Here is a 112,780-nt window from a genome sequence, read left to right on the forward strand (position 1 = left end):
TGTAAGTGGAGGCGGGGGCCACGGAGACGGGCCCCCCATGGGAGGCGGCCCAGTCCTACTGCACTTTGTATGCTTAGCCGTTCAGCCGTGTCCGACTCTCCGCAACCCCATGGACTGTAGCCTGCCAGGCCCCTCTGTCCACAGGCTCCTCCAGACAAGAATTCTGGAGTGCGTTGCCATGCCCTCCTCCAGGGCATTTTCCCAACCCAGGGATTGAACCCAGGTCTCCCGCATTACGGGCGGATTCTTTACCAGCTGAGCTACCAGGGAAGCCCGGCTGCCCTTCGGCCTCCTGCAAATGAATTCCCTTCACCCCCACCCACCCAAAGTCCACACTTCCTATGCTCTGTCACTTGACCTCTGCACAGGGGTGCAGGTCTTGGGGGGCCGCTCGGTGCGGTGAGCTCCTGAGCTCTCAGGCTGTCTGATCTTAGAGAGCTGGAAGGACTTGGGGTTGAGGACCCGGGAGTCAGGAGGCTCTGCCCCACCCTGCAGGGAGTGAGAGTGCCGCCTACCCAGTGGCCCCAGCAGAGGGCGCCATGCTGGTGGTGAGCCTGGCGCTGCCCTAGGCCCAGGTGGCAGCTTCCTGCTTCCCAGAGGGCACGGTGGTGGGAACTGAGCCAGACAGCTCAGCCAGGCTCGGTGCCCCCGCCCCTGCACGGGTGTCATGGAAAATCCGAAGCCTTGATCTTTGTTCTTGATCGCTCCTCCCCGACTTTTACAACTGGAAACTTGCAGCCTCTTTGTTCCCATCAGCCTGGGGGTGGAGAGGGGGGCGCGTCGCTGAATCAGCAGCGGGGGGTACAGAGCCTGCTGCTTCTGAGGATCAGCCACGACCCCTTCTCTCTTTCACCCACACTCACAGTTTGTCTGTAAACAGAGGGCACTCCTGTGCTGGGAGGCAGAAGGAGCAGGGATGGGCCTGGCCTTGGGGTCCTTCTTGGGTAAACTGTCTCCCCTCGCTGAGACCAATCCCCCGGGGGACCAGGGCCTGAGTCCCTTGCTACCAGCACCCCTAATTCCTCTAAAGTCCTGGTGGCACGTGGCTCCCAGCCCTGCTCATTCCTCAGGCGGGTCCTGTGTGTCTGTTTCTACCACGGGATCCAGATCCAATTAGAAATTTATGGTAAGGAAACCACTAGGAGAGCTACTGCCTTCCCCTGTGACTTGCCCACTTGTGCAGGCCTCTCCCCCTCTTCCGGCATGGCCAGAGTTCATGGAAACTTCTCAGGTCAGTGATTCTCACCTTCCTTTCCTTCCCTGGGAGAGAGGGGCCCTACCCTTGTGCTCTGGAGCCTGGCACCTTCCTCTCCTCCTGGGGATGGTGTGCTGTGGGGGAGGAGGGGCAGGCCTGGGGGCCTCACCCCATCTTCCGGCACCATCTGCTCAATGAGTTGTGTCTCTTGCTTCCTGCGACCTTAGAAGTAAGCCTGGAGGTAAAGCAGGAGGTGAAGAGGTAAGCAGGAGGTGAAGCAGAGAGATGGAGGAGTCCCTGTCCCGAAGGTGAGGGAGGACAAGAGGGAGAAGGACCAGATCCTTACTCAGCAGGTGCTGCACCCCAAAGCCACCCATCACCCAGCAAGTCATGGATGCTGTTAGATCAGCCTTCTCTCTGAGGACCCTGTCATCTGCTGTGTGTGCGAGGGTGTGTTGGGGGCAGTGAGTGCATAACCTTTTGGATCTTGGGCAAGGAGACCTGAGGGAGGCTGGGGTGGTCGAGGCCAGCCTCCTGAATTAGGGTGGGAGGGGCTGCCCAGGCCACGGCTGCCTGGCTGGGGCTCAGCGGGGCTGGGCTTGCTTGTCTGCCTGTGTGATGTTCTCATCTGGGGTCTGGAACAGGCAGTGCTGTGAGGCAGAGGGGACCGAGCTCGCTGGCCTGGTGCATGGCCACTAACTGAGGAGGCCCTGGCTGCCAGGACCCATTGCTTCTGGCTGGGCCAGAGCAAGACTGAAGAGCTGAGCCCACCCCTGCAGGCCAGGGAGGCGTGCTGGGGGCTGAGGAACCACAGGCCGGGCCTCTCCGTCCCCCACATCCGATCTGCCTCACCGCCCAAGCAGCACAGATTATTTTTGCTCCTCCAGGCTCTGCCAGGGCCTTTGCCCCATCTCCAGGAGTTACTCAGTTACCAGCATTGGTTTTCTATTTCCAGAGCAAGGCAGGCCCTCCCCTCCCAGCTTCCTTCACCCGGGTCCTGGCACTTCCTCTCCATGCAGCCCATGGGGGAGCCCGAGAGGCATAGGTCCGGGTTCGAGGGTAGGTGGTGATAGCCGCTAAATTGTGTCTGACTCTTGCGACCCCATTGACTGGGGCCTGCCAGGCTCCTCTGTCCATGAGATTCTCTAGGTAAGGATACTGGAGTGGGTTGCCATTTCCTTCTCCAGGGGATCTTCCCAACCCAGGCCTCCAACTGGGGTCTCCTGCATCATAGGCAGATTCTTTACCAACTGAGCTATGAGGGAAGCCCCGTTCGGGGGTAGAGGTTTCCTCAACTCTACTGGAAGAGGCAGGGGTGCCTGAGGAAGGCCTAACCCCCTTCTCATTCACACCTTCATTCTCTGGCTTCCACCCAGAATGCAGAACAGGTCTTTTAAAGATCCCTCTGCCAGATCCACACGGCCTCCCCTAGAGCCGTAAATTGGCAGGACATGACAGTTGCCTCTACTTCCTCCTCAGCCATCCCCTCTTCGCCACGCCCTCCAGCCTGACTTCTGCCGTGCCACCATTCATAATAAATTCACCAGACTCTCACCACACAGGCTTCCTCTGTCTCGGCTGCTTTAACTCAGCTGGCCCCACCCTGAAATGCTTCCCTCTCCCGGCTTCCCCACACGGTGCTCTCCTGGTTTTCTTCCTGCCCTGGTGGTGGCTTCAAAGTGACTCTAAAGCCAGTGCCCTTGGACTTGGTCTGGGGCTCCTCTCTGTAGGTTTCCATGGCTGTACATACCACCCGCAAGAAGGCAAGTCCACATGTCTGACTGGCCCTGTCCTCCCCTTGGAGGCCCAATTTCCAGAGGCAGGTCCCACGTGACATTCCTGCCTGAGGTGCCTGGTCATTTTGAGCTTAACCTGTCTTGACAAGAACTCAGGATTCTCACCTGCTGCCTACACCCCCAGGCTTGCCTATGTCACCTCCACCTTCCTCATTGCTAAGGACTGTGGTCCTTGATTCCTCCTCACCTTCCACATCCATATTATCATCAGGTCCAGCAAACCCTGCCGCCAAAGTGTACTGCTAATCCCGCCATTTCTCTCAATTGCCATGACCACCCCAGTTTCTTCTAAATTACCCTCTTCTCCTTACCTGGACTCTACCGTCATGACTAGTCCCTGCTTCCAACTTGGGACTCCTCCATTTCAGTCCCCATGAGCATTAAGAATCACCATTCAGACCATAGTAGCCTTTCCCCACAAACCTTTCAGAGTGTCTGTGTGTGTGTGTGTGTGTGTGTGTGTGTGCGCGCGCGCGCGCTCAGAATGTTGCTGTAGACTATAACGTAGGTCCTGAGTAATTCTGGACTTCCCCCACGTCCCCAGCTTCATTTTCTGCCCTCTTTACTGACCAGGCACTTGGCTTTTTCAGTTCCTAAAGGTTGAAGTTCTTTTTCTGCCTCAGGGCCTAGAACTTCCACTCCCCCTGCCTGCCCCTCCCCCTCCAACAGCCTGCCCTATTCTCATCCTGTCTGTTGGCCTGAGTGTCATCTCCTCAGAGAGGCTTTCCACACTGTCCTGTTCCCACTAGCCCTGTAGGTCTCAGCTGGCAAAGCCAGGTTAGTCTGTGGGGCTGGAGGAGACGAGAGAAGGGGGGACTCCCTGGGACAATGCTGCCTGCCACAAGTGGTGGAGCACAAACTTCCAACAGTTTCTTTACACCCAAGCCTAGGGGATCTGCCTGGACTCAGGATGGAACCAGCCACCAGCACATGTCCAGGGGTGTCCTGGCCTCACCAGCCTCTCCCAGTGACACTAAACATTTTGTCCTCCGTCCCTCAGAGGATTCCAAGGTCTGGGGAATATAAGCAGTATGGAAGAAGGGGCTGGTGAAATGCTAGCCCTACCCTGACCTCCTCTCATCCCAAGAGTCTCAGATCCTTCCAAGTCTGGGGCTATAGGTGGGCTCACAATACTCTTGCCTGGAAAATCCCATGAACGGAGGAGCCTGGTATGCTGCAGTCCATGGGGTCGCGAAGAGTCGGACAAGACTGAACGACTTCACTTTCACGCATTGGAGAAGGCAATGGCAACCCACTCCAGTGCTCTTGCCTGGAGAATCCCAGGGATGGGGGAGCCTTGGTGGGCTGCCGTCTATGGGGTCGCACAGAGTCGGACACAACTGAAGCGACTTAGCAGCAACAGCAGCACATTGCTTTGCTTGGAAGCCCCAGATCTCAGACCTAGTCAGGTTGGGCTCCAAGAAGGTATCCTTGCCCTCCTCTTCCTCCCTCCAGAAGGGCCAGACCTGTCCCCTACTTGGCTCCTGTGGCATCAGAGGTCTGTGCAGCTCCCCAGGGTCTTCTCTGCCTAAGAACTAGCAGCATCTTCCCAGCTTTGTCTCTTCCAGTGGCATTTGTGGTATATGGAGCCCAGGTCTCTGAGAACCAAGATGATCTTGTTTCAGCTAACTCTTTTTCTGGCTTTCCAATTCCCCATGGCTCTGTCTATTTCCTTTGTGTCTCCCTGTGTGTGCTGTCCTTAGTTGCTCAGTCATGTCTGACTCTTTGTGACCCTGTGGACTGTAGCCCACCAGGCTTCCCTGTCCATGGGGGTTCTCCATACAAGAATACTGGAGTGGCTTGCCATGCCCTCCTCCAGGGAACCTTCCTGACCCAAGGATTGAACCCAAGATCTCCCGCATTGCAGGCAGATTCTTTACCAGCTGAGCTACCAGGGAAGCCCTGTGTCTGTCTATTGCTTCCCAATTAATTGATAATTTTCAAGGAGATGTAGCTTGGGTATGGGGAATCCCTTCCTTGAGTCTTCATGGGACTGACATGTGGAATTTCCCAGCATCGGGTCCAACACCTAAGGAATGAGTCTAGACACATGCTTTACACATTTCCCTAGTCACATTTGACCTAATTCATAGGGGTGCGCTCCACCTGTGCAAATACACACATAGTCACATGTATGCACACTTGCACATATATATTCTCTCAGCCATGCTTGCACATACATTGACACACATGCCCTAGCACCTGGATGCCATCCATCTATCCTGTAACGGAAGGCGTTGGTGAACATATCAGGAACGAGCCCGCTATTGCTGACATCCACAGAATTCATCCTCTGGCCCTTTGTTGAACAAACTTCACAACTAAGGATGTGCCGTTTGAGTCTTAGAAGGCAGTCCTTGCATGAGATGGCTTATTGTTGTTGTTCAGTCACTCAGCCCTGTCTGACTCTTTTCAGCACACCAGGCTTCCCTGTCCTTCACTGTCTCCCCCAGTTTGCTCAAACTCATGCCCATTGAGTCAGTGATGCCATCCAACCATCTCATCTTCTGTCGCCCCCATCTCCTCTTGCCTTCAATCTTTCCCAGCTTCAGGGTCTTTTCCAATGAGTTGGCTCTTCTCATCAAGTGGCCAAAGTATTAGCACTTCAACTTCAACATCAGTCCTTCCAAAGAATATTCAGGGTTGATTTCCTTTAGGATTGACCAGTTTGATTTCCTTGTAGTCCAAGGGACTCTCAAGAGTCTTCTACAACATCACAATTCAAAAGCACCACTTCTTCAATGCTCAGCCTTCTTTATGGTCCAACTCTCACATCCATACATGACTACTAGAAAAACCATAGCTTTGACCATACGGACCTTTGTAGCATATTGAACACTGGGAGGAGATAGGCTTGTTTGTGGGTGAGGGCTGTTTAGCTTAGAGGGCAGTTGGATAAAGAAGGAGCCACAGCATGGTAGGAGGCCCAAGTAGAAGACAATTCCCCTTGTCAGGAATGTTGGGAAAGAGAATACTGGAAGACTTTTTAAGGATAGAGATTCTAGTAATCAGCATTAGGAGCTATTCTGTTGTGTGGCAAAGAACAGCCCTTCTGTTCCTTTTCCATTCACAGGGCAAGTTAGCTACATCCACTGACCTTGGTGAGTGATGTTTTGGAGAAATCAAGCAAAATGAAGTGAATTTGATACTCAAATCCATGCAAGTACAAAGTGGAAATGTCCACAGGAGGCAAGACATGAGAGAGAAAATCCCACAGAAGTACAAACTTGGAGCCAGAAGTGAGTGAAGTGGCTGGGGTCAGGGTGGGGGGGACCTAAGGCCAATATCCACTCCTAGACATATTGGGAGGGACCTTGGATTTCCCACCTCCTGTGGGATGAATGTTTGAGTTGATATCTCAAAGAAAAAATGACCCAAGCCAAGTTCCATGTAAATCACATGTTAAAACATGTGTGCTCACATTCACATAAGAATTTCTTTCCCCTTAATAGAGCATGAATGAAGCAGTGATTTGGCAAGTAACAGGTTAACTTTATAATGAAGACAGCCAAACCAGAATATTTAGGTTCAAAAATCTGCCACTGGCCTGAAGGATCTGGTTTGGCCTTTCTGACTTAGCAAATTAACCAGAAAATTGCCAAAGCCCTGAACTTGTGCTTGACAGACACTCTTTTAGCATGACCTGCATCCTTGTAGATATATAGATATATCTCCACACATTATTATTAAGTGTATCTCTCCACATGTTATTACATCTAATTTATATTTGTAACCAACTCAGTGATTGTCCCAGACTATCCAGAGCCAAACTTCCATAGCAGGCTGGTTTTCTATAGCTGCCTAGCATGTGACTGAACCATAGGTAGAAAACACTGAAAAAATGGGACATCCCAAAGAAAAGGCCATGATTGCTTCTGTTCTTGTTACTGCGATGACGTTTACTATTAGCCTAAATTGCACATAAATTGGCAAAGAAAACCTGCTTTTATAACAGAGCCCCGAGTAATAAGCACCAAATAGGAAACGAATTTAAAGTAAAGAAATAGGGGGCTTCCCTGGTAGTCCAGTGGCTAAGATTCCGCAATCCCAATGCAGGGGGCTGGATTCAATCCCTGGTCAGGATACTGACATACTGCCTGCTGCAACTGAGACCCGGTGCAGCCACATTAATATTAAAAAAAGAAAGAAAGAAAGAAATAGGAAGATGGCAGGTTTAATGGAAGCCTTTTGAGTCAAAAGAGATTTTTTGCATTTTTATCTTATTTTATTAGAGACTTGCTTTCAGAATGTGTCAGCATCATCTGTACCATGATGAAGTAGGTGTAGGTGCTTTAGAGAAGTCCTTCCAGCTCTAAAATACTGAAACTCCCCCAGAGTGGGAGCCTCAGTACTCAAGTAGGTCATCAGGTGTTTACGAGAATGGTCAGATAAGGTGGACAAGTGTGCTAAGTCACTTTAATCTTGTCCAACCCCATGGACTGCAGCCCACCAGGCTGCTCTGTCCACGGGATTCTCCAGGCAAGAATACTGGAATGGGTTGCCATTTCTACTCTAGGGGCTCTTCCCCACCCAGGGATTGAACCCACGTCTCTTATGTCTCCTGCATTGGCAAGGGTGTTCTTTATGCTAATGCTACCTAGGAAGCCCATTGGTGAACATAGTATGCCTCAAATTTTAATGTGAATCACTTAAGGATCTTGTTCAAATGCTGATTCTGATTCACCAAGTCTGGGTTTGAAATTTCTTATTTCTAACAAGCTTCCAGAGTGGGCTGATGCTGCTGGTCCATGGACCACACTTTGAGAAGCAAAGGCATTAAACCTCCAGGGTCTGGAGTGAGAAATCCCAGGTCTGTCCCTAGTTTCTTATCTTTGCTGAGCCTCAGTTTCCTCTTTTGCAAAATAAAAGCAGTCTTAAATAAATCCTCCCAGAGGTTGTCGTGAGGCTCATGGGAGATAACGTATCTGAGCAATCACTCTACATGGTAAAGTGTCTTACAAATGGTTATTATTGTTTCGGGGTTGCCTGGCTTTACCTTCAAAGACTTTGGAGTGGAGCTGACATGGCGGGTGGACTGATGGGGTGATAGTAGGGAACATTCCTACATCCTCACATCAGTTCCACAGCGCACTCACGTGAAGCTCTTTCCCTGGAAGCTGTAATTTGCAAAGCCAGAAGCTCTGTGTTTCTCCCTCCGCCCCATGATTGCTGGTCCGCTTGTTCTCCCGGCCCAGAATCCAGAGAGGCCACATGGCTTCCAGCTGTGCTGGGGCTTCCGGAACACATTCCTCCTCCTCCACCCCCAACCCCCCGGCGAACTCTCCCTTAGCTCCTACGCGCTCAGGGCTGGCCCGGGCAGAACTCGGCACTAGGCAGTTTGAACTCCCTGTTTTTGCCTCAGGCAGCCAGTGCCCTCCTGTCCTCCTGCCTCCAGCTCACTCCACCCAAACTGCCCCTAGTAATCTTCATGTCAGGAAAGCATCTGATTCTTGAATTCAGGGTTAGCAATGGCTGATAACCTTAGGGTGACCTCTCCTTAGGGGGGCTTCCTGGTGGCTCCATGATAAAGAACCCGTCTGCCAATGCAGGAGACACGGAGTTTGATCCCTGGCTCAAGAAGATCCCCTGGAGAAGGGAATGGCAACGTACTCCAGTATTCTTGCCTCGAAAATCCCATGGACAGAGGAGCCTGGTGGGCTACAAGTCCATGGGGTCGCAAAAAATTCGGACACAACTTGGCGACTGAGCACACACACACATACACTCCTTAGGGGACAAAGCCAAGATCCCCTTAGCACCACGAGGGAATGGTTCAGGCCTCAGTGCCTGGAAAGGGCATTTTTGGAAGGGCTTAGGAGGCCTCTCTACAACTTCTGAGATCCTAAACTTTGGTGTCCTGCATATGTCAGTCTTGCAGTGCTCCATTTTCAGCCACAAACATTCCAGCCTGGCAGTGTTCTTGCTCCCGGCCCGCATGGTGTTTGTGAAAGCTGAGACCAATTCCTTTGATTTCAGAGACTGATATGAACACCTGGCCAGTCCAGCTTTCTTGGCCACATAGAAGCTTGGACACAGATGTCATGATGAGCTATGGGTTTCCAACCTGCTTCCCCACTTAACAGCCTTGTGGTCACGTATGGGACACGATCTCCTCCAGGTGTTCTGGGTGATGAATACCACCCCTAGCATCCTTGCCCCTTCTCACTGTTATTCAGACCAATCTCATCCAAGTAAGGAAGATGAATATTATTATAAGGACAACTTTAATTTACTCTGATTATTGTTATTTTTAACTATGGAGTTTCTAAATTTTGGTGCTTTTTGTAACAGTAAGAACAAATAGTGACATTGCACAGTTGTTGGGAACTCTGTCCATGGACTGTTTGCTCCAATATTAGGGCCACAGACTGCCTACTCAGGAAGAGGACTTGATTATATATAACAAACCCACTGAATATCTATTTTGTACCAGGTTGCCAGCCTTTGAAGAAACAAAGATAAATAAGACATGAGCCCTGTAGCCAGCTGGAAAGGGGAGGGAGAGCTGTCTCCCCTGAAGACGTGCTATTCTTTCAGGCTTTTGTTGTATCTACACTGTCTCTAGTTGCCATTAAGGTTGTTTCTGCCACCTTTTCCCCACTTTTCCTTCCTAAATGAATCTTGCTATTTTACTTTCCTTAAAGTTTGTCAGGTTCGGTAATCTTCTTAGAAACCAGCTTTGGAATTTTTCCATTATTGTTGGTCTCTAGACTATTAATTTTTGCTTTTATTTTTATGCTTCTACTTTCTCTGTTCTCTTGATTTTTAAAATTGAATATGTATCCCACTAACATTCAGTCTTACATTATTATCAGTATATTTTAAATTATATATTTTCCAACAGAGAGGTTTCATTGCATCCACAAATTTTCATGTGTATCGTTTTAATTATTAGATATTATTTTCATAACCATAATTATTTTTCTTCGGCCTATACATTATTTCAGAGAGCATTTGAAGGTTGCCAAATAAAGATTTTGTTTATCTTTTTGAAATTGAAGTTTTGTTTTATTTCTTTTTTTAATTGAGATACAGTTGATTTACAATATTGTGCCAATCTCTGCTGTATAGCAAACTGATTCAATTATATACCTCTATTCTTTTTCAATATTCTTTTCCATTATAGTTTATCACAGGATATTGAATATACCTGTGTGATACATTTGGACCATTTTGTTAGAAGTTTTGTTTTACTTCATTGTGGTCAGAGAACATGAAAAAAAAATAGTTGGTCTTTTTTTGAGATTTGGTTTATGGTCTACTTTTGTGAATATTTTGTCATGTGTTCTTGAAAAGAACGTGTATGCTCCAGTTTGGGGTTCAAGATTTTATATGTGACCTTCTGATCAAGACTTAATAATAAGTTCTGTTGTAACGATTTATGATTTATGTTCTTATTCAATTTTTGACTTTTTAAGCTTTGAGTTTCTGAAACAGGTAAATGGAAATCTCGCATTCTAACTGTAGTTTTATTAATTTCTCCTTGTAATTCTGTCAATTTTGCATCATGGATTTCAAGACTGTTGCTAAAGGGATTCAGATTTAGTTATTTCTCTTTATCTCTACAGTGTTTGCATTTTTTTGTTTGTTTTTCTCTTTAAAGTCAGAGGATGAGATGGTTGGATGGCATCACTGATTCAATGGACATGAACTTCGGCAAACTCTAGGAGATGGTGAGGGATAGGGAAGACTGATGTATTGCAGTCCCTGGGGTCTGAAAGAGTTGGACATGACTTGGCGACTGAGCAACTACAAAAAGTCTATTTGATAACAACTGTTAATTAATTATTAATTATTATTAATTATTATTAATTATTGCTGCCATTAATATTGCTATGCCAACTTAATTTTTTTCATGTGTTGCTTTCAATATTTTTGTGTTGCTATTAATTATGAACAAAATATAGACTGACTTTTAAAAATCCAGTCTGAGAGATTCTCTATCCTTTAGAGACATGGATGTATGTATGTCAATTAGCATTATACACATTTACTTTGTTGTATCCCTGGACTTTAAACAGGAGGTATCCAGAGGAACTGAGGATGACATGGTTATCCCCAGAAAGATGAATGTGAGTTATTTTCTCACAATTCTCCTGAGCATGGCCCGGGAGTTACCTTATCCTGTACTTATTTTACCTTTATCATCCATTTAAAGTGCAGTCATCTTCATGGCCGCCTGCATCTATGAGCCCTGGACCTGTCCTTTGTACCCCTTTCTCCTACTGCTTGGTTATCACAGTCCACAGGAGGGCATTCTCCGGGTGGTCCATTTCCTTCAGCACATATGAGGACGGTATGAATGGGCTGACTCAGTTCCGTGCACAGTGAGCCACAGGCACCTACAAGTCTGAGCCAGGCGCATTGCTCTCCCAGGCTCTGTCCATCTGGATCTTCCTCTGGCCTCCCCTGCATGCATCACTGTGGTTTCTCCTATCTCATAGGTCCCTTCGCAAACCTCCTTCCTTGCACGCACAGGGGCGTGCACATGTGCACACGCACATCTGCCCACAGATTCCTCTGCTGGTTCCAGTAGAGACTGGTGAGGGAGATTTTGCTCTAATGAGTATCACTGTTAGTAATGTCTCTGTTTTTCCTTGAAGTCAGCAAAGCAGATATTTTTTGGGGGGGAGGGGAAGCGCAGGTAGGGACACTGACCCAGTGACCAAATGGTGTTGGTGGAGGGGGAGACATAAGAAGCACTCACATGTACTCAGTTATGGCCCCCACAGCAGGGTTGGGCTTGGAGTGTCCAGGGTCTCCCCCCACCCAAGCTGAGGTCAGACCTCAAGCTGAGCTGGAGTTGGGGGGAGGAAGGTGTGTGGAGATGTTGTTTCTGAAAGTCCCATCCCAGTGGTTTAGAGGCTGGAAACTGTGGAGGCCATATGAGTGTCTGTGGTCTGGGGAAAGCCCTGCAACGTAGGAGGCAGGGGGCCCTGAGGCGCACGCAGCACAGCGGGAGTCTGTAGGACCCACGTGGGCACGTCGAAGGAGGCCCCAAGAGAACTGTGAACAAAAGAGCACCTAGTCTTTCACAGCCTACGCTCCCTTCTGCCCAGAAGCGGGGCTCTCTTGGGGCTGACCAGGGGCCAGGCGACTTGCAGGGACCCAGGGAGACAGAGGTGGCAGACCTTGCAGGTGTGAGTATCGAGGGGGACTTTGTAAGTATCATCAGGGTCATGACTACCATCCAGCCTTCACTGAAGTGGCAGGATCTGAAGACCAGTTCATCAGAGATCCTACCAGGGGGTACAGGCAGGGGTTGAGTTCCATTGCTTGAAAGCCTTCCTACTGGGAGGAAACAATGGAAGGAGCCATGTTTCCTTGGTAACAAAGAGGGTTCTCAGAAAGTAAACCCAGGTTAGGGACCGAGCAACCCAATTAAAAATATATGTTCACACAAATACACAAATCAATTACCCAAGATGATACATCGTAACAAATCCTAAGCAATGTCCTATGGCCAAACATCTGAGTTTTCAGGGCTCAAGGGTGGGACAGAAGGGAGCAGCCACGTGAGTGGACACATTGTACAACATATTCTGCTGATTAAGCTGAGATCAAAGCTTCACTGTGTGCTGATCCTCAGCAAGTTCACTGGCCCTCTCATCACCCCAGCAATGGGGACATCTTCTCACTTGGGTTGTTCCCAAACACACCCAGGTATCAGCAAGCCATCTGGCACCAGCTGACTGAGACTGACTTGGACGGACAGATCTAGATGAGGATGGCATCCTGGGCCAAGAACACAGGGGTGAGGGCAGTGGTCCATAGCACAGGGTATGGACTCTAATGAACTCTGTGCAGACATCACCCCTTGAGCCTGAGACAGGCTCCTTTGTAGCATCTTGAAAGTGCTCTCTGCCTGCCCCCGCCTCAACTTGCCGCCGTGACTCCTGTCTCCTGTGGAGGGGGTGGTGGGGGGGAGTCATCAGGAGCGGAGGGGACACTCAGTTCCCGGAGAGCACCCAGGTGTCGGCCCCACTCGGAGGAAAACAGCTCTGGAAGAAAGTTTCTCAGCGGCGGGTGTGTGGGTGGGTCTCTTCCTCCGCGAACGGCAGTTAGAGTAATTGGCCAGATTACTGATTACCAACATGGTGGGTGGGGTGTGTAATTGGGCTGGTGTGTGTGTGTGTGTGTGTGTGTGTGTGTGTGTGTGTGTGTGTACCGGAACTTAACAAAGCAAGTTTAGGATACAGAAAGCTGGCTTGTTAACCGGGAGAGCACCCCCGCGCCTGGTGCTCTGCCCCGGGGGGCCTTGGGTCCTGGAGTCAGCAGTCAGGGTGAGGATGGAGGTACCGATGGTACCCAGAGACCCCCAGCTTTGGGCTGCTTGCTTACAATGGGTTGTTCCTGCTTCATTTATAAGGGTCAGTCACATCTGACCCTTAGTTCGTCTTTGGATATCAAACCAGAGAGGACCTGGTGGTGGCTGCCAGCTCCGCCCAGCTCTGGTCCCCTCACCCATCTTTCCAGCCTGCACTTAATGGGTCCAAAGTCTGGCTGAGGGCTTCATGCCAAGCTCATGGGCTCCAGGAGTCCCTGGGGAGCCATAGAGGGCCTGGACATCAGGGGCTGTGACGCCTCCAAAGGCGTCTCGCCTGTGGTCTCAGGCAGGCGGCAGATAGCACAGGGCTGCGTGGTCTTGGGCTCAGCTTCCACCCTCCCCACTGGCCACGCTGACCCAGGCCTCCCACCCCCACGTTGGCCTGGGGACCCAGGGAAGAGGGCCTGATTGTGCAAGTCTGGGTCCAGACCTCCGCTGTGGGGGCTTTCTCTGGGCTCAAGAGGGAACTTGGGCCAAGAGGTAGAATAAACAGGCCGTGTTCCCGGGAAGAACTGTCCTGACCAGCTGCTTGAGGTTGAGGGAGAGGGCCTGGTGTCCAGACCCAGAGCTAGGGGCCCAGGCCACACAGAATCATCTGGACGGTGGGGAGACTGGACTCAACCAGGGGAGAGCATCCTCTCTGGAGCCTCCTGCCCTCCCTGGACCTTCACGTGGTGCAGCAGCCTGCCTTATCTTTGTTTGCAATTGCTGACCTGGTCCTTAAAGTTCCTCAAGGCTGGAGAAGTTTGCCCTGAAGCTTGTCTGGGGCTGGCTCAGCCATGGGATCAGACTAGAAGTGAGAGATAATGCTTAGCCTTTCTGAGCCAAATGTTGAGAGGGAGCAGGGTGTTGTCCAAACTGGACCAGGCAGCCTGGAGTGAGTGTAGTGGGATTTGGGTCACTTAAGGGCTTCATCTGAACTAATAGTACTGACTGTGGCTCTTCACCAGAATTAATTTTAAAGTCTCTGGATGGTCAGAAACTTTCCTAGGATCATTCTCAGCCCAAGGAAGATATTTTGGGAAAAGAATGTCCTTATTTAAAGCTGAAAAAAAAAAAAAAAAAAAAACCAGTGTGATTCTTGCTGTTCTAGTAAATTTATCAATCCCCTATAATTTTCTTGACCCAAAAGATAACAAGCTGTGCTCTTAAAGAAGGACTCAACCACATCCTTCCCCTGGGCCATCTCTGTGCTGCCCCCTCCCTCCAAAACACAACTGTACAGCCCTGGCACAAGTGGTCAGACCAGCCCACAACTCTAAGCATGGTTTCCCACCACGCTGAATATGTAGACCCCAAATAGTTCAGGCTGCAATCTCTGGGAAGCCCCTAATGTCCCTGGGCTTGAAGCTCCCACAGTGAACATATGATACCCCTGTGTTCACTCCCCCAAACCCTCTCCTCTTACGGGAGGTGACTGCACTCATAGAGCATCACTGAACTGGGGGACCAACACGTGGACTTGGCGCTCATGGGATCTTTTCTCCTTTCAGATCCCTCCTCCTCTGGATCCCACTAGCAACAGGAGAGCCATAAAGAGGGTCCCAGGGTTAAGAGCCATCATGGTTGAGCCCATAGATGATCTTGGTCATGGCAAAGTCAACATCATGGCAAGGCCCATGAGCCACTTGCTTCCCTAACATGTTGTTTTCTGTTCTTCTTTCCCAACTTTCCCCCAGATCCACTATCTACCTTTCTCTGCCCTGTTCTGGGCTGCAGGAGGATGACATGTCTGGACCACATCTTCCTGGGCTCCCTTCCTGACTGCCTTCTGATGAGTCCAGCTAGGGGAGGCACTTTAGGGGATGAGGGAGGAAAGAGAGATCAGGTATTTCACTCTGCTCCTCCTTGCTTCAAAACTCATTCTTTGGCAATAGTTGCTTGTCTCCATGACTACGAGTCTCATCTAGGTGTCCTGTTCTCCATGGCTCCAGCTCTCACCAGGCCCTGGTTACTATCACATTCCTTATTCCTTAGATCATTGAGGTTGAGGTGGTAATGATTTCTTTCTTGAGGTGGTAATGTAGAGTAATTCCTACACTCTGATTTTATTCCCTTAACCTTGCCCACACATATGTCAAAAACATTTCTTCAAAGTCTCTTCATTTGAGCCCTCTGGGGAAAACTGCTTTTCCTGCTGGGGCCCTGACACATCTCACCTTGTCCATTTCCTAAACTGACAGCACTTCTCTGATAGGATCCTTGGATCAGTTTCAGAGCCCTGCTGCCAACACTTCTTCCATTACTTCTCATACGAGATACCCGGGCTCTGGTCCACTCTATTCCTTCCATTTGGAGAAGTCGATTCTACTCCCGTCCCCGCCAGCCAGTCCCTTCACAGGGGCCTGGTGGTGGATGTTGGTGGACACTGTCAAGGCTCTGACCCTACAGCTATGTCCTCTTCTGGTCATCCCCAGGCAGGACTCCTGGGAGATCACCCCACTTGAAGAGAAACAGTGCCAGAGTGGAGAGCAGGAATGATGCAGATGGATATTAAATAGGAAAGAAAAGAAAGACAGATGCATAAAAACCTGTACAGACATCTCAGACGCTAGTCAAGTAAGAGAAGTATTTCCACGTTGGACAGGAGATGACAGAGCTTCTAGGAGGGAATAAATCTGCCTGCAATGCAGGAGACCTGCGTTCAGTCCCTGGGTTGGGAAGATCCCCTGGAGAATGGAATGGTAACCCACTCCAGTATTCTTACCTGGAGAATCCCATGGACAGAGGAACCTGGTGGGCCACAGTCCATGGGGTTGCAAAGAGTTGGACATGACTGGGCGACTAACACTTCACTTCACTTCTAGGAGGGAGAAGGGAGGTAGGATGTGGTGCTCAAGATAAGGCCCAAACTCCTCAACATGCATGACACTCAATGACTTTCCTGATCTGGCTCAAACTCAGCTTGGTAGATGTCTGGGCTGGTGCCTATGCACATGTGGACCTCATGTTTCCCAGCTACTTGTTCTCCCCTGAAGTCCCTGAGCACTCAGGTTTTCCCCTCTGAGTAGAAAATGCTTCTTGTTAAGTTCTTGATTGCTTTGTTATGAGTGTCACATAGGTAATGGCTTAAAACAACACCTGTTTATGATCTCACGGTTTTATAGGTCAGAAGTCCAGGCGGGCTCCACTGAGGTCTCTACTTAGGTTCTCACAAGGCCAAAGTCAAGGTGCTCTTCTGAGGAAGAATCAACCTTCAGGCTCATTCAGGCTTTTGGTGGAATATATTAGCTCGGGGCTGCAGGGCTGAGGTCCTGGTGTCCTGGCTGGCTGTCAGCCCGGGGTCTCTTTCAGCTCCTTTAACCCACCCTCATCTCTTCTCCTGTCCTTCCTTCTGCAAAGCAGCAGTGGCGTGTTGGGCTCTCCTGCTTCAGATCTCTCTCAGTACCTTTCTGACACCAGCTAGATAAAATCCTTTACTTTTAAAGGGCTCGCGTGGTTAGATTAGGCCTAAATCGGCAATTTCCCTTTTGCCATATTGTTATAGGAGTAACATCATCCATCTGAAAGTTCTTCTCACACCTTCTATCCTTAGTTCAAATGCTATCACCACTGTAGAGCCTTCCTGGTCAATTTACTCAGAATTAACTGCTCTCCTAGCACGTCACTGGCTCTTGATTCTGCCTCTTACCTCATTGTATTAATGAGCAATTTGAGAATAGGAACCATGTCTTACTCATCTTTGCACCTTCTGTTGCACCAATGCCTCCCACTTAGGGGGTGCTCAGTAAACATTTACTGAAAGACAGGAGGGGAGCAGGGTAAGAAGGGGGGAAATAGGAAGAAAGGAAGGAAGAGGTAGAGACTATCAGGACAAAATGACAAGCATCTGAAAGATCACCTCATCTGAAGGGGTCTGCTGTGCTATGTTATGTGACTTTGGTCTTGTCTGGCTCTTTGCAACACTGCACTGTAGCCCGCCAGGCTCTTCTGTCCATGGGATTCTGCAGGCAAGAATACTGGAGTGGGTTTCCATGGCCTCCTCCAGGGGAATCTTCCCAACCCAGGGATTGAACCACTGTCTCTTACATTTTCTGCACTGGCAGGCAGGTTCTTTACCGCTCTCGCCACTTGGGAAGACCTGAGTCTGAAGGGTTATATCTCTAGAAATATATTGAGGATAACAAGACCACTTCACTTTTTTTTTTTTTAAGTTTCCCCTCCTCTTCCCCCTATTCCTGTTTCTCCTTCTTATTCTCTTTCTACTCCTTCTTCCTCAAACTTGATTTGGAAAAGTTTCAGACTCAGCACTCATTTGCTACATGAGGGGGCAAGAACTAATGTTTCGTATCTTTGTTTCCTAGCAAAGTGCATAGTATGTTCATCAGAACAACCAATTCAAGAAATTTGTCCTGGGATTTCCCTGGTGGTCCAGTGGCTAAGACTCTGTGCTCCCAAGGCAAGGAGGCTGGTTTTAATCCCTGGTCAAGGAACTACATCCTACATGCCTCAATTAAAGATCCCACATGCCACAACTAAAACTTGGTGCAGCCAAATAAATAAATAAATAATTTTTTTAAAAAAAGAAAGAAAGCAATCTGTCCTACACTGTGTAAGCCCAGTGGTTATACCCTCTCTCAAAAAGCCAGGATCAAGAAGACAGACCACAGAGGACAAGGTGGTGCAAGGGTCCCACCTCTTCCTCTGTGAGTTCTCAGTTGGCCTTTTCTGATTCTTTTCACCTGTTTTGTTTCCTCTTCTTCCTCCTCTGGCCTCAGGTACCAAAAGGGAAAGAGGCTACTCAATCAAGGAAATGCATTCTTTTGATACATTGACCTTAAAGAGAAAACTAATAAATGTAACATATACATATAGTAAGTACCCAAGCTGAACAGAAAGATTAGACAAAAAGTAAAAATCTCCTCTACACTTCTTTTACCCACCCTAAATTCCAGACCCTAAGTTCAAAGAAGAATCTCTCTCCAAAGTTGTTACTGTTAACCGTTTTTTAAAACTCCTTCCAGAGAAAACATTTCATGGTACTTGCATTTTAAGCTCAGTAATGATACAATGATACTCTGTTGCTAGCACACAGTTTAATTGGGACCTGATTTCCGTAAAGACCATTTTCTCTTCTCTGAACTGTTAAGCCAATTTAGAAGCTGTTAACAAAACCACTTTTCAAGCAAATTATTGAACCTGTTTACAGTTCATCCCAAGATGAAGATGAGGTGTTATTTTAATCCCTGGGATAACAGCTTCCTCTCCTCCTTCCCACCACTGTGCCCTCCTCATCTCCCAGTTCATCTGTCTGCTACCCAGATGAAAGCAGTTAAGAGGTTCAGAGAGACGTTTTCAAGGATATTTCAATATTTTTTTCTCCAGAAGATACAAAGTGGACAAAACCATCTCACTGGTACTTTCCCATCTGCCTTGACTTCGGCCCTCCGCGGATGCAGCAGAAGGCAATGACTGAGACATTTAGATAAGGAATGTCCTAATGGTGGAGGGATGAGGATGCTTGCTAGTTTCAAAATAACAGCCTTGCTAGTTACATTCTAATTTACCTGTTAGGATGTAATTTGGAGCATTTATTGAAGATGTGCGTTTGCGTGTAACTTTCTTTTTTTCCAGGATGGTAACATTTCTGTTTATAAGTAAAGCTGCAGCAGAAGCAAGTATGGCCAACCCTGGGTACACCTGGGCTGAGCAAGTTCTTAATTTAAAGACATACCCTGAGAGAGATCTAATGATCTGAACACTGGGATTCAACTTTGGGGAAAGGTTTGCATCTACCACTTCTGAGATCTTCTCCATCCCCACTCCCATTTTCTATACATCTTTTTCCTACTTATAGCTTAATGTGTCATCTTGACTCTCCAATCCTCTAAACCAGCCTTCAGGCAACCAAAAATTCATTAAGTATAAACTCATTTATACAACCTGAAGCAGTATTTACAAAAGTATAAGCAATAAAAAAGTTTCCACTCCGTGCTCCAGGGAGCATTTAGGTTTGGAAAAGCCTGAATACTACATTTCCTGCTTTGAGAGTTCTAGTACAGATTCATGCAGGAAAGGCCCTGAGAAGTCTTATGTGGAAGAAACCTGTTTAATGTTGATTCATTCACTCATTCAGTATTTATTGAGTTTCTACAGTGTCCCACATGTTTTTCTAGCCACCATAGCCATGGCCATGAATAAGATAGATGATTTTTCATTTTAACTTTGGTGGAACAGATACATAAGTAGAAAAAGTGTTATTACAGAGTGTTAAAGGGTGTGGTCAGCTGTGACATTTGAACCAAGACTTGAATGAGTAATCAGAAGAAGCCAGCTATGTGAGGATCTGGGAAGAGCATCCCTGGCAGCTGCTGCTGCTAAGTCGCTTCAGTCGTGTCCAACTCTGTGCGACCCCATAGACGGCAGCCCACCAGGCTCCCCCGTCCCTGGGATACTCCAGGCAAGAACACTGGAGTGGGTTGCCATTTCCTTCTCCAATGCATGAAAGTGAAAAGTGAAAGTGAAGTCGCTCAGTTGTGTCTGACTCCTAGCAACCCCATGGACTTCAGCTTACCAGGCTCCTCCATCCATGGGATTTTCCAGGCAAGAGTACTGGAGTGGGGTGCCATTGCCTTCTCTGCATCCCTGGCAGAGGGACTAGCAAATGCAGAGGTGCTGAGGCTAAGGTGATCTTTTGCATGTTTGGCTCTGAAAGATGAAGCCAAGTACCCTAGACCAGAGAGAAGACAAGTGGTACCAGGAGAGATCTGAGAGGCAAGAAGGGTCCAGAACATTCACCCTCTTGCCATCTACAGTGAGCTATTCACCCAGCATTTCCTAACCGTTTTTGATCACAGAACATTTTTGTAACTGGTGTAAAAATATCTGTTGGAACTTCCCTGGTGGTCCAGTGGCTAAGACTCCATGTTCCTAATGCAGGGAGGGGCTTGGGTCTGATCCCTGGTCAGGGAACTAGATCCCATATACCACAACTAAGGGTTTGCATGTCACGACTAAAGATCCCACATGCTGCAGCTAAGGTCCAGTGCAACCAAATAAATAAATGTGTTTAAAGAAATCTGTTAGCATCCCATATAACTAGTCTGCTGTGGATCATAGTTTGTAAATCCCTGATCTAAAGGTACAATCCCTCTCAGAATGCATCTTCCTAGAGGAATCGCATTCTAACGGGTGTTTATTCTGACAGAATAAAGCTCTAAAGTAGAGTTGCAGACTTCAACTAGCAGAGTATTTTCTTTTTTCTTTTCTTTTGATTTTTGTTTTGAACAATAAAACATGCCCTGGTTGTCAGAAGTTATTTTAAAAGCTTATAAAGTGTTATTTATGTAATATATTGCTTTTTATAACTTTTAAATATTTAAATATCGAAGCTTCTTGAACTTTGGATTTTTTTAATTGCAGCCTAAAATGTTTTGAAATGAGTATGAATGACAGAGAGAAGGGAGGGGCAAACCAATTAAGATTCTTCTGTGTGAATAAGAAGAGGGATGGAGAGTTTTCAGCTATTATCACTGAGTTAAAGATAAAAGCCTCATTGAAGAACGAATGAGTGAATGGTCATGAGCCCAGTAAAAGGAACTGAAATCAGGAAAAGACTCAAGACAGCAGAAGAATGTGGTAGTATAAGGAATTACTGAGAAATTATATAGAATGTTCTGGTTGCGCATTGCGCAAGAGCCTAAAAGGAGTGGACAGGCTTCCCATCTGCCTGGTGAGATTTCAGGTTAATTTCCTGGTGAGAATTTAGGTTAATTTCCTGGAATCCCATTTTGATGTCACGTCAGGGAAAGTGACAGCAGGAGGCTAAGTAAGTTCAAGAAAGGACTATTTCAGAGTTAGGACTTCCCTGGGGGCTCAGGGGTAAAGAACCCACATGCCAAAGCAAGAGACACGGGTTCAATCCCTGGGTTGAGAAGATCCCCTGGACAAGGAAATGGCAACCCACTCCAATATTCTTGTCTGGGAAATCCCATGGACAGAGGAGCCTGGTGGGCTATAGTCATGCGGTCACAAAGAGTCAGACACAACTGAGCAACTACATGCCACCACACCAAGAAAGTTAATAAGAAATAATTTCACCCCAAGGAAGAACTCAGCTTCCAAAACAAATCAATAATATCAAGACAAAAAACAAGGGAATAATGTCTGACATTTATTGAGTGCTCGCTACACTTCAGACAACCTACTGAGTGCTTTATTTAATTCAATGCTTGTGACACCTCGGTGAAGTAGGAAGAAATATCATGTCTGGTATTTTGCCAGTAAGTATGTTTGCCACAAGGATTTTCACCACAAACATTTTCACTGCATAACAAATTGACTGTAAGGCAGTTTGGCCATTAAAAAAACAAAATAAGAGAGACATTAAAAAGGACATAATAAAACATGAGTCTGAGTTAATGGGCATGAGTCTGAGTAAGCTCCGGGAGTTGTCGATGGACAGGGAAGCCTGGCCTGCTGCAGTCCATGGGGTCTCAAAGAGTTGGACACGACTGAGCAACTGAACTGAACTGAACGGAATAAAATATGAAAAATGAAATAACAAAATTACAAAAACTGTTGTGAAATACAAAATATTTGAATACATTTAAAATGTGTGCATAGTCATGGTGTGCATAGCACATGACTTCCAGGTCATTTGTTTACAGTATTTTATTTTATGCATGTTGGGGGCTTGTTGATTTGTTTCCTCATTCAGCATTGCACTTTTTCTTTTTCCATAAAAGTTCTTCCTTCATTGAAAGATCCATTTCCAAATCATAGAATGTGTATTTGTAACTGAGACTTACATTGCCTTGTGAGAGCCTCTCTACTGTTGGTTGTTCTTGGCATGTTGTTACAATGTCCGTTGATAGACGTTCCAAAGGTCTATGGGAAATGTGGATTCAACTCTGCAACTTCAAACCACTGAAGGATTTGCACAGTGATATGTTATCATTTTCTAGTATAATGTGCAACTTCTCTTAATTCACACGTTCAGTGAGTCTTATCACTGTATTTTCCACCAAATCCATATACATCCACAGTTGTTATCATCCATTACTTTAAGACTGCCAGATCTTCTCCTCACTGTACAGACCATTATGAATGCTAAGACTTATATAATATAAAAATGAGGGTACTGTGCCAATGCCATGGATTTAAAACCAAACTGCCAACAAGTTATTTTATCTTTTACTTGGGTTATGGCCTATTAGTTATGCTGTGAAAATGATTGTGTCCAAAATGCTAATGGCAAAGATGTCTGTAGCAAAGACGCTTGCAACAAAAGTACCTGGAATAAAAATAATTCCTTTTATATACATAAAGAAGATGGTGATCTGAGTAGCTAAATAACTAGCTTAAGGTCATGCAGTTGTTAAATTGCAAGACTGAGATTTAAACTTAGATCAGCCTGAGTCCAGAACCACAATACTTAATCACTGCTCTATACTGACAGAACATGGATACTGACAGAACATGGAGGCAAACATTGATCATGATCTTGTTGAATTTGAAGGTAAGGTGGGAAAAAGAACCTTTTTATCCTAGGTCTGGATGCAGATTCCTAAGCAGAATATTTTTCTTGCTTTGAAATGGGCAGAACATCAACAGCAAAACGGTAAGGGGAAGACTGGGATGCTGTGAGTGGGCAAGATTTCCCCAAAGATGGCACAAGACATTCTCATGAAAGGTGGTGATTGTCAGCCTTGGTTAAAAGGATCGCTTGGGGAAGTAGAGCAGGGGGCCGGGGAACTTCAAGTGAGATCCAGGCGTTAACAGATCCAGTCCCAGTGGGAATGGAGTCCAGCAGATCTGACTGTGCCATGTCAGGAGGAAGCCTGTGCTCAGGAATGATAAGGCCCTCAGTCAGAAGGAACTCCGGAAGAAGACCACGGTGACTATTACCTGCAATGACTGGAAAGAAAAGGAAGACTTCTAAACACAAATTTAAAGTGAGAAATTGGATGGACTGGATAATGGAGTCAACCTTAGAGAGGAGAAGTGAGGAACGGACTCTACCTACTAAATGCTTCCAGCTCACTCATATCATCAAAAATATGTACACACACACTACATAAAAAGAAATAATAAATAAAATAAATATGTCATCGTGGTTTTGTCATCAGCATGTCTTTCCTTGAGATAGTTATTACTGACTAATGGACACACATATAACACACAAAAGAACATACTATTACACACATAGTTAAGTACTAATGCTAATGTTACAATGAATACTTGTGTATCTAGATTTGGAAAGAGAAGAGTATCTATACATCAGAAGCTCCTATATGTTTCTCCTCATGTATTTTACTATTATCCTAAACTTTGTGTTAACTTTCCTTGTCTTTATAGTTTTGTCACCTGTGTAAGTACCCCTACCTATTGTTGCTGTTGTTCAGTTGCTAAGTTGTGTCCAACTCTTTGTGACCCCATGGATTGTAGCCCGCCAGGCTCCTCTGTCCATGAGATTTCCCAAGCAAGAATACTGGAGTGGGTTGCCATTTCCTCCTCTAGGGGGTCTTCCTGGCACAGGGATAGAACCTCTCCCACATTGCAAGCAGATTCTTTACTGCTGTTCCACCAGGGAAGCCCACTATACAGTAGGTCCCTTTTAGTTATCTATTTTATATATAATAGTAGTGTATATATATATATATGTCAATCCCGATCTCCCAGTTTATCCCCACGCCCTTTCTCCCTTGGTAGCCACAAATTTGTTTTCTACATCTGTGACTCTATATCTGTTTTGTAAATAAGTTTATTTGTACCATATTTTTAGGTTCCAGATATAACCAGTATCACATATTTGTCTTTCCAAGATTAATGATGAAGTTGGACACCTTGCTCTCACCTCCCCCCACCCCGCCATAAGTTTATCTGTGTTTCTTCTACTGTGAAATGCCTATTCATGTCTTCTGCTCTTCATTTTATGGAAAATTTGTATTTTTCTTATGGACTCAAAGTTGTTCTTTACGTGTCCTTGATGCTGACCCCTTGTTGGTTATCAATGTGGCAAATATCTTGTTCCACTCTTTGGCTTGTCTTTCTGTTCTTTGGCGGAGTCTTTTCATAAATTGAAAAGACTCTAATACACTAATACACTAATATAGTCAGATTTGTTAGTCTTTTTCTTTTATTTATTAAAAAAATTTTATTGGAGTGTAGTTGATTTACAATGTTGTGTTAGTTTCTGCTGTATGACAAAGTGAGTCAGTTATACATATACATATATACACTCTTTTTTAAGATTCTTTTCCCATATGGGTCATTGCAGAATATTGAGTAGAAAGTCTTTTTCTTTTCATTTGCTCCTTTCCTTTTTTGGTTAAGGAATCCTTCTTTTAAACATCCAATGAACTTTTAATTTTAGAACAGTCTTAGACTTATAGAAAAGTTGCAAGAGTCTATAGACAGTTCTCATATACCTCACACCCAGTTTCCTCTCTTGTTAACACCTTTATTACTGCAGTGCATTTGTCACAACTAATAAACCAATATTGACACATCATCGTTATCCAAAGTCTTTATTTGAACTCCCCTGATGGTCTAGTGGTTAAGAATCTGCCTGCCAATGCAGGGGATATGGGTTCCATTCCTGATCTAGGAGGATTCCACATGTCACAGGGCAACTAAGCCTGTGAGCTAAAACTACTGAAGCCTTCATGCCCTGGAGTCCATGCTCAGCAACAAGAGAAGCCGTAGCAATGAGAAGCCCGTGCACTGCAGCTAGAGAGTAGCCCCTGCTCGCCACGTGAGAAAGCCCACACGCAGCAATGAAGACCCAGCAGAGCCAAAAATAAGTAAATAAAATGGAAAGAAATGAAGTCCATATCTTACTCAGATTTTCTTAGTTGTTCTGTTCTGGGATTCCATTTAGGATACTACGTCACATTTAGTCATCATGTCTCCTTAGACTCCTCTAGACTATGACAGTTTCTCAAACTTTCCTTGTTTTTGAGGACCTTTACCATTTTGAGGACTGATCAACTATTTGCAGAATGCCTTTCAATTTGGGTTTGATCTCTTTTCACATAGAAAAGAATGGTTAGACAGAATTATGGATTTTCAGGAAGAAGACCACAGGGATAAAGTGCCATTTTCATCATATCATATGAAAAGTATATACTATTAATATTATCTCCCACTGATGACAGTAACTTTGATCCCCTCACTGAGGTTGTGTTTGTTAGGTTTCTCCACTGTAAAGTTATATTTGCCATCCCTTTCCATTCTGTGTTCTTTAGAAGAAAGTCATAATGTACATACCACATTTAATAAGTAGGAAGTTATGTTTCATTTTCTTTAGGGGGGAGTATCTAAAGTATTTAGAATTCTTCTGTATGGAAGTTGTTTATCTTCTTCTATTTACTTATTCAATCACTAATTGATATTTGTTTATTTATCATGGATATTTATTTATGGAACATGAATAGTAGAAGCCTAGTTTCCCACTATTGGAGAGAAGGTTACAGATAAGCAAGGGGACAAGGCTGGAATAAACCATGGAATTCTGGGTGAGAGTTGGAGCTATTAATATGAACTCATGTTTTACTTAATAGAGATAATAAAAATAATTATAAATGTATCAATATATATACACATGTATAGTACACATATACATTTTCCTAATTATATCTGCAGAGAGGGTCTACAGTACCCCAGTAACTGTGAGCAGACCTAGTGCCAAGATTTTAATTTCTAATACCATTCTCTAATAAAAAGAATCAGTTTTTTATGCCTTGTCTATCTGCTACACTATGACTTTGTCCATATTACTAGCTACATTATTTATATCTTGTCTATTTTATAAGATTGTTGTTTCTTACAGCATGTAGCCAGGCCCCCAATGAATGCAATGATGACTAGGTGACTTAGAACAATTGATCAGATATATAGTTTTATATGTGAAAATAATTGTAATAGTGTGATTCTATGTATGGGAAGAAACAACAAGGAAAATATCTTCTGGATCATAATATTTTAGAAGATAGAGGATCCAGAGAATCTTTAATCACCTACTAATGGGCCTAATCTGAAAATAAACACCTTGAGTGGCATATTAACAAGAACTTTTGCCCAATCTGGGAGGAGCCTCCCAGCACCATGGGACAAAAATTTTTCATAAAACGTCTCCCAAATATTGGTTGAATTTCATACCATGGGGAGGGACTGAGAAATGGAATCTTTCCTGCCATATCAGTTAACAAAAATATCACAGTCATCAACCATTGCAACCCAATGTGAGTTCCTGAGCCCTAGGGGCACTTAGGAAGGAGAATACCTGTCATCTGGCAGCCATCGGATGCAGGCACTCCCTATGGTGAGCCTCAAGGAAGCTCAGGATGTGAAAAACACAAGATACTGGCCCCACATAGCTGAGATGTATATGATGAAAGGAATGATTTCAGCGAGCCCAGATTCTTTGCATCTTTCCATATAAGAAAAACACTAAATTCCTTAACTTGAGATATCTGGCTTCCTTCAATTAGCAATAGTCTTTTGATGTTCAGACTACGTGCCCTTTGTTGCAAAACCTACATTACCTGGTTGCTCCCCTTACTTCCTTGGTGCAGTTCTCTCAGGGTTACTTGAGATGCTATCTCTTGGGCTTGAAGCCTTAAAAATTTCCACAGAATAAAACATAACTCTCAAAATAAATTAATTAATTAAAAGAACCAGGAATTTTTAAAATTAATTTATTTTGATTGGAGGCTAATTACTTTACAATATCATGGTGGTTTTTGCCGAACATCGACATGAATCAGCCATGGGTGCACATGTGTCCCCCCATCCTGAATCTCCCTCCCACCTCCCTCCCCACCCCATCCCTCTGGGTTGTCCCAGAACATGGGCTTTGAGTGCCCTGCTTAATGCATCAGACCTAGACTGGTCATCTATTTTACATATGGTAATATACATGTTTCAATGCTATTCTCTCAAATCATCCCTCCCTCGCTTTATCCCACATAGTCCAAAAGTCTGAAGAACCATGAATTTTTAGAGAAATAGCTGATTCTAGGACGAGGCAGAAAATATACCAGATGAGCCTGGAACATCTTATAGTGCCAGAAAGTAAGGAAGTCCTCAAAACCCCCACAATGATGGTAGTTTTCCTGAGGGACAGAGCAGCCTTCAGAGCTCCCCATGCTAAAACTGGAATAATTTTAGCAACAAAATAAATGATGTAGTATTAGATTATTACCCAAAGTATAAAATAAATCCATTTTTAATGTCAAAGTCCTATTAGTAGTCGTCTATATTATCTACTAAGAGTTTTCTAGGTTTGCTTTTCCATTTAAGGCTTAAATCAACTTGTAATAGGTTTGAGTGTACTGTTTGAGGTAGCGATCCAATTTAATCTTTTTCTAAATGGATAATCATTTGTTCCAGCTTATTCAACAGTCTGTCTTTTCCTCACTAATATGCAATACTCATTCTGTTACAAATAGGCCTCTATATATGTATGTTTCATTTCTGAGTCACTGATCTATCTATCTTTCTCTGCTCTGATATCCATAATATTAATTATTAGAGTTTTATATTATGATAATGTTGCATAGAGTGAGTATCCCACCTTGTGTTTTTTTTTTTTTTTTGTCAGGACTATTTTGTCTGCATTTGGCACTTGATTTTCCAAATAAATTTTAGAACTAGCTTACCCAGTTCCAAGAAAAACTCTGTTGGGGTTTTTATTGGAATTGCTTTGAATTCATAATTCAATTTGTGAATAATTGACATGTTTATTGAATTGAGTCACCCTAGCCAAGAACATGGTGTATTTATCCATTTATTTGATCTTTTCTAATATATTTCCATAGAATTTTATATTTTTCTTCTTGAAGAACTCGAACACCTTTTGTTAGATTTAGTCCTAGAAACTTTATATTTTTGCTATTATTGTAAGTTGCTTCTTTTCATTCTTTTAATTTTCCCATCAGATCAGACAGTTAATTTCTGCCTTTCTAATCTTCACAGCTCTCATTTCTATTTCTTGACTTATATCAACTGTCTAGGACTGCCATTATAATGTTGAATAGGGAATGTTACAACTATGTTTCTGTTGTTTTCTAGTTTAATTCTATTGAGATCTGAAGGCATTCCTTGCATTATTTATATTCTTTTTAATGTCTTAAGATACGTTTTAAGGCCTGGCTATGGTATAGGTTGGTGAACGTTTCATGCGATCTCAAGAATAATGTATGTTTCATTGTCGTTCAGTCTAACAATAATGGGCATCTTCATCTTGTTTTAGATCTTAATAGAAATATTTCAAAGTGTCATTGTTAAGTATACTGTTTTATGTATGTTTTCTCAGGTTTAGGAAGTTCCAAACTATACCAAGTTTGCAAAATTTTTTTTAAAAAATCAAGAAAGAATATTATATCTTATTGAACACTTTGTGGGGATGGGTGTCTATTTAGATAGTTCTGCAGCTCTTTTGGGCTTTCCAGGTGGTACTAGTGGTAAGGAACCTGCCTGACAATGAAAAAGTCATAAAGAGACATAGGTTCAATCCCTGGGTTGGGAAGATCACCTGGAGGAGGGCATAGCAGCCCACTCCAGTGTTCCTGCCTGGAGGCTCCATAGGACAGAAGAGCCTGGAGGGCCGCAGTTCACAGGGTCACAAAGAATCGGACACCACTGAAGCAACTCAGCACACACACATGCATGTGGCTCTTTCCCCTTTTTAATAGGTTAGTATTTCACATATTGCTGGATTTTGGTTTGTAATATTTTGTCTAAGATTTGTATGTCTGTGTTTATGGGTGAGATTAACTTGCAATTTCCCTTATACTGTTCTTATCTTGTTCTCAAATCAAAGTTATTCTAATCTCTTAAAATGAGTTAAGAAGTGTCTTTTCTTTGTTTGACCAAACCTTGCAACATGAGGGATCGTAGTTCTCCGACCAGAGATTGAACCTGCGCCCCCTGCACTGGAAGCACAGTCTTAACCACTCGACCACCAGGGAAGTCTGAGGATTGTCCTTTCATGAATGTTTGCCAGAACTTCTTATATGTATCACCTCTTGTGCCCACAACACACCCCTTTGGCATTCCAGCTATGGCAGTGACAAACAGCTTGACACAGGTGTAACCTGACAACATCTTATATCAGCTGCCCCACCAACCTCGCACTTTTTGTCCTGGGGCTTCTCCACTATGGATGTGAGGGGAGCCTGGAAAAACCCTTAATGCCTGAGGGTTAACAAATCTGGAAGTTCAAGAAAGTTAATATCCACATGGGGCAACCCTTGACCAATGGAGGATGAAAATTGGTGGCTTTCCTCTTTCATCCCTCGGGCAAACACTTCTAAAGTGCATTCCATCCAGCAAGATTGAGACTTAGCCCATAGTAGTGACTCCCTTGTATTGGCTGTTCCTTCTTCCCTGTTTCACTTTTCCTGGTTCTCCACTTCCAAAATAAAACACTTCACTTTCCAAAATAAGCCATCTATGCCCAAATCCTTGACTTTGACTTTGCTTTCTTGAGGATCCCAGGCTACAACAGCCACCTATAATTAAGTTGTGTGGTCTGGTGTTTTCTCTAAGGAAACAATTTTAACTGACAATTCAATTCTTTTTCTCTAAGTCTTATAAGCTATTCAGGTTTCCATTTCTTCTTTAGTCAGTTTTAGCAAATTGTAGTTTTCTAGGAATTTATCCAGTTCCTTGAAATTTCAACTGTATTGGCATAAAGTTGTTATAATATCTTCTCAACTATTTAATTTCAACAGCATCTCTAGTTAAAGTCCCCTTTCAATTGCTAATATTATTTCTTTTCATCTTCTTTCTTTTTGTCTTAATTAATCTTGTGATGGGTTTGTCTATATTATGAGTTGTTTCAAAGAACCAATGTTTAACTTCGTTGATGTTCCCTAAATCTTTTTCAACTTACTTTAAGCTCTAACAATCTTTTTCTGTTCTTAGGCTCTTCTGGGGCCATTTTGTATTTGGTCCTCTCTAACTTCCTAAACAAAGTTCTTAGCACATTAATTCTCAGCTTCAAAATTTTTCTAATGTAAACATTTTCAAATATAACATGTGGACTTGGAAGCCACGCTGGCTAAGTCCAAATCCTGGCTCTGCCACTTGCTAACTGTGTAGCTTCAGTTCACTTTTCTGTGCTTTTGTTTCCTCATTTACACTTGCCTCAAGGGTTGTTATGAAAATTAAGTGAGTAAAATACTCAGAAATCATAAACCAATGCCTGCCACATAGTAAATCCTAAGTAAATGTTTGTATTATGTATTTTCCTTGAAGTACTATTTTAGCTGGGGCTTCCCGTGTGACTCAATGGTAAAGAATCTGCCTGCCAATTCAGGAGTAACAAGAGATGGAGGTTCAATTCCTGGGTCAGGAAGATTCCCTGGAGTAGGAAATGGCAACCCACTCCAGTATTCTTACCTGGAAAATTCCATGGACAGAGGAGCCTGGTGGGCTACAATGCATGGGATCACAGAGTCGAATATGATTGAGCATGAGAATACACATGCATCCATACACAAACATACTATGTTAGCTATTTCCATAAGTTTGAATATATAGTATTGTTAATATTAAATTCTTAGTATTTTCTCTTTTACATTATAATTTATTCTTTAGAATAAAGTTTTAAACTTTTAAGTTTTAAAATTCTAGTCAATATTTCCAATTTTCTTCCCTTCCTGAACTTATGAGAAGATCCATTATAATTTATTCTTCAGAAGTGTGTTTTTAAAACTCTGATCATCAGTATTTCCAGTTTTTGTCCTTTCCTGGACCTATGAGAAGATTATCCTTCATAGACTCCCTGGAGTTTGTCACAGCCAAAGGACTTGCTTTAGCCAATGAAATGTGAGTAGGAGAGTTTAAGAAAGCAGTATGCGATTTCCCATGCTCATTCTTTTTTCTGCAGGGATTGGGGAAATACATGTCGAGACGTAGGTGTCACCAGGTGAGAGCAGTCTGAAACACAGAGCCATACATAGTGGGCAGCAGCCTTGGAGGGCTCTCAACACCTTGAGCAAAATACATGCATCATGGTGTCAAGCTACACTAGTTTTGATGTTGTTGAAAAGTGAAATTGATGGTGTTAGTCACTCAGTCGTGTCTGACTCTTTGTGACCCTATGGACTGTAGCCCACCAGGCTTCTCTGTCCATGGAATTCTCCAAGCAAGAATACTGCAGTGGGTTGCCATTCCCTTTTCCAGGGGATCTTCCCAGCCCAGGGATGGAATCCAGGTCTCTTGTATTGCAGGCAGATTCTTTACCATCTGAGCCACCAGGGAAGCCCACACTATAATCTAGACTATCCTATTTGATATTATTTGTATTTTAATTGAATAATGGTCCAAGAATACAATCTGTTTGACATTTTAAAACATCCTTTAAAGGTGTTGAGGCTAGCTTTATGGCATACCATATGTCCAGTTTCCATAAACATTCCATGTAGTATTTGAAAAGAATATTTATTCTCTAATTAGAGCAAGCTTGTTAACCATCTTCTCCATCCTCACTGATTTTTGTTTCCATAATCTATCAATTCCTGACAGAGATATACTAAAATATCCCATTATGATAGTGTATTTATCATTTTCTCTTCATCTTTTTTTCCTATATTTTTGAGGCTATGTTATTAACATACACAAATTAAGTATTATTATATCTTCTTGATTAATTAACTCTTAACAGCTTTCATCTGGAATTTTAAAAATCTGATCTAACTTTGTTTTTCACTGGAACATTTATTTAATTACAATTTGGGGGTTATTGGCATTTTGATTTATTGCTACCATCTTATTAAGTGCTTTGTCTTGATTTTCATATTCATTTCTTTCTATTTTTTCTTGACTTCATCTGTTCATCTGCTCCTTGAAACTATCTCCTCATATCTCTTTTTTAATTGTTAGCCTAGCTATTTTTTATATCCATTCTTACCTTAATAAAGTGTGCAATGAATCAATTTCTGTGTCTCCCTCTTGAACAATAAAAAAATCTTGCATTGTTTTGTATTGAACAATACAAAAACACTTTAGGCGTTTCTTTAGGACTTTTCTAGGTTGACAGTAATTGTATTTCAGCACCTTGAAAAATGAAAGTTGCTCAGTCATGTCTGACTTTTTGTGAGTCCATGGGCTATACAGTCCATGGAGTTCTCCAGATCAGAATACTCGAGTGGGTAGCCTTTCCCTTCTCCAGGGGATCTTCCTAACCCAGGGATTGAACCCAGGTCTCCCACATTGCAGGTGGATTCTTTACCAGCTGAGCCACAAGGGAAGACCAAGAATACTACAGTAGGTAACCTATCCCTTCTCCTGACTCAGGAGTTGAACCGGGGTCTCCTGCATTGCAGGCAAATTCTTTACCAACTGAACTATCAGGGAAGCACCTCAGCACCTTGAAGATACTGCTATATCCCTATCTTCTGGCCTCCATTTTTTGCTGTTGAAAAGTCAGCCTTAAGTCTAATCACAATTCCTCTGTAGGTAATCATTCTCCTTGCCAATGTTCACAATCTTTTCTCTTTTTTTGGTGTTTAGTTTCCTCTCCAATACATTGGCCACCTGATGTGAAGAGCCGACTCCTTAGTAAAGACCCTGATGCTGGGAAAGATTGAGGGCAGGAGGAGAAGTGGGTGACAGAGGATGAGATGATTGGATGGCATCATCAACTCAATGGACATGAGTTTGAGCAAACTCTGGGAAATAGTGAAGGACAGAGAAGCCTGGCCTGCTGCAGTCCTTGGGGTCGTAAACAGTCAGACACAACTGAGTAACTGAACAACAACAGTGTTCCTAGATGTGAGTTTCTTCTTATTTATCTTCTTGGCATTCACTGGGTTTCCAGAAGTTCTCTACAGTTCTAGAAACATCTCAGCTATTGTCTCTTTGAATATTACCTCTTTCCTATCTAACTGTATCATTCCAGAGCTTCAATTTGGCACAATTCTTCTCTCATTTCTATCTTTTAATCTCATACTGTCCTTGTCTTGTCTTTCTGGATTACATTGTAGATCATTTTTTCAGTTCTAGCTTCCAGCTTACTAATTTTTCCCTCAGCCATTTCTAAATCAGCTACTAAATCTATCCACTGAGTTTTAAGATTCAACACCTTTACTTTTTACTTACAGAAATTCTTTTTGATTATTTCCCAAGTGTAATTAGTTATTTATAATTAATAAATAACTTATTTCCTGTACTTTTTTTAGTTTCTCTTTTTTCTTTTTAGAACAAGCAAAAACCTTATATCCTGTGTCTAAAACTTTAAATGTGTAATGACTTTGTGGGTCTATTTCAGCTGATTCCTCACTCAATGTGCTTTATTTCCATATGTGTTTCGTGACTTGGACTATAAGCTGTAATTTTACCTGAGATGTCACCTGTGGTAAGTCTTTGCTTACTGTTGCTGCTACTAAGTCACTTCAGTCGTGTCCGACTCTATGAGACCCCATAGACGGCAGCCCACCAGGCTCCGCTGTCCCTGGGACTCTCCAGGCAAGAATACTGGAGTGAATTGCCATTTCCTTCTCCAATGCATGTGAGTGAAAAGTGAAAGTTAAGTTGCTCAGTCGTGTCTGACTCCTAGCGACCCCATGGACTGCAGCCTACCAGGCTCCTCCGTCTATGGGATTTTCCAGGCAAGAGTACTGGAGTGGGGTGCCACTGCCTTCTCCCTTTGCTTACTAGGATGTGGTTAAGTTCCTACAGAGAGGATTACAATTGATTCAACCAGTTACCTGAGTAGTACCAACTTGAGATCATTTTAAATTTTCTGTTTGAGTGTTTGGCGGGGAAGGGGGTGTGGGGGTGGAATGCAGACTCAGCTGAACACTGGCTGTGGTTATGAATTCTGAGGAGTTATTTATTATTTTTCCTACCGTCCAGAATGACACAGGTCAGATTCCTTGCTGCTCCTTTCTACATGGAAGTTTATTTCTCATTCTCCTTACACAGAGAGTTCTAGGGTATACCTTTGAGAACCCAATTTTATCAGGATAACCCCTTAGCCATACTTCTTGTCCCATGCAAGAGTGAAAGCTATCCAAGTGAAAGGTCAAGTTTCCCAAGGTTCTAAAGGCACTTTCTCAGGATGAAGACCAGTTTTGGTCCTTGCTTTCCAACCTGTGTTCCTATTTTCAATTCATCTTGAATTCTGTAGATTTCTTTCTTTTGTGCCAGCTTGGTGATATATTTAAGATTAAATGTTGCTTAATTAAAATTGTTATTTCATCTGAAAGGGTCATTCAAGGCATCTAATCTGTTGTACTGTTAGAAATGAACATCTTTTTTAGACTAAGGTTGAGACAAAAGTAATGCAACCTTGACACACACAATTCTTTGTCAATTGTTCTGGTTCCAACACCACTTGTCCTCAAACACCCTCTACTTAAAGGGTGGCAGAGAGAAACATGGCAATAAATCTTTAATTGCTGCAGATCAAATGTTAACGTGTAGTCTAATGCAGTAAGATAACAAGTGATTAGAGGGGAGACTATTATTAATCACAAAGAAGGAATTGTATCTCCTCACACTCAGGGCTTTATTCTCACATTCAGGGTTTATTTCAAGGAAATAAACCAGCTGTAGGCACCAAATCAGCCTCTCTATCAGGCTAGATTGCATTGTTACAACTGACAGGGTATATGGTATCAGTCCAAAGTTTAAGCCTTATGAAGTAGGGGAGAAGATGAGGGGGTGAAAATGATGTAGAAATATGTGTTTCTCTAGAGTTCAAGCTTCCAACATGGAGGAAATGGTTGAATTACTTCAATCATCTCTAGGAAGTAACGGTGGAGATTTTGACATTTGCTTTTGGAATTCATTTTTAATTCTTGTCAAGATCAAGCATAAGTTTCTTAGGAAGAGAAGAGAACAGGGAACAGGGGTACTAAGATTACTTCAAGGACATAGAACAAAGACTCAGTTGCTGTAATTTATTTTTCTGTGTCCAGCATCCTGCTTAGCATCTCCATCCCAACCTTGCGAGGGACAACAGCTGGTGTTTTCATGCCTGGGCAGCTGGACTACTTGCCTAAATGTTCTCTCTTGACCTATGCTCACCCATAGGTTTCACTGGAAGAAAAGGCAGGGAGAATGTGGGGGAGTGTTGGCAACTGGGATGTTATTCTCCTTTCTAGGCAGGTCTAAGTCATAGATTCATTGACCATCAACCCTTGATGGCCCTCAAATTCTCCATCACTTGACAGATGAGGAGCCTGGTGATGAGTATGCTACAGAGGTATGTGAAGTATGTGAAGTAAACTGGAGAGCAGAGGGAGGGCAGAAAAGAAAGACCTAGACAGGAGTAACTGACTTGTCTGGACAGAGAAGATGAGTGGGGAGGAGGAGGGTTAAAGGGTAAAGAGATAGAAATCCCTGATAGTTTGATTCTCTTCACCACATTCTTTCTGGGCTTGGCAGCTGGCACTCAGAGGTCAGGCAACTCCTCCCTCCCAGAAACCCCAACTGAGGGACACTTCTAGAGAATGTGGGTTGAAGGAAGGCCGTTGGTGGTGGCCAAGCTAGGAATTTAAGGGCTACCCTCCTACTCCTTGTTACCCACAAGTGGCCACCACACCCTTTCCTGCTGGTAGCCACTGCGGGGAGAACCTGTCCTGTTTGCCTCTCTGGTTTAATCTCGTTGAAGAGACTAAACCTGTGGCATCAGACTATTAACAGCTGTGGTCCCAAACACACCACAGTGAATCCCACCTGGATCCTGCCTCAGGCTCTGCCTAAATAAGCCAATCAGATCAAAGTATTTAGTTTCTAACCTTCAAGAGATTCTCATACACACAATGTGTTTCCATTTCTCCCCAAATCAGAGGGAAGAGAAGGCAAATGGTGGTGGAAAGAGTAAGACCTGGATTTCAAGGAAGTAGGCTTGGCCTCTAGTCCCTGCTTTGCAACTCACCAGTCGTAAACTTGAATGGGTCACCTAACTTGCTGAACTCTCTGGATCTAAATCCAGCCTCTGTCCTCTAGAGCACAAGTCTCCAAGGGAGGGTATGTTACCCACGACCCACTGGCTACAGGAGGATGATAACAAAGCTTTCCTTTGTCATGTTTTTCTTTTTAGCTTTATTTACTTATTAATTTTTGGCTGTGCTGGTTCTTCACTCCTGCAAGGGCTTTCTCTAGTTACGGCGCGTGGGGGCTGCTCACTAGCTGTGGTGTGCGGGCTTCTCTTTGCGGTGGCTTCTCTTGTTGCGGAGCGCAGGCTCTAGGACGCTCAGGCTTCCGGAGCTGTGGCTCCTGGGCTCTAGAGCACAGGCTCAAGAGTTGGGGTGCACAGGCTTATTTGTTCTGCAGCATGTGGGATCTCTCCAGATCAGGGGTCAAACTCATGTCTCCTGCATTGGCAGGCAGATTCTTTACCACTGAGCCACCAGGGAAGCCTCTTATTTGCTTTTTTTATTTTTTTAAAAACTAAGCATTAGTGGGACTACCCTGGTAGTCCAGTGATTAAGACTCCCAGGTTCCACTGCAGAGGGCGTGGATTCAATCCTTGACCTGGGAACTAAGATCCCACATGCTGTGTGGCCCAAAAAAAGAAGAAAAAAAGCCCAAAAACTGTTAGTGTGTTTAACACACAGATTGACACTGCACCCTCAGTTGGTCCTCTTATCAAATGGTGCCATGTCAGGTATGTTGGGTGAGGTATCTGAGTGCAAAGGAGTGTTAGGAAAGTCAATAAAAAGTATCAAGACCATCATTTGCAATATGAATTTACATTCATTAATGTTGATGATGAATCTCACCCCAACTGTATAGTTTGATTTGAAATATGAGCTAATGATTGAACTTTTAAAGTCATATTCATATATTCATATTTTTTGCCAATCATTGTTGCTATTGACCTCATGAGCTGCAGCACCCCAGGCCTCCCTGTCCTTCACTATCTCCCAGGGTTTGCTCAAACTCATGTCCACCGTGTCAGTGATATTATCCAACCATCTCATCTTCTGCCGCTCCCTTTCTCCTCTTGCCCTCAGTCTTTCCCAGCATCAGGGTCTTTTCTAGTCAGTCAGCTCTTTGAATCAGGTGGCTAAAGTAATGGAGCTTCAGCTTCAGCATGTCCTTCCAATGAATATTCAGGTTTGATTTCCTTTAGGATTGACTGGTTTGTTCTCCTTGCTGTCCAAGGGACTCCTGAGAAGGTTTTACAATCAGAAATGTTTAGAGACCACTTCTTGGATGTAGGATATGTAAAGTGATCCCTGGTGGAAGTGGAGACGAACATCAGAAACACCAGTCTTAACAATGTCTTAACAATGTCAACATCTTTAAAGACATAGGGCAATGAGGCGAATACAAAGAGGGGTGTCCATGCTCTGCGGTGTTTGTCCCAGGCCAGAGGCCAAAGGAAAAGGAAAAGAGCTGTCAACAGCCACATCTTTCTGGAGTCGAGGCCCCAGGGAAGAGTTGTTTAATGCATTCCTGGGTGACTTACGGAATGTCCTTCCTGTTCTTCTGGAGAAAGAAGCAGGCATGCCTAGGATGAACCTTGTGAGGCTTCTGCTCACTGCTATGAAGAAAAGGAGATCATTGCATAATCACTTTCTGTGGAGACATTCCTCTGGGTAGACGGGGCTTCTTTTGAAAACAGTCAGCCTTTCCCTACTGACCTCATCAGCAGTGTTGTGACGCTAAGGGCATTCTTACCTTCTCCTGGGACATCTACTCCCATACTGTAGAGCCTTTTCACCCACTGGCCTCACCAGGCTCTCCAAAATACACCTCCCTGGAGGAGCGAAATAAGAATTTCCCCAAGGGCTAAGGGATAGGGTCACTTCATTTCCTGCTAGAGTGATCGTAGTTGCTGCAAAACTGACAGCCACAGGCCCTTGTAGGTGGGAAAGGACTCGAGCCTCTTGTTTATTCCACTGGTCTCTACAGTTGGGATGGGGGCTTGAGGAGTCATCATTGTCTGCTGGGGTTTGGATGGGAGCCCAGCAAATACCTGGGAGCCTAGGAGAGCTCTGGAGCTGCCTCCGCTGGGAGATGTGAGTGGGAGTCTCCACCTTCCTCTGTCCGGCCCCCAGGCTCCACTTCACTGTGCCAGCAGACGCCATGTGTGGGCCAGCAGGCTGGCAGCCTAAGGCTCAAGGATACGGGGGCAGGTGGGAAAGACAAGTGCCAAAAGCCCCAAGGATGGAGACATGAGCTGGGCTACTAGGAATGGAGCCCTGGGGCCAGACGGATTAGGATTGAATCAACGATGATGAGCTACTCTGTCTAGGGCAAGCCAAGTCTGTGGACACTCACTTTGTGTGGCCTTGCATGTAACACCTCCACCACTATCCTGTTCTGGGCAAGTCAGGATTCCTGACATGCCATAAAACTTCATAAGACTGAAAGAAGACCCCCACAAGGCAGGAAAATGCAGGATCTTGGTAGGATAACAGCTGAGTTAAGGCCACAAAGGCAAACATTGGGTGGATACACACTTCCTCACTGACTTAACCCTGGCAGTGTGGCCTTGGATGTAGAATTCTCCAAAGCCTTAGACCTGTCATGGGATTCTGAGAGTGCCCTGTGCAAGCCAGGCTGGGCTCTCAAAGCTCTTTCTGGTAATCTCATGTTGAGGGTTCTAAATGAAGGGATCTCACAATAAAATGAATTTTTCAAACTTTAGGTCACAACCCACTATGGATTGTGAAATCAATTTTGTGGATCCCAAAAATAAAGACAAAAGGAAGAAAGGGACAGAGGAAGGAAGGATGGAAGGGAAAAATAATTGAAAACATTGCAGGGCATCTCTTGTTTTATAAAATGTGTGTCTGCATGGGTATACTGAGCCATGACAAAAATTATTTCTTACTATGAGTTGCAGTTAAAAATTCGATAAAACTATCCTGGGAAGACCCTTTTGTTTGGGTTACTTTTACTGCTTACAGTTTCTTCCATTTATTCATTCCATTTTCACCATTTGGAACATAAACAGAGAGAACAACCCTAACATAGCTTAGCAAAGATAAATAAGTTCACCTTTCTGGACTTTTTTTTTTTTAATCTATAAAACAAGAGAACTAACTGGGATGACCCGGTAGCTTTTGTTTTTATGAATCCATAACTCTGTGTCTCTCTGCTGTTAAGGAGTTTGCTGAAAGTGAAAAGTGTTAGTCGCTCAGTCGTGTCTGACCCTTTGCAAGCCCATGGACTGTAGACCACCAGGCTCCTCTGTCCTTGGAATTCTCCAGGCAAGAATACTGCAGTAGGCAGCCATCCCCTTCTCCAGGGGATCTTCCCGACCCAGGAATAGAACCCAGGTCTCCTGCATTGCAGGCAGATTCTTTACCATCTGAGCCACCAGGGAAGTCCCAGAGTTTTCTGAGTGAGTGTCTTTCCTTCATTCCCACCATACCCATAACCATAAAAAAAATTAAGAGAAAGGGGCCCTAAAAAAGGGAAAATCAAACAGCTAGACTGGAGTGCTCCAGAGAGGGCTCAAAGGGCACATTTTTACCTGGAGAGCAGCCTGGAAGAGGGTAGGGCCTGGAGGGACAGATGAGAGGAAGTAGTGCCAGTATTGGGGGACGATAAAAAGAAATTGGTTAGGGATGGGGCTAATGAGTGCACCAGGTGGTGGAGTGGTAAAGAATCTGCCTGCAGTGAAGGAGACGCAAGATATATGGGTTCAACCCCTGGGTTGGGAAGATCCTCTGGGGTAGGAAATGGTAACCCATTCCAGTATTCTTGCCTGGACAATTCCATGGACAGAGAAGCCTGGTGGGCTACAGTTGATAGGGTCACAAAGAGTCTAACACAAGTGTGCATACACACAAACTAATGAGTACATGTGCTGGGGAATGTGATCACATGGCTAATTCTGCCAAACTCAGAACCTCTGAGTTCTCCAAGGCTGAGTTATCTAGTTTGTGGTCCAATAGATGAAAAGCCTATAGACCTTTTTTATTTTTATTTTTTTTGAGAGGCAGCATGGAACCATGGAATGTACAGAGAGATTTGAGTTCAAGTGGCTCTGTCACTCCTTAGCTCTAAGAGCTCGGATGACTCTGCATATCAGTGGTACCATGGAGAGAGTATTTTCCAGCTGGCCGGACTCAGAATGTCATGATGAAGATCAAATGAAGAGCTGTGAAAAGACACTATCAATTACTATGGAACCCTTAGTACTCATCTTCTACCACTCTTTGATAAGGTTTTTCTGAAAGAGATGGGAATACCAGACCACCTGACCTGCCTCTTGAGAAACCTGTATACAGGTCAGGAAGCAACAGTTAGAACTGGACATGGAACAACAGACTGGTTCCAAATAGGAAAATGAGTACGTCAAGGCTGTATATTGTCACCCTGCTTATTTAATTTATATGCAGAGTACATCATGAGAAACACTGGACTGGAGGAAGCACAAGCTGGAATCAAAACTGCCGGGAGAAATATCAATAACCTCAGATATGCAGATGACACCACCCTTATGGCAGAAAGTGAAGAGGAACTAAAAAGCCTCTTGATGAAAGTGAAAGAGGAGAGTGAAAAAGTTGGCTTAAAGCTTAACATTAAGAAAACTAAGATCATGGCATCTGGTCCCATCACCTCATGGGAAATAGATGGGGAGACAGTGGAAACAGTGTCAGACTTCATTTTTTTCAGCTCCAAAATCACTGCAGATGGTGACTGCAGCCATGAAATTAAAAGACGCTTACTCCTTGGAAGGAAAGTTATGACCAACCTAGACAGCATATTAAAAAGCAGAGACATTACTTTGCCAACAAAGGTCCATCTGGTCAAGGCTATGGTTTTTCCAGTGGTCATGTATGGATATGAGAGTTGGACTGTGAAGAAAGCTTAGCACTGAAAAATTGATGCTTTTGAACTATGGTGTTGGAGAAGACTCTTGAGAGTCCCTTGGACTGCAAGGAGATCCAACCAGTCCATCCTAAAGGAGATCAGTCCTGGGTGTTCACTGGAAGGACTGATGCTGAAGCTGAAACTCCAGTACTTTGGCCACCTGATGCAAAGAGTTGACTCATTCATTGGAAAAGATCGTGATGCTGGGAGGGATTGGGGGCAGGAGGAGAAGGGGACGACAGAGGATGAGATGGCTGGATGGCATCACTGACTCGATGGACATGAGTTTGAGTAAACTCTGGGAGTTGGTGATGGACAGGGAGGTCTGGCGTGCTGTGATTCATGGGGTAACAAAGAGTTGGACACGACTGAGAGACTGAACTGAACTGAACTGAACTGATTTTCAAGATGCCAGGTTCGCCTGTCTGGCCAAATAAGCACTACAAAGTGACTTCTGAGTGATCAACTTCTTCCAGAGGCTCATGGAACTTCCTGAGGGTGTTTCAAGGTGTTGGTTGTTAGAGGTTTCCTCTTAAACTCTCTTGCCCATGAGAATAGCTGCTAGCTTTCCCATGGTGCTCTGGGCAAGGGGGTCCTTTCTTGTGCTTTCATTACAAGCAGGGAATCCATCCATCAGGCTGGCAGAATCTTCCAAGGGGCACTTCCTTCCATCTGTTTTCTCAGAATGGATAGTCCATTCCAAAGGTCAATCAATCTGTGTTTCTTCTATATTTTAAAACCTTTCCAGAGAGAAAGTGTCAATAATATTCTCTTGTTTCAGTGCTTAACAAACTTGACTATTCAAAGGTCCTTTTCTCTTTTTAGCCTTGGTCCCTTTCTCTTGATCCAGTTATTGAGAGTGAGAGGGCCTGGTTATCCTACAGCCTAGCATAACTGTTTCATAAATGGATGAGGCCACTGCAGCGACAGACTTATTGAGCTTTAGAACTGCCCCTCATTGCATAGCTGTGTAATGTTGGGCAAATCACTTAACCTCTCTATACCTCAATGTCCCACCTGTTCAGCTTGTCCCTCTGAGCCACGGTTTCCTCCTCTGTAAAAGGTGAATGGCAACATCTTCCCTGCCTAAAGGGGGGTACCATCTGGTGGATGACTTCCTAGGCATCTCTATTATAGAATATTAGGTTGTAATTACTATTTATACATTCTCCCATTGGACAGTGAGCCCTAAGGAGGGAACCACATCCTTTTCGGCTCTTCTCTAGCATCTACAGCGGTGCCTGGCACATAGCCATTCACATTTTCTACGGCGAATTTTCCGCATCCACCTACAATTCCAGGACTCAGATGTACTTTTCACCTCCTTCCATCTCTTCACACCAAGGTCGCATGGCATGGTTGGGTGGGTGGTGGTGGGGCTCAGGGCCCAGGGAACCTGAGATTCAGCTTGCCTGGATGACGTTCGCGCCAGGCCAAGTACGTGGTCAGCCGTGGTCGCGCCTGAGGGGACATGGAGTAAGGATGACAGTGCAAGTCCAGACTCGACTTCGGCCCTGTTTTCCTTCGCTCTTTTAGTGTGTGGGATCGGGCTGAGCTCCCTGGCGCTCGGCTGGAGTAGCGCGACGGCGGCTGGCCCCCAAGATTCCCCTAGAGCTTTGGGAGAAGCGCTTGTGCCGGCTGCAGGCGCCCCTGCCCCCCATCCTGAGACCAGCAGACGACGGAGACGTCCTGGCCGGGTCATCCCAGGTGGGGGTGACGCACCTGGAGGAGGCGTCCGCAGAGAGTTGGGTAGAACCACGACAACGGGAGGAGAGGGGAAGCATCACGAATTATCGCAGGCAGACTCGTGGATCTGCACACGTATAACCATCGACAGCTCTCGCTCACGGAGGGCAGAGCTTGCCTGGCCCCATGGACGGCAGTCCTGGACAGTCTATACTGGGCAGGCTCCCAGGAGAGAGTGCGGTGGTTGATTCCAAGTCAAGATGGTTGCAGCGCGGTTGCAGCGCTTGGCAAGTGAAGACCGGACCTGTGGGTGGGGCCGGGGAGGGGCCGGCTCGGGGGCGGGGCACGCGGGGGCGGGGCCAGGTGCTGGGTTGCCTCCGCCTGTCAAAAGGCAGCCGCGGAGCCCGGGGCGCCGGGAGCTCTGAGCAGCGTGCCCACCCGCAGGAACAGGTTCGCACCCGGGAACGGTGGGGCGGGGGGGTCCCAGAATCGGGGTTAGCCGGCGCAGGGTTGGGGGCTTCGGGAGTTCCGGACCTCAGTGCCCCGGAACCAGCACTAGAGTCTGGGCAAACTTGGCGACTGAGAACTGGGCTGTCGTGCCATGAGGCTGGGTCACTGAGGGGATCCTGAGGTCTGAGAAAGACCCGAAGTTCGTGCCAGGCTGGCACGGGGAGCGGCGAGCTCCTCCGGGCTCAAACAGCCGAACGCAGAAATGCTCCTCCGGCAGGGTGCTCCGCACTTGAGCAGTAAGAACCGTTTGCGTCCTTCCCCAGTCTGGGCGCCTTGGCGTGAGCGGGAGGAATAAGACAGCGAAGGATTGGCTCTCGGAGGTGCTGAGGTCTTCTGGGGGGTGGGGTGTGTGTAGCCTTGTTATCTTGTAGGGCCCATGTATGGTCACCTGCGATGACGGAATTGGATCTTTTAAGTGGAGCTTTTTCTTCTTTCCTTGACTTCAAAACAAAACAAAACAAAAAAAACCCCCTACCGATTATTTTAGACCTGGTTGACCCTAGCTCACTGGACTTATTTTTCAAGAAAGGCTTTTCATAGATGTCCAGATGAACTTGGGAGACAGGCATCTAACTGAGGAGGGGGGCTCAAGGAGTAGTTTCTACTGGAGGAGTGAGGAGCCCCACATCTGTGGGTGGTGGGTGGAGAAGGTTTCATGGGAAGTATGTAGGAGAGAACATCATATCGTCTCCAGGGAGCAGTTGGACACTCCCCTCCCCACCATGGACCACTGAGACTGATACCCAGGCTGCCTGGGCTGGGAGAGCCCTGGGTCTGTCAGCCCAGGCCCTTCCCGCATCTCGTACTCCTCTTTCTTCCTCCTCCGTGCGGTGAGTGAGTCAGCCTCCTGTCTGGGCTCAGTTGCAGCCAGAGGGGCCAGAGCCCAGGCAAGCAGTTGGGCAGGCATTTTCTGAGCATTGCAAAAGCTCTCCTGGGCAGAGTTCAGCTCTGCGCCATCTCCCTGCTGGAAGCCGGTGGTGGCCACTCCTGAAGGGGACACAGCACAGCAGTGATTATGGGATGGCTATGACTCCAGAATGGGTTGACAGTGAAGGGACTGTGGCTTTGTGGTAAAGGCACATCGCTTACTCTCCTCAGATCAGGAGGTGCATCCCAGCACTGCAGACTTTTCCAGCCCCTCATTCCATGTTTGCCTAGTGATCTCGTTAGCTGCCAGTGTCTTAGTGGGATGGCTATGCACAAGAAATCAGGGAAGATTCTGGGAAGAGAGAAGCCATGGTGTTGGCAAAGGTTTTGAGTTGGGCTGGGAAATAGGGGTGGTTTGCTGAGGTGGAAATGGATTATCTGGACACTGGAGCCTCAACTCTATAAACCAAGAGTGTCATGTTTGGGGGAGACCTTCCCCATCGCATCCTTGTCAAAGTGCTGGAGGAGATTCTAGGTTCTTTTGAAATGGTGTCAGACCAGGAGGTTGTTACTAAGACTTCACATTTCTCTCTGATTTTTGTTTTGGGTGCTTCAGATCCTTGGGCAGAAGTAGGAGCCCCAGAGCTCATTCCCCCCCACCACCTCAGTAGCCTCTCTGGACCCATTTGAGGAGAATCCACAGCCAGGCCATGGGACTGACTCAAACTGCAGAAAGCTGGGGAATTCACAGTGTGTGCTCTGGCTGGGTCCCATGGCTTCAGTTTGGCTGTCCCTCATCAACCACGACTTGGACCCTTTCCAGGGTAATGGATAAGAAAGGAGGAAAGAGAAAAGGCATAAGAAAAGAGGAGAGCGGAAGAAGGGAAGAAGAGGGCTAGGAAGTTTTTCTGACTTCTCACAGCTCTTCAGCTAAGGCTGTCACTTTATTCGAATAAATATTGTAGAAAGTCTGATGCTGTGTGGGGTGCCCTGATTACTTGTGTTTGTGATTTCTCCATCTTCTTTCCCTATTTGACCTCAGAATTAATCTCCTTTGGAGAATGAGTCCCAGAGGCAACACCAAGAGGTCTTCTTGGACTTCCACCCTCTACTCCCAGAGCAAATAGCCAGTGCCAATGCCAGTGCCTTCCACATTTGGAGGAAAGCCTGGGTCCTCCTGGGCCAGACCAAGACAGGAGAAGGACTTGCAGTTGTTCATTTCTTTACCCCACATCCTGAGAAGGCAGCGGCTGTCCTGCCTGAGAACCAGAGTTTCTCTACTAGAAACTGGCTGGTGCCTACATCCAGCATGTGGGTTCCAGTGGCCAGAGAGCCAGAGTCGTGAGCACCTGGAGGTCTGAGCTAGGAGGGCTCTCCAGGGTGTTGCCAACAGGATGAGCTATAGGAGCTCCAGCTTTCCATTTGACACTGTTTATGTGGGCTTCCCTGGTGGCTCAGATGGTAAAAAAAAAAAAAACAAAAAAAAAACACCTGCAACGCAGGAGACCCAGCTTCGATCCCTGGGTCGGGAAGGTCCCCTGGAGGAGGAAATGACTACCCACTCCAGTATCCTTGTCTGGGAAATCCCATGGACAGAGGAACCTGGTGAGCTACAGTCCATGAGATTGCAAAAAGTCAGACATGACTGAGTGACTAACACTTTCACTTTTCTTTCATGTGTGTTTTAGATGCAGGAAAGGACAAGTAAGCAAATGATAAGATTTGCTTCAGAGCTTCTTATGTGCCCAGCATGGTACTAGGTCCTCGAGGGACGACAGAGCAGAACCCACCAGACTGGGCCTCCTCCCCACTAGGCGGTCTGAGCCCAGGCTGGGCAGTGGGTCCTGGGCTCTCCCCCCACTATTGTCCTGTTCTCAGGGGATCCAGCTGGGCAGAAGCCAGCCTGGCTCTCGCTTGGGACCAGCATGGTCTTGATCCTTCTAGTTACACTTTGCTCTGATTCCCCATTGACCTTCTGTGTCAGTCCCCTCTTGGATGTGCTAGAGAGAGTGACTATATAATTTATTGCCCAAACTGGGAGCAAAAGAGGTGAGATGAATCATTCTGTCAGGACAACAGACATAAACCCAAGTTGTTCAGGACCAATTGGAACATTAAGGCATTCTAGCAAACCCCACCACAGACCCGGTGGAGGTCACGGTGTTGAAGGAAAGACAGGTGAGTGTGGGTTTAATGAGGAGAAGATGGGGGTGGGGCTTAATGATGAAGGGAAGTTGGGGGTAACCTGTAATGTGGTGTTACCACCGCGCACAGTGTCTCCCTGAGGGCAGCACTGTTCCTCGCTCCCTTCTCTCAGGACCAGCCTACCATTCACTCCCTTTCTCTTCCCGGTGACTTTCCTACACCCTTGATTTGTGACCGGCCTCACCTTTGGTTTGCCTGCCCCACCCCTACGTCAGACAGGGACGGGAAGGCCTGCCAACTCCCCTTTGGGTGCCCCTGGGGGAACTGGGAGTTATCCCTCACGCTTCCTCTTCCCTCTTCCCCCAAGTCTGCAGCCTCTTCATTCTGACCATGCATCTTCCCAGACCTCCAGGGGCCATGCCGCCTCGCAGGAAAGCTCAGCATTAACGCGGGTAGAAAGGGAAGGGTGTCAAACCTTGCCCATGTGGATATAGAGCACAGGTCACTTGTAATCAGTTCTCAGGAAATAGTAAGTGAAGTGGAGGTAGGAGCTGAGAGAAGCCTCAGAGCAGGAGATGGAGTTGGGTCCCCTGGACGCTGGAGTTTGACTCTCAGCAGGTCTGACTATTGGGGAAATGGTCCAGGGTGGGGACAGACTGTTCTTGCTCAACCCAGACTAAAGGCGTTGGTGGCAGCTGCTGCATCCTGACATGGTGACATGTGGAAGAGAAACCGCCTTCCCTTCTGAGTCCTGTGTCCTTGTGGTCCAGATGTTCAGGGTGGGTTCCCTGGAGAATCCCCAGAGGTTCAGCCTGAGAGTGACGGGGACGTGGGGGTGGAGCCTCCTTGATGACTGTGTGCGATGACTGTCTACTGTGGCAGGAAGGAAGTCATTCTCATCACTGGCAAATGAAAAGGGCAAGTGAAGCCCTCTTGGGAAGTCTTACCCTTTGAAACAACTTGCGGGGAGGGGAGAGGAGAGACCTTCTGGGGTGGTAGGGGTGGTAGGCTGGTAGGTAGATGGCAGGAGCCAGAGGCAGAAATAGCAGACTCTCGAGGAGTCTGAGCATGTGTCATGCCTTTGCAAACCTGCTGGGCAGGTCTTGTGCCAAGGAATAGACCGAGCAGTGTTCCCAGAACCAGATGTCACACAAAGTCCCCATTCTGCACAGGGGAGAGCCCTGGTCCTGAGCAGGGCGTTGGCAGCCGCACTGGCGGGAAAGTGGAGCGTGGGCAGCACCCAGGGAAGCTGCTCCTCTCACTGGCCTTCTGAGGACAGGTGTGACTTTCCAGGCCCTGTGGGGCACCCACGAGGCCCAGAGCTCGGCTCGGGAGACGCTCACTGTGTGCCACCTGCTGGCATGGAGGCTGTAGCTCCAGGAACAGTGACTCGCCACATGCTCAGCTCCGCGGTTCCAGGTGGGGCACGGCCACCCAGACCTGCCACAGCCTGGGACGTGGGAACCACATCCAGGTTCCATTTACAGATGAGAGACCAAGGCTTAGGGAGGTGGAGCCGAGGTGACACAGCTGGTGAGTGGGAGAGTCCGGACCCGCAGCGGGTCTGTCTTAGCCTCCGGGCACCCTGACACCTCTGGTCTCAGCAGGCGGCCACAGGCATTCAGGGCCTGCCTTGCATGTCCTACGTAGGCCTGCAGAAACGTTCCTGAGTGGCAGGTTTGGACTTAACACACCAATTTGAAGGAGGTGACCTGGGAGTGAGTTCAGTCTGCTCAAAGGTTACTCTGGGGACAGTGGTCTCTCAGAAGTCCCCCTCTGCTAGACCCTCAGGCCTTGTGCCTGTCCCACTTGCTTGGGTTCCTTACTTGGGTAAAAACAGCAGACAAGAACCTGTATGGAGAGACTGCATGGATAAAACAAGACTTGGATGGTCTGGAAGGCAAAAGATCTCAATTTCAAACAAGTCACTTTATTGATGACCATCTAAGCGCTAAGTCTACCAAGGAAGAAGAGGCCATTGTCCCATAGGTCAACTGGGAGCTTGTTTACCTCTTCCTCTCCTGGCTATCCCTTAGAGAACTTCCTGAACCTACACACCTGGAAAGAGAACTGGATTCCAGCCTCATCTGACAGCCTCTGCCAGACACTGTGCTGATTACTCTCCTTGTCTCCTTTTGTCTTCCCCGCTTTTCTAGCTTTTCTTTGGGTTACTAGTTACTAGTTACTAGTTACAGTTACTAGTACAGGAAGCCCCCTACATACTAATGAGTTCTGTTCTGAGAGCATTAAGTCCAATTTGTTTGTAAGCCCAACAAAGTTTGCCTAGGTACCCAACTAACCACAATCAGCTATATTGCACTGTACTGTAATAGGTTTATAATCCTTTTCACACAAATAATATATAAAAAACAAATACAAAAATATAAAGAAAACCTTTTTAATCTTACAGTGCAATATCTTGAAAAGTACAGTAGTCCAGTACAATGGCTTGCTGGCATACAGGGACTGGCATCACGTGAACAGGCAAGAAGAGTTACCAATTAGAGGAGGGAGAGGAGGTGGGAGACAGCAGAGCTGAAGGATCAACAATAGGAGATGGAGGGCAAGCTACAGTTCCAGTCAAGCCTGATATGACTGGATATGCGAATACACATTCTAATCTTTGAAAGTTCACAACTTGAAGGTTTGTATGTAGGGGACTTACTGTATTCTCTCCAGCATGTATATGGAAAACCAAACTTTAAAGTAAAGAGGCAGTAACCTGCCCCATACTGTAAAGTTTACCCATGATTACTGTTCTATGGGCTTCCCAGGTGGCACTAGTGGTAAAGAACCCTCCTATCAACGCAGGAAATGTTAGAACCTCAGGTTCAATCCCTGAGTAGGGAAGATCACCTGGAGGAGGGCATGGCAACCCGCTCCAGTATCCTTGTTTGGAGAATCCCATGGACAGAGGAACTTGGAGGGCTACAGTCCATAGGGTCACAAAGACTCAGACACGACTGAAACAACTTAGCACGCACGCAGGCAGGCTACACTGCGTGCTGGTGTTGGGCCTGGCTGTGCAAACCATTCCAAGCACTGGAGCCTGGAGACAGTAGGAAACACTCAACCTGACCTTCAGTGGGATTCTCCGAGGTTCTTAGTAAATGACTGAAAGCTCAGGTAGTGTTATTAGCAACCTCGTAGGACAGGGACAGGAGAAACACTGGATTTGAGTTAGACACACTTGGGTTTAAATTCTGGCTTTGTCACTTTGTAGCTCGTGACCTTGGGCATGTTTCTTGGCCTCTCTGAATCTCTGTTTCCTTTTCTGTAAACTGGAATGAGAGTAACTCCCTTGCAGAGTCGTATGAGGATTACAGATGATACAAGCCAAGCACTTGGCACGAAGTAAGCCCTGGAAGAGAGAGTGTGTGCAGACACTCAGTAGATGTGTGCTGAGGTTTACCTTCCATGTGCCAGGCACTATGCAAGACACTGGCAATTTAACAGTGCAAAGGAAAGACTCTTGCAATTGTTTTAAATTTACTAGACCAGAAACTCATCATTGTGAGAAGGCATTTTAGAAGCCAGGAATGGCTAGACTCCGACTGAGTAACTTGATTTCGCTTTCTGTCATTTCTTAGCTGATGAGCTTAGAGAAGTTGTTTAGCTTCTCTGGGGCTCAGAGTCTTATTTTTTTTTAAACTAAATGTATCATATACACAAGAGTACAAGTAGTCCTGTGCATAGATTAAAAAATAGTGTAATATATGTGGTACCTACCACCCGGGTTTGAAGTGGAACAATTTCAGAACCTTAAACCGTAAAACCCACTTTCCTCTTCCCTTTTACATCCCCTTCTTCACTCTCCCCCACAGCGAAACTAATATGAATTTTAATTAATGAGTCCTTGCTTTCCTTCGAAAGTTATTATCTCTGTTTGTTTTACAAACAATGTATTGTTCAGTTTTACGTCTTTTGAGTTTACATACATGTGTCTTATCTGTGATGCACTTTTTTCACTCCGTATCATGTTTCTAAGATTCATCCATGTCAAAGCACACAGATATGTTGATTAGTTTTCACCAGAATATCCTATTCTGTTAAGAATATGCTGCGATTTTTTCCTCTTGCTGATAAACATTTGGGCTCTTTCCAGTTTGGGGCTATTATGATCAGCTAATACTGCTGGGAAGATGCTATGGTTGCCTTCTGGTGCATCTGTAGACATTTCTCTAGGGCACATGGCTTTCCATGTTTAGCATTCTACAGCACCAGCTGTCTTCCACAATGGTTGTACCAAAAACACTCCTTTAAGTAGTAGATAAAGGTTCCTATTGTTCTCCATCCTTTTTAACACTTGGTATAATCTTCATTTCTAAAAGGAAGAAGTTACACTAGGTGAGCTTCCAAAGTCCCTTTCAGCTATAGTAATCGTATCATTTTCAACCTGAGGGCCTGGTTTCTGGCTTATGCATATGCTTGTCTGCTGTGTTGTGCAGAGATGGTCCTGTAAATGCCACAGCCTGACTCTGAGAGCCCCGTGCAGGGTCCCCAGGTGCAGCTGAAGCCCTTCCTCACTGGGCTTCCACTAACAGTGAGGGACGGATCCAGCGGCTCCACATCCTCCCCACCACTTGGGGTTTTGTTCACTTCGACCAAAGACTGATATTGGGGCTGAAAACATACCAGATGCTCAGTTAATACCTCCTGAATTGCCTTCCTGACAAGTGGGTTGGGAGGGATGGATATTTACCCTGAGCATTGATTTTAAGAACAAGACGTGGAAGTATCAGAATCATGTGCATGCTAGCTAAGCAGAGCACATGGGGCTGGGAACAGTGGTGAGATTTACGAGTGTCTCAGGCTTCTTGATCACTTAGACTCCAAGTGAAGTGAATTGACGTTAATAGTCTCCACTGACCAACTGTTCAGAGTCTGGCCTTGTTCTTTGACTCTCTAACTTGTCTGATTGGAGAGCAGGGAGTATCTAGAAGATGAATTGAAGAGAGCAGAGGCCATGTAGAAAGGAGCAGAATGCCCACAGAGAACCCCTTCCCCTTCCAAGGGTTGAATATTTTGCCTGGGGGAGGATAGGAGATGTACTCAGTGTCCTGGCAGCTATATAAACAGCCAGCTGCCCACCTACCCAGCCACCCACGGAACAAAAGAATGTGGCTGGTTGGGCAGTTGCAAGGGCCACCCCAGCCCGCAATCCTATAATTACCCATCTAGTCTGTGCCTGTCAGCTCCAGGGGCAGGCGGGTGCGTGTGCCCTGGCCTCATCTTGGTCACCAGGCCCAGGCTGGGCTCCGTGGCAGGGCCCCGCCTATCCTCAGCCACCCCCACCCCAACACTCCCTGAATGTCTCTACACCAGCCTTTGACCCTTTGGAGTTTAACATATTATATAATAGCTGATAATCATAATAAACCAAAAGGTTACTATAACTTAATACATTCCAGGCACTGGGTTAAATGTCTTTCATGCATCTTCTCATGTATGCATCTCAATAATCCTATGAAAGGTAATATTGTTATCCCCACCATACAGATGAGGAAATTGAGTCCCAGGAAGTTAAGGGGCTAAATTTCTTGCCCTAAACCATCAAACTTCCAAGTCAGAGCTAGAACTTAAATTCAGGTCTTTCTAAGACCCGGCGTGTGGTCGTTCTTCCCCAGCCCACCGCCTTTCCTGCACAGGGTCCTGTCTCCCCAAGCCAGAGGGAGCTCAGACTCCCCCGTCTCTTCCCCTTCCCTCCCCTCCCTGTCTGAAGAGGGCTGGAAAGAGGCAGTAGGGGATGCCAGTGGAGGGTGAATGGGACAGTTCCAGGCTGGCCAGGGTGATGCTGGAAAACACCTTCCGGGCAGAGTTCTTTGTTCCAAAAGACTCTGAATTTCCGGACTTCTGCCAGAGGCGGGAAGGTACTTCTGCCCGGCCTATCTGGCAAGCGCACCAACCTTTTGGGCGCCCTGTTAAGAAGTGGGGGATGGGCTGCCTCAGGTAAAATTCCATTGTAATGAATGCCATCTGAGATCTGAATGGCTTTGTTGAAATGGAATTGTGCTAACCTGGGTGTAGGGAAGAACTCATATATGAGAAATTGGAGGTGAAATGGAGTTAATTTCCCACTTAGTGTCTCTCAGTAAGGCTCTGGGAGGGTGTAGAGCCTAGACAGAGGAGAGTCAGATGCATTCCTGCTCTCCTTTGAAAGCCACGCTCCCCAGCAGTAGGGCAGGGCTGGGAGGGGACGAGGTTATGACTGTTCAGTTGTCCATTCCCCGCATTGTGCTGTGAGCCCTTGAGAACAGATCTGAATCCCATGTCCGAGGTGTCATCACTCCACACGACACCTAAGATGCCTAATTCATCATAGATATGCTCAATAGTTTATTGGGTGGAAATATGTTTGTAGGTAGACTGGGTCCCTTAAGCTAAACAGGACAGTTGAAGGACTATTGCTTCATGTGACTAAAACATGAGATGAATCCTTCCAGTTATTGAACAGTTTGCATAATAACAAACACTAACACTTACTGAGAAGGAGCCATGCACCCGGCACTGTGCTGAGCACTTTTCACGCATCATCTCATTTCATCCTCACAGACAAATGAGGTAGGCATTGTTATTTTTCTCATTGGATAGGTGAGGGAACAGAAGCTTAGAGAGCCCAGGTCAGTGGCTCTGGTCACACCGCTGGCAAGGAGGGAAGGCAGGGTTTGTACCCAGGAAGGCTGCCTGGGCTTCCCTGGTGGCTCAGATGGTAAAGAATCTGCCTGCAATGCAGGAGACCGGGGGTTTGACCCCTGGGTCTGGAAGATCCCCTGGAGAAGGGATTGGCTACCCTCTCCAGTATTCTTGTCTGGAGAACTCCATGGACAGAGGAACTTGGTGGGTTACAGTCCATAGGGTTGGACACAACTGAGAGACTAACGCACAGGCTGCCTCCCAGAACCTCTTTGCTCAACTGTCTCCCTGACCATAGAGCTCAGCTGTCACTGGGGGCTGGTTCCAGGGACCAGGGCCAGGTGGGTAACAGCGAGTGCAAACCCTGGTGGGATGGAGTGCAGGGCACAAGCCTGGTCTAGAGAGGCAACCCCACTTCAGGCAGCAGGTTGCCTGGAATTGCAGAACAGTGTGGCCAAAATGTCCCCCCCCCCTTTTTTTTTTAAATAGGAAGCTGGACACCCAGATTTTTTTCAAAAGTGAAATCTATTTTTTTTAAACATTGACAAGTGACTTAAAAATGTATACTCACTGGTGGTGATGGGGAGGGGGTGACAAACCAAACTCATTCATGGTCAGGTTTAGCTTCCTGTGTATCCTCTGGTAGTTTCTTTTAACAGATGGCTGTTACCTGGAGGGGGACTAGGAAAGCCCTAGTGTGCACAGAATTCATTACTAATGCCATGAGTGATCTCTCTCCATGGGTACAGTCCCATTGCATGAAAATACTTCACAAAGCAGAGTGCTTCTTTCTGGAGAGTAATAATGAAATCTTTCCATCTGATAGGCCTTGAATGAATCCTCCCCTTTCCTCCTTTTCTTTCTCCCTCTCTCCTTCCTTTTCCCCTCCTTCCTCCCTTACTGTCTTTGCAGTCAGATATTTTCCTATAAATGTTAGAAGGAAAGTTCAGTGTAGAGAAAAAACAAAAGTTTCCTTTTCTTAATGGTCAAAGAAAAGATCTTGAGGCCAAAAAAAAAAAAAAAGTGGCATCTTGGGGTTGGGCTTGGCAGTCAATGAATGATGCTTATCAAGCCTGGTCTGAAACCCTACCAGCACTGCGGGCTGTGAGGATGTCACGCTGCTTGCTCTCTTGTGATCTCACGGAGAAGGGCTCGCTCTCCACATGTTACACTTCAGAATGTTTTCACAGCCTTCCACTGTGCCCCTGAATTGTAGGCCTCCTCCCCCTCTTAAATATCTGGGAGAAGAATTGTAAACTAATAACCAACATTGGTATGGAATATAAAGGATTTTGTAACATATGTTTGCATCTCAGCTGATACAGTGCTCCTGCAAGATAGGCAAACGGATATAGAACCCCCTTTTTGAGGCTTGATAGAGTAGCAGTTTGTGATTTTTTTTCCCTTCCATTCCATAAGAGAGCCGTGGAGGCCTGAAACCTGGAGTGCAGGAGTCCCTGGCTCCCCCAGGCTTCCCTTACTTGCCACTCTCACTTCTCACCTGGTATCCACAGGTCAGGGGGGTGTGGTAGGTGGGACAGCCAGCAAGTTCAGAGCCCCTGACTAAGGTCTGCACCTTCCTGAAACTCCAGCTTCATGGCATGGGCATGGGGAAGACCCTAAACCAATGGATGGCCCGAGGCCAGCCTCCTCTCCACGCCTCCCCCCCACTGCCTGTCACCTTGAGCCATTGTTCCCCAAGCTGGGCAGAAAATAGCTCACTCAAGAGAATTATTTTTATCTCTGTTAAACTTCAATCCTAGGCTCCTGATGAGTCTGGCTGCAGAATTGTTTTTCAGGCCAGGAGGAGTTCTGGGAAAAGTGAGGGGTTGGGGAGTAAAGGGGAAGCAGTGGTTGGAGGAGTGCCACCTCTCCCCCAAGGGGCCATGATGAGCATAAGCACTGGTCCTCCTCCCTAGGACGCTGCCCATTGGGCGGCCTGACTAGTGGCCAACAGTGTGCAGCCTGCCCAGCCAGCTGGATGCTGTTTCACTCGTGGCTCCTTTCACCGAGTGCAGGCCCTGAGCAGGTCCAGGGATGTTTGCCTCTGCCCGAAGCAGTGTTGAGTGAAGGTAGTGGAAACTCTGTTACATGATGGAGGTCCAGGTGGGCAGCTGGGGGGCTGCAGACGGCTGACTGCCAAGGAGGGAAAGAGGTTTTTGCATTGGAGACCTGGGCTCAGCTCCTCCCATTCCCTGAGGCAGCACTGAATGGCACAGTTCAGTTCAGTTCAGTCACTCAGTCGTGTCTGACTCTTTGCAGCCCCATGAACTGCAGCACGCCCAGGCCTCCCTGTCCATCACCAGCTCCCGGAGTCCACCCAAACCCATGTCCATTGAGTCGGTGATGCGATTCAGCCATCTCATCCTCTGTCGTCCCCTTCTCCTTCTGCCTTCAATCTTTCCCAGCATCAGGGTCTTTTCAAATGAGTCAGCTTTTCACATCAGGTGACCAAAGTATTGGAGTTTCAGCTTCAGCATCAGTCCTTCCAATGAATATTCAGGACTGATTTCCTTTAGGATGGACTGGTTGGATCTCCTTGCAGTCCAAGGGACTCTCAAGAGTCTTCTCCAACACCACAGTTCAAAAGCGTCAATTCTCCTGTGCTCAGCTTTCTTTATAGTCCATCCATACATGACTACTGGAAAAACTATAGTTCTGACTAGATGGACCTTTGTCACCATACTAATACCTCTGCTTTTTAATATGCTGTCTAGGTTGGTCATAACTTTCCTTCCAAGGACTAAATGTCATTTAATTTCATGGCTGCAGTCACCATCTGCAGTGATTTTGGGCCCCCAAAAATAAAGTCTGTCACTATTTCCACTGTCTCCCCATCTATTTCCCATGAGGTGATGGGACCAGATGCCATGATCTTAGTTTTCCTAATGTTGAGTTTTAAGCCAACTTTTTCACTGTCCTCTTTCACTTTCATCAAGAGGCTTTTTAGTTCCTCTTCACTTTCTGCCATAAGGGTGGTGTCATCTACATATCTGAGGTTATTGATATTTCTCCTGGCAATCTTGATTCCAGCTTGTGCTTCATCCAGTCCAGCATTTCTCATGATGTACTCTGCATATAAGTTAAATAAGCAGGGTGACAATATACAGCCTTGATGTACTCCTTTCCCGATATGGAACCAGTCTGTTGTTCCATGTCCAGTTCTAAGTGTTGCTTCTTGACCTGCATACAGATTTCTCAGGAGGCAAGTCAGGTGGTCTGGTATTCCTGTCTCTTTAAGAATTCTCTAGTTTGTTGTGATCCACACAGTCAAAGGCTTTAGCATAGTCAATAAAGCAGAAGTAGATGTTTTTCCAGAACTCTCTTGCTTTTTTAATGATCCAATGGATGTTGGTAATTTGATCTCTGGTTCCTCTGCCTTTTCTAAATCCAGCTTGAGCATCTGGAAGTTCACGGTTCATGTACTTTTGAAGCCTGGCTTGAAGAATTTTGAGTAATACTTAGAAGCTAGTAGTAATACTTTGCTAGTGTGAGATGAGTGCAACTGTGTGGTAGTTTGAGCATTCTTTGGCATTGCCTTTCTTTGGGATTGGAATGAAAACTGACCTTTTCCAGTCCTGTGGCCACTGCTGAGCTTTCCAAATTTGCTGCCATTTTGAGTGCAGCACTTTCATAGCATCATCTTTTAGGATTTGAAATAGCTCAACTGCAATTCCATCACCTCCACTAGCTTTGCTCATAGTGATGCTTCCTGAGGCCCACTTGACTTCGCATTCCAGGATGTCTGGCTCTAGGTGAGTGATCACACTGTCGTGGTTATCTGGGCAGCACTGAATGGCACTCTGTGCAGCAAATCAGCTCCATCTTTGCCCCAGGAACCAAAGGAAAACAAGGAAGAGGAAGAGGGCCAAGGGGCAGGGTTGGGGGAGTTTTAGTTTGGAGAGAGTTCAAGGGTTAGGACAAAGGCTGCTATTTCCTACCACTTTGTGGCCCCAGGGAAGAATCCTCCAGTGGTTTGGCCTGAAACAGCGAAACAAGAGGGTTATCTTCAGTGATAGCTGTAAGGGCTATCAGCAGTGAGCGTGGACTTCTGGACTTGGGGTATGGGCCGGCAGGTGCAGGGGACTTTCTGCGCGTGTCCATGGTGCAAGTTGTGTGTGACCATCATGTATGTGTGGCTGATGCCCTTAGAGGGATTCCTGGGAACCAGGAAGTGACCTGTGGACTGGGAGGCAGGCGTGGACCGAGCCGGCTGGTGGACAGAGGTCTGGGGACCAGTCAGCTGTGAGATAAGTCAGGTCTCCCTGTGCCTGGCAACCGTACCTGGCTGCCCTGGACAGATTGATGCATTAAATAAGGATTGGCTGGTGATATGCCGCTGAGCTGTTCACAGCTTCCGTCTGCCCTTGTTGAACCTTTTCTTCTCTCTTTCGCCTTTCTCTCACATTTTCTTATTTAGCTGGACTGGATTTTCCAGAATTCTCCCCTCTACCTTTCCTTTCCCACACAATTCCTGATGGGCTTCTTCCCAGGGCAAAGCGCCAGTGCAGGGAGGCCCGCTGCCCAGCTGACCCAGGGGTCCATTCTCCATGAACCATAGAGTAGGAGGCCCGTTTTTACTTCCTTCACAAAACTCAAGGTCGATTCAGGTCGGAACAGGAATCTGAATGGAGTCTGAAAGACTTTGGTTGCAAAATACCACTGCAAAAATTTAAAATTCCTGGTATTCAAGAGTCAGCGGGTTTACTAGAAGAAGTACTCAGTAGTGGAGAGAATGGAATTTACTTCCGACTGAAATAAGTGTGGTTGGTTGGTTTCTGTCTTCCTGGTGCCCCCCAGCCAGCCAGCCATATAGAACTAGTTTCTCTGCCTCCAGCATGCTCTTTCCCTTTTGCCTTGGAAACTTTGCTCATTCGGTAACACCTGCCTGACCTCTCTGTACCCTCTCACCATGATCATGTTAGAACTACGGTCCTTCCTGTCTCCATTGGGAGGCAGAGAAGTGACATCCTCTAAAGAGCTTCTCTGCCTCTCCAAGACCAGGCCAGGTGCCCCACCTGCTCCCGTCACATGTGTGCTTACCTGCATTGCAGCCCAGATCTGGGTTGAAGATTCCTGTCTTTTTCTCCCTGTAGACAGTAAGCTTCACGAGGTTGGGTCTCTGTGCGGCTCACCATGGTGACCCTGACTCCTTGTGTAGAGCTTGCCATGTAGTCAGTGCTTAAAACCAGGCAAGGGTCACTGTCAGAGATAAGGCATCAGAGACCAGAACCAATGGCCACCACAGTGTGAGACCAAGAAGAAATGCTGGGGCCTCCCTCGTCCTCCAGTAGGGTCCCCAAGAAGAAGTCTACAAAGCAGGATGGCTGGAATTCTGACCAGACTGAAACTCTGGAAAAGCTCTCTGGAGGACATCATTCTACATGAGAACTGTAGGAGGAGCAAGCTGGGGGTGACTAGGTCTGCCCTTGAAAGTAAACGGGAACCTCCCAGCTTGGCCTCTTCCTGAGAAGCCTCAGGAATACAGGAGGAGTGTTCACCTCCTCGCGAATAATGCTGAAGACAGACAGGGTGTCTTTGGGTAAATGAGGCTTCCCTGGTGGCTCAGATGGTAAAGAATCCGCCTGCTAATGCGGGAGACCCAGGTTTGATCCCTGGGTGGGAAAGATCCCCTGAAGAAGGGAATGGCTACCCACTCCAGTATACTTGCCTGGAGAATTCTGTGGACAGAGGAACCTGGCAGGCTACAGTCCATGGGGTTGCAGAGAGGCAGACATAACAGCAACTAACACACCCAAACATGGGGCTCAGAGAGAGTTACCCAGCCCTGCCCATCTCAGAGAACCTGAGGGACCTCGTGGATTTCTGACACAGGCCTCAGAATCTATCCTGGGATCAATGGATGGCTTTCCAGGGCTGCCAAGGGCAGGGGGCAGTCAGGAGTCCAGGCCCACTGCACCAGAACCAGCCCAGCGCCTAGGTTTGGGGCCGTGGCAGAGCCACCGGCCTCTGCAGACTTCTGCTGCCTGCAGAAGGGCAGGAGTGAGGGGCGAAAATGCCACTGCCCTGAGAACACACTGCTGAGCCAGTGTCCCGCCGTGGACAGAACAGAGGCTTGATGAGCCCTGGACGACGGAGGAGGTAGGAGAGAGACAGGGTGAGAGAGGGAAAGGGCCGGCGATGAGCAGAAGTGATTAGTAATTGGTGGCACTTTGGTAGCCACAGTGTCATCTTCCCTGTGGAGGAAAAGTCCAGATGTGTAGCTCAGCTCCTCTGCTTGTCGGGGAGAGAATAGAGCAACCCATTCTCCCCATCCCTAGCAGCCAGATTTTTGGGAGCCACAGCCAATGGGTGGGGTGGTCAGTTTTTTCCCAGTTAAGAAATGTGCCTTTCTGGGCAATGTTTGTTTGGGGTGGGGCTTTGGGGATCGACAGCAGATTTCCTGACCTCTCTGGGTCCTGAACTCTTTGTGACTGTACTAACAGTAACTGCCGTAATAATGGGAGCAAACATATAAAACTCTGGTGTGCTGGGCACCGTGCTGAGTGCTGCGTGGAGAACTTGGTCCCCATGACCGCCTGAGACCTGGGAGCACTCAAGTCTCTGTTCGTAGATGAGGACACGGGGAGGGGCTCTGGGGGAAGCGGGACGGTAGTCAGGTAGCCAAGGTATCAGGCTGGCCAAGTCGTTGTGGAGCTGAACAAGGGCTGTGATGCCAAGGATCCGGAATATCTTGCTTGGAGCTGGCAGGACCTGGGGCTTGGGTACTACCTTTCCTGCAGTACAGGAAGAGGCTGAGTGATGCCGAGATCACACTGATCCCGGAAGAAAAGCGAGGAAGACCACTCGCTTCCCCTGTGGTGGTCTCAGTTTTCTTCTGCTAGGAAGCCAGAGAGATTGGGCTGCAGCTACGTACAGGCTGGTTCCCATGCTTCACTAGTCACCGTCACTGCCCACACTTTCCGGTAGTTACCTGGAGAGCAATAATCAACCCAGAGATCTTGTTGACAAAGCTGAGGGCTGAGTTTCCACTGGAAAAAAAAGCAGCTTGCAGGAATAATTTTTGTTGATAAGAAGTGGAAACATATCTAAGTAAACTACGAATCTCCTGTCCTACTGCCTAGAGCTTCGTGGATTCCTGCCTCTGGGTTCTGCTCAGCTCCAAGAAGCTGCCAGTTCTCCCAAGAATGACAGGACAGTCTGCCAAGAAACAGTCTTGATGAATGGCCAGTAGAGTGGGTGTCGGTGGCATGGTTTCTGTGGAGTGACCCGCTACCCCTTGACCCTGTAGGAGTCAGTCAGTCCAGAGTGAGGTGTAGTCCCCAAAAAGTTAATTAAGAAGCACTTTCAGAAGAAAAATTACTCCTGAAACCGCTGGGTCATCAGCCACTTGATTTACCATGCTTCAGTCAGCCATTAAACAGTTTGATCCACTTCAACCTTGTTCCTAAAGCCGCAGTGGTCAGGGTCAGCCTCCCCTGGAAACAGCTAAGCCTGAGATGGAGGTGGAAGGAAAGCTTGGAAGAGGTTATATAGCTACTCACACTCTTCCATAGGCCCTTTTCTTGGGCTGGAAGCTTCTTTCCAGGTGAAGGCCGAGGAGGCAGACACTGTCTGCATTGACCACCTTATTTACTGCCCTGGTGGGAATCATGACCATACCTGGGATGTGTATGAAGTCTAAATCAAAATGAAATGTATCCAGGCTAGCTTCCTCTGCTTCTCCCCCTGAAACCTCACTTGCATCATAAACTTTGCAGAGTTTTTCTATTTTTTCATGACAATTTTCCATCAGGTGAGGAATGGGTTACTTTTTCTACTGTGTGTGGTGGCATCACATGGTGGCCCTGTCAACCATTCCTCAAGAGACCGTGTGGAAATGGCCTGATAGATTCATCATAGATGGCTGTGAAGAGCTGGTCTAGGACCAGTAGTTGAAAACTATTGGGGCTCTTTCATCTGTGCGTAATGAAAAACCTTCTAAGCATAGAGCCATCCCAAGAGAATGGGTTGGCCTGGGAGATAGTTCTCCAACAGAAAAGATATTTAAATACAGGCTGGAATATTATAGAAGGGATTTAAAATGGTTGGACTAGGTGATGTTCAGTTTCCTTTCAATCTTGAGATATTCTGAGATGACTGGTACCCATTGGGTTTTACTTTGGACATTGTAGTCTGCAGAAAATAATTTCCAAACGCTCTCGCCATATTTAAAATGTGTGTGTGTGTGTGTGTGTGTGTGTGCAGGAACTGAGGAGATGGTGGGGGAAGAAAGAGTTACGCCAAGTTCTAACTCTGCAGTGCACCTTCCTCTCCCCTTGCTCTCATGTCCGCTCTGTTCCCTCTGAGCTTTTTCCGGAAGGCAATGCTGAGACTGTTCTGGAAAAACAATGTGGGTATATGTTGGGGATGGGAGAGAAGGAAGAAAGGGCATGACCCCAACTGGCCATGAGACTAAGCTGAGCCTAAGTTATACTAGAATAAAGAGATGGCAAGTAAAAAATTGGGTAGGTCGTACAGTGTTCAGCACTCTACGGGCAGAGTTGCAAGGATGATGAAATGAAAACAAGAAAAGGGCGTGCACGCATAAGCCCATGTGCAATTGTGGCTGGCGTGTGCAGAGGCTCATCCCCTCCAGAGACAGCCCGATGTGTGGTTGACTCCATGTGTGCCAATTTTAGGAAGAGGAGGAATTTTCTCCTCCTCTGCTGGGAAATCACATAGCTTTCCATTTCTTTCTAGAAGGAGAGGGAGCTTTGAGCTAATGTCCACAGTTAGAAAGCCCATTCTGATCAGTCCATTCCCAGCGCAGCTAAGCGGGGAGCCTGCTGCTGGGCTCCCAGCCCTCACAGGACCCTTGCAAGGGGCCACATCTCTCCTGTCCTTCCAGGGCCTTAGCATCTGAGGGTGAAGGGGCCTCACCTGTTCCTGGGAGGGTCGGGGAGAGAACTCAGTGAGGGAATTTCATTCCTGTCTGATCTTAAAGCATCATTATGGTGGGAATTCAGCCTGGGAGTTGCACACTTTCAGACCTGGAAAAGACCTTAGAGGTCAGACCTCTGTCCACTGCTTGCTCCCCCCAGAGTCACAGCTTTGCTGCCCTCAGGAGTCTGAGGAGGTCCAGTGACTACAGCAGAGTTAAACCCAGCCCAGAGACAATTTGATCCTTGTCTTACGAGGGCTCTGCTCCACATACTCTTCAGCTCCAACCCCAGAAGACTTTCCTAAGCGAAACTCTGCCTGGGGGTGTCCGTTCAGCAGAAGCCGCTGGAAGATGGGGTGCCTGCTATGTGAGCTGCCAGGCAGATGTGTGGGAGAGGCGGTGGTTGCGGCTTCAATGACTGGAAGGAAACATGTTATCTCCTCATTTCTTGCTAAGGCAGGGTCAGACCTGGGGTCAGACTCAGGCAGGGGTTTTGATGTGGGATGCCGAGCCTGGAGGAGTGGAAGCCAGGGGCTTTCTGCACAGCCGAACCACTCCCCCTCTGCTTCTCTGAGGCTCAGTGCTAGGGGCATGGGTATTTCTAAGGCAGGAGCAGGAGGGGGTGGCTTTGGGGACAGTCCCAGCAAAGGTAGTGGGATGTTCTCATACTCAGAACATGAATTGGGGGTGGGGATTGTATGATGTGGCAAAGGGGGTAGTATTAAGTTGTTTTTTTCCACTTGTCCTTTTTTCACCCTGTGTCTTTGCCCCACTTTCCGTGAACTTGGACCTACAGGACCATCTTTCCTATAAGGACCACCCAGTAGTGCAAAGTTGTCTGGGGAGGAGAGCTTCACCTTTTGATTGGGGTTTTCCTGGATAAGGGGAGTTGCCAGGATGAAGAGAGATCCTGGCTGATTTGGGAGCCTTGGGAGGAAAAGAGCCACGACATTCTTCCGTGGTGACCTGGGGATGGTCCTGTCTGTTCCTCCCTGACTTTGTGGAGGTGAGGGGAGTCCAGGGCTTAGGGGGAGGAAACCACTGAGCTATGTCCCTTAGGAAAGCTGGCAGAGTGGAGATGCAGGGCTCAGCTGCCTCGGTTCAAATCTGGACTCCAAAGATAATCATCTTCTCTGTGCCTCAGTTTCTCCTTGCCTAGAGGCTGTTGTGAGGATTAAACGACTGAGTACACAGGAGGAATCTTGAGCAGGGCGGGAGTGATTACTAGCGCCCCTGCCAGTGGTTATCACTGGGCTAGAAGAGTGGGGAGGAGAAGACGGCCGCCCTTTATCAGCCATTGCAGGCAGCGCATCCTTGCCTGGTCCCTGGCTTCACTGCTGGCCTGGCCATGGGACCCTGGGCAAGTCTCAAAGTGCCCTACTTGGAGTTTGGTTTTGCCAGCTGTAAAATGGGACTGCTCTGCATCTTGCAGGACTGTTGAGAGGTTACATGAGATCCTAGCTGGGAAGCTTAGCAGTCTGGCATATGGTAGATATGCATCCACTTTCTCTGTAAGTTCAGGGATGGCAAGCTACTTGGATCTCAGATCTGACTTCTGAGTGTCTTAGGGGCTGAGCACAGTGGTCCTTTCTATACCCAATTGGCCCTCACCTCAGACTTCCTGCGGAGAGCCCAGGAGTCTGGGAGATTGCCAAGGCCGTGGGGTAGGATCCCGAAGAGCCTGGTTGGCTGGGGCCCTTGGGCAGTACCAGCGGAGGGAGCAGAGGAGAGCCTGGGGGCAGTGGCAACATGTCTGTGCCCTGCAGGTATCCCTCCTGCACCCACGGTCCTCAGGAGGGGGTCAGCCATGTCCACGTTATCTCCGTAGGGTCCACTGACACTCTCCTCGCATGTTCCTTAGGGGCATGCGGGTCAGGGGGCTGGCAGTCCTAGGACTGAGCCCAGGTCTGGATACGCCTTGGGCTCTCCCCGCCCCTGCCTAGTTGGACCACTAGGAGGCAGAGAAACAAAAGCTGAGGGTCTGAACCTTCCCCAATTGAGGGGGTGGGGGTGGGGGTTGCCTTAAAGGCCTTTCCAGGGCTCAGGGTCAGACACCTGTGTATCTATTATCTCCCAAGCTACTTCCTATTGGTGTCAGTGAAGGAAGGAAGAGTGTGTGTGTGTGTGTGTGTGTGTCTGGGTAGACAAGTAGCGCTGAGTGTGGGTGAAAGTGGGAAGGGTGAAATTCGACCAGCCCCAGCTTGGTGACCCATCACACCACTAAGACCCAGAGTCTGGACACCAGAGTTAGCCTACCTTCAGCCTTCGCCAAGGCCGGGGGTGTTGAGCATGTCTGGAAAAGAGCTAAAAGTGGCAGGAAACATCCTGTTTGAAAGCCATGCATTGCTGTATTTAACCCCTGCAGCACCTGCTCCACCTACACCCGCTCTCCACAGACCGTACATCCCAGACACCTGTCTTTGAAGCCATCCCAAGAGGCCAGGCCTGACTGCACTGTCCCCAGCGCCCGGGCGCCGGTCTCCTTCCCACCCTCCAGAGCCTGCCGGGCCACCCTCTGGCCCTTCTCCTCCAAGCATCCCTAAAATCTGGGGTGGGGGCAGCGGGAGCATTCGAGCTCCCAACACCCTCTGCAGCAGGGAGGCTGCTTCATATGCCCTCTTGCTGGACACTGCTCACACCCTCTCTCAAGAGAGGGTGGTTCCCGGCTGCCAGCTGGGCTCCTGCCCCTTCAGCCCTGCCAGTGATGACATGGCACGCCTGCCCCCAACAGATCACTTCTGTCCAGTTTTCAGTCCCCATTCTGAGGACCAAAGTCCCTGGAAAGAGGCTCACATCCTCTCTGATGGGCTTTCTAGAGCTCCAGTGGTGAGATCAATGCAGGGCTGTACATAAAGCATTTATTTCCCTTTTTCATTTCAGAGTCCTTTTGGCTGGAAGCATCTACGAACCCTCACAGAAGGGCACCTCTGGGCCTGACTTCCCTGTCGCCGTGCTTCTACAGGTGGGTGTTTCCCCCTCAGCCACAACCTCTGGGCTTTTTGTTTTCGAGGGGTGAGGCAGGCAGGGATGTTGGATGGGGGCAAATAGGAAGGCGGTGGTCAGAGGCAGGAAGAGATACTCCCTGCCTTTGGCAGATGTGGGTGGGTGCATCTCGTGTCAGCAGAGTCCACAGCAGCCAAAAGCTGAGACCCAGAGCTGGGCCCAGGTTGGGGTGGGGAGGGGCTTGCAGACACCCAGGCCAGGACCCCAGGGGGTCATCAGCATGGCAGTATTTCCAGCCCAACTCCCATCTCCTTTGTCTCTCCTGCCCTCCACAGTCTCTGCCCTTCATTCCTAGCACTCCCAGCTCTCAGGCCATAGATGCCCGGACCTCTTCTCCACTTCTGGACTCTGGTCCTGGGTCCTGGCTTGTTGGTAGCAGCATGTAACCCTAGGCAGGGCTGAGTTGTCTCTTAGTTCACCTGAAATTGTCCTGCTCACTGTGGGCCTCTGGCTGCTGGGTCCAGCCTTCAGCTGGGCCTAACCCAGTGCCTGGGGCCCCACTCCAGGGGCCAGCAACCTTCCTGACATCACCCTGTTACAGGAAGGCACGGTTGCAGTGCTGTGTTGTTGCATTCTACCAACTCTCTTGCGTCATCACATCTTCCGTGAGCCCAGATGATGCTGAATACTTGTTAGACTGATTTGACCGATTTCCCTCCACCCCCGCATTTAATTTCTCTTTTTTCCACCAACTCCACCAGATGTTTGGCCACTGAATGACACAGAGTCTGTAGCAACATCACCATGACGGGGAGTTGCAACATCTCAGCTGACCTAGGGTTAAGCCACAGGCATCCTAGACAGTTTCTCCTCCTGGGGCCTCTGGGGTCCCTGCCCACTCTGTGGATGTGTGTGTCATGCTCCAGAAGCCTGGAGTCAGCATGGACTTTCTAAAGGTTGTGGGGACAAGGCTGACAAACTAAGGGCACCCTCTCTTTTATTTTTGTTTTAACAATTAGGCAATGTTTTATATATACAGATGAGCATATAAAACAGATAATAGTATTTTAGTAGTAGGCTTTCCAAGTGGCTCAGTGGTAAAGAATCCACCTGCCAATGTGGGAAGCATGGGTTCAATTCCTGGGTCTGGAAAATCCCCTGGAGAAGGAAATGGCAACGCACTCCAGTTTTCTTGCCTGGTAAATGCCACCAACAGGGAGCCTGGTGGGCTACAGTCTGTGGAGTTGCAAAGAGTCAGGCAAGACTTAGTGACTAAACACACACACACACACACACACACACACACACACACACACACACACACACACCATAATACCTACCACTCAAAGAAATTGAATATGGCTAGTATGTCATGCCTCTGCAAGTCCTCTCCAATCTCACTCCATCAGAAGTTTCTATTTATCATTCCTTTGTTCTTTTTTTTTAAGTGTTTCTCTCTCTGTCTCTGTGCATGTGTATGTATATAAAAACATTATAGCTTAACAAGTATCAACTTTGCTACGATTGGGCTGGGCAACAGGGTCACTGTTATTAACATTCCCAGGAAAAGAAAAGCTGAAAGAGAAAGCTGGAGGATCTGCTAGGTCTGTCTGTGATCAGGGCCCCCCTACCCCTTCAGGACTGGCAGTACCTGTCCTTATCTGTCCCATCTCCTTCCTTTAGCTTAAAACTCTTTGTGGATTATTTTTTTTGCAATATTAAGTCTTTGTTTAGTGCCTTTGGTAATTGTAGTTGCTAGAGAACCTCAATGTTTGGGCTTCTCTGGGCCTCATCTGTAACAAGTAATAATAGTAGTACTTGCCTTGGGACTTCCCTGGAGGTCCAGTGGTTGGAACTCCATGCTTCTCCTGCAGGGGGCACAGGTTCAATCTTTGGTCAGGGAACTGGGATGCTGCAAGCCTAACAACAATAATAATGATAATAGTACTTGCCTCATTAGAGTGAGTTGAAGATGGACTGAAATAAGACCCTACTGGTCTTTGACATACCTTGACTCAGGTCAAGGGCCTTGTCATTGGAAAGAAGCTCGGAGCCCCCAAGGGCCCCCGGAAGCTACCTCTCTCACTTCAGTGGGGGGACATGGCACTGTGGTGTGGGAGGGGATAGGGTGCTTGGCCGCTCACCACTGACTTTCTCACTTGTTTTCCTTCTCTCCTGAGGGACCCTCCTGTCCCGAGACCAAGGCGCTTAAACCTGTGGTGACCCTTGTGAGGACTCAGATAAAACTGGGAGGCAGCCCAGTCTGAAACCATCTCACCAGGCAGGAGGGACCCCAGCCATAGCCCTGAGCTAGCAGCCGGCAGGATTGCAGGCAGCAGGTGAAGTCGAGGTCCCGGCCTGCCTGAGGGAAGGCTTGTCAGCTGCTTCCTGAGAAAGCGCTCCCAGAGCTATTATATTTTGTCCCCTCTGTCTCTTTTCCCTCCTTCTTCAAGTGTGAAATCCATCTGTAGATGATAATGCCTATTTATAAAAGCAGCCTCTGAAAACAAAATTAGTTCCTGGTATACGACTCACATTACTCAGAAGGACGTTCAGAACAGCGTGTTGAATTTACATTGAAGGGAGAGAGGGGAGGGAGAAGGCTTTGATGACCTTGGTACCAGGACAGCAAGGACACCAGGCTGTCCGCCCTGAGCCGCGGGGATGCTTGGAGCTGACATGACAGGGTCTGCCGTGGGCGGGTAATCTGCCCTCTTCCCCTCGCCCTCAAGGATAGAGGGGCGGAGGGTGTCCCTCTGTGTACAAGGCTGTTGGAGGCCCCCCTTCCCTTTTGGAGGGGACCCTGGGCGAAGAGCCCTCTGACCTGCAGCAGGTCCACTGCTGCGGTGCAGCTGAGGCCCGTGGTGTGCGTATCATTCATAAGAACCTTCCTCACACCCAGTGAAGTAAAACACATTCTCCAGATGAGGACAGTGGGACATAGAGAGGCGGGACCCCTCACCCAAAGAAGCCCTGCCCATAGGCACCAGACAGGGCCTCTGGTCCTCCGCGCGTTGACGCCAGGCCACGCCATGAGCATCGCCACAGCGCCCCCTGCAGACGTGCTCCAGCCTGTCTGGAGAGACCCGCTTCTGCTTGTGGCCGGCAGCCTCAGGAGGGTGAGCTGGTGGTACCCAGAGCCAGGAAGGGAGGGCGCCCAGGGTCCCACTGAGGCCTGGGCCCTGGGGAGCGGCTTGGCTTTGCTGAGCTCCCGGCAGAAGGGCTGCCAGCAGCCTCATCCCCGCCTGCTGTTCTTGCAGCCATGGAGGCGACTGCGGCCAGCACGTCCTTACCTGACCCTGGGGACTTTGACCGGAACGTGCCCCGGATCTGCGGGGTGTGCGGGGACCGCGCCACCGGCTTCCATTTCAACGCTATGACCTGCGAAGGCTGCAAGGGCTTCTTCAGGTGAGTCCCCTGCAAGGGCGAGGAGTAGGGGGTGAGGAACAGGGTTTCCCGCGAAGAGACCCTGCGTGTTCTGTGTCTCCTTCCTAGCCAGGCCCAGGAACACTCCTGGTTCTCACAGCCCCCCGGGGCAACAGGGTCTGTTTCTTCCTCCTCTGCCCTCAGCTCCAGCTTGTCCTCTGGCCCAACTGCTTCCAGGGTGGCATGTGAGCCCCCATCCTTCCATCACCCCTTGGCACACAGCCCCCTGCACCCACCCATGTCCTTCCAGAGTGAACCACCTACCACTGCCGATCAGAGTTTCCTAGTCCAAGAGATGGGCATGGCCTCCAGGAGACCCAAGAACTTGGCCTCAGAGCACCCACCCCTGCCCTCTTCTTTCCGACCACCACCCAAATCAAACCGTTCCCTGGAGCAAGGGAAACGACATCCCTGGTTGGACCTCCGTATTTGATCTGTGCACCACGACTTGCTTATCAAAGTTGGAAAGCCAACCTCAGAGTGTGCAGGAAAGCACGGGCATTCCAGTTTGGTCAGGGCTAGTTTCTCTGCCAGCAGCCTCTTCTCTTTTCACGCAGGCCCAGCATTACCAGTGCAAATTGTATGGGAAAGTCCTGGAAAAGCTGGACAAAGGCTATTCCCATCCGGAGCCAGGGAGGGAGAAGAGAGAAGTGAGGACTCGCAGGGTGGGATTCAAAACCAGGAGAAATTAGCATTTTGCATATTTTGGAGAGAGAAAGAGAATGCCACCTGGAAGAAGGCGGCCAAAAATGAACTTCTATATAATAGTCTTGCTGGGGGTGAGTAAAGCTAATGGCAGGGCTTTCCATCAAAGAGAGGAAAGAGTGAATCAAGTCCAGAACAAGGAACCCATTTCTCTGAACTGGCACTAAGGGCAGCGTGAATCAGAGGCCTCAGGACTTGTGTCGTGGCCTCCCCACCGCTCAGCAACCCCTGGGCTCTATAAATACAGGCTCCTGCCCTCTGAGGCAGAAACTGGCAGGCCTGGAGTTTGATTGCCTTGAGCCACCGTTCTGAGGCCCCTTAGAGTCTGAGCTGACTGACGGCCACTGCTCCTTCCTTCAAGGTCTGGCGTTGTGGTCAGCAAGCTGCTTTTATCTTGCTTCCCTGTCCTCCGTCTTACCTTATAACTTTATTGCCTCTGCCTTGATGACAGCCCAGGCTGCACTTTCTGAAGAGCCAACATCTCTGTTGTTGTTTGGCTTGAATTCTGTTTTATAAAGACACACAGTTGATCCTCATTGTTTGTGGAGCCCATATCTGCAAATCTGACCACCTGGTAAACTTTACTTGTCATCCCCAGATCAATACTTGCAGCACTGGTGTTTCTGGACACGTGTGGAGTGGAGAAAAATTCCGTCTTGCATTGCACACGTTCCCAGCCAAGGCTGAGCCAGACATCCTGCCTTCTGTTTCAATTCTTACACTGTGAACGAGTGTCCTGTTCTTGGTCTATTTAGTACCATCCTTTTTGCATCTTTGTACCATTTGATAGTGATTTCACTGTGTAAGATGGCACCCAAGCATGGTGCTGAAATTCTATCAGGTGCTCCTAAGCATGCGAAAGCTGCAAGGTGCCTTACAGAGAAAAGACGTGTTAGACAAACTCTGTTTAGACATGGGCTATAGAGCTGTTGGCTGTGAGTTCAATGTTAATGAGTCAACAAGATGTATTAAATGAGGTGTGTTTAAACAGATGACACACAGGAAACAAAGTTATTTACTGATGGATTAATGAAAACATTGTGACCAGAGGCTCACAGGAACCTAATCCAAATTCTCCTAGGAGTGATGATTCAATATTTGCTGATACACCATTCATGGTGGCTTTATGAATGTAACTACCACAAATAACAAGAATAGACTGTCTGTAGGTAATTTCTCCTCCTCTCTCCCCTCCACATACTTCTCCTTTGCTTCATGCATATACTATTTGATAATCTTCCACTTTAGTCTGTTTGAAATAACTGTTTGAGAATTCCATTGTCAGTTGTACCTGTCTGCAGATTCCTCATCCTGAGCAGGAAGGCCTCTGTCAGAAGGAGGTCCTTCTCTGTGTTGGGTACCGCATCCTTGAGAACACAAAGATAGCATAAGTCCTTGCTCTCCAGAAGCTTTCTCAAGGAAAAAGCATTACCTTAGGGTTGAGCCACTGACTATATTCTAACCCCTGGGGAATAAGCCCATTTGACCATTTGGTGTTTGATTGACTTCTATATCAAACAAAATCGCTCTAGAAGTGAGTTGTGGTCATTTCAGCAAGTCTAAGACTCATAATCAAACCAAAGTGTGATTATGGAGGTTGGTCAGTTCTATTGACCTATGGTCAAGAATTAGAGACTATTGCCAGCCAGTTACTCCTGCAAGCATTTCATGTTGTTTCTACTTCCTGCTCCTCTGAAATACATGTAATCCATAGAGAAAGATGCTATTTCCAGTGAGAATAAAAGGTTGGCATGGACGGGCTTCTAAGTGGTTATATGTCTTGGTAATATGTTAACCTAATATGTTAAAAGGCAAAGACATCACTTTGCCAACAAAAATCCGTATAATCAAGGCTATGGTTTTTCTGGTAGTCATGTATGGTTTTGAGAGCTGGACCATAAAGAAGGCAGAGCTCTGAAGAATTGATGCTTTCAAACTGTGTTGCTGGAGAAGACTCTGAATACTCATTGGAAGGAGTGATGCTGAAGCTGAAGCTCCAATATTTTGGCAACCTGATGCAAAAAGCCAACTCATTGGAAAAGACCCTTATGCTGGGAAAGATTGAAGGCAGAAGGAGAAGAGGGTGACAGAGGATGAGACGGCTAGATGGCATCACCTGTGCAATAGGCATGAACTTGGGCAAACTCTGGGAGATGGTGAGGGACAGAAAGGCCTGGTGTGCTGCAGTCCATGGGGTCTCAAAGAGGTGGACACACCTAGGTGACTGAACAATGTTAACAACCAAATCATAAGCAAGAGCCACAGGGGGAAAATATGTAGGTCTACTATAAAGCATAAATAGATAGGTAGATAGATAGATAGACAGACAGATAAAGACATATATAGAGAGAGAAAGAGAGTGAGTGATGATCTGTGGATGAATCTCCGGTCACGAATGGCTTTGTCCAGATTCTAATATAAGGGAAGGTGTAAAGGATGAGAAGAAAATCAGAAAGATCCCTTTGATGAAGAGAATGAAGAATATGAAGTTTAAAATCCTTGCCTGGAAGGCAAGCCTGGGAAACGGACCGCCGTTTGCCTATTTTGTCAACTTCCTCCTCATCAAGACACCATGAAGCTGGTATGTGCAGTAAGCGCCAAGCTGACAAAGATGATGTGGAGCAATGCCTCCTTATTTGTGAGCCCCAAAGTGCTCAGGGACCTCATTAATGATGGGTTTGGGGAAGTGTAGGCTGGTGAGGATCCAGGAACATGTGGAATGTTCTGGCTCTCAGGAAGTTCACCCAGATGATATTTGCAGGAGCTGTGATGCAAAGCAAGGCAGAGAAATGGGGTAGATGTCCAGCAACTCAAAGTGCTTAAAGTCAGTAGAGTAAATCGAGAGGCAAGGAGTGGCTACTCAGAGTATTCTGTGGGCACAAGTGAATCAGTCACTAAGAGGTCAGCATTGCTAGAGAGAACTTTGTCCAGGTCAGCTTGGCAGCTGCTCAAGGATGTGAATGAAAGAAAATGAGGGGGTCATGTTCAGAGCAGCCAAGAGTGATGTTTGGAAGTTTGTGTGGAGAAGCCGGATATTTGGAGAGAGGACGCCACTGGAAGTGTCAAGAAAGGCAGCTCCCTGGACATGACGAAGGTCGTACATTTCTTTCTGGTCAGTTTTATTTCTTTAGGAGCCCAGCTCTCCTCAGGGTTCTCTGGTGTGAATTCCCTCTCGGCACACCCTGGGAATCCTCCCCATGCCCCAGCAATAGAGGTGCCCATGGAGAGGATGGGCAGAGGTAACCCCACTTCCAACCTGCCCATCTCGGGTCCTGCCTCTGTCCTTCTCTGTCCTACATGAGTCCTTCAAACAGCACCTGCTTCCTGCCCGTGGACTCTGGAGGGGCAGACTTTTGACACCTGATTCAGCTGGAATTGAGATATGGTAGATTCATGTTAAAGACCATATTACGTAAGAATCCCATAAGCTTTGGAATCCAACCAATCTTGATTCTAATGTCAGTTTTCACACTTTTTAGCTGTGTGACATTAAGCAAATTATTTCACTTTCCATTGCCTTTTTGTACCACCCGTAAAATTGGGAGGATACCTATCCCACTAGGCTGTTGAGAGCATCAGAGAGAATTTGTAAAGTGCTGGAAGAAAAGGCTCTCGATAAATGGTGCTTGTTATCACTGTTCCTTTGCAGTTTCGGAGAATAGATAGTCCTCTCCTATCCTCTTTTATGGGACCTGGAACATATGTTACTGTGATGTGTCAGCAAGGCTCTCTGGTAAAAGGTCCACAAACAGGAGTTAAATATCAGATATGAGAAAGCAAGGGCTTGTCCAGGGAGCTCTAGAGACCCTCATGTCAGTCAGGAACTCTGTGGGACCTGATTGGCATTCAGAGAAACTGGACATTGGTCACTGTAACTCACAGAGGGCTGTGGGTCTAGACATCAGAAGCAACAACACATGAAGCAACGATATGTTTCAAGCCTCTCTGCCTATGGAACCCCACACCAGGCACGCTGAGAGTAAGTGGAGATGTGCTGACTGCTTCCAGGGTCTCGGATTCTTATGGGAAGGTTACGCACTGCTGTCTTCAGCCACCGGTCAGCACTCCCTCCCTCTGCCCCTGCCTGCCAGTCCCTCTCCCTTCCCTTTATTTAGTGCTTAATCACTAAAGGTGCAGTAAAGGTCTTGCTTCCTTTACTTAATCCTTACAACACCTCCTCTGTAGGGTTGTTCCCATTTTACAGACGTGGAAACTGAGACATGGGGAGATTAAGTGACTTGCCTAATGTTGTGCATTAGAATTTAAACCCAAACGGATCCATGTAACCAAAGCCTGTGTTTCATTTAAATTTTAAAAATAGTTTTAAAGGGTGGTGTTTATTTGCTGCTGTATTTGGTCCTATGAATAACTCCTGTGAATTTTTTTTTTCTTTTTAGATGTAAACAGTTCAAAAGGGGACAAGGGAAAATAAATCTTCCCAATCCAGTTCTCAGGTCCCTACATGAGACTGGTCTACCCATTTCCAGGATGAACTCCTGGAAATGGCTTTACTGTATGAATAAAGGCTCCATGCAGTTTATATACTGGTAGACACAGGCAGATCTTGTTTTATTGTGTTTTGCTTTATTGCACTTTGCAAATGTTGTGTTTTTTACAAATTGAAGGCTTGTGGCAATTCTGCATTGTCAGATGATAATAATAGTTTTTAGTGAGAAAGTATTTTTTAATGAAGGTGTGTACCTTGTTTTTATACATTGAGTGCTAGTGCACACTTAACAGAGCACCACACAGCATAAACATAACTTTTACGTGCACTGGGAAACCAGACATTTGTGTGACTCTCTTTATTGCTATATTAGCTTTATCGCAGTGGTCTGGAACCAAAACTGCCATGTAGCAATATATGCCTGTCTTGCCAAATCGCTCTCCAAAAATGAGGCCTGTGCTCCTTACCACCAACCTTCCTTTCCTTAAAGTTGGCTTTTCTTTTTTAACTCACCTGCTGGGAAGCCCTGGCCACACACAGTGGGCCCCATAGGTCTCACTCTCAGGCCACACGGACCTTTCATATCAGGAGCTCTAGCAGGCGCCTCACCTGGGCCAGGCTCTGGAGTTTCTCTGACCCTGGAGCTGCAGTAGAGATAAAACTCAGAGCTAACACTTGGCCCCGGTCTTGGGCTTTACAAGGTGTGTCTGTGCTGGCAGGGGTCACCTACTCAAGGACCCTCCCGTCCCAGGCCTGAGACCCTGGCCCAAGCGCCTAATGCTTTTGTGAGCTGCCTGCCTCATGTTTTGATGAACTGGTCTCTGGCAGAAGAATCGGTCAGTGTCCTCTCTCACCCCGGCTTTCTAGAAACGGCGTCTATATTTAGCCTGGTTGCACCACCACTACCCCCCTTTCCTGACCTGGGGTGTAATTGCCAACCACCCAGAGGATGAGGCTGAGAGCGCTGCTGAGGAAATGGGCTCCCATGGAAACCTGAGGCTCTTGTTTCTCAAAACCAAACCAACTCGCAGGCAATTAGCTTTGGGAGGAAGGCAGGGCGGGGTCTGGATCTTGAGGACAAAGCGCAGAGCCAGAGCTGGCCAGTCTGGCTGCCCTGACTCCTCATGGGCAGAGCCCAGATGACAACCACATGTGTGCACGTGCCCTTAGCAGGCAGCAGAACAGGAAAGCTAGGCCGCAGAGCCCGGGGAAATGGTCCTGGCAAACAGCCAACACGCCTGAAGGGCTGGCTGCAGAACCTGAGCTCCGGGAAGGGCCTGGGTCTGCTCTTGGAGTTGGTGGGGGAGGTTTCTGCCCCTAGCCCCTGCCCCGGACGCTGAACGCCATGGCCCAGAGCGTGATGATGTTCTTTACAAGGCACAGCCTCTGTCTCCCCAGCCCTTATCCAGCTCCTTGCCTCTGATTCTGTCTGTAGACAAGCTGAGGGAGGGCTGGTTACTACATGTTTTCATAATAATAATTTTAGAGCTCCATGCATTCATAGGCTGCTTTCTGCTTTGCTCAAATAATGTGGAGACATAGTTCAAGGTTGCTTGGCTCCAGGACAAGGGGTGGCAAAGTGTGAGAAGCACAGGCTGGTCTGAGCCCTGCTGTGAGGTCATGAGCTTGGCCACACCTTTCTCCCTCTCTTCCTCTCCCGCACCTTTCTTCTCCCCCCTCCACCTCCTCCTTTCTCTCCACTTCTCCCTCCTCGTCATGGTCTTGGTCCTCTTCCTCCTTCTCTTTCTGTCCCAGTTCTCTTGGGCTTCATACTCCGAGTACACGGTTGAAAGCAATGACACGGGCCCCCGCCCCCAGCATCTTTTAACCCAGCTCTGCACCCTTTGGAGTCCTATCCCAGCCTCTTCGGAGTCCACTCCTGCTGTCAGGCAAAGTCGGGCTGAGCAGCTGTTTCCAGCTCTCCTGGGTGAGGCCTCAGCTTTGCAACATGAGAAAGATGAAAGAAAAAGGATGACGTTTTCAAACTCTCTTTCCAAGCAAATTTGCAGTTGAGGGAAGTGCCCACCAAGGAGGGTCAGAGTTGGGGCCCGCAGAGTTTGAGGAAGGAGAGGCCTCGACAGGGCACTGGGGCGCCCTCCCTCGGAGGCCTTGAGAAGCTCTCGGCCCCCGGTGCAGGTCTGAGAGGCTTCGGCTCACATGTCTAGAGGTACCATGATGCGTATTCTTTTTGGTGCCCGTGGCTCTCGAGAAAGAACAGGGTGATTGTGAGCCAGACAAGACAGTGGGTGGGAGGACAGGGCAGCCTCTCAGCTGCCTCTCAGCTAGCCATCCCAGGCAAAATGCCCGGCAGTTAAAAAAAATGAAATGAGAGTTTGCTCTAATTAGAAACTTCTGGTCCTTACGTAGGTTTAGAGAATCATGGGCATTCTGGGGCCTGAGCATTAATGGTAACAGGTGGCACCTCAAGAACCACCAGGTGAGCAGGAGAGAAAGGAGTGAAGGGGGATCTGGTCCTGGAACACACAGATGTGTCTCATTCTAGGCTAACTGAGGTGCTTCCATGTTCTTGAGCTGTTCTTAAGGGCCAACTGCCTGGAGCCTTCTGCCTATGGGCTCAGCTTCAAGCTCCTTGAGTTTCTGGGGATGAAACAGTATCCAAGAAGCTAAGAACTCACATTCCTAAGGCCTTCCCTGGTGGCTCAGATGGTAAAGAATTGGCTCGCAATGTGGGAGACCCAGTTTCCATCCCTGGGCTGGGAAGACCCCCTGGGGAAGGGACTGGCTACCCACTCCAGTATCCTTGTCTGAAGAATCCCACGGACAGAGGAGCCTGGTGGGCTACAGTTCCATGGGGTCACAAAGTGTTAGACCCGACTGAGCGACTAACACTTTCACACTCCTAAGATCCCAACTTAGGAGTCTTTATTCTTTGCTAAATTGCTTCACTATAAGAGGAACCTCTAGGAAGAGGCCCTCTATGCAGCCTCACAAAAGTCCCTGTAGCTGGCAGCAGGGGAGAAAGCCAGAATTAGGAAAATGAACCTTTGGGCTTACACACACACACACACACACACACACACACACACACACACACACACACACACACACACACACACACACACACACACACACACACACACACACACACACACACACACACACACACACACACACACACACACACACACACACACACACACACACACACACACACACACCTAAAGGCAGTGAAGCTGCTCTGCCGATTTCAGTATTTATAAAAAAATTTTTGTTGGGTTAATTCACTCATATTTCCTGTGTAATAAAAAAGAAGGAGGGGTAGAGGATTTTGAAGGTAAATAAAAGCAAGGATGGGGGAAGAATCAGCAGTGAACAGGAGGAGGGCACGGTGGCACACACGGCAAGTCAGACGGTTGGGCAGGGGTGGCCACTGAGGGGGGCCAGGGGCTTGCCTGGGCCCCATTCTCCCTGGGAGTCTTGGAGCCAGGGGCCTGGCCAGCAGGTCTCAGGGTCACAGCCTCTCTCACGCAGGCAGGGCTGAGGGGCTGGGAGGTGGGTGACCCAGCGGAGGGTCCCTGCTCTCTCTCGGCAGGCGGAGCATGAAGCGGAAGGCGCTGTTCACCTGTCCCTTCAATGGAGACTGCCGCATCACCAAGGACAACCGCCGCCACTGCCAGGCCTGCAGGCTCAAGCGCTGTATTGACATCGGCATGATGAAGGAATGTGAGTTTCCGGGGCGAGCCGAGGAGGGGCGAGGCGGGGCGGGGGCAGGCGGCGCCTTTTGTGCGTTTTGGCCAGAGAGGTCCGCTTGCCCTTCCTCTGTAGCTGCCGTGATTTGGGGCCCCCGCGTTGCGGCGTGAGTGGGACCCGCAGCCCGAGGCAGGGTGGCCGGAACTCCAAGGTCCAAGGGGCCCTGGGAGCCTTTCCGGAATCTGTGTGTGTGTGTCCGAGGCCTGAAAATGGCCTCTCCGGTGCGAGGCCTGTGAGGAGGGACAGACATGAGTCCCTACCCTCAGGTTAATCTTCCTCTGAGACTTCATCGCTATTCTAACAGCAACCTTTTCTTAAGACCTTCTGGGAAAGGATGAGGCTCAAGAGCCCCAGGGTTCTTTGGGCTTTGGGGGAGAGGGCTGCTGTGGGTGGGGAGAGGCAGCAGTGATGGGGAGAAGAAATATTCAGAGCCTGGTTGTCGAGGGGGTTCTGCCCCACCCTAGCCTTCCACCCTGGATACCTAGGCTGGTATCCAGAGCTAGGGCTTCCCAGGTGGCGCTAGTGGTAAAGAATCCACCTGCCAATGCTGGTAGATGTAAGAGATGTGGGTTCAATCCCTGGGTTGGGACAATCCCCTGGAGGAGGGCACGGCAACCCACTCCAGTATTCTTGCCTGGAGAATCCCATGGACAGAGAGGCCTGGTGGGCTATGGTCCATAGGGTGGCAAAGTGTCAGAGACAACTGAAGTGACTTAGCACGTACCCAGGGCTAGGTGGAAAGATCCTGCAAGGGGAAGCACCGAACTCTAGCAGGACCCTCTAGATCCAGATGAAGAAGGAGGAGTGATCTTCTAGGACTTCCTGTCTAGCTCTGGGGTTGCAGGAGAGGACCAGTGGGGCAGGTTGACATATTCTGATTCACTGTTAAAAACAACTCCTGGAGTTTGCATCTGAGCTCTAGTATGAGTTACTTGGTAACCAGAGACGCCATTGAATCCAGTGGACCTGGGGAGGTGCTGGCACTTGGCAAGGGCACTGGGCTGCCCTGGGCATGGGTACCCTCTGCACACTCTAGCCTGCCCTGTCCCTTGGCTCACCCCTGTCTGTGCTCTGTACCCTGATCCGCTCCAGGATCTGCAATTATGTGGGTATCCTGCTGAGCTGTGGGCTGAAGAGGCTCAAGAGAGACACTCAGATGCATCCAGACCTGGAGGTCATCTTGGCTACGGGGCCCATTCTAGGTGTATGTGGGTGGGTGGGTGCAGGGGAGTGGGGAGGCCAGGTTCAGGGGAGATGTGTCTCGAACAAGGGAAAAGCCACAGGACAGGGCTGAGGGGATGGGAAATTTCTTCCTTGGCGAGAAAATAATTCTTGGTTTTGGGGGAAACAGAAGCCTCCTCGGCCTTGACAGGCTCCCTTCTGATGGGCCACAGCCCCTCTCCTGATCCCAGCTCCCCAGTCAACACTGGCAGTGCTGGAAGAAGTTTCCAAGCTGTCGTTGCTCCTCACCCCCACAGGAGCAGGCAGGCCTGGGCAGGCGGATCGCTCCTTGCCCGGTCCCCTGCCCCACCCGACTCCTGTTTATCCTGGAGCCGTGGAGGCTCAAGGCCTGGGTGCCTCATGGGGCTTCTCACATGCCGGTTCAGGGCAGCCTGCTCTGTTCAAGGTGCTGGGCTGCACACAGGATGCAGAACGTGAAGCCCCTGCCCATTCCGAGCACATAGTCCCCACAGGGCAGACAGTCATGATTCTAAGGCCCCAGCCAGCCAAGAATGGCTCAGACTTACCTGGGATCCAGTAAGGCTCTGCCACAGGAGTTCTGGTCAGGGCCAGCCTCAGTGATGTCCCAGAGGTGCCTCTCCTGGTATCTTGGGAGAAAAGAGATGTTCATCAGCTTAGAACAAGAAGCACACTTAGAAATCATCTGAAACCCAGAAAAGCAAAAGCACCAGGGTTGGGGTCAGAAAGCAAGTTGGGATTAGAACCCAACTCCTTGTCCCCTCCTAGATCCGTCCTGGTCCCCATGGAGAGCACCGCATCCACCCTGATGAGCAGGCCTTGAGTGTTCCAGGGTGCCCCAGCCCCAGGAATGCCACATGGTGGGGGGCCAGCAACCCAGAAATGGATGCTCACCCCGAACTTCCAATCAGCTTTGTGCCTCAGCCACCCCCACCTCAGCTTCAGTCCCTGTGACGGAGCCCATGCTCCCACCCTGCTCTGTGCTCAGGGCAGCCCGGTGCCCACCCCTCTTGCCATCCTAATGCAAGGTGCTGTGCTGAGCTCAGGATGGGCTGGTAGCACTGAGTTCTTGGGGTCTGGGCCCCAGAGCTCCAGGTAAGATGGAAACGTTGGGGCAACACTGAACTTATTCTTTTCACTGCCCCAAAAGGAAGGTCCTCCGGGAAGAGCTCTATTTCCTGCCTCTGTTTAGCCAAACTTTGGGAGACCTGTCAATATATCTGGCCTGGAACTCTCCAGCTCCGATCCATCCCTAGTGAATCTGCTTACTGACCATCTGGGCTGGCTGTCATCCCCAAAGCCTAGCCTCCTGGAGACAACTGAGTGTCAACATTAGTAAAACCACAGCACACCCCAGGGCTTCCTTTGAAGGAAGCTGCAAACCCAGGCTCCTTTCTGGTGGGGCTGAACAGGTGGCTTGTCCCTGCAGGAGGCATGGGAAGGGGGCGGGGATGCGTGTGGGAACCAACATTTGTTGACCACTTACTGTCTGAGTGTCAGGCACTAGCACCTTCTTCTTAAAATTTGACAACAATCCCTGAATTTGTAAATACTTCTATTTTTATTTTTATTTTTATTTTTTGTAATAGATGTGCAATCTCAGAGACATTAAAATATCATGCCTTCAAAGCTAATAATCTAGGTCTGTGTGCTTCCAAAGGCCAGGCCTGTGGGCTCCACCCCAGCATAACCCATTGGTCCCCCTTCCCCTTCTCCCCTACCCTCCTCGGTGGGCCAGAGCTCCTGCATTCTGCATTTGCAGGCACTGCCTGGGGCCCCAAAGGATGGATTGAAAGAGTTTGTTCTCACTAAAGACTCTTTCTGTCTCTTCAAGTCCAGGTTGACTTGATGTCCTTGGAGCCCAAGACATTTCATAGCTGAGTTCTGGCCTCTTGTAGACCTGGCCTGCATATGTGAACTTGTTTAATATTTTTATACATGGACATCTTTTCTGCCCATCATGAGCACAGCCTCTGATAGTAGGTGCTCCATAAATATGTGTTGAATGATTGAATATTAGCTCCCCATTGTGCTTCTTTGTATCTCTGCATCTCTTACTGATTTACAGATCAAGAAGATCACCCACATCTGATGTTGTCAATGTCATTCATTTGGAAAAATTTTGTCTGTTTACCTAATGTTGTTCTTAGGCCACCTTTGGCAACTTGAAATGTTTTTAAGATGCTTGTGCTTTCAGATATTGACTCCCTAACTCAATCATAGACTTCATGGAATAGGGAACATCTTGCATGGGGTTAACTTGAGCAAAGCCCTTTACCCAGTCAGCAAGGAATTGAGAAGCTACTAAGCAGTCATATGGGTTTCACAAAGTCCATGTACACAGCTCATGCCCTTTATTCATTGACAAACCCATCAATGGGCTTTTAACTTCAAAATGTGCCTCCTAGTGAAAAATTAATTTCTACTGTTTAAGCTGAAAAAACATACAAAACAAACAACAAAAAAGTGTTCTCCTACATGACAGTAATGGTATTTTTAGTAGCAATTCATTGAGAAAATGATTTTTTAAGCATTCTATGAAATTAACAACCCCTTTAAGCAAATGAATTATTTTGTAAGCCACAACAATATCTGCATATATGAGAGGCTTATAGCTTATCTAGTCCCCTGCCAACGTTGCCTGCAGGGAGATCCATGGATTGGCAGCCTTCATCTGAAACCAGCAGATCTTAGTGTTTCTTCCTCTAGTACTGCCAACAGGGTGATAGTTGCTATTGCTAGAAATAACGGAGAGGAGAAATGCCATAAGGTTAACTTCAAATCTCTTAACGTTATCCTTTTAAAGTATATCACTTACAAGCTTTGCTACTTTATTTAATCATTATTTTCTCACACTCTTCAGGTGGATCAGAACACCTGCTCTGTCATGACTCCACAGCTGAAAACCAGGGTCCGGCTGAGCATTCATAGCCGATTATAGTCATAGGCAGTATGGAGTAGTAGTTAGGACCCTGGACTCTAGAACCAGACCACTCAGACCCGATACCAGCTCTACCACTTGTTTGCTCTGTGACTTTTAGCAAGCTTGATCGCCTCTCTGGTTCTCAGGTCCCCTCACTTGTAAAATGAGGATAATAGCATCTGCCTTAAGGGTTACCATAAGGACCAAATAATGTGAGTTGATATGTAAGAAGTACTTGGAATAGTGCTTGGTACATAAAAAAAAAAACTTTATTTTTATTAACAATGTATTTATTAACGGTATTTTTTATGACCTATAGCTTGGTCACCAGAGTTTCTGGCTCCCAGCAGATTAGAAGTAACTCTTAAGGAGGATAAAGGTACACTCCAGTAAGAAGAGACAATGCATAGCTTAAGACAGCGGGATAGACTGGTTGGAAGAGTAACACAGGACCTCAAAATCATAGCAGGCTGAGTCACACAGTGCAGGAAAACAGACCCATATGGTTCTGAGATCATAACCTTGTTCCTGCAAAGTCCAATAATTATTCAGAACGATGCCTCTAAATCATCAAGCAAAGGTTACATGATGTTACAGGTGTTCCGTTACAAGGGGTTCTGTCTTGAAAATACTTGTCACAAGTATTTGAAAATGTAAACTTTGCTCAGTGATCTGGTGGACTGGCAGGTGGAGTGTGCCATTCTGAAATTGTAGAGAACGGGCATCATTGGTGCACATCCAGAGCCAGGAGGATGACCAGCACACAGTAGGTACAGTCAGTGTTGATATGTTGGGTTTCCGGTGCATCAGACCACTGAGGATGCTCCACTGGGCTAGCCTTGGTATGGGAGATATAGGCATTGTAAGATGAAGCCCCCAAACTTAGATACCCTGCAGTTCCAGTGAAGGAGACATTGAACTTAGTCTCTCTCTATTGCAAGTATTTATTGGAACCTATATGTGATATATAACCATAAATGCAATAACCATAAATGTGATAGAGTGAAAAAAGATCGGGTGCCAGTGTGTGTGGAAAAAACTGCCCCTTGCAGATCAGGGCAATACAGAAGCCTTTGTGGTACAGGAGGGTGTGAGCTGGGTGCTGGGGAACTGGTAAAATCTGCATGGCTACTGGGGAGAAAAGACCCAGCTGGACAGGCATCCAGCACGTGGGAAATGCCATGGCAGGAGTGAGCAGGTCATGTCCACAAGCCAGCAATCCCAACAGCTGTGTCAAGACCCTGGCAATGAGGTTGGAAAGTTAGGAAGAAGGGAAATCACAAAGAATCTTGGCTTCAGGTGGGGCATGGTAAGCAGGAAGGATTCAGAAGAAGTTTCTGAGCAGGACAGTGACGTCACAGAATCACAGGGGTTTATGAGAGCCCCATGGGGCTGAAAAGCACCCCTATGGGCAGCCAGAGCCGTCCCCCCAGCCCCAGCCTCGTCGCATCCTGCGCCTGCCCTTCAGATGAACAGGAAGGACTCGGTCCCTAATCTTGGCCTCCCCAGGCTAGTGTCTCACACTCTGCCTTGAATGGTATGCTCCCTGCTGCTCCCCCCTCCCATCCAGCTGGATCTCTTGGGGTCTGAACTGACACCCTCTGTGGGAGGAGGGCGGGCAGCTCTTTGGATAGGTGAGTCAGTAACCTGGGCGTGGCCTCCGCCCAGTCTTCCCCTAGGTACTGTTTACCTCAGCTCTGGAGGGAACGCGCCATCTTCCACCACCGGCTTCCTTTTCCTGCCCTGTCCACACACACCCCCCACAGGCTTGCCTTCCCCCACCCCCACTTCTCTCGTCCTACCCCCACCCCAGAGGCCAAGGCCCATGGGCCTTTCCTGAAGCCCAGAAGCCACCCACTCTCATTCTGGTTCTTTTTTCCTGCTCTTGTGAAACGCTCAGTTCTGTGGGCAGATGCCCTGGCAAGACTAGCACAGAGCAAGCAGCTACAGGCCGAGGGCCCCAGTGCCCACTCCTGCCGTCAGCGCTCTGCAGGCCCTGGCCGGGAGGTCTGTGTGCTGGGCCTGCTCCCAGCCCCACCCTCCCGGCAGTCACCCAGCAGAAGGAGGCTTGGAGCCCCTGCAATCAGACACCCTGGCTAGCCACTGGAGAGAGCTTCCCAGATAGAGCGTGAGCTGCTACCTATCCTTGGGGACTTCTGAAGGACTGGAAAAATTCCTTGGGCAGAAATTTCAAGACTGGAAGGACTGAAGGAGGGGTTGTTTTGCAGGGAACCGAAGAGGCAAAGTCTTTTCTACTTTGGCCAGAGTAGATCACATGCCTGGAAAGTTACGTGGGGATGACCACATAGAGGGGTCCTCTCAGCATCTCCTAGCTTCCGATGCTGGGACCCTGCACCCTCCCTCCCCCTGCAGGGCTGGATTCAGGTCTCAAAGCAGTTGACCCTTTGAGGTAGGATCCCCATACCACATGCTTCCTGGAAGAAGGAATAAAAAGGGATCTTAGGAGAGATCCTATGGTCCAATCTCCTCATTTTAGAAATGAACAAACAGAAGCCTGGAGAGTTCAATCTGTTCAGAGTCAGACAATCTTCTTCTTGGGAATCCCAGTCACCTTAATGATGCCCAAGCATCCTGCCTCCCAAATGCTCTGTTTCCTCCTCTCTCATGCTCCTGCCTTTTCAACATACAGCACCCACTCTTTCATCTGTATCGTGGGCTTTGGGTCCCCGTGGCAGGATGGCCTGGTGAGCTCCGAGTGTCAGGGCACAGCCCCTCCCATCTGGAGCCTTTACCCCTGGAGGAAGTTTCCTTGGAGGCGCTGCAGGCCCTGCCCTCCTGACACCCCTTTCCGGGCCCCCGCAGTCATCCTGACCGATGAAGAGGTGCAGCGGAAACGGGAGATGATCCTCAAGCGGAAGGAGGAGGAGGCCTTGAAGGACAGCCTCCGGCCGAAGCTGTCGGAGGAGCAGCAGCGCATCATCACCACCCTGCTGGACGCCCACCACAAAACCTACGACGACACCTACTCCGACTTTAGCCAGTTCCGGGTACATGGGCTGGAGGGCAAGGGGATCTGGGCACAGCACCCGGGGAGGGCTGGAAGCTGCTCTGCCCTCTGACCCTGGGGAGGGCTGCCCCTCCTGTAAACAGAAGATCAGGAAGAGGAGGGAGGAAGGTGACCTCCAATGCGGGCTTCTGACACTCCCCCTTTCCCTTCCAGCCTCCAGTTCGCAAGGGTGAGCATGAGGGGAACCCTCCTTCGAGGTCGATACTCACGCCCAGCTTCTCTGGAAGCTCGTCCTCCTCTTCGGATCACTATACCTCCTCTCCAGGTGAGCGGGACAGCACACTCCCTCCAAGGTCCTAGAGCTTTCCCGGCCCACCTACTCTCCGCTGCGGCCAGGACAGCACTCACTACTGGGTGCTGCCCAGAACAACCCCTTTTTAGAGAAGAGGCGTGACGTGCCCAAGGTCGCATGCTGAGGACTCTCAGGAAGAGGCCACGCTGTTGCCTACAGAGCCTCTGTTCCTTCCTCTAAGCCAGGCTTCTACACCGGGCTCCCTCCCTGGAAGTGATCTGATTCCTTTCAATGGTCCTTTGAGCCTGGGCCCTTGTTGCCGGGTGGATTGTTTGTTGGTTTGGTTTTTGTTTTTTCCAGCTTTATAAAAATATAAGATGGCACTAGTGGTAAACAATCCACCTGCCAATGCAGGAGATGCAAGAGAGGTGGGTTCGATGCCTGGGTCAGGAAGATCTCCTGGAGGAGGGCATGGCACCCCAATCCAGTATTTTTGCTTGGAGAATCCCCTTAGACAGAGGAGGAGCCTAGCGGGCTATAGTCCATGGGGTCGAAAAGAGTCGGACACAACTGAAGCGACTTAGCATGCATGCATGCAATTGACATACAGCATTGTATAAATTTAGGGTGTATAACATAATGATTTGATATAGGTATACATTGGGAAATGATTGCCACCGTAAGTTAGTTAACCTCATAGAGTTACAAAGAGTTTCCCCCCCATGATAACATTTAAGATGTACTCTCTTAGCAACTTTTAAATATAGCAAACAGTGTTGTTAACTAGTCATCAGAGCCTGAACCTTTGGAAGGTGAAATTCAGCATGGAAGCCCACCTTCCACTCAAGCCACCTTCTACTAAGGTCCTGGAGGACCTGTCCCTTCCAGCTCATCCTTGCTTTCTTATTGTCCTTCTCTACCTTCCTCTGCATCTTCCTGCCTCATCCTCCCCCATCCTTGTCTTCATCACTCTACCTCTCACCCAATCCAGCTGCCCCTCTGCCAGATAGGAGGACAGAGATGGAAAAGCTCCTCCCCTCTGGGGAGTTGGAGCCCTCAGACATGGTGCTTCCAGACTCACTGATGGATCTGTGCCTAGATCAAGAGTAGGTGGGAGGGGTCTCTGTGCCAACTAGACAGAGATAACAGCAGAGCAGGTCATGTGTCTACCCATCTACTGTGACCGCTGCACGGATAACTGATCCCTGAGCCCCTCACCTTGTAGTTAACCTTGTAGTAACCCTTCTCCTGTGTTAATTTTCTCTATCCACCTTCCTACTGTTTTTACTTTATGGTAGAATCATTTTTATCAATGAAGGTCAATCTGAATTGTATACATTTTTTCAGCTTTTTTTTGGAGTATAATTGCTTTACAATGTTGGAAAGCAACTGTACAATGCTATACAGTTTCTGTTGTATAGCAAAGTGAATCAGCTATGCATGTACACACATCCCCTCCCTCCAGGACCTCCCTCCCACCCAAGCCCATTCTACCCTTTTAGGTCATTGAGGTCTCAGAGCACTGAGATGAGCTCACTGTGCTATAGAGCAGGTTCCCACTAGCTATCTGTTCACACATGGTAGTGTGTATATGTTCATCCTAATCTCCCAGTTCCTCCCACCTTCTCCATCGCTGCTGTCTGTCCCCATGACTGTTCTTTATGTCTGCATCTCTGTTCTTGCCTTACAAATAGGTTCATCTTGTGCTTCAACTTTTAGTAACAGCTTTATATTACTTAGAAGTTTTGATTTCCCCTTACAGGTGAATTAATCTGAGGTGCTCACCTACCCCCATGGTATGTTTGGTATGTGTGCATGTGTGTGTGCGTGCTCAGTCATGTCTGACTCTTTGCAACCCTATGGACTGTAGCCCACCAGGCTCCTCTGTCCATGGGATTCTCCAGGCAAGAATACTAGAGCAGGTTGCCATGCCCTCCTCCAGGGGATTCTCCTGATCCAGGAATCAAACCCGCATCTCTTTATGTCTCCTGCACTGGCAGGCAGGGTACCCAGGCGGGGTATCTGCATTTACCACTAGCGCCTATATTATGTCATATTTTCATGTCATTTAGTATATACCTAGAATATAATTCTTGAAGCTGCATAGTATTCTCGGGTATAATGTACAATAACACATCTAAACCCCCTACCACTGGATATCTAGATTTTCCCCCAGCTCTTGATTAAGATAACAGTGTGCTTGTGGCTAAATATTTGCACTCATTCTGAATTTTTCCTTATGCTGAATTCATGGACATAGGATTACTGGTCACAGAGTGTACGTGACTGTAGGCTTTTGACCCTCGTGGTCAAATTGCGTTCTAGATTAGTTGCACAAATGTGTGCCTCCTTTAGCACCCCAACACTACACAAGGATTGCCTAATTTCCTGCATCTTTACAAATACTGGTGTCAACCTTTAAACATATTTGCTTCTAGTTTAGAGATGGCTGTTCTTTGATCACTAGTGAGGCTGAACATTTTTTCCACAACTTTATTGGTTCCAAATTCATCTTTGACTTGAGATCATTAGGAACAACATGTAAAATCACTCTTAAAGAAGTCTCATGTCTCAGAATGTCTCTGCTCTTTGATTTTCCTGCTTCTTCACTCTGTTGAAGAAAGACGGGGGGAACCTCAGGGGGACACTTGAGTGGAAGTGACTTTGGAGAGAGGCAGTCAAGCCGGAGAACAGGAGGGCCTCACAGGAGCAAGGCTGGCTCAAGTGATTCCTTTTCTTCCCTCTTCCTTCCCCAGACACAACGGAGCCAACCAGCTTCTCCAACCTGGATCTGAATGAAGAAGACTCCGATGACCCTTCTGTGACCCTGGACCTGTCCCAGCTCTCCATGCTGCCCCACCTGGCTGACCTGGTCAGTTACAGCATCCAAAAGGTCATCGGCTTTGCCAAGATGATCCCAGGGTTCAGGTAAGAAGTTTCTGGGACATCCAGGAGACAGAGTCAGAATCCTATCCTGAGCCCAAAGAAGTCTTGGAAATTCTCAACCTACTGCTTCCCAAAATACACCTTCAAGTCCTATCCCAGAACTCCTAAATCAGAATCTCTGGGCAAGGTCCAGAAATCTGTATTTAAGAAGTGCAGCCTCTCCAGCATTATGGGGCAGGCCGGCAGTGGAAAGCCATGCATCCTTCACAGTGTCTGTGTGATAGGACAAACACTGCCCAGTGAAGTTCAACGCCCGGATTTCCAGTGTTGGAGCCGGTGTGTCAGAACTGGATTGAGAACTCTGAGTTTGCTGCCCTGTCCACTCCAGCTGCCTTGAATATAATTCTCATATTATCTTTTTATTTTTTTAAATATTTTATTTGTTTATTTGGCTGAGCTGGGTCTTCGTTGTGGCATGTAAGATCTTTGATCTTCATTGAGGCATGCAGACTCTTAACTGTGATGTAGCGATAAAACCCAGGCCCCCTGCGTTGGGAGTGTGCGTGGATTCTTAGCCGCTGGACCACCAGGGAAGTCCCTCATGTTATCCTTTTAAATTAAACCTACATTAATCCTTCACTCCCAGTTCTGAAATTAGGATGAAGTGATAGAGTGGAGAAAGGGCTGAGCTTGTGAAGTAATTTAGAAATCCTAGAGGGAGAGGGACTTGCATCTATAACCTGGGCATCTTTCACCCGATGTATCACCCAAGGCCATCTCCTAATTGTACTGAGATATTTTTTGCCAAAGTAGGTAAGTATAAGGAGTTTGACTAAAGTAGTGCATGCTTAGTCACTCAGTTGTGTCCAACTCTTTGCAACCCTATGTACTGGAGCCTGCCAGGTTCCTCTGTCCATGGGATTCTCCAGGCAAGAATTCTGGACTGGGTTGCCATTTCGTCCTCCAGGGATCTTTCCAACCCAGGGATTGACCCTGCATCTCTCACGTCTCCTGCATTAGCAGGCAGGTTCTTACATCTGAGCCACCCAGGAAGCCCTCAACTGAAGTAGAGACCCTCCCTTATGGATTCAATTGTACATGTTTAAATGTTCTATTATTTTGGTAATAATGGTATATAATACTTATATTTAAATGGTTGTGCGTGCTCAGTCGCTTCACTCATGTCTCACTCTGTGAGACCCTATGGACTATAGCCTGCTGGGCTCCTCTGTCCATGGGATTATCCAGGCAAGAATACTGGAGTGGGTTGCCATACCCTCCTCATTTAAATGGTCATGCAGTGCTCAATATTCTTAACGGTATGTAAAAGTTGACACTTTTAATAGATATGTTGGGAGGCAGTTTAATCTATATTTATGAATGTTTATAGTCTCCTTCTTTCTAAAAGTTCATTTGGGACACTGTCTTCAAATACATAGACAATGTGGTTGAGACATGAAGTAAATTAAGGAATATCAAGCAGCATTCTCATCATTTCAACTAATAGCAATAGTCAAAGTCATACCAGAAAGGGGCAGCATGCTTCCTCAACACTAATGCTCAGATTCGGGGCTAGAACATTGGGAACTGGAAAAAGACTGTATGTTGGCCAGCTCTGGATTGAAGCTAACAGGGGTGCATTTATTGTTTGGGGAATCTCTGCTGTGTAGGGAAGCCATCAGCTGCTGTCAAAATTGCCACGCTACCAGCTAAATGTTAGTAATTTGTGCAGCTAAACCCAGCACTTCCCAGTTTGCTTCTATCCTGAGACAACTTGCTGTCTGTTACTTTATGCCTCACACCAGTTCAAATACCAGGTATTTGCCAATGCTCTTTCCTGGAATTAAAATGAAAATTGTAAAGGAGTGAAAACATCAAATGGTGTTGAGACATTCTTACTACATCGTGCACCTTGGTCGCATTAAAAGGAGTAAAAGCTACTCCGGCAGGCAGAACGGGTGCTGTTTGTGAGGCCCGAGATTCACCCTACAAGAGCCCTTCCTTGGAACCGATGACACATTCTGCTCAGTTCAAGTTCCAACTCCCTCCTCCTCCCTTCATGTTACTGTTGGCAAACTGTACTTGTTCCAAAGTCTTGTTTTGTGTAAATAGCTAGAGAAAAAACACTTCAGGTTGTTGATGGATACACTGTAGCAGGCGGTTCCCAGCTGAATTCCAGGAGCAGCAGACCTCCTCTGCACAGGGTTCCTCCTTCCTAGCCCACTGGACCAGAGAGCACCCAAAGCCCTGTCCAGAGGCTGAGGTTTGGTGATTTTCAGTGGTGGCTGGGTGATTTTCCACCTGTGAAAATCGTCCTAAAAAGAAAATGACTTGTTTAACCAGACTACCCAAATGCACCCCCTCTACTAAGTAACCTGAGCCCGTTTTTCTCTTGGCCCCCATCCCTTACCCTTACCCCACACACCCTCATACAAAATAGCATCACTAGTCCCTCAATTCCTCTCCCCAAGTGAAAGTCATGTCCAACTCTTCACGACTCCATAGACTCTAGCCCATCAGGCTCCTCTGTCCATGGGATTCTCCAGGCAAGAATACTGGAGTTGCCATACCTTCCTCCAGGGGATCTTCCCAACCCAGTGATTAAACTTGCATCTCCTGCATTGCAGGCAGATTCTTTACCACTAGCGCCACCTGGGAAGCCCTTCTCTCCCCAAGGATGAGATAAAATCTCCCCCCACCCTACCACCACCACCCCACCCCCACTTCCTTCCCTTTCAAGTCTCATTCTCCAGAGTTCCCTGGTCTAGCCCTGCAATCCTGGCCTAAGTGAAGTGTATACGAACAGGTACTGCAACCACCCAGCTATTGAGGCCAAATGGATTAAGTCATGCTTGAGTTGACTTTTCTGGCTTTGGCATGGCTTGAGAAGTCACAAAGTGGAATGTTTTCCAACAAAACTGGAGCAGGCCTTAGCAAGGGCTCTGGGAGGGTCACTGATGTGGATGTTCACTGGGACTGGATGGAGCAGATGCTGCCCCAGGCCTGGACCAAAGCCCAGGCTCCTGGGACCCAGGCGGGGCCAGCCCATCTGCTCTCTGGTTCTGCCAGTTTCTGCAGTTAGATGTTCTGTTCTTCCAAGAAGTGAAAGAACAATGGCTGCATCCCTGGTAGCTTTGATCTTGCTGCCTGGAGGCAGGGGTGGAAAGTGTGGGGAGGGCAGGATGAGACTTCTGTGTGGATGAGTGGAGGCGAGAATACAGGATGAGGCTCCAGTGCGGGTGTGGGACCAACGTGGGGCAGGACTGGATGGGCTGTGCTGGGTGTGAACTGCCCTGTGGTGTGACTTTGGCTCTACTCCTGCCTCTCACCTCTTCTCCCTCAGCCTCTTAGTCTGCACCCTACAAATCTCCCTCCCTCAGCCCTGCAAGAGAAATGCAGGGGAAAGTGGCATCAGGAGCAACAGCTTAATGACCAGGAGTGGTCTTGGATCTGAGAACCAAGGAACCCAGGTTTCACTGCCCAGAGGTGTGCATGAGGGACCAGACCCAGTCAACCCCAGAGGGTTACATGCCTTCAACCTCACCACTATTTTTATCCCTAGGGACTCCTTCCAGGGTAAAAGGCCTGGGGTCACAGTGCTTCCCTCCTCCTGTGCCTTTCCTCTATATTCACTTATGCATCTGTCCACCACTCAGCTTTCTTACTTATACCGTGAGAGATAAAAGATGACTGGCCTCCAAGGGTTGGTGTCTGATAGAAGAGATAGATAGACATGTGAACGGCTGCAGTGAATGCAGCTGATGGAATACAAGCAGGGAGGGTCTGGACACTGCCTGGCAGGGATGGGAAAGACAAGCAACATATACCCAGAGCGTCTCACAGATGCCCAGAAATTCCACCGCTACCCCCACCCACCACCATTACCAGTTCTGGCTGCAAGCTGCACTTAGAAAGTCCCTGTATTTCCAGGCTGTGGGTGGTAATTCGAGGTCGTTCTAGATTTGCTTTCATAGAAGTAGTATGTCTGGATCACAGTAGGCAGTGGTCCTGCTGAAATCTCTGTAGCCAGGCACCTGTGGGATGCTTGTTTACTTCCAGCCATCCATTCTGAGTGGGCCCATTGAACAAAACATTAAAACATTACGTACAAAGATGTCCCTCATGGAATTACTTATAACAGCAAAACTCGTTGTTGCTATTGTTCAGCCGCTAAGTCATGTCCGACTCTTTGCAACCCCATGGGCCCACAAGGCTCCCCTGTCCATGGGATTTCCCAGTCAAGAATACTGGAATGGGTTGCCATTTCCTTCTCCAGGGGATCTTCCCAACCCAGGGATCAAACCCACATCTCTGGGCATTGGCAGGTGGATTCTTTACCACTAGCCACCAGGGAAGCCCCAAACAGCAAAACTTAGAAGTGACCAAAGTGCCCGAACATAAGTGGGTGGGAGACCGATTAAATAACCTATAATACATTGATGTAACATGATGCCTCATACTATGAACTGACATAGAAAGTTGGACACAGGATTACTATGACCTGGTGCACGTTTGAAAAAGAGATATTTGCATGGAAAACAGATAGGAAGAAAATAAACCAAAGTGTTTGTTGTGGTTATGAGCCATTTTTACTTGACTTTATATTTTGTCTGTATTTTCCCAAGATTTAATAATGAACATATTTTACTTGCATCATGAATTAAAACCCAAATGAGGGTGGTGTTAGTTTTCACTTTTTCAATGTGGATTGAGCACCCAGCGAAGGGTGCCAAGGACAGTGAAACATTCAGACACCATGGCATCAGCGTTGTTTATTCCAGAGAAGAGGCAAGGGGAGAGGGGACATGATGGCTTTCCTTAAATGGTTAAAGGGATGTTCCATGGATTGGGCTCCACTGGTTAGTAAAGAGTCTGCCTGCAATGCAGGAGACTCAGGTTTGATCTCCGGGTGGGGAAAGATCCCCTGGAGAAGTAAATGGCAACCCACTCTAGTATTCTTGCCTGGAAAATCCCATGGACAGAGGAGCCTGGCAGGCTACAGTCCATGGCGTCACAAAGAATCAGACACAGCTTATCAACTAAACCACCACACACACCCATGGCTAATGCAGAACTCGGGCTCTGTGTTCCTTGAGAGGACGGAACTACAAGCCATGGATGAGTGTGTCATCTTGTGGGTTATTGCTCAACAGGAGAAGACATTATTAGCCCAAGAGCCAAGCACCTCATGACTGTGGCCAGAGGCTGGGAGCTCCCTGGCCCCGGGGGGAATCCTACAGAGGTTGTGTGAAAGCCATCTGTCAGAGATGCTGAGGAAGGAACTGGACCACAGTCTCGAGGAGGGGCCTTCCAACTCTAGCACTTTGTGATTTGCCTTCAGCGTAGCCCCTTTGGTGCCCATCTAGTCATGCAAGCCTTTCCACACCTCCTCACCCATCACCTGTTGACCTGGGACTCTTATCCGTTAACATCTGCTTCCCACCTTTTTACATTCCAAAGTGCAGCCACAGGGGATGACAGCCCCTCAACAGGAAATCCAGGAGGAAGTACGAAATCAGAAAGAGAAAGGGAAGAAGTGGAAGCAGTTTGATCTGTGGGCCCTGATTCTTTCCTTGTCTTTGTTCAGATAAGCCCAGCTCGTGACTCAGAATAGTGGAGCTAGTCATGAGCCTCTTGACTCATCAACACAGAGTTATCGACCCTCTCGTCAAGCTCAGGGCTCAGTGTTCCGTGCAAGTGTGGTGCTGGCCTTCAAGCAGTTTATGATGAAGAGCCAGAGACAAGCATCTAAAGGACAGGATTAACTAGAGCCTATTATACAGCGTGAAGTAAGTCAGAAAGAAAAACACCAATACAGTATATTTACACATATATATGGAATTTAGAAAGATGGTAACGATGACCCTATATGCGAGACAGCAAGAGACACAGATGTAAAGAGCAGTCTTTTGGACTCTGTGGGAGAAGGCGAGGGTGGGATGATTTGAGAGAACGGCATTGAAACATGTATTATATTATCATATATGAAACAGATCGCCAGTTTGGATTCGATGCCTGAGACAGGGTGCTCAGGGCTGGTGCACTGGGATGACCCTGGGGGATGGGGTTGGGAGGGAGGTGGGAGGGGGCTTCAGGATGGGGAACACATGTAGAACCATGGCTGATTCTTGTCAATGTATGGCAGAAACCACTACAATATTGTAAAGTAATTAGCCTCCAATTAAAATAAATTAATTTTAAAAAATAAAAATAAAGGACAGGAGTGAAGGGGGAAAGGCAAAATCGGGGTACAAGCAATGTGAAGCAGGTGTTATAGGAATGGCTCTAATTCTGTAAAGAGAATCAGAGGGTGGGGGGATCCATGAAAGGCCTAACTAGACTCAGGACCAGAAGAAGATGCATTCTCTAAGCTGGAGCTGTCCTATGTTCAAAGGCATGGCAGTGTAAGAATACCTAGCATCCAAACATGAAATAGTTTGATGTTGTTAGAATGGAGGGCTGGTGGAGTCTGTGATGGGAAGCAGGGCTGGAAAGACATGTTGGAGCCAAGTTATTGAGTATGGGCTTGACCCTAGGGTGTTGGATAGTCAGTGGGGATTTCTGAGCACAGGAGTGACACTTTTCTGTAGCAACAGTAAGAAAGGCAAATGAGAGACTTGACTTCAGGATTCTAATAAGAGGCTACTGAAAAAGATGATGGAACTCTGAATCAAAACAGTCTGGAGGGAGTGGGGTCCAGAGATGTCCTGGAGACAGAGTTGACTTCACTACTGGAAGGACTAAAGAATAGGAGCCATTGAGGATGGTCCTGGCCATGCTTTTGCAGACCTCCATATTCATGCCATGGGCTTCCCAGGTTGTGCTAGTGGTAAAGAACCCACCTGCCAATGCAGGAGACATAGGAGTTGTGGGTTTGATCCCTGGGCCAGGAAGATCCCCTGGAGAAGGGGATGGTAACCCACTCCAGTATTCTTGCCTGGAGAATCCCATGGACAGAGGAACCTGGCAGGCTACAGTCCATGAGGTCCCAAAGAGTCAGACAGGACTGAAGCATCTTAGCCACACATACTCATACCATAGCCCTGGGAGCCTCCTCAGGCTCCATCTTCCTGACCCTAGAAGAGCCATGACTGCTTAGACTTGGGAGATCCTGGAAAGTCACTGGATTTTCCCTGTCAGTGGCTGAGTTACACCAGCTGGCATTTGGTCACACCTTTGAGTTGTTCTCCTTCAAGAAACAGTCTTATTCTTTCCACCCAGGCTGCAAGTTCCTCAATGGAGGACCCAGAGCACATGCTCGTCACCTGGCAGGTGTATGCCTGTCAAAGCATCATACTGATCAGCATGACATGAAGGTCTTGATGATTAACCTGACCTCCCCCTCTACCCTCCCCGGCAGAGACCTCACCCCTGAGGACCAGATCGTACTGCTGAAGTCAAGTGCCATTGAGGTCATCATGCTGCGCTCCAACCAGTCCTTCACCCTGGACGACATGTCTTGGACCTGTGGCAGCCCGGACTACAAGTACCAAGTCAGCGATGTGACCAGAGGTGTGGCTGGGTTCTGCCTCCACCTGCCTAAGCTCCACCTGTCCTGGGGCCATGTGCCCCACGAGGCACTTCAGAGGGAGGGAGGTAGCAACTGGGAGAGAAGGGTGAGGGTCAGGCCAGAGGGTGGGTGGAGTGGAGTGGATGGCCCCTGTGGGTGCCCACAGCAGCCAGCCAGTCATTCTCTCTTGCAGCCGGACACAGCCTGGAGCTCATCGAGCCCCTCATCAAGTTCCAGGTGGGGCTGAAGAAGCTGAATTTGCATGAAGAGGAACATGTCCTGCTCATGGCCATCTGCATTGTCTCTCCAGGTACCTAGCAGCATGGGGGTGGGGGGCATGAAGGGTGAGCCCCTCTAGGGCCAGCAGAGAAGTTTGGGGGGAGAAGTGAGCAAAAGGAGAGACCGACCAGGAAAGACCCACTTTGCTGGGTTTGCACAGCCCGCGTGGTATGGGTTTGTTGAGGGTTCCCTCACTGCCCTTGAGCTAGTGAGACCATTGCTGGCTCATGGGTGGGATTCTGAAGAACCAGACTCAGGCTCTGCTCTTGTGTGAACTGGACTGACCTCAGCTGACACTTGAGGATCCCTGGGGACAGGTCACAAAACCCTGGGGCCTGATAGACGGCTCTACTGGCCTGATAGTTTAGCTGACAGATGCTGGAGGCGGAGTGCTGTGACCCTCAAGCTCTCCTGCCTGTTTGGGGTGGGAAGAGGAAGAGAGGTCGAGAAGGAGGAGATCTCGCGGTCCTGAGGATGCTGGATGGCTGGTGAGGTTCCACCTAGTCAGTGTTCAGGGAACAAGCCGGTGGCCTCTATAAAGGGACGCTTTCCTGGGCAGGCACCCAAGGAGAGGACATGGGCGCCCCTCCTGCTGCCCAGCGAGCATTCACTCATTCATTCACCGGCTCAGCACTGATCTGTCAGGCTTCTGTCAAGCACCGGGCACTGTGCCTGCCCCAGGGACTCAGCAGCAAACAGGACACAGATCCCCCCATCAACTGTAGGAGGAGACATTAAACACATGCAATTTAACAACTAACTCCTAGTGTGATGAGAGTTTTAAAAATAAAGTAAATGATGCTACAGAGGGTAGAGCGGAAAATGGGAGCCTGATGTCATCTGGAAGTAAGGGCTCATCGGGAATGACCTTGAGGAAGGTCCTTTACGCTGTTACCTGAAGGATCAGTAAGAGGCAGGCAAAAGTAAAGGCGATGCCTTCCTGGTAAAGGGAACACAGATGTGAAGCCTGGAGGTCAGAGCCTGGGATCGGGATCCTGATGAAAGATGGGAGAATAGAGACCCAGAGACAAGGTGGGGACAGGTTGAGATGACCCAGGTGGACCTGAGACTTGATCCTCAAGGCAATGGGAAGTGGCCAAGGGGTTGGGGAGGCCTGGTGTCACAGGTCAGCAGCCGTCCAGGAGTGACTGACGAAGATGCTGGGGGGTCTGTCTGAGGGGTGGGGGCTGGGCAGTAAGGGACCTGACTCAGAGCTGCCCCCACCCCCCCGCCTCTCTGCCCACAGACCGCCCCGGAGTGCAGGATGCTGCGCTGGTCGAGGCCATCCAGGACCGCCTGTCCAACACGCTGCAGACCTACATCCGCTGCCGCCACCCGCCCCCAGGCAGCCACCTGCTCTATGCCAAGATGATCCAGAAGCTGGCGGACCTGCGCAGCCTGAACGAGGAGCATTCCAAGCAGTACCGCTGCCTCTCCTTCCAGCCCGAGTGCAGCATGAAGCTCACGCCCCTCCTGCTCGAGGTGTTTGGCAACGAGATCTCCTGACTCTGGCGGCCTGCGCTGGCGCCTGGGAGGGGCGGCCTCTCCAGGGCCGGGCACCCAGGCCTGGGGCTGGCGGCTGCCCAGCAGCCCTTTCCACCCCTGCTGGGGCTCAGCCCCTCCGCTCCCGCCTCCCCTCCCCGGCTGGCCCATCCTCTCTCCTGCCCCGTCTAACACCAGGTCCCCCTCACCTGCAGGCCACAGGCTGCCCCCTGCCACCCCACCCCTCCTTCCCTCAAGGCTTCAGTCATGAGGATTTTCCATTTATTTGACAAAGGAACTCAAGTGGGGGCAGAGGGCAGAGGCTGAAGGTGGGCCCTTGCCCGGGGATGCTCCCGCCACTCCGGAAGTGGCTGCTGGCTGGTGCCGAGGGAACAGGCAGGAGGGAGAGACAGAACCATTCCTCAGGGACAGAGACACCCGTACCTCCACTGCACTCCAGGCCCACCCATCCAGAGCTGCTGGACCACCCTCCCTCCGCCCGGCCTCGATACTGACTCACGGCCCCCTCCTCATTCTGCTGCCTGTCCATGCCGTCTGCCCCTGGGCGGCGTGCCGCGATGGGCCCTCCCCCTCTGCCTTCTTACCCTGCCCTCCTAGGACACTCGCTGCCAAGGAAGCCCCAAAACCAAGGTGACCAAGGTCACAACCCCCACCCTCCTTCACACGCGGCTGGCCAAAGGGTGCTTGCCTAACGCTGTAGGGCCCACCTTCATCCTGTCACCATGGTAACACTCTCCCCGGTAGTATCTCTGATAGGATGGGCTTTCTCCCCAGGGTAGGGGCCACTGGCCCAGAACCGAAGTGCTGAGAGGCCAAGCATGGAAGCGAGCAGGGCCTGGGTGATGCGGGGACAGGCAAACACAGCCTGGTAGAGGAGTAGCAGACACAGGCCCCACCCATCCTGCCACCGAGCCCACGGCTCCTCAGCCTGGATCTCAGGGGCTGGTGGGGCGGGAGCTCTTCTCCCTCCCACAGTCCACGTGGCAGGACTGAACAACCCCCAGGCTTCAGAGGATTGTGGCCACCATCCTCATTCAAACCCTGCGGGTCCCTACAACCCACCCCAGACAGACGACCGGCCACAGGCTCCAGATCCCTTGTGCAGCAGCTGTGGGGCTGGACAGGCCTCACCCTGGGGTGGATGGCCAAGGGTAGTGACCCAGAGATCGGTCTACCGTCCCCGCCCCCAGCAGTCTGGAGAAGCCACTTACCATCAGGGCCTCATCTTTCCTTCCTGGCAGGATGGGATAAAGTGTGAAAGTGTCAGTCACTCAGTAGTGTCCGACTCTTTGCAACCCCATGAATTGTAGCCCGTCAGGTTCCTCTGTCCATGGGAGGGTTGGATGAGGGAGAGGAATTTCCATGGGAGGGTGGGATGAGGAAGAGGAATTTCCAGATCCCAACAGCCCCAGCCCGCCCTGGCTGCCTGGGTCTGCTTCCAGCACCACTCCATCATCTCACGTGTAGGTGGGGGGCAGCGGGTCTGCGAGAGCACTTCCAGTGGAGTTGGGTGAGGCTGGTTCCTCCTTGTTCCCATCCCGCCCACTAATGTCAGAAAGGGCCAGTGAGGCAGGTGGGGTGGTAGCACCAAACTTCAAAGTCGGTGTTCTTCCCATATCCAGAGCTGACATCTGATAGATGGAAGTTGTCTATAGAATCAGACGCCTTTGGGACCACATCCTGATATAGTGGATAGTAGGCACCACTCATGAAGAGATGCTTATGGGAGATGTGGACTTACATTGGGGAAGTTCTGCACACTATTGTTGTTAATTAAGGAGAGACCCTTGGGATCCGATTGTAGAAAAGGCTTGAAAATCGCTAACCCAGTTCAGTCCTCTTGTTAGAGAAAACTGATGCTGAGGAGAAGGTGTGACTCACCCAAGTTCGTGTGGCTAGTTGGGAGCAGCCCCAGGTCAGGTCCTGGACGTTGGCCATGGGTCCCGTGCTATTTTTCACACCGCGCTAGAGCTCAGACCTCACATCCCATTCCCCGGTGGCCATCCTGCCCCTCGGGGGAAGCCCTGGGTTTTCAACGGAGCAAGTCCAGAGCCCTGCTTCTCTTTCCTGGGCTGTCAGCCCACTGACCCCTCAGGACCAGAAAAAGGGGCGCCTCAGCCTGCGTCTCAGTGTGACTCACACCCCACCCCAGTGTGGCCCTGGTCGGGCGGGGTCTCTGTCTCAGCTTGGTTTAATGCTGTTGCCTTATCAATAAAGCGAATTTGTCTTTGTACTATCTTCACCCTCCCAGTGCTCCCCAGCCCTGCCTCCCCCAGGGAACACGGCAGGACACAATGAGGATGCTGTTCCTCAGCCTCGGCGCCCCTGACAACCCCATGCAGTCCCAAATACAGTCTAGCAGCTGGAAGGGAGAGAAAAGTGAGGTTTCCTCGAATGAAAGAAAATGTCATCTCTCTGTTTTAGAATGAGAGAGTGTGAAGGCAGACGGTTTTAAATCTCAACCTTTTAAAGTATAGTATTGGAAGTCCAGAAGTGTTAGTCGTTCAGTCATGTCCGATTCTTTGCCATCCCATGGACTGTAGCCCACCAGCCTCCTCTGTCCATGGAATTTTCCAGACAAGAATACTGGAGTGGGTTGCCATTTCCTTCTCCAGGGGATCTTCCCGACCCAGGGATTGAACCCACATTTCCTACATTGTGGGCAAATTATTTACCATCTGAGCCACCAGGGAAGCCAGGAAAGTGTACACCAAAATGCCAAATAAACAAGATGCTGGGAAACAGGAAAAGCCTTCTCTGGCTGACTGGAAGAATTAGGAGAATCTGAATGAGGTCAACAGGGAAGCTTGGAATGTGCAGCAGATCTGGTTAAATTTGGGGAAAAAAAAAAAAAAAAAAACAGCAGAGAGGGCTTTGAAGAATGAATGGCTCCTGGTGATTTCCAAAGAGAAAAAACATTTGCCAAAAATTTGTCAAATAAAACCAATGAAGAAAGCTTCCCATATGGTAATAAAGATGGCGGATACTTACATAGCACTTACTTTATGGCAAGTACTGCTGTAAATAAATGCTTTATGCAAACCAGCTTGCTTTATCCTTTTAAGGACCCTTTGGGGAAATGAGCAGCTACTACACTCATTTCACAGAGTGGATAACTTGCCCAAAGCGGCACTGGTGGTAAGTGAGAGATGGGGTTTGAACCTTGGCAGCTGGCTCCAGAAGCTGTTAATTACCTGCTACACTACACTGATTCCTGCTGAGCTGAAGGGGCTGACAAAGGACAGTTAGTCAGGCCAGCTTTCTACAAAAGGGGGTGTAAGGGAGGTTCCCATTCCTAAAGTAGACCTTGGGAAAGAGAAATTGGAGGTGCTGGATCCAACAGGGCTCTGCTCTCAGGAAGCATTCAGCAGCATGTGTTGTGTCCATTTCTGTGTGGCCCTTACCTAAAACCTCCAGAATAGAAACCAGGCACCTGTTGGCCAAACTGTGCCTGTATTTGACATGACTTGGCAAACTGCAAATGACTCTTGTGTATATACAGGACTTCAAAAGACCCCGAGGAGCCAATGCACCCCCTCCATTTCCAAAAAAAAGTGGGGTTTATGATAAAGGGTGGGGCTTCGCAAGTGACTCTAGTGGTAAAGAGCCACCCCGCCGCCCCCCGCCAAAGCAGGAGACCTACTCCAGTATTCTTGCCTGGAGAATCCCAGGGACAGAGGAGCCTGGAGGGCTATGGTCCATGGGGTCACAAAGAGTCAGACACGACTGAAGCGACTTAGCACAGCACACATAATAAAGGGCAGCTTTGCTAAACACACAAGCACAAATAATTAGCAAAAGACACAGAATGGTCATCTCAGGGGAAACCATGCAGGAAAAACATAACCAATGTATTTATTTAGGATAAGTTGTTCGGAGAACCTCTGGATGTGATTTAATTTTTCAGGAGCATCTGAAAAGATTTCAAATCAAATGTGTCAGTGGGGGATGGGATGGGAGAAGAATTGGGGATGGGGCTTGAGGGCTGTTTTGTCAAGAAAAGTGAATGAGTTTAGAGAAATACGATCCCAGGGTACATCTCTGGCAGGAGAAATGTGAAGACAAGTCCCCAGAAACTGTTAGGAGGCTCTTATTTAGCATTTTTATAGATGATCCAGAGGAACACAAATTCTCCAAGGCTTTGTGCTACAATCAACTTTTCCAGGTAATCAGAGAGGAATGCATCCAGTTAGGAGAAAGTGATTTTTAGTTTTCATATTCCAGGCCTTGGGTCCACATCTGTGTTGTTCAATAAGGTAGTTGCATGTGACTATTTAAATTAAAATTCATTAAAATTAAATAAAAGCAAACATTTAGCTCTTCAGCTGCACTCACCATTCTTAGTGCCCAGTAACCTCGGGCCTATGGGAACGGACAGACCATTTCCGTCTTTGCAGGAAGTTCCGTTGGACAGGGTTGGTCCACACAGTGCATCCTGTTCATAGATGGTATGTTTCTGTCCATCTGTTGGTCAGATGGCCACTAAGTATTTGACACCATATGAGGTGTCACATGCTTCCCTGGTGGCTAAGTAGTAAAGAATCTGCCTGCGATGGAGGAGACATGGGTTCAATCCCCAGGTCAGGAAGATACTCCCTGGAGAAGGGAATGGCAGCCCACTCCAGTATTCTTGCCTGGAAAATACCATGGACAAAGGGCTACAGTCAATGGCATCACAAGAGTTGGACACAGCTTAGCTACTAAACCACCATCACCAGAGGCTATTTAGAAAACAGCCCCTCTTTACACCAAGCAGCGTTGTAATGGGACTGCTGCGAACACATCCACTCCTCAGAAGAAATGTAAGTAAGAAACAGCTCACAGATCACAAAGCTGATAGGCTCGGAGCTTCATGTGGCATAAATAGGTCAGCATAAATAGGCATAAATAGGTCAGATCAGGGTCTCTGGCTGCTAGTGAGGTTCCCTTGAGGCTGTCTTTGCACCTAGAATCTGTCTATCTGCTTGCCCCGTGGCCCTGCAGGGGACAAGGGTGATGCATGACATCCCAGTGTGACCCCGGGAATGCCTCTTCATGCCAACTGGCACTCACTGTAGGCATGATGTCTGCGAGGCTCCTGGAGGGGAGTGTGTGCTCCAGCTGGCCAGAAAGCGTAGCAGGATGTGGAGCAGAGACTGGAGGTAGTGATGGGGGTGGTCACTGGTCCAGACAGCTGCTTAGAATCTATGCACTGAGTCACCCCGTATGTGATATAGGAGATGGTGCTGCTGCGCATTGGGTTCTGGGGAAGCCAGCTCTGAAATGTAGATGGAAGTGCAGGGAGCTCAAGGGGAGTGGTCACAAGGTCATCATTGTGGGCGGCAGGGAAGAAAGTGGGATCGGGTGGAGGGAGAAATTGGGCTGCGGGGCAGTCTCAACAGAGGACTCAACCAGCCCTTACGGGGGCTCTGAAACTGGGATGGCCCTTTAGATTGCCCCAAGCTGAGATAGGGAGCTGGCTTTTACATTCTTGGTCATTGGATGCAGGCTTCCCCCCAGAAAAGAGTGGGAAGTTCATATGTCCTCTTTTCAGCCAAGACTAAGTAAGGATTGGGAGTTGTTTATTCACATTTTGTACAAACTGACGCCTTGTGGAGGGACCAGCACGCTTCCAGGCCCTTCTTTTTAGCTCTAGGGAGTGGGCAGCAATAGTTCCTGGGTCTCCCTCCAGAGGGGGCTGTTCAAAGCTTCTTCTGAGCTTTGGACAGTCTAGTGTTTTTTTTCCCCCCGAAGCCACGTTGAGTTCCACCACTAGGTGGTGCTACTGCCCTACAGGGACAGGTTTGGGCTATTTGCCTGGCCAGTCTCCCCCTCTCGCCTTTTATCTCTGTGAAGGCGCCTGACCCCTTTTGTCTGGGGCCTCTGAGCACCTTCCCCGCTGGCCCCCGGTTCCCCCTGAGGTCCAGCTTGGTGGTGCAGTCTTTGCAGTGTCTCCTAGCACAAACCCAGCACTGGCCTCAGTGCTGGGAATACAGCGATGAATAGGACAGCTGCTGCCCCCAAGAAAGGCACAGTCCACTGGAAGAAGACAGACCTGCAAACAGGCCATCACCAGGAGCACAAGCAGAAGCCAAACACTTAATGGCATAAATTGATGGGTCTTTGTCTTGGCTCTGCCAATGGCTATCTATGTGACCTTGGGAAAGTGAATTAATGTTTTTGAGTCTCAGAATCGTCATCTATACAATGCAGCAATAATAGTACCCACTTTTAGTTCGTTGTTGTGATATAATCTGTGAAAAGCTCTTATCATAAATGCTGCCAGCATCATTATTAGCTTGCAGAGTGAAGAGATGGTCAAATAAGTTTTCACTGGATGTTGACACCGCTCCAGCCCTCTGACGACAGATCCTTGCTAGGCTCTCTGGGGTAGCTCCAGAGAGATCTGTCTGACCCCGCCACGCAGATCTCAGCCTCTGGAAGCCATGATCTCCTGCTCCATGAAAATCTACCGGCGAGGAGAGAAGGCGTCATTGCTCTATTCGGCCACCAGGGGGCAGGTGTGCAACTTAATAAGCCAAATAGGCCTGAAATGAAACCGCTCCGCTAGAGAGAAAATTGTGGGAAAGAGATGGGAAGGTAGGCACAGAAATTCAAAAAACGGGGAACTATAGTTAATGCTGTTCCCAGCTTCTTTCAATTATGGTCTTTCTTTACCAGGTTCGCTTCCGCAGTGACCTCACTGTACACATATTGCTGCTGCTACTGCTAAGTCACTTCAGTCGCGTCCGACTCTGTGCGACCCCATCCCTGGGATTCTCCAGGCAAGAACACTGGAGTGGGTTGCCATTTCCTTCTCCAATGCATGAAAGTGAAAAGTGAAAGTGAAGTCGCTCAGTCATGTCCGACTCTTCGCGACCCCATGGACTGCAGCCTACCGGGCTCCTCCGTCCATGGAATTCTCCAGGCAAGAGTACTGCAGTGGGTTGCCTTTGCCTTCTCCGTGTACACATATTACCCACCCCATAACCAAAGTCAGTATTCTCTGGACCTAAGTGGCTCCTGTCCAGAAGGGAATCGCGATGAGCCGCAAGAATCAGGTTTGCTCCATGTATTTGTTGCGTCACAGTTTCTACTCACCTTGGTGTTCACTGGACCCATGCTCCCTTGGTGGGGTGCACGGCCCACAGTGATCCAGGAGCACATGTCCCTGTCCAGACTGTGAGACTAGCTATGGTCACATTCAACCACTTGCAGCTGTGACCATGACTCAGCAGGCTGCTTCCACATCAGCTCCTTTCAAATGTTTTGGTCTTTGGACCATTAAAAGTAAAGAACGCCTGCGTGCTCAGGGGCTTTAGTCATGTCTGACTCTTTGCAACTCTATGGACTGTAGCCCGCCAGGCTCTTCTGTCCATGGGATTCTCCAGGCAAGAATCCTGGAGTGGGTTGCCATGCCCTCCTCCAGGGGATCTTCCCAACCCAGGGACTGAACCCCCATCTCCAGTATTGCAGGTGGATTCTTTACCCACTGAGACATCTGGGAAGCCCCAAAAATGCCTACCCCCCACCCCCAAAGAGCTTTCGTTTATGTGGGGTATAGCCATCAATATTTGCCAAGTTAGAAACTTATTTCTTAACATTTTAAATTAATTTCTATTGGAGGATAGTTGCTTTACAGTTATGTTAATTTCTACTGTACAGCAAAGTGAATCCGCTATACGTATACCTATGTCCCTGTCTTGTTTTGTTTTGTTTTTTATGAAGATCACCACAGAGCACTGACTTCTCTGAGCTACACAGTATGTTCTCATCACTCATCTATTTTATACATAGAATCACTCGTGTGTATATGTCAATCCCAACCTCCCAATTCACCCCAATCGTTCCCCTCCCTATTTCCCCCTTGGTGTTCATACATTTGTTTTCCACACCTGTATCTGTATTTCTGCCTTGCAAATAAGATCATCTATACCATTTTTATTAGAAATTTAAATTGAGAAAAATATTAAATACTCATTAAATTAAAAAATAATAATGAATCTATTATAAGTTAACATAAATAACACAATTTTTTTACTAAAAGTAACAAGTGTAGTGACAAGAAGGGACTGTTGGACAGTGTTGCAGATCTCTTTGATGTCTGGCTTCATAGAAGGCAGCTAGATTCTCATAACTGGTTCTGCAGCCCATCTGTTAGAGTATCCCACATCATGAGAACTTTGGGAGACTTCTGTGTACACAAGTGAGAGAATGAGAGTTTAAAAGGCACTTAATGTATTGGTATTATTATGAAAGTAGTTTGACCTTGCAGAGCTCCTAAAAGGGACTCAGGAATCCACAGGAGTCTCAGCCTACACTCTGAGCGCTACACTGCCCAGCCTTCTAAGCTTTGCTTCCTTGGTCTGATTTTGCCCCACCCTATTCTCCATCTCCCAGTTTTCTCAACCTGTCAGACTCTTCCTGCTGCTTCAGTTTCCAGCTCAGGCTTCATGTCTTGCACAAATTCTTCCCTGAACTTCACCACACTGTACCCTCCTTTGCCCCATTCAGATAGAATGGTGCACCCACTCTCTGGTAGAATGAAGTGTACATTGTAGTGTGTTTTACATTTCTGGTTGGCCTTTGGGGCTTCCTACCAGACTGGAACAAAGGAGGGATTCCATGAATGTAGCTGAATAAATACATGAATGAATGAATGAAAATGAGGCAATGCACCACCCACTTCTGTCAGTGTCTCAAAGATCTGATCTTCACAATAGATGTCAAGTTTAAAAAAAAAAAATTCTGCGTGGGTCCCTGCTGGAAGATGAAATGCAAACAGACTTATGCAAATTTCAACACCTTCCCTTGAACTTTGGAAACTGAGAAGTTAAGTCCCTTTAGCTTCAGAACCCATATGTTAACTGCCTCCCTCTATAGCACCAGCCATATCTCCCTTACTCTGTATGAGAATGATTGGGTTTGGGGACCAAAATGCAGAATTTATCATGGCATTTATCCCTATCCACATCTATCTGATTTGATTTTGCCCACATTTTAGTCTGTTCAAATCTTTGTCATCTAACATTCTGACTATCCATGCTGGCCTTGCATCTTCCAAAACTTAGGTCTGCAAATCAAGTACAGAGTTGGTTAAGACAGAGCTAAGGCAATGCCTTTTTGCAGGTTGACACTAGTGCCCTGACCAGAGCCCTTTGGTTTGGTTGCTCAGGACTTTTCTGGGAACAAGGGAAGGGGTGGGTAATGAGACTGAGTCTTGAGGAGGTGAGTGGATGCCTTGCAAAACCCCAGGCATCCACAAGAATTTGGGGAACTTCGCAATGCTTCTATAGCCCCTCCCTCTCCAGGACCCAACCATCTCACCCCAAGTCTGGGGTGAGAACAGATTCTTACAGAATTAGACCAGATCTGAGCCAAGGCTTGGGGAATCCAAGGATATCTGATACAGAGGGAGCAGGAAGGGGTTGATCAAGTATCAGATTCCAAGCTGGATTGTTCTGCAAATACTGTCAGAGCTAGACTGGGGGAAGAAAAGCGTAGTCTCTTAGATCCTGGTTATTGGGAGGGGAAGACAGTGGGCAGCAGGCAGAACTATCCTGAGGCACCCACCGTGAGATGCCGTGGTGAAAAATGGAGAAGCCACATGCAGCACAGCCTGGCAGCCCTTATTTAGCTCTGTGGGGCCTCACAGTCCTCTTCAGTTGCACTCAGAATCCTACAAGGCATTTGGAAAGGTCTGTGCCACCCAGACCCAACCGCATCTCATGACAAATTATGTGACCATCTGTGGCAGCCAGCACGGGGCAAGGACAAGGTGAGGGGAGAGCAGGGGCCCCCAGCTGAGTCTGTCCCTGGCTCCTGTTTCTCAATTTGCCTCCCAGGAGGGCCAGGTCGAGCAAGCAGCCCACCAGAAAAGGCTCCGCAACCAAGGCCAGCCCAGCCAAGCATGGAGGACCAATGAGCACCTGGGTTCAGAGAGCCAGGGAAACCCCTTCCTGCTGTCCCTTCTGTTCCCCTCCAGTTCCACTGATTTAAATTTCTTCCCCTCTCCCACCCTGGAGCCCCAGGGGAGCAGCAGGGTCGGGGTGGGGATGGTGGAACAGCCCTGGGTGATAAAGTAGGGATGGGGAGAAGTGATAAAGGGGATGGGAAAGAAGCCAGCTTCACTTCCTCTCTGATAGGGACCCCGCCCCAAGGGGCTCCTGCCTTCTGCCGTGCTCACAGGAAGGCCTTGAGGTGGTGGAGGAGTGGATGGGCGGGGGGCAGGGGGAGTCCTGTCGGTGGGCAGGATGTCAGTGGCCTTGGCAGTGGACGGTTCAGTTGGGTGTTGGTTCTCTTGGGTGCTCCCCACGGCTGTCCCCACTGCAGGCCAGCAGGGGCTGGGCTGTGGCTGCGGAGGCAGGGACACAAGGGGGTCCCTTGCCCCTCCACCCCACACCACTCCCGGCCTTGAGGAAAGCAGCCACGGTGGTGAAGGAGAGGGGAGCTAGACAGCAGGTGGTCCCGAATCCTGTTACCACCTCTCACCAGCGGTGTGACCTGGGGGCAGTGACTGGAGCTCTGGGGGCCTTGGTTTCCGCTGCATGAAAGGCAACGCAGGGTCTTTGTGAAGCTAAGAGGAGGGAGCTTGCCGCTCCTGCAGGGCCTCCTCTAGCGGAGCAGCAGGCCTAAAGGAGCTGCTGACAGGTGGACGGGGTCTCTCTCTCCCATAGAGCGAGGACACTAGTGAGCCTCACTTGGGAGATGTTGTGAAACGTAGACAAGTGAACACACGGCCTTGAGACTTGTGCCTGGTGCACACGCAGCAAGTGCCTGGTGACTATTAGACTTCGTTCTCAGAGTTTTCATCACCTCCTGGGGGCTCCTCTCCTCTCCAGTCATCCTCCCCACATCGTACATACACCTAAGTTGGGACTGGAGCAGGCGGGACTTACGCCTGGTGGGTCCACTTGTGAAGGACCCCGCCGGTGCCCCAGCGGTGCTCACAGGCCTGCGCAGTTCACCCGAGGAGGGGGAAGGCTGGCCCCCCTGGCACCCTGTTCCAGGCCAGGGCTCGGCTCCTCCCCATTATCTCCTTCTGCAAAGCCTCCTCCACCCGTCAACCCCCAACCGAGATTACAGACCCTCAACTGTCTCCAACTGCCCTGATTCGGGACGAGGCTGGACCCTCGTGCACACCACACAGCCCTGGCCACCCCAGCTGTGTCCTGCAGTGGAGAGAGACTGCCTGCTTCTCTGGGGGCTGGGGGCTGGGGGAGCCAGGCCGGGGGCCTCCAGGGGGACACTGCCCCCACCCCAGGTTGCCTCCGGAGCTCGAGAGGGAAGCTGGTCTCTGGCAGGAGAGACCTCGACGGGCCTCCCAGGCTTGCTCTGTCTCCTGTTTCGGCCTCGAGTCTGCAGTTTCTGCCTCTCTCTCTCGGGCTGCTCTTCCCCCCACCCCCAGAGCACACCTGGCTCCTCACATCAGATAACACAACCACAGCTCCCCTCGCCCCCGCCCGCCTTCTAGAGCCCCCTCCTCGCCCCCATCCTCTTCCTCCCCTGCCTCCCCCACTTTGTGGCTCCCTGACTCACTTACATTTCCCCGGGGAGGGCTGGGGAGGGGTCCCCAAAGCCTTAAATCCTTACTAGGTAATTAATGAAGGTGTGAGACTACCCTTCCTATTCCTACCCCCCAACACACGCGCGCGCGCACACACACACACACACACACACACACACACTCTGTGGAAACTCTACACCCCTGTGCCCTGTCAGAGCAGAATAAAGGGGAAGGAGGGACTCAGGGACAAGCCTTGAGGTACCAGGAAAGTCCAGCCTGAGGAAGTAGAGGGTGGGGGTGGCAGAGGGGTTCTGTAGCTCCCTGCTTCTGGGCCAGGAGAAGCTTCTTCCCTTTTCCTGCTCACGTTAGTTCATCTGGAGTCTCAGCAGGGCCTGCCTCAGGCCAGAGTCTGGGCTGGGGGAGAGGATGGAGAGTCCCAGCCCCTGCCTCCCACTCCCCAAAAAAAGCCCAGTGGGGAGAAGCTTGGGGGGGCGCTTGTGGAGGAAGAGGTGCTGTGAATGGGGGCTGCTGGGGTTGGGTGAGAGCTGGACAAGAAATTGTGGGAAGGGGCAGGGTGGGTCCCAGGAGAGAGTGGGATGGGGATTGGTGGGTGCCTAGGAGCTGAGGCTGGAGGTTTTAATGCCTCTTGACAACAGATGAATCATAGGCAAATTATGTGGAAATGATGGCATAAATAAAGATATGTTATTTCAAGGCCCCAGTGTGCACTGAAGGAAGAGAGCTGAGGGGGGAGGAGCAGGAGGCTGCCCAGGCCGGATGGTGCTTGTAGGTGGGGGCCCAGGTAGAGTTCCTGTGGGGGGGTGGTGGAGGTGATGGCCCACTCACGTCTCTTGCCACCTTCAGGATGATATGAAACAGCAGGTGGCCGACCACAGCCTGCCAACCGCTCCCCCAGGGCAGAGCAGCCCTCACACACCCTAAGCTCCTTGGTGATCCCCCAACCCTCCCCTAACCTCTCTGGGGCCTCTGCTACCCCCACACACCGTTCGCTTCCCCCGTGTCTATCCTCTTTGGGCCGTCCCTCCAGGGGCTCAGGGGCTTTGCTGGTGGCTCAGACGGTAAAAAATCTGCTTGCCATGCAGGAGACTCCGGTTTGATCCCTGGGTCAGGAAGATCCCCCTGGAGAAGGAAACGGCAGCCCACCCTGGTATTCTTGCCTGGAGAATCCCATGGACAGAAGAGTCTGGCGGGCTACAGTCCAGGGAATTGCAAAGAGCTGGACACGACTGAGCAACTAGCACTTGCAGGGGCTCGGACAGTAAAGAATCTGCCTACAATGTGGGAGACCCAGGTTCGATCCCTGGGTCAGGAAGATCGCCTGAAAAAAGGAATGGCAACCCACTCCAGTATTCTTGCCTGGAAAATCCCATGGACAGAGGCGCCTGGAGAGCCTGGAGTCCATGGGGTCACAAAGAGTCAGACACGACTGAGCAACTAACACTTTTCCAGCCCCAGCACAAAGTCTCGCCCCCAGCATGGGCTTGAGAGCCAGCGGAGCTCCAGGAAACTTCAGTGCACAGAGCCTGCAGTGATGGTCTGGCAGATGGATGGTCCAGTTAGTATACGCACTGGAGGAATGAATTGAGCACCTCCCTCCGGTCATCAGGGCCCTCCCTGTAGCCCAGTGGAAGCTGGTGGTCAACCCTCAACCCCAATCTCCACAGCGTTTCACGACATTGACAGTCCTTAAACAACTAGAGGGACTTCCTTGGAGGTCCAGTGGTTAAGATTTCTTGCTCTTAATGCAGGGAATGCAAGTTTGAGCCTGGCTGGGGAGCTAAGCTCCCACATACCATGTGGCACAACCGAAAAAAAAAAAAGACTAGAAAATTGTGTGCCTTTATACCACGCAACACAATCATTACCTGTCACTCATATCTCCTCTCAATCTTTTCCTCTGTGCTTACATTGGGTTTCTTTAAACACAGTCACCACCACCGGGCGTGGGGAAATCTGTATTCTGTTGCCATGCTATATCACGTTCAAAACATCTTTTTAGCAGCTTTATAATTTTCTATTAAGTGGAAATATAATTTGCTTCGCAATTTTCCAACTGTAGGTGTTCAGATTGTTTCTCATTTTCCATATGGTAAAGAATGTGGTGATGAACATTACTATGCACATATTCCACTCGCCCCACCTTGAATTTTGGTTTTAGGGTATTTTGGGTGGGGTTATTGAGCCAAACGGTAAAAACATCTTCTAGCTCTTACTATATATTGCCAAATTGATTTCAAAAAACAGTTACACCACCAAGCACAACATGTACATTTCACCACCTTCTCACTAATGCTTGAAAATGGTGCCTGCCTTCAACTTGTTTTAATTGGCATCACTTAGACAACAAGCAGGTTGAATGTTCCCCCGCGTTTGCTAACTGGCAATGTTTCACCTTTCCTTGAAAAATCTTCTCTGTGCTTTGAGTTTTAGTCCACCCCTGTTTCAGAGTTTAATACCAATTTGTGTGAGCTCTCTCTACAAGGATTTTAAAGCATCGTCCGTGGCAACCGAGTGGACACCTCTCATTTGTGACCTTCTCCCCATTTTGGACTCAGACATGGCACTTCCTCTTGTTCTTTTAAGTCTCTGACCTTTCCCTCTCCACTCTCACCAGTGATCCCAGGTCTTTATTTGTCCTTCCCTTCTCTTCTGAGCTCTGGAGGCCAACTGTTCACTTAACTGGACTGCCCCACCAGCACCTCAGTCCACATGTCCACAGCTTGACTCTGCTTTCCACTCCAGATTTGCTTCTCACTCCATATCCCCTAACTCGGCTTCCTGGAGACCTTCGGGTGATGTTTGGAAGGAGAAAGAAGAGCACAGAGGCTAAGACACCTGAAGAGGAAATGAGATTCTACCAATGAGATTCCGTCTTCAGCTGAGAGGACCAGGACTGGGGGGAGGAGGAGGCAGACTTCTGTCTAGGAAGGTGGCCCACCGTGGCTCAGTCTCCCTGCTTCCCTGTACCCTAGGGCTGGACCTAGGTCTAGAGATGGGTGCTTGAAAGCCAAGGTGGGATGCCGTCCTTCGACAGTAAATGAGCCCTGGACATTGACCTCGCTGGCCTTCCCTTTCACTTCCTGAGTCTCTTCCCCAGCAAGGGATGAGAAGGGCTGAAGGAGAGGTTAAGCTACCATCTCCTCTAAACACATGCAGTTTGATAGAGTAGCTAGGCACCAGTGCTACTGAGCACCTAAAACACGGCTACAATGTACTGCAAGTAAAATATACACTGGATTTCAAGGATTTAGTATGAAAAAAGCATGTAAAATGGTCTCTTTAACAATTTTGTGCTTTGACTGCATGCTGGAATGATTTTTTTACATATATTAGGTGAAATAAATATACTATTAAAATGAACTTCACCAATGTATTTTTACTATTTCTTTTTAAGACAAAGTTACAAATATGGTTCCCATTCTATTTCTACTGGGCAACGCTGGTCTAGCCCCTCCCAGCAGGCAAAACTCCAGGCTCTAGGCTGAGTGGCTCCATTGAGGGGTCATGGCAGATGCAGATAGAGACCCACTGGAGATGCAGGCCAGCTGAAGTCCAACCAGATGTCACCAACCAGGCAGTGGTGAGTCTCCCCCAGGCAAGGCAGAGCAAAGCAACATTTCCTGGGCAACAACTTCTCTCCTGGATTTCACGAAGCTTCTGAGCTGGCGCGCAATTCTACAGAAATTGTTCCTGTGGACAAGTTACTGTAAGAGAATAATCCCCCAGAGTTTTGGATCTCTCCCCACCTCAAGAGTTCTTGAGGAAGTTCTCCATCATTCCACTGGGGCCAGACCCTTCTCCAAGAGCCAGAAGCATCCTCCCACCCACCCAATGGGGCTTTGGCTCAGCCCACATGTGGGTGGGAGGGGATGAGAGAGGAAGGTGGGCCTCTAGATACACCAGCTGGGCTGCAGACATGGGCTATGTTCCATTTCTAATGCCTATCCTTCCTCTTGTCCCAGTGACAGAAGAAGAGAAAGGGAACAGGAGGTGGCTGGGGGGGGGGGGGGGGGGCAGGCACAGCTCACTGGGCTGCCCTGCTCTGGCTCATCCGCCGGTTCCCCGGGACCCAGTCTTGCCACAGGAGGGCACCGGCAGCTCCCGCCCCCCCCAGCCGGGAGGACGCCACCTCTCCCAGGTCCTGGCTGGGATCCGCAGGCCCCAGGCAAGTGGGGGGGAGGGGAGCCACTCCTACTTTCCCAGCAGCTGCTGCTGCCTCTTCCTGTTTTGCTAAAACTCTGGCTCTGGACCCAAGGAGGTGGGGGAAGTCAGTCGCCAGCCGCTCCCGCCCCCCACAAAGGTCAACCTCCTCCCCCTGGCCCTCTCAGCTGGTTATTTATAGTCCCCAGGCCCCGAATGAGGAGCTGGATCTCAAAAGTCAGCAGCTGTGGCCATTGCCCCAGGGATGCAGCCAGATGCTCAGCCCACTGCAGATGTGCAGTGCCAGGACAAGGGGAGGGCAGGCAAGGGCCTCTCTCCAGGTGGTGTGGGCATTCCCTGCCGCCTGGCTCAGGGTCCGGCCCCTCCTCAGCTCTGAGTCAACAGCACCTGAGTAGGGGTGGGGGGTGTAGGGGGGAAGGTCCCCCAAATGTTCTCCTCTTCCACATTCTGGATCCCAGGATGGACAGCCAAGGAAAGACCCATTTGGATGTTTTTGCATAAATTAGGTCAGTGCTCGTTTTGAGACTGCAGGGGAA

The 112,780-nt window shown here is 48.4% G+C and overlaps 1 protein-coding gene and 1 long non-coding RNA gene across 4 annotated transcripts; both read left to right on the plus strand.

Moving 5' to 3' along the window:
• Positions 1-1,381: 1,381 nt before the first annotated feature.
• LOC139030922 (uncharacterized) lies at positions 1,382-10,880 on the plus strand. 3 transcript variants are annotated; one of them, XR_011483362.1, is made up of 3 exons: positions 1,382-1,456; positions 6,065-6,230; positions 9,425-10,880. It is a non-coding gene; the product is annotated as an uncharacterized lncRNA (long non-coding RNA). The 3 variants fall into 3 exon arrangements; XR_011483364.1 differs by having other exon boundaries at positions 10,595-10,880; XR_011483363.1 differs by having other exon boundaries at positions 1,422-1,503.
• Positions 10,881-43,115: 32,235 nt separating this feature from the next.
• On the plus strand, positions 43,116-98,815 carry VDR (vitamin D receptor). Its single transcript, XM_020889235.2, has 10 exons — positions 43,116-43,195; positions 64,665-64,746; positions 67,988-68,135; positions 76,859-76,989; positions 83,963-84,147; positions 84,321-84,432; positions 87,156-87,327; positions 94,646-94,797; positions 94,989-95,105; positions 96,321-98,815. Exons 3-10 carry the CDS (start codon positions 67,990-67,992, stop codon positions 96,578-96,580), a joined length of 1,275 nt encoding a protein of 424 aa, XP_020744894.1. The 5' UTR covers positions 43,116-43,195; positions 64,665-64,746; positions 67,988-67,989; the 3' UTR covers positions 96,581-98,815.
• Positions 98,816-112,780: the final 13,965 nt, after the last annotated feature.

Source organism: Odocoileus virginianus, chromosome 24 (assembly GCF_023699985.2).
Source record: "Odocoileus virginianus isolate 20LAN1187 ecotype Illinois chromosome 24, Ovbor_1.2, whole genome shotgun sequence".
NCBI lineage: Eukaryota > Metazoa > Chordata > Mammalia > Artiodactyla > Cervidae > Odocoileus > Odocoileus virginianus.

What these genes read in the sequence shown, in the direction of transcription:
- VDR (XM_020889235.2), top strand. Translation starts at nt 67,990, where the DNA reads ATGGAGGCGACTGCGGCCAGCACGTCCTTACCTGACCCTGGGGACTTT. An exon ending in CATCGGCATGATGAAGGAAT is followed by an intron (nt 76,990 to 83,962) that starts GTGAGTTTCCGG and finishes GGGCCCCCGCAG; the next exon opens with TCATCCTGACCGATGAAGAG. An exon ending in TCACTATACCTCCTCTCCAG is followed by an intron (nt 84,433 to 87,155) that starts GTGAGCGGGACA and finishes TTCCTTCCCCAG; the next exon opens with ACACAACGGAGCCAACCAGC.